General features: G+C 42.7%; 1 protein-coding gene across 1 annotated transcript; it reads right to left on the bottom strand.

The window, feature by feature from the left end:
- Nucleotides 1-239: 239 nt before the first annotated feature.
- ANGPTL6 (angiopoietin like 6) lies at nucleotides 240-69,644 on the bottom strand. Its single transcript, XM_082252982.1, has 6 exons — nucleotides 69,559-69,644; nucleotides 32,284-32,887; nucleotides 19,930-20,110; nucleotides 15,980-16,173; nucleotides 14,964-15,234; nucleotides 240-483 (listed from the first exon to the last, which is right to left on the bottom strand). The coding sequence occupies exons 2-6, from the start codon at nucleotides 32,863-32,865 to the stop codon at nucleotides 296-298; spliced, it is 1,416 nt and encodes a 471-aa protein (XP_082109108.1). The 5' UTR covers nucleotides 32,866-32,887; nucleotides 69,559-69,644; the 3' UTR covers nucleotides 240-295.
- Between the last annotated feature and the right edge of the window lie 52,252 nt (nucleotides 69,645-121,896).

The raw sequence follows: 121,896 nt of genomic DNA, 5'->3' as shown, positions 1-121,896 counted from the left end.
ATTAAACGCCTCATGGATGCAGAGACGGTTTTATCCTTCAACTCAGGTAAAGTTCTTCACAGTAAGAATAGTGGGATTAAAGCAAGAAACACCAAAATCAATCTAAGCTAAATGTATATAGAATGTTTAAATAGTACTGCGTTCACCCAGGGAATAGACCGGAGTCAGGAAGGGGACTTGCTGAACTTACAGTAATTTAGACAGTTGCCTTTTGTTGATCATTGAGGATCATGGAAGGATCTTGATGGAAAAATATATTTTACTTCATAGAAGACCATGTAAACAGAAAAGATGTCTATTTGTTGGGCCTTATTAGTATAGAAACCTTCTTGAGTGAGTAGGCGCCACCACGAAATTCAGCCCAGTATACGCCGTCTTGGTAGCGACTACGGTAATGGCCTCCACGATACCACACTCCGTTGAGATTAGAGTGTGCACACATGTTATACCACCAGCCTCCTTTCTGGAAATGGGCACAGTTACCTGAGGAAACAGAAGAAAGCAAAGAATACAGAAGGGTATACACTTATGAGCAGAACATTGGTCTTGTAATACTGGTTGTTAAAACCCTTGTTTCGAGAAATATGAAGCAAAACTGGTTTGTAACTACATTCTTTCTGTTTATATATGCGTTTTTGCTTTTATACAGTAAATCATATGACTCCAGTGTTGGTTTTTTATGGTAAGATTTATAGCAGGGGTGAACAAACCTGGAGAGGTGGAGATTTATCTAAAAACAACATCCCAGAGATCAAAGATCACTAGGGTTCAGAGACATTTTTTAAAGAGATAACCTAGCAGGCTCCCTATAAAAAGTAAGAAAGGTTTGAAGAAACCTTAGAAAATTATAATTCAAATGTCACTGTAAAAATACAAACATATTCTACCTATTTAGCTTATGTAATGTACAGTTAAGAGGCCAATAGTATGTAATGCATAGGGCAGGGATCAGGAGTAAGAAATGAAGATTGCACAGGTAAGCGGTATGTAGTGCAGAGGTCCACGGCCGGCCCTACCATGGGTCCCATTGGGTCCATTGGACCCAGGCAGCACTTGGAGAGGGGCAGCAAATTGACTCCCAAGATTTTTTTTCCAGCAGTTTTGTGTGTCATCAGTTTGCGGGGTGTTACGGGAGGCATTTACCCATCGCATACTGCCGCCCATAGTGCAAACTGATGAGTATGAGGAGGCGGAGCATCTTCTCCGGGGACAACCCCCTCACATGATTGTGGTGTGCGCAATGACGTCAGACATCAGTGCACTCCATCTCACGCAGGGCAGGCTGGTACTTCTGGGGCGGTGGGCTCGGCAGACACAGGAGTGACAGGAGGACTGGGGACAGACAGCGGGTGTTTGGTGGACCGGTCCGAAGGTGAGGTATGGAAGAAGATAACAGTATATTAATGTTTTCAAAATGTATATATAATGGATATGTGGGCCTTTTGGTGGGCCTGATTTTTTTTTTTTTTTTTTTTTTGGAGGGGTAGGCAGCATTTCATTCTTGGCCCCAGGCAGCACAATGTCTTGGGCCAGCCCTGCAGAGGTCAGTAGTAAGTAAAGCAGAGTGCAGGGGTCAGTAGTAAGTAATGCAGAGGTCAGTAGGTAGCGCAGAGTACAGGTGTTTATAGTAAGTCATGCAGAGTGCAGAGGCCAACAGTATGTAACTGTAATGTTCATGCATTTTTGTTAGTGGATGGATTTACAGCTGCAGAATTATTACACTCAGTAGCCTTGTAGAGAATCTGTTGAACACACATATCCAACTCTCAGGACTTCATCACCGTGTAAAGCCTGTTATATACCATATATATATTAATAGATGTTTAATGGAGGGATAGAATATATGAGGATATATAGATGAGAGACAGGCTATCGTATGGTGAGCACTAGAAGTAGTATTAGGAGAGTTGCAGGTGATGGTATAGCAGATAGGTTCTGATGTCAAGTATAGTGCAGATTGTAAGAGGACACAGATGGAGTATACTTAGACAGAGTAACCTAGTGCAAGGATAGTTGAAGGTAGTCCCAAGAGCTAACAGTCTATGCAGATGATAGTGAATAGATAGATACAGATAGTCTTGGTAATTGCAGTAGATGACAGTAGGAGATTGGTTAGTAAGAATCCCCTGCGGGGTACTTATCACTTAGATAGGTTTAGGAGTAACAGTGTCCATTGGAGAGGGGTGATCCTGTAGCGAGATACGGATCACCAGCGAGGTTTCCGGCTTCAGTTCAGCAAGGGAGAATGTCAGCAGCTCCGACTTCACAGGAGTAGGTGCGGTGAACATGCGGTTTGAAAGAGCGATGAGTGAGAGCAAACCGGCGATTGAAATAGCCGCTCATAGCGGCGCTCGGCAATGATGTCATCCGGTCTTAAAGGTATATGCGTCCCTTGTTACACAAGATGGGACGCAATTAGGAGAGGAGAAATATGGAGACAAGGGTACCAGAGGTACCAGAACATTACAGTACCCCCCCCCTTAAGGCCGGCTCCGGAAGGCCTCTAGAACTGGTTTTTCCGGATATTTCAAGTGGAAATTGCGAATCAGTCTAGGGGCATGTATATCGGAGGTATCCAGCCAGGTGTCATCTTGGGGCCCATAGTTCTTCCATCGTACAAGATACTGGAGTCTTCTTCTATTGAAACGGGAATCCAAAATTTCTTTTATCTCAAATTCTTCTCCACCTTCCACTTGTACAGGAGGTGGAGGTGAGATAGTAGGCCTTATTCCTTGGTTAAGAACAGGGGGCTTCAGTAGAGACACATGGAAGACAGGATGTATCTTGAGGTCTACTGGCAATGTGAGTTGTACTGCAGCTTTTCCAATAAGCTTCTCTATTGGAAAAGGTCCCAGAAATAGAGGTCCAAGTTTTTTACTAGGGATTTTTAGTCTCAGATTTTTTGTAGAAAGCCAAACAAGATCCCCAATGGCATATTGGGGAGAGGGTTTCCTACGGAGGTCGTAGTACTTTTTTTGTTGGTTATGAGCATGTGATATGGTATTGTTGAGTAATCCCAGAGAATCCTTTATCTGGGCAAGATAATCAGATGCCACTGGATTACTTGATGGCAAGATACGTGGAGGAAGGAGTGTGGGATGAAACCCATAATTCAGGTAAAACGGACTTTGCTTAGTAGTGCTATGAGTAGCGTTGTTATAGGCGAATTCCGCCAGCGGGAGGAGATCTGCCCAATCGTCCTGTAGATACGAAGTATAGCAACGCAGGTACTGTTCAATGCACTGGTTAACTCTCTCTATCTGTCCGTTGGTCTGAGGGTGGTAGGGAGAAGTAAGGTTACGCTCTATTCGCAGTATCTGACATAGAGCTAGCCAAAACTTTGAGATGAATTGTGAACCACGGTCAGACAGCAGTGTTTTTGGAATACCATGTAACTTAAAGACATGTTTCACAAGTAATTCCGCTGTTTGTTTGGATGAAGGTAGTTTTCGGATAGGAGTGAAATGTGCCATCTTGGTCAGATGGTCCACTGACACCAAGATGGTGTTGAATCCTTTGGAAGGTGGTAGTTCCACTATGAAGTCTAAGGATACCACTTCCCACGGAACCTGGGGTATCGGTAAACTACAAAGTAACCCCTATGGTTTTCGTGTTGTCAATTTTAGACCTTGCACAGATATCACAAGATGAAACAAACTTTTTTACGGTTGTCTTCATGTCTGGCCACCAAAATTGCCTAGTGAGTAGATTGAGAGTTTTAGTCATACCCATATGTCCTGCCATAGGTACATCATGCGACAATTCTAAGATCTTGGTTCGCATAGTAGGGGGTATGTATAATTTATCGTTGTAGTAGAGGAAGCCTTCTGCGTCAGTAGTTAGTTGTGGTGGAGGTGAATCCAATCCTATGCTGTGCAAAATCTCCTCCTTCAGGGAGCGAACGACTCCGATAATACGTTCAAGTGGTATTATAGGAACTGAGGGAACCTCAGTACAATCTTTCTCGACTAGTCGTGAGAGTGCATCCGCTTTTTTATTTTTGTCTGCGGGCGTGTAAGTCACTAAAAAATTAAATCTCAGAAAGAATAACGACCACCGTACCTGCCGGTGGGAAAGAGTTCTATTAGTCTGAAGGTATTGAAGGTTTTTGTGATCAGTATATATCAGAATTGGCAATTGAGTGCCCTCAAGTAGATGTCGCCAATTCTCTAACGCCAGTTTTATGGCTAATAATTCCTTCTCACCTACTGGGTAGTTCACCTCGGGGCTACTTAATGACTTTGAAAAGAAAGCAACTGGGTGAAGAGGTGAGGTGTTTGTTGGTCGTTGTGAGAGAACTGCTCCTACTGCCATATTAGACGCATCTACCTCCAAGATGTATTGAAGGGATGGGTCTGGATGGCATAGTATGGGGGCAGTAGTAAAGCTTGATTTCAGCAGAGAGAATGCTCCATTTGCTTCTTTTGACCAATTAAATGGTTTCTTCGTGCTTGTAAGTTGTGTGAGAGGTTTCACAATCGCAGAGAAGTTCTTAATGAATTTCCTATAGTAATTAGAGAATCCTAGGAACCTTTGTAATGCTTTGCGAGTGGTTGGCACAGGCCAATCCAGAATGCAGGATATTTTGCTCATGTCCATTTTGATTCCACTTTTAGATATAATATACCCTAGGAATAGTACTTCCTCTTTATGAAACAAACATTTCTTTGATTTAACATATAAGTTATGTGCAAGTAGTCTTGACAACACAAGTCTCACATGTTTTATGTGCTCAGGTAAGGAATGAGAATAGATAAGTATATCGTCCAAATATACTACCACACAAACATCAAGCAAGTCTCGGAATATCTCATTTATAAACCGTTGGAAGGCTGCGGGAGCATTACATAGCCCAAATGGCATTACAAGGTACTCAAACAGTCCGTATCTGGTTCTGAATGCCGTCTTCCATTCATCCCCTTTACGGATTCAAATTAAATTGTATGCCCCTTTTAGGTCCAATTTTGAAAAGAAAGAAGCCCCACGCACCTGATCGATAAGTTCAGGAATAAGAGGTAAAGGATAACGATCCTTTATTGTGATGGCATTTAATTGTCTGAAATCAATGATAGGCCTAAGGCTAGAGTCCTTATTGCGGACGAAGAAGAGCCCAGCAGCAGTGGAGGAAGTAGAAGGTCGGATAAATCCTTTTGCCAAGTTCTCATCCAGATACTCCTTAAGATGAGAGAGTTCATCCTGTGAGAGAGGATAAACATGTCCGAAAGGCAACTTGCTATTAGGGAGTAGATCGATACAACAATCATAGTCCCTATGGGGAGGTAGCATTTGAGCGTTTTTCTCAAGGAAAACCTCTGATAAATCCTGATAACACTTAGGAATAATGTCATCCGGCAGTACAGACAGGATCCTATCATGTGTGGGGAGGTTACACGTCGTCTCACAATAGTGAGAAGAGAAGGCTAACGTTCTTGTTTTCCAATCGATGATTGGTTGATGTATGTGTAACCAGGGAAGTCCCAAAATGATTGGAAAATGTGGTGAAGTTAATACATCAAAGGTGATGGTCTCCACATGAGACTCGTCAGCAGTTACAAGAAGTGCCTGTGTCTGACTGGTGATAGGACCAGAGGATAAAGGGGTACCGTTAATAAAACTAACGGAGACAGGTTTGGGTTTCGAAACAATAGGTATTTTATTAAGGGAGACAAAACAAATGTCAATGTAGTTTCCACAAGATCCGGTGTCAATCATAGCCTTGGTGGTGATCCTAGTTTGGTCCCACTGCAATGTTAATTGAACAAAAAGATAAGGATTAGAAAAGGAAGTTGTGAGTCCCCCTAGCAAGACATTTGAACACTTACCCTCTTTTCTGCGGACAAGAGGACAGCCGTTTACCAAATGATTCGGGGATGCGCAGTACATGCAAAGATGTTCGGTTTTCTTCCTGGCACGTTCAGAAAGGGTCAGAGGTGGACGTATCATTCCTACTTCCCTAGGAGTAGGGTCAGCAGGCAACATCCAAGAAGGACTGGAAAATGGTGAGCCCATCTTCTCAGCCTTTCTTTCTCGTAGTCGTCTGTCAATATTGATACTGGTCTGTATCAGTCCCTCTAGAGTGCCAGGTAAATCCGCTCGGGCGAGCTCGTCTTTAACGGCCTCAGATAGGCCGAGTCTAAACTGCGTTCGCAAAGACGTGTCGTTCCACCCTGAATCAGGGGACCATCTTTTAAAATTCGCCACAAAATCTTCAACAGGTCTCCTTCCTTGTTTTAAGGCCCGTAATTGGGTGTCAGCGGTACTCTGCTTGTTGGGGTCTTCATATAAACTAGCAAGTTGTGCTAGAAATAAGGGATAAGAATTAAGGAGTGGATCATCCTTTTCAAAGAGAGCATCTGCCCAGGCCCGGGGTTCACCCGTTAAATAGGAGATGATGGTACAAACCTTAATTTGGTCAGTGGTGTAGGTTAGAGGTTTTAACAAAAAAAACAATCGACATGCGTTTTTAAATTCACGGAATTTGCTCCGATCACCAGAAAACACTATAGGAGGGTTTATCTTAGGCTCACGGGGCTGAGCAGCAGGAGGCTGTGTGAGACGGCCAAGCTGCTGTCTCAAGGTCTGATTTTCATTTTGTACCTCTGTAAGCGCAAGGATCAATGCATCTACTTGCTGTTTTAATTGTAGTACATGAGTGGATAATTCTGCTGAATCCATATTTTTTTTTAAAGGCTCGTTCAATCTGTAACGTTCATGCGTTTTTGTTAGTGGATGGATTTACAGCTGCAGAATTATTACACTCAGTAGCCTTGTAGAGAATCTGTTGAACAAACATATCCAACTCTCAGGACTTCATCACCGTGTACAGCCTGTTATATACCATATATATATTAATAGATGTTTAATGGAGGGATAGAATATATGAGGATATATAGATGAGAGACAGGCTATCGTATGGTGAGCACTAGAAGTAGTATTAGGAGAGTTGCAGGTGATGGTAAAGCAGATAGGTTCTGATATCAAGTATAGTGCAGATGGTAAGAGGACACAGATGGAGTATACTTAGACAGAGTAACCTAGTGCAAGGATAGTTGAAGGTAGTCCCAAGAGCTAACAGTCTATGCAGATGATAGTGAATAGATAGATACAGATAGTCTTGGTAATTGCAGTAGATGACAGTAGGAGATTGGTTAGTAAGAATCCCCTGCGGGGTACTTATCACTTAGATAGGTTTAGGAGTAACAGTGTCCATTGGAGAGGGGTGATCCCGTAGCGAGATACGGATCACCAGCGAGGTTTCCGGCTTCAGTTCAGCAAGGGAGAATGTCAGCAGCTCAGACTTCACAGGAGTAGGTGCGGTGAACATGCGGTTTGAACGAGCGATGAGTGAGAGCAAACCGGCGATTGAAATAGCCGCTCATAGCGGCGCTCGGCAATGATGTCATCCGGTCTTAAAGGTATATGCGTCCCTTGTTACACAAGATGGGACGCAATTAGGAGAGGAGAAATATGGAGACAAGGGTACCAGAGGTACCAGAACATTACAGTAACACAGTGCAGAGGTCAGTAGTAAGTAACACAGAGGTCAGTAGTAGATAATAGAAAGTGCATGGTTCAGTACCACAGCACAATTTCCCCCCTCCCTCCATAAAAATGTTCTCACCAGAACTCAGATGCAGCAGCACCCAGCAGAGTGAGGGAAGTCTTTAAGGTCTCCCTTCGGACATGTCATATAATATAGCAGGCTCAGGAGGAGCATAGGACTTCCCTTGGCTCTGCGTTCGCATTACTGCTCTGATCTGAGGTCTGAGAGACAGTTGTCGGGTCAGGACCTGGTAGCACAGCAACGCTATCTACCATCACAAAACAGCGAATGATGGGTAGATCACGTTTGGCGGGTTGCTGATATGACATAAAGTCAACCCATAGCTTGTAACTCTGGGCAAGTCTAGGTGGACTGAATCTTCTATTAAATTATACAGTACATCTACTGTATTAGAGACCCCAACTGGGAATTGGAGTTTAGTCGAATTACAAAAACCTGATTTCCATGTCACGGGCTCAGGCTCTACTAATGTGGCATGTATACATAAATGTGTTGCGCTATAAATCAAAATAAGCAAATCCGAGTGTCAGAGTCAATTCATTTTTATTATACAGGATTTATATAGCGCCAACAGTTTGCGCAGCGCTTAACAAAATGAAGGCAGACATTACAGTTACAATACAATTTGGAACAAAAGGAATCAGAGGGCCCTGCTCGTTAGAGCTTACAATCTAAAAATTCATAAACAATGAGTCCCAAATAAGGGATAATAGGTGAAAGGAAATCTTGCATTTCAAAATCAAGATAGAATCCCTCCACCACGTGAACTCATCGCCACCATATGTAAGGATGTACTCTTACCAAACAGCATGGACCTCCTGTTACGGAAGGTCAAACAAGCTATAATATCTCCCCCAGCCCTGATCACATTAGGATTTGTGATGTTCCATGTTGTTTTTATGCTGATCTGTTTCTGGAACCATGTAAGTGCATTATTTTACATTAAACACAGCTCGTAAAGAGGTTTTGCACTATTAGCATTTATCTCTTTATTGGGAGTATTGCCATTGTTACGGACTGATGATAACCCGTGGCCTGTTTGGAACTGCTTCCATTTGTCCTCCATATGTGATCAGTTCTGGAGGAGACATTATAGCTTGTTTGACCTTCAAGAGGTCCATGCTGTTTGGTAACATCCTTACATGTGGTGGCGGTGAATTCACGTGGTGGAGAGATTCTATCTTGGTTTTGGAATGCAAAGTTTCCTTTCACATATTTTCACTAATTTCAGACTCATTGTTTATGAATTAACTCAAACAGTCGGATTCTTGTTGTTTAATTTGATTTATAGCGCAACACATTTATTGAAATGGAGAGTGTGTTTGTATTACAAAATTATAAACAAAAGGTACCACATCCCTAATCTGTATATAATCTATACTGGGAAAGATATCTCAAAGGATGAAACCCACAGCTGGAACCTGAGGTGTGCAGGTAAGTGCTGGGGTAAAAAGCAAAAGGAGAGGGTGTATAGATGAAAGGGAAGGATAGAAGGGAGGAAAGGAAAAAGGGGGAAGGGGGAGGGGGGAAGGGAAAAAGGGGGGAGGAGGAAGTAAAAAGGGGGAAGGAAGAGGGGAAAGGGAACAGAGGGGGGCAAGAACCAAGGGAGGATAGGACAGGGAAACAAGGAAACAAAAGAGGTAGAAGGAGGAATGGGAGGGCTGGTGGGACTTTTAAGGTACCAGATAATTCAAAATGATAAAGACATAGTTAAAAACTAGAAATATTTATTAACATAACATCTTTAAAATCAAAAACAAACAATACAACATTGATACATGTATTTTGACATATACATAAATGATGAGGATGAATGGGTCCAATGGGTCCAATGATGAACATCAGACCAATCCCTATTATCCTTAGGGATTGGTCTGATGTTCATCATTGGACCCATTCATCCTCATCATTTATTTACTGCCTTATGTCTCATATATTGTTCTTTTTGTATATGTCAAAATACATGTATCAATGTTGTATTGTTTGTTTTTGATTTTAAAGATGTTATGTTAATAAATATTTCTAGTTTTTAACTATGTCTTTATCATTTTGAATTATCTGGTACCTTAAAAGTCCCACCAGCCCTCCCATTCCTCCTTCTACCTCTTTTGTTTCCTTGTTTCCCTGTCCTATCCTCCCTTGGTTCTTGCCCCCCTCTGTTCCCTTTCCCCTCTTCCTTCCCCCTTTTTTCTTCCTACTCCCCCCTTTTTCCCTTCCCCCCTTCCCCCTTTTTCCTTTCCTCCCTTCTATCCTTCCCTTTCATCTATACACCCTCTCCTTTTGCTTTTTACCCCAGCACTTACCTGCACACCTCAGGTTCCAGCTGTGGGTTTCATCCTTTGGGATATCTTTCCCAGTATAGATTATACGCAACACATTTATGTATACATTATTTTACTGTGAAAAAGATCTCACGTTAGTGGTGTAGCTTTTGATTTTCTAATTTATATGGTACTGTATATCACGAACGCAATATTTTATGATTGTGTGTCTACTAATATGGCATCTTGGTTCTTTGTATTCAAAACTTCAAAAATGCAGATACATGCCAAAGTAACATGAGAAAATTACTGTATGTGCATTGTCTTTTTGAGTATATACACCTTTTGTATATTGAATTCTGCCTACAGCATCTGCTACATATATGGTTTTGGACATGTAAAAAAAAATATCTAAGATTATTTCAACTTTGAATAGAGTTGAGCAAGATTATATTTCCTGTAATTAATTTGGGTGTTATTTCTGTACCCAAAACAGATCTCTCATTGGAAGATTACAGCAGTAAAATTTTGGATTTCCCAACTTCATCTGTCCCAGTTAACACAGACATCAATAAAACCCTTCTCCAGGGGCGTAATTGCAGGGGTTGCAATTGCAACCGGGCCCCATGGTCCAGGGGGCCTGTGCGGTTCCCCTGTACACCTGGATAGCAGGGGCAGCATGTAGAGAAATCACTGTCCTCCTTTTTCCTCCTGTAGCTGCAGGAGGAAAATGGAGGAGATTGGTTCCTCTGTATGCTGCCCCCGCCGCTCCTCCTATCCCTGTGTGGTCCCCCCCCACCCACTCTGCTCCCTCCCCTCTCCTGCTGGCTGCTGCAGGGGATGTGTCACAATAGAGAACCAGGAAGGGGTCGGTAAATATGTAATTTACCAGCTCCTGAGTCATAGTCAGTGACATTGTAAAAAAATAAAATAAAATTATAAAAAATAATACAATTAAAATACCAAAAAATAAAAACTACTGACACCAGTGGGTGAACTTCCAGGATCGCAAAAGTCACACTTGCGACTGGGGCCCTGGCATTCCACCACCATGGGGAGGCCCCAAAATGGCAGGAAGGGGGCCCACTGCAGAACTTGTGAAAGGATCCTAAAGGGCCCCGCAACGAGAATAAAGGGCCCCAGGATCAGTGGGAAAAGCCCCAGGCTTGAAGGGAAGGGCCCCGGCCAAGGGTCCGGGGGGCCCTTCATGGTTTCTTGCACTGGTGCCCTGAGGGTTCTAGTTACGCCTCTGCCCTTCTCTACGCTATACAAAATGAAAGGAAACAAACAGTTTTTGCATTATATATTTAAATTTTCACTTTAATGGGTGAAGTATAGTGCTACCTGTTTAATCTAGTAGTAGTTAGTAACATTTAACTGCACTTGTTCTGTAATGTTGAAGACGTTTCTTAGCTTGTTTAAGCCTTCAGTTCTAACGAATGTCAGAAAAATATCCCAGAATTTATATCAACACAGGTGCACCGACACCTTGATCCAATCATTTTTGAAAGGCATACGTTATTGTCCAAGACCAGGATGGAAGGTGTGAAAATTGTGAACCCCCCCCCCCCCCCGCCTGTTCTATTTACATAATCCCATCCTTGCAGTGAAGAAGGCTTCATACTGTAAAGGCTTGTTCACACTTCACTTAATTTCTAACGCTTAACAAATGCGTGTAGAGTGTTAGTATGGGCATTAGAATTGCATTAAAGAGTTTTAGTATGAGCATTAGACTGCCGTCAGTGAGCTTTAGTATGGGCGTTAGACTGGCGTTTTACAAGCATTAATGAACAGTTAAAAGCACTCCCCAAATGCTCTATGCGCAGTTTTAAAGTGTTTGAAAGGCGTTAAGGCATGTTAAAACCGCTCCACAAACGACTATTTTTAAATAAGACATTAGAGGAAACAAACTAATTTTAATGCCCAGCAACTGCAAACGCCTGCCAGAGCGTTTGCAAAGCGTTACCAGAGAGTTGAATGGGAGGCGTTGAAAGGCTTTAAACGCCTGATGATTTGACATGAGGCTTCAATTTTAAAGTGACGCCAACGCTTTATGTTTTGATAATGTGAACAGCACTGTGTGCTGTCCATTGTATCATTTGCATAGGCATTTAAGGGGCATTTTTAATGCCCCACAAATGCCTGCTTTTAATGCCAGTGTGAACTTAACCTAAATGTGAACCTAAATGTTAATTCTCCGATTTACCGTTGAGATTTGAGTGTGCACACATGTTATACCACCAGCCTCCTTTCTGGAAATGGGCACAGTTACCTGAGGAAACAGAAGAAAGCAAAGAATACAGAAGGGTATACACCAGATTCTGTGTGTGCCAGTTTTAGTAAATCTCCTCCATTTTGTTGAAGGCCTCGAAAGTTATTCCAGTTGGCATATTTTCCCGACACTCATTAGAACTGCAGAAGTGGCATTTACCAGATCTATGCCCTTCCTTAAATGGGAAGCAGATCTCAAGATGACTTTCAGCCCCATCAATCCTCACAGCTACCTGTTGCGTCAATCTTTGGGCGCTGATGCAAAAGCTGTCCCTGCGATGGTACCTGACCCTATTCTCATCAAACTATATCCTGCTTTATTGGTGAGGGTGCGGCTCCACAGGCACCTTACTCCATATACTGTGGTACTACAAATGTCTTAGTAGCTATTGGTGCAAAGGGTTCCAGATAATTTCTGAAGTGACAGGGGTCTTGACGTCTCCCAACCAATCTCTAGCTATTTTAAATCTTACTATTCATAACTTCCCAGTGTGCTACAGAATTGTTGTCATGCATATCTTGCTAGCTGCAAGTCAGGTTATCACTAGACATTGGAAAAAGGATCTTGCCTTCAAAAAATGCTAGCCTCCCACAGAGATGAATCCAAATGGTTAATAATTGTTGGAAGCCGTGGTAGCGTTGGTTTCATTCTACAAAATTGTTTTAATACACCTGTTCATTGCAGGTAACTTATTGCCATGTGCAATACTGTGCAGATTGTTTCTTTATTCTTTCTATTCTCTTGCTTTTTTTTTTTCTGTGTTGACTGATGTGGTATACCCAGTACTTGTGTAAGGTGTATCATGTCTTCTACATGATTACTTGGTTGACATAGGTGTACGCCTATTAATGGTCTAACTATACCTTTTTCTTTGCACTCTGGCTTATCTAATCAAAAGTACTCACCTGGATATCCTGTACTTATTAAAACTTTTCTGTACTGTTCTATTTGCTTGTAGGCAGGTAGAGGTTAATGCTCCCTTGGTTGGGAAGGGGATGTTTAATTATGTTCCCAGGTTTTCTTTTTGGTGGGCTTTGCTGGGTTGATCCACAGGTTATTATGTGTTATAAAAGGAACAGGGGGTTAGAACCAGAGAGCGCAGAGTGCCGGTGTTATGCTGAAAACTCCAACTTGCCGAGAACTCCAATCACGTCATTGACTGTACATCATTATTAATTGGAGATTTCGACAACTTGGTGTATTCACAGAACAGGCGGCAGCCTATACACTCCTGTACACCCACTAGTAACCAAAAACATGGCCGTCTCCAAGGCGGCGACAGCTAGCGGTTGGACTAACAATGTCCACTCATTATAGCATGTACCGGAGTGTAAAGGCTGGTGCCTGTTTTGTGAATACACCAAGTTGTCCAATTATTTCTGCTGTACACTCTCCAGAAGTAACGTCGTTGGAGTTCTCCGCAAGTTGGATTTTTCAGCAGAACACTGGAGCAGGAGACATGTACTGCTCATCTGGATCGTCTGTGTCATGCTAGAATTGGAGTTCTGCTATTAGGGGGATGGCTGGGCCTGCAGTCTGTTCTGAGAATACCAGCCCTGGATACTTCCAACATGGACTTTGCCAAGTATGGACTTATCCTTGGCAGGTATGCTGGGGCAGCCACAAGCCTGAAGTTAGGGAATAGGGATTAGTTAAGAAAAAGACTGCACTTTATATTGAACTGTTTCCCATGTATGTCATCATGCTAAGTTATTCAAGTAAAGCTTATGAAACTTTGTCCTTGCCTGGTCTGAAGTTACTCAAGGGGTGTAATGCAAGTAACCGGTACATATAGTCTACAGCTCGGATCACTAAACACATTGGGGTATGAAGATAACAATACAAGAGTTAATATAGTGTGAAGATACAGTGGTTACCAATGCTAACAAAGGTTTCTCTAGCAGCCTGTCAAGAAGAATGTATATGTGAGAGGTGGGATAGCCTCTTGGAGCGAGGGAGATGTGTTTGGCACTCCTTCTGCAGTGATCTATCTCCCATAGTAATGGGAGCAAATCAGCACCGCAGAAGTCCTGAGCATGTACACAGGTAGAAGAAGAGGTAATGTAGTGCATACATGGAGTTCACGCTAGGTGCACAGTGAGGCCCCACACCATTACTGGGATTGATGCAGCGGTAATACGCTAGACAGATGGAGAGAGCATTGGCTCTGTGTGTCCCTCTTAAATGCAGAAGCAACCCTAGTGAAATATATATTAATGAGAGAGTTTATTAAAGTTAGGTCATCTGTTCAAATAAAGGTACCCCAGGTGCAAGACAGTGACCCTGTACAAAGTGCCTAGTGTAGCCCAGAAGAACCCACCCCGGTGTAGGCCTCTCATAGGACTCTTGCTTGCCTCCAGCTGAACGAGAATGAGAACATGGAGAGAGTGTCACCTGTGACCTGCCCTACCCCCTACATGCAGAAAATTAAAAGAAAAACGTAAAAAAAAAAAAAAAAAAACGAAAGAAGTGTCTTTGAGAAGCTACGAAACGTCTTCAACATTACAGAACAAGCCCAGGTAAATGTGATTAACTGGATATACAATGACCTTGATAAAAAAGAAGCTTCATAGACATGCTACCTGTTTTATTTCAGCACTGGTGTATATTGACACTTTGATATGTTAAGTTGTGGAATTAATATAACACTGTTGGTATAACCGTTGCTGAAGTAAAGCTAAGTTTAGTCATTACAGCAAAGGTAATAGGCCCTGAAGGAGGGCAGTTGTTTACACTCTAGAGGCCTGTATTCTTGGAATTCCCTGGGGATATAGAAAGCCATCATCCACCTATCTTTTAGTAGACCACGTCAACAATATAAAACCAAAACTACAGTAGAAGCTAGTGTCTTGGCTATGCAACTTACCAAGGTAAGAGTCTCTGTCCTTGTCCAGGGTACTGAACTGTTTGTCATTGTGCCAAGAGAGGGAGTCCCCAGCTGTACCTCTATACTGGCCAAGCCTCAGCCTGTAGAAATCACTCTCCGGTTCCAGCCTAAAATGGTCATATTCGGCACTGGCTTGCCGGCCCTGCCAGTCCTCCATGAGGATCAGGAGTTTGTAGCTGTCCTGGTTGGCCAACCAGAAAATGTTCTCAAGGCCCAACCAGTATTCACTGTCCAAATTACCAAATCCTTGCTGGGGAAAATAAGAGCAAAAATAGTTTAAGAGCATAATAAAAATGATGGTACTCATACGTTATAGTTTATGCATAGATCAAACTTTTATTTTTAGTTTTGTATAGATTAGGAAAAGGTAAAACCCCTTTTTTGCTGTCTATTATTGGAAATATTTCTCTTCACTTCCTGTCCTGAGGAAACACCAGTGGAAGGAAATCTCTACAAAGTGAGGGGACTTATCCTCGTAGTTGTCACCTAAACACTTGTCCCCAGTGGAAGATTTCCCTTCAACTCTTGTACTTGTGACAATTGTAAAACTCTGGTTTCCTTAGTGACAGTGGTCACAGGAGGAATAGATAAGGCAAATCTACCCTCTGGGGACACAGGTAGCAGTAAAAGTCTGATAGGGTTTTATTTGTGCCTTCATTTTTCTAAAACTAAGAAAAAATTGTCTATGCATACACTTTAAAATTTATAATGTTATAACGTTTGCTTTATCTTTTGTAACCAAATTATAATACAATAATATGTCTTAAACAGTGCCCCTTAATGCACAGTAATGCTACAGGTAAGTAGAAAGGCTTCCTTTTACGTAGCAGGTGCATTGGCCGCTACTGTAACAGAGAGAATGGCACATCCATTAAGGAACGTGACCGCAGCACTGCAGTCTAAAGAGGGTTGCACAGAACATATTTAAACGTGATATTTTTGCACAATTACTGTTTATTTTCTGTATTTAAAATTAAAATGAAGGCTGGGCCCACCTTGTAGTTTTGCCAGGTGGTGAAAAAATTGATTGATCCATCTTGTCGTCTTTGTATGACTGTCCATCCACCTCCATTGTTTGACTGCTCACACCAGGCTTGCATGATCTGGTTGCTGTTACGTGGTTTTAGAAGGTAGATGCCGCTTGACGTCTGTCCACCCAGCAAGGCGTCGTAACAATCCACCCATGGTCCTGACCATAGACATGACAATATTTAGCAGCAACAGCTATGATCTGCTTGAATTTTGATAGTTTTTATGGATAGCTCAGGTTCTGGGGAAGCTAGAGCATTTATAACTTGTCAACCTTTTTTAAACTCAGCAATCCTAGAACCTGCCCCACCTAGAATGGACCACATGCCAACCTGTTTACAGATCCGACAGAATTCTTGCTTAGCTTTTGAAAAAAATGCAGCATGGGGCTACTAAGCCCAAAGAGTCATCGGGTGAGGGAAGAACACTGTATTAAAGCAGAGGTTTGTGAATTAACCTAAAACTGAGTTGCATATATGGCACCGAAACATTTTACAGACCATTTCAATGAGTCCAAGTTAAACCTGCATCTTACCACATTGAACTTTATGTGGATTAGTGCACTGCGCTACCAATAATTTTGAATGGCATCTCAATGTACTATAGAAATGCACCTCCAAACACATACGTCACAGCTTATCATAACACCCAAACATATACGTCACAGCTCATCACAACACCCAAAAATGCACCACCTTGCATTGCGGTGCACTGTATGTTAAAAAAAATGTTGCATGGCGGTTTTCTGTCATTTATTGTTCTTTGGCAGCCCATTTAAGATTTATGGGCTGCATAACGCAATGCAACACATTTCAACGTGTGTGTAATTAATGCAATGCTCCATAAACAGTGGTTCACCGAAAACTGTCTGAGACTTTGGATGTTGGTGTACTGATAATGGTCATTATGGTGTATCTAGACTAGAGCCCAAACTTTTTTTTTTTGTGTATGAGTAGGTAAGGATTAGAAACGCCATCAGGTTTTTATTGCCATCTGTGTCCATGTTGGGGAGATTCCCCTTCCCTATTTGCCCTAGTGCTTATTCTTACCATGACAAAAAGAATGGCACACCAGTTTCAGAGACAATTGTCTAATAGGGGATTTCCCTTCTCTTTGAAAGAGTTTCCTCTTACTTGCTGTTTATGTCCAGGACATGACATGAATGAAAATCTCCCCAATAGAACACAGCAAAAAGTTGAAAGGGACCCCTGGCCATTCCCTACTCTAGCCTTTTTTAATCTTTTGAACATAGAGGAATAAGTGACATAACTTTCCAGTCTCAAGGAACCGCTGCTAATAAATACTTTATCCATAGCTCACTATACATTAGTTTGATGGTCAGTGGGTAGAAAGCCCCTTACAAATGGCTAAAAAGATCATTGGTGTCATTGGTTACTTATCTAAAAGGCAGAAATTGCTCATATTGCCCATAATCTCTGAAGAAACCCTAGGATTCCACAGATCCATGGCTGAGAAAGGCTGCCCTATTTTTTCAAAACAAAGAAAAAATGTCTTTAAATATATATTAAAGAACTATACATTAGGCACCTAGATCGCCTGACCTATTCTGTACAATAACTCCAATTTCACATGCCCACCTACCTGTAGAAGACAGCATGCTCCTATCTATAAAACCACAAGATTCAATTCTCTTTAACACTGGCCATGCCTGTGCAAACCTAGAGATGCTTTAGTGACAGCCCTGTACAAGTTTATGGGTGTAACCAACATTAGTAAAATTGCATCCAGAATATATAAACAAAGCCTCAGCTCTGAGTAGGCCCCGGCTGTCTTCCTGTAGTAAGTAAAGAGCTAAGGGATTTTTTGCAGTGGTTCTCAATCTCAGTCCGCATGTACCCCCACAATATAATTTTTTTCTGGATTTCCTCAACCTTGCACATGAGCTCTAAATCAAGGTCAATGGCTTGGGATTTTTGACAATTTTATATAAGGGAAGTTTCCTAAACATGGCCTGTTGTGGGTAATTGAGAACTGAGGTTAGGAAACACTGGTTTATAGTAAAGAATATCCCAGGAGGGCCAGGGAGAAGGTTAGTGGACACTTGTCCTTTAAAGTGGACCTGAAATCTGGCCCCTACTGTAACCGAACGCAAGAAAACCAATTGCCATGCACTGGAAAGAGGCTTCTCCTCCTCTTATTGTTTTCTGGACACGGTTAGATAATTCAAACCTCCCACTTTACCTTGACACCTATGAAAATAGGGGCAACAAGAAAAAGTATAATAATATATGGGCAAGATGTCTCGCAGGCCCATCTACTGTACTGGATTCGCCCCTTGATGCACATGCCTTGGGCTTATGTGAGGCTACCTGTGTTCCCTCCTAGTCTCGGTTGACTAGATGACCCCCTCTACACCTCCTATTCTCAGTTGACTAGAGCACCCCTCTACTTTGAGAAGATTCTCTGCTATACATTTTATGGCATTTTGGATTGATACGTGAGCCACCTTGTAAGGTACAGCTTCAGGCTGGGTTCACACTACTGCGAATTGGATGCGGATTTCCCCCACATCCAATTCGCATGTCAGGAGATTATGATCGGCTCCCTATGGAGCCGGTTCACATATCTCCAAATCGACTTGAGTGAATTGCACAGGAGTCCTGTGCGTCTTCTGGTCTGAATTCAGTCAAAAATTCTGATTGAAATTAGACCTGAACAGGGACGCACCAGACCTCTGCTGTGAGCCGCCCCGTGCGGCAGTGTGAGCCCAGCCTAAGTTATATGGATGTTTGTGTTCCCTGTGTGGGTTGGTCCACCTGGAAGATTTTCATCTTTTCTTCCTGCTAATAGACCACCAGACCTATTTTTCTAATTTATTATTTGTCCAGATCAGGTATTTGGATCTTTGGTAGCAGCTTCATTTTTTTTTTTGCACAGAATTGTTAGCGCACTCACAATTACTTTATCAATAAAACAGATTTAAAAAAAAAAAAAAGGTTGACCTGAAATCAAAAATTGATATAGGGAACATTGAAAAATGCAGTACCTTGGGAAATTAACTTTACTCTTGAAAAATAGTAGTGCACTTCCTGACATAGCTATATATATGCAGTGTGAGATCAGAGACTGCTAGTATCATGTGATTTAGTGTGAGATGAGATGTGTGAGATGTGAGGATGTCACTGCTGTGCTATTCACTTTTCTCCTTACTGAAGGGGTAGTCGTACCTGTGGACCTGCAGCAAGCATCTCTGTGCTCCTGTTTCATTCAGTCTGTGGATCTGTGCTTTCTGAATCTCTCCTGCTGTTGCATGGTTGTTCCTTCACCAATCATTAGATCATTAGTTATAAGGGGGGGGGGGGGGGGGTAACTTAGACATAAGGAAGCAAAACTCTATTTTTTGAAGATGGCCACCTTCACACAGACACATATTGTAAAACAAGGCATGGTAAGTCAGTAGTGGGGAAACGTTTAGATGCTTGGAGCCTATAGACAATACTAGTCTCTAGTCCTGTGCCATCTGGTTGCTTTTCTTGGGCACAGTTTTCACAGTTCAGGTCCTGTCTAAAACACCTTTTTTTATGCTTCGGGGACTATGCTGGAGATCTCTGCTCTTATTTTTCCATGTCTACCCATCTGATGTGTTTCTTATGAGGTCATTTGGCTTTTCCTATTGGAGATATGTGTTATTTTACACTGTTGTGAATGTAACACCTCAGGGTGAGCAGAAACACCCTAAACCTCAAGTTACTGATGGAGTCTTAGCCTAACAGACTCAGCCTATAAGTGAAAATTTCCTTTTAAATGGGCTGGTCTTTTAATTTTTTACTTCCAAATAAGACTACATTGTGCCATTTTCACATATACTTACCATCCAGTCTTCTATATCCTGTATAAAATTAATTTTTGATACACATTTTTTTAATTGCTATCTTTGTAATCCCATTTGAAGTACCTGTTGATTTTGTGGCCTCTGGTTCTGTGACAACAGGGGTACTGGGTGTTGTCCTGGGAACTGGATCTGATTGTGTCTGAGTACCTTCTTTGCTGGTAACTATGTAATCCCTTTCCTCTTCATGCATTTGACGGTTCTGTTTCTTCTTCATATCAGTAGGATCAGCATCAGATGGTGTAGCCTGAAAACATACAAGGCACATATTTTGCTGAAGTCCAAACTCACGAGACTGCAAAAGAACGTAAAAGAAATCTTTACTTAGGAAATATGAGAGCTGCTATTACTAACCCTTCCTTCTGAAAATGCTATTTGCCTTAAAGCTCTTCCAATCCATTTCCTTCACTTATCTGAAACAAGTATGCAAATCAGTTCTGACACTGATCTTGGTTTCTGCATGCTTGTTTCAGGTTGTTTCAATGTATGTGACTGTATGGCTAAAATATACAAAGAATGCCAAAAAGGGTCCCCTGGAAAGATACAAATAAAAACGCACCTCTCCTCCGACCTGTGTTGCTGAACACCGCTGTAAAGAAGAGAAACCACGATATGCCAATCACCCCATCTGCATCCCAACTTGCCTACTCCCTCAAGCCTAGATGGAAAGCTGAGGCGGTGAGATGGATGATAAGGGCTGGAGTGAGGTGTTGGAAGTTGGTAAATTAGTGTCTCCTAAAATCTCAGACTTACGCAAATATATATTCTCCATTGATCATCTTACCCCGGAACGAATGGCAAAGTTTTGTCCCTCCCGGAGCCCCATGTGCCCCAAATGTCTGATTAACACTGGTACCTTTGGGCATCTGCTGTTGCATTGTCCTTGTATTCAGGGATTTTAGGAGCAAGTTGTCCAATTCCTTCATGACCAGATGGGCTCACTGGTGACAATAAATCCTAGGCAATGTCTATTGGATTCATTCCCAGACTGCGATATAGATAAACACACTCTTAAGTTTGTGCATGAAAATTTGTTTAGTGACAGAAAAGTGGTGGTTCAAGGATGGATACAGGCTATACCTCCACTCACAGCCTGGATTAACAACATACAGTGGGTACGGAAAGTATTCAGACCCCCTTAAATTTTTCACTCTTTGTTATATTGCAGCCATTTGCTAAAATCATTTAAGTTCATTCTTCTTCCTCATGAATGTACACATAGCACCCCATACTGACGGAAAAACACAGAATTGTTGACATTGTTGCAGATTTATTAAAAAAGAAAAACTGAAATATCACATGGTCCTAAGTATTCAGACCCTTTGCTCAGTATTTAGTAGAAGCCCCCTTTTGATCTAATACAGCCAGGAGTCTTTTTGGGAAAGATGCAACAAGTCTTTCACACCTGGATTTGGGGATCCTCTGCATTCCTCCTTGCAGATCCTCTCCAGTTCTGTCAGGTTGGATGGTAAACGTTGGTGGACAGCCATTTTTAGGTCTCTCCAGAGATGCTCAATTGGGTTTAAGTCAGGGCTCTGGCTGGGCCATTCAAGAACAGTCACGGAGTTGTTGTGAAGCCACTCCTTCGTTATTTTAGCTGTGTGCTTAGGGTCATTGTCTTGTTGGAAGGTAAACCTTCGGCCCAGTCTGAGGTCCAGAGCACTCTGGAGAAGGTTTTTGTCCAGGATATCCCTGTACTTGGCCGCATTCATCTTTCCCTCGATTGCAACCAGTCGTCCTGTCCCTGCAGCTGAAAAACACCCCCACAGCATAATGCTGCCACCACCATGCTTCACTGTTGGGACTGTATTGGACAGGTGATGAGCAGTGCCTGGTTTTCTCCACACATACCGCTTAGAATTAAGGCCAAAAAGTTCTATTTTGGTCTCATCAGACCAGAGAATCTTATTTTTCACCATCTTGGAGTCCTTCGGGTGTTTTTTAGCAAACTCCATGCGGGCTTTCATGTGTCTTACACTGAGGAGAGGCTTCCGTCGGGCCACTCTGCCATAAAGCCCCGACTGGTGGAGGGCTGCAGTGATGGTTGACTTTCTACAACTTTCTCCCATCTACTGACTGCATCTCTGGAGCTCAGCCACAGTGATCTTTGGGTTTTTCTTTACCTCTCTCACCAAGGCTCTTCTCCCCCGATAGCTAGGAAGGGTTCTGGTCATCCCAAACGTCTTCCATTTGAGGATTATGGAGGCCACTGTGCTCTTAGGAACCTTAAGTGCAGCAGAAATCTTTTTGTAACCTTGGCCAGATCTGTGCCTTGCCACAATTCTGTCTCTGAGCTCTTCAGGCAGTTCCTTTGACCTCATGATTCTCATTTGCTCTGACATGCATTGTGATCTGGAAGGTCTTATATAGACAGGTGTGTGGCTTTCCTAATCAAGTCCAATCAGTATAATCAAACACAGCTGGACTCAAATGAAGGTGTAGAACCATCTGAAGGATGGTCGGAAGAAATGGAAAACACCTGAGTTAAATATAAGCAAAGGGTCTGAATACTTAGGACCATGTGATATTTCAGTTTTTCTTTTTTAATAAATCTGCAACAATGTCAACAATTCTGTGTTTTTCTGTCAGTATGGGGTGCTATGTGTACATTCATGAGGAAGAAGAATGAACCTAAATGATTTTAGCAAATGGCTGCAATATAACAAAGAGTGAAAAATTTAAGGGGGTCTGAATACTTTCCGTACCCACTGTATAGTAAGCAATACTTTACACCACAAAAAAATTATCTATACCAATAGAGACTTCCCAGGCAAATATAATAAAATCTCGGATAGATGGCTACAGTCTCCATTGACTTGTACTTCGCAATGGTAGCCCAGATTTTTACGCTGTCCGTGGTGTAAACTAACACTTGGGTTTCTTCTAGAGCTGCACAATTCTGGATAAAATGAGAATCACAATTTTTTTGCTTGGAATAAAGATCACAATTCTCTTACGATTCTCTGCATATCTTTTACATTATACAAAAAAATTGGGCTAACTTTACGGTTCAGTTTTTTTAAATTCATTAACCACTTCTAGACCGGAAGGCTTTACCCCCTTAATGACCAGGCCATTTTTTTGCAATTTGGTACTGCGTGATTTTAACTGGTAATTGCACAGTCATGCAATACTGTATCCAGACTAAATTTATGTCCTTTTTTTTAACCACAAATAGAGCTTCCTTTCGGTGGTATTTGATCAGCTCTGTGTTTTTTATCTTTTATATTTATATTAAGGAAAAATGCTGAAAATTTTGAGAAAAAATTACATTTTCTATTTTTTCTTATAAAAAATATCCAGTAAACTCCATTTTTGTCATAAATTTAAGCCAAAATGTATTAGCTACATGTCTTTGATAAAAAAAAAACATATATTTATTGGTTTGGAATTTACGCAGCTTTTACTTTCTGGCTCATTTCTTGAAGTGCCAAAATGGCAGGACAGTACAAACCCCCCCCCCAAATTACCCCTTTTTGGAAAGTAGACACCCCAGTGAATTTAATTTTTTTGTCACAGGTGTTGGAAAAATAACAAAAAAATAAATAAAAAGTTTGTTACACAAAGTTGTCATTGAAATGATATATTGCTCACGCATTCCATGGTTATATGGGGAATTAAATCCCAAAATACATTCTGCTGCTTCTCCTAAGTATAAGGGATACCACATGTGTGAGACTTTTTGGCAGTCTAGCCGCGTACAGGACCCCGAAAACGAATCACTGCCTTCAGGCTTTCTAAGGTTGTAAATTGTTAATTTGTTTCCTCAGTACCTATCACAGTTTCAGAGGCCATAAAATGCCAAGATAGCACAAACCCCCCCAAATGACCCCTTTTTGGAAAGTAGACACCCTAAGCTATCTGCTGAGAGGCATTTTGAGTCCATTGAATATTTTATATTTTGCCACAAGTTTGAGAAAAAATGACAACATTTTTTTTTTCTTATACACAAACTTGTTATTTAAATTATATATTTCTCAAACATGCCATGGCTATATGTGAAATGATACCCCAAAATCGATTCTGCTGCTTCACCTGAATACGGAGATACCATGTACAGGACCCCAAAAAACAATTACCGCCTTCAGGCCAAGATAGCACAACCACCCCCTCCCCCAAATTACCCCTTTTCTTGAAAGTAGCCTAAGCTTTTTGCTGAGAGGCATTTTGAGTATTTTGCAGATCTCGCTTTTTGTCGCAAAGTTTTTAAATTTAAAAAAATAAATACATTTTCTTTTTCTTTCTTAATTTTCCAAAACAAATGAGAGCAGCAAAATACTCAACATGCCTCTTAGCAAATACCTTAGGGTGTCTACTTTCCGAAAAGGGGTCATTTTGGGGGGGGGGGGTTGTGCTATCTTGTCTTTTTATAGCCTCCGCAACTGTGATAGGTAGTGAAGAGTGAAATCAACAATTTACGCCCTTAGAAAGCCTGAAGGCAGTGATTGGTTTTCTGGGTCTTGTATGCGGCTAGGCTCCCAAAAAGTCTCACACATGTGGTATCCCTGTACTCAGCAGTATTTTGGGGTGTCATTCCACATAAACCCATGGCATGTGTGAGCAATATATCATTTGGTGACAACTTTGTGTAAAAAAATAACTAAAATTTGTAATTTTCCTAAAACTTGTGGCAAAAATCTAAAATATTCCATGGGCTCAACATGCCTCTCAGTAAATAGCATGGGGTGTCGATTTTCCAAAAAGGGGTAATTTGGGGGGTTGTTTGAACTGTCCTGGCATTTTATGCCCAATATTAGAAGCTTATGCCACACATCACTAACTCTTTTAACCACTTGAAGACCAACCACTTTCTGACACTTTTTGTTTACATGATAAAATTATTATTTTTTTACTAGAAAATTACTTTGAACCCCCAAACATTATATATTTTCTTAAAGCAGAGGCCCTACAGAACAAAATGGTGGGTGTTGAATTTTTTTTTGTCACACTGTATTTGTGCAGAGATTTTCCAAACGCAATTTTTTGGGAAAAATATATATTTTTTAAATTTAATGCACAAATACACTATATATTGCCCAATTGTTTGTTAAAACATAAAAGACGGTCTTATACCGAGTACATAGATACCAAATATGATCTGCTTTAAAATTGCGCACGCCCATGCAGGGGCAAGAAACTACGTACATCTTTAAAAGCCTTTACAGGTTACCACTTAAGATTTACAGAGAAGGTTTACTGCAAGAATTACTGCCCTCGATCTGATGTTTGTGGTGATACCTCACATGCATGTTGCAATTCCAGTTTACATATGGCACCAGACCGATACTTGCATTCGCCTTTGCGTGCAAACACAGGGGGGACAGAGGGGGTTGAACTTTTCTTTTTATTGTTAATTTTTTTTGCTTTTTGATTTTATTTTGACACCTTGCCTTTCATTTATTTTTATCATTTTTATTGTTATCACAGGGAATTTAAATATCCCCTATGATAGCAATAAGTAGTGACAGGTACTCTTTAAGAAAAAAAAAAAAATGGGGTCTATTAGACTCTAGATCTCGCCTCTGCCATTAAAGCATCTGACCACACCAAGATTGGTGTGATCAGATGCTTTCCCAATTTTCCAATGGTGCTGTTTATATCTGGCGAAACCGAAGTCATAAAATGCTCGTAAACAACAAAGGTGACCAGCGCTATGGAATATCTCAAGTGTAAAATATTTTTTAAATACAGGTGTAAGCAGCCACAAACCAACCCCTGGAGAACCAAGGGCAAGATGTATGTCAAGAGGGAAAAGTTTGTATGAGGCGCTACCTGTTTGAGCAGTTTCTATAAAAAGGGGGAATGGTAACCCCTACACAAGTGTGTGTGCACCCAAAGAAACTTAATAAAGTGCTTGGTGCAGGAGGTGAGTTAGCAAACACCCCCCAAAGAAAACAAAAGTGCACAGTGACAAATAAATAATGTACTATACGTGACTGCTCGTATGTTTAAAATATTATAAACTTGATAACATATAAAGTGCCAGTGAAAAATGTGCAAAAATGCAATAGTAGTGAATTTCAATAACAATATGCAAGCAAAAAAGATTTTTATTATATTAGAAGAACACCCTACAAGTGTAATAAATAATGGTGAATGGGTGAAATTTCAAACTCAAAGTGTATTGTGAGTGAGGTGCCCAAATATAGCAACCAATCGGTAACACTCTCACCCAGTATTCCTCTTCTGGGCCAGAGAAGTAGATATGTAGCCACAGAGGAAAAAAATCCAATCCAAAACAGGGGTTCCTTCAGCCCGGCGGACCACGTTGGGAGCTGCCTCCCTCAAGAAGTATTAATCTGTGGTGCTCAAGCAGAAAGATACGGGACCCCAATAGCGTAGCAATCCATATAATGTACAGTAGCAAGTGCAGAGAAACTTACACTTCGGACCGATCACATCAGCCATAGATAGGACGCCGGGACGATTCCGCGTTCCACGGCTCCAAACCACTTAGACCGGAAGTGACGTGTGGCGTACGTAGCTCCACCCTACGCATTTCATCATCAGACGTCTACTGGAGCGGCGCCATCTAACGTATTCTCTTGTAGCCCATGGTGTCCTAGCAACCGGTATACAAATAGCGGCCATCTTAGTGCTCTCGCAAGCCACTCGGCAGACATATTTATCCACCCAAAACATGGATTCGGCTTGCTTAGGACACGGCCGTTCTGAATTGGCTAATTTACATCATGTGTGATCAGTCCGAACAACATACATAATATAAACAGTAATACTTTATTAGAACAAAAATACGAATAAAATAAAATAGATTAAAAAAGATTGTGTTTGAATCGACATTATTAGCTACATGTGAAAAAATATGTGAAGAATATTAAAATATGTGAAAAATATGTATCTTCTGTTGCAAATTACATTATATGTAAATCAATAAAACAAATAGGAATGGGCAGGAAATTGCTACGGTCTTGTGGGGAAGGACATTTTTATTTATTTGTGAACATGTATAGTTATTATTTCCCTGAGTTGCAAATAAAAATGTGAGACGCAACCCAAAAAAAAAAATGTGAGACGCAACCCAAAAAAAAAAATGTGAGACGCAACCCAAAAAAAAGGAAAAAATGCTCGTAGCTTCCGGTATCTTAGGCCATAGAGATTATTGGAGCACTTCTGGTCTCCAATCAGCAATATGGTCAGCTGGTGGAACCAGCGGCTGTAATCTCAGGTTACCCTGGTGGGACAGGAGAGCTTGAGAAAACCGTTGAAGGCTGCGGAGGGGGGGTGTCCCCTCCCATTGCTTGTAAAAGCAGTCTAGCAGTTAATTATCTGCTAGGATTGCTTTTACATGAAAGCCAACCTCTGGCTGTAAAAAAACAATACCAGAAAGTGTGTGGTATGCCTCCCAACATCCACCCACTTCTAATGATGGGCATCTATGCAATTGGATTCCTCCATTCTCATGGATTGATGTGGATGAAGAAATCTCTGCCAAGAAAAGTGTTAAAAAATATATGGCGAAGCATAGGGGAGATCCGCCCTCTGTGTCCACCCCATTCACCATATATGCTCTATTTTTTAACTGTGGTGGTGAAATCACCTCCTTCAGCGCTGCAATCATTGATTTATGTACCGTAAATGGTACCCTTTCCAAATAAGGGTGACACCAAGTCCCAAACAATCTTGCCACTGCTCCCCATGTAGTCTGTGTAGTTGGGGGGCTTCACATTGCTATCTTTTCCCTCGTAAATCCGGAAACTACATGTATAGCCTGTTGCCCTGTCATACAGCTTATACACCTTGATCCCAGATCTGGCATGCTTGCTGGGGAGAAACTGTTTGAAAGAAAGACGGTAATAAAATTTAATCAGGGACTCATCATTGTAGACAGCTTGTTGGGGCATATACAGGGATGCAAACTTTTGGTTGAAGTGGTTTAGGAGGGGCAGAATTTTGTGGAGTCGGTCATATCCTGGGTCACCCCGAGGATGACAGAGTTCATTGTCACCTAAGTGCATGAACCGCATGATTTGCTAGTATGTAGTCCTGGCCATGGCAGCAGAGAACACAGACATATGGTGAAAAAGTCAGCGGACCAATATGACCACAAATCACTCTTTTTAGTAATGCCCATGAGGAGGGATAGGTCCAGAAAGGTTTTAAATTTGGAAACAGTGATACATTTCCATGCAAATTCTCTGGCAAGGGTCAAATTTGGATTGGCAGCGATGAATTGATTGGCATATAAATTGCTTTGGTCCACAATAGATCTGTAAAGATCTTCTGTGAAAAACGGCTCATAAAAACCAAGGGGAGTAAAATTGGCTGTTTCCATCTGAATTCCAGGTTGGCCAGTGAATGGGGGGAAGTACAGGCGCTGCAGAAGTGGTGGGCTCCCAATCAGGATTTGCAAGTGCATCAGGAAGGACACTATGGGCTCTACGGGCCTGTCTTTGAATTATTGGTGGCTGCAGGACACTACTTGTGCTAGCCACCGCTCCAGCTTGAACTGTACTTATGGGACTCACCACGTAACCAAGTGTTACTGCAGTGCTGGTTTGACTAAGACCAGGATATACTAGGCCGCTGGTACTTGCCAGCTAACCAGAAGGTTAAGCGGCACTCGTACTGGCACTCTGCTGCATATGAGAACCCTGCGGTTGTTGCACCTCAGAAACAGAAGAACGGTGTCGGGTACGCCTGACCTTAGCAGAGCTCTCTGTCAGGGTGCCTGCTGCTCTCTACAGGTTCGAATACTGAGCCTGATTCAGACAGTGAGGCTTCCCCATCACTCTGTACCTCTGTTTGGACATTTTGGACAATAAATGTATAGGTACCTAGTGTGACTCACGGGTAAAAAAGCACCTGGTTGTCAAGGACTGCTTGAACCCCTTCCATAAAATGTAACTGCTAATGCTAGCAGAGATAAGGCCTAATTCTGCTAACGCTGCGGTTTAGTGTGCTGTGTATTGGAAGTGACAGTAATCTGCTGATGGGCAGTGGGGGATGGGCAGAGGGGCTAAACGCAGGTGCTGGCAGGTGTCGGGCTGATCCTGCTAACGCTGCTTTTTGGGAACACTAAACTATTGGGGATGCTAGTATAGTTCTTATTGGATCAAAGATATTGATTCATTCAGACACTATACTAGTGTAGCACCCTCCTAGGTGGGTTCTAGGAAAAGCATATCGTGGCCCTGTCTGCTTATCAGGGGGGCCTGATCATTCAGCTAGGCTGTCATGTGTTTCCAGGTGTGTCTGTTGAGTCTGGGGAGTCTCCCACTGTGTCCAATGAGGGCTCTTATTGGACAGTGGATGAAACCTGGCCAATAGCACACCAGGGCTGGCATCTATCCCAGAAGGCGAAATTTGCCGCAGTGCACCCTGGGATGGGGTATAGGTCTGATGGGAGCACATGACAGAGGGTCTTTGGTGGGAAGCAGAGTCCCAGGAGGAGTCTGATGGCTGTCACTCCTCCTGTCAGAGAAAGCAAGTGTGTCCTGGGCGGTCGGCCTAGAGGACCGGAGGTTGAGCTGGGCTGCAGAAAGGGATCCAGAGTGCTGTGGACCGAGTGGACCTGCTGGGCAGAAGTTTCTCAGGAAAAACAGTGTTGTGAGTACTCAAAACTGCCCAGTAGTCTGCCTAGGATAGGGGACCACTCCAGAAGGTCAAAGGGATCTGAGAGCCAGCTAACCAGTAGAGAGGTTTAGAGAAAGGTTTAGAGAAAGGGGGTGCCTGTGTCTAAACCCTGAAGAGAAGTGAGAGAAAAGGGGGCCCTGAAGTGTGCAGCAGGGGAGCTTAAAGAGGACTTCTTTATTCAGAAAAGCAGTCACAAGTCAGTTCAGCGTTAACAGGCATCAAGCCAGCGTTACCCAGCGTTGACCGGCATCCTGCCAGCGTCAAGTTAGCGCCAATCAGCAAGTGTCTCTGCCAAGTTGTACATAGTTGAGCCAAAAGAGTATCCCACTCATCCCTTCTCCTATCCAAGTTACAAAATAAATACAAAAAACCCAAAGATATTGGACTGGTCATTGTCTCAGTGCTCACACTTGGAGAATCATGCACAAAGGTACTTTTGTTGCACCCGGTGACCCAGGGGGACCCATAAGCAGCAAAACGTATGGGAATTGTGCTACACTAGTAATGGAGGTGTATAGTGTGTGTGTGTGTCACTGGCATTTAAAGGACTAAAATGTATTACTAAATATGCAGTGGTACCGTGATACTACTTCTTTAAAAGCATATATTGCTCACTATGGCTGAGCCTCTTGTCTGAGAGGTCTACTTGTTGTATGTCAATTCTATTTTCTTATCTTTATTTCTATTTATCTTTTACTTGTATTTATATCTTGTATTTTTTACCCATCTCAATAACGCTTGGTTGTTGATAAAAAAAAAAAAGAGAAACCAGTGCCCAAAGTCTCCTCAGAATCCGACACTTTCAGAAGTGTCTCCCATCCTGCTTTGTGGTTCCTTCCATTGACCCCTACGACACTACTGGGCACATTTGTCACTTAGGATCCAGTGGATCAAACCACTGAGTGTAGAAGGAGACCAGGAAATCCCCACTCCTGGATGTGTTGGACATTGATATGTTTTTGGCAATCATTCACTTTTCATTACAGCTGTGTTTGGCAGTGCATGCAGCAAGGTAAATTTTTGTTATGATTTTTCCAGGGAACCCTTTTTGACATTTTTAATTTAGTGGCTGAGCTGCTTTACATTATGTTGACTGTTGCAGGTTCCTCTGGCTGAACTTTTGTTTTGAGCAACTACAAGCAAGCTACTGATCAAAACCTACCCAAATGTCACACTTGCAATTTAGTAGGGTCGGTTACAAGTCATACAAATGGCAAATACTGAAAAAATCTGGTGAAAAACTGTTCTCTTGAAAAACACTAAACAATAGAACTCTTTGCAATTGCAAGAACAGAGATTGAATTAGTTTGCTGAAGAAGGAGTTATTTACTGTAACAGCTCAGAAAGGAAGGTGGATTAGCCTTCTTCATGCAGCTACTTCCATAAGTACTTCTAGGACCCTGTCAGGGAAAACTTGTGCCTGTGCTCAAGGTAATGCCCATGCTCAAAGGAATGCCTGTGCTCATTGAAATGTGCCCATAGAATTGTGCACAGAATTAGGACCCTGCACGCATTTATACGGGCACGTGCACATACATGTTTGATGGACTTTGGCGCCCAGTGGCCTATTTAAAGCACTACAGGACTGGGATCATTGCTGGGTGGTCATGAGCTCCTACTGCTTGTGACCTGATCCTCTGTTGACCCATATCATGACCCAACTTGTTGACCCTGCTAGTTCCTGAACCTCCATTACTGACTTTGGTTTGTGAGCTGCCTGTTCCGGTACCTTCCCTGCTTGGTTAATATTGACCCTGGCCTTGTTCTGACTTCACTCCTGGTTCCTGACTATACATTTCTGCTGCCCATCTGACTATGCATTCAAGATCCTTCATCTATCTGCTGCCAGCTTGCCTGTTCAGCTCCACATCTGCTACCAGATCTCCTACAGGCACTCGTGCCTGTCAGGGCACAAACACCAGGAGAAGGGCTCTAGGACCCAGCAGCGCTATCAGCACTTTGGCAGGAGAAGGACTTTAGGACCCAGCAGCGCTACCAGCAATTTACCTGGGCCTATATAAGGAAGCCTGCCAGTGATTTTAGTTGCTGGTTGATCTTCGGCTCCTCCAGTGTATTATCCCTGTGATATTCCAGTTCCTGTCTCCTGTTACCAACCCGGCTTGTCCTTGACCTGTCTCCTGATTGCTTCCTGTGTTCGACCTCGGCTATCCACCTGACCACGCTTGCTCTGATATCCACCTGGCTCCTGATCTTGGCTATCCACCTGACCACGCTTGCTCTGATATCCACCTGGCTCCTGATCTTGGCTATCCACCCGACCACGTTCCAGTCTCAGCATTATCCAAGTCCTGCAAACACCTCATGGGTGCCACCTGTCTGCTGATTCCACTCCAGCACTCCAGCTGTACTCTGGATCCTCCTGCACACAGTCCAGCAGGCGACCCGTGCTACTTTGGGCCTGACCTCTCCTGTTCTCATCCTCAGGGGGGTCTGGAACTTAGCCGCAAGGGAAGCCCTCTCTCTCCATTAGCCTCCAGCACCAGGTACGAGATAGTGCCACTCTGTGACCTGTTTTACCCTTTTATCATTTCCAGGGAAAACAGGACAAGAGGCGTAAAGGTAGCCCTCTTGTTGTCTCAGCCTTGACCAGGTATGTGACAAACCCACAGTAAATTATTATTTTTTTTTAAAAGACTACAGTACTTTTCTAAAATGGCACAGGAAAATGTTCATGCATTTTTGACTAGGAGTCAGAAAGGTATCTACTCCTGATAAAGCAGGCTGGACCACAATTTATCACCCAGGATTAACAAAAGTACTTATTTTCATTATTTTTTTGAGCTTAAGCTATTTGATCAGTCTTACCTTATCAGCCTGGGGCCGCGAGCTGGTTTGAATACATTGCTCCTCTAAACGTGCTATGGTAATACTCTGGTTGTTAACTAAAGAAGCTAGGACATTATACTTCTCCTGGAGGTCTTTATACTTGGAGGCCAATTTGAGAACTTCGGCAGTGGCATTGATTCCTCTGCTTTCCTCCTGGACAACGTCAGTTGATTTATTGTTCCTCTGGTTGACTTCATACAGGAACTGGGTACGGAGGTGGCTGAGACGGGATCCCATGTTCCTATTCTCTTTTCTAAGATGATCCATTTCAGTGGCCACCTCATGGTCAACATCTACCATTTTCTTAAGCATTTCTATGTCAGTCTGCTGACGGTTCAGCTCCTGTTTTAGTTCCTCTACTTCACTTCTGTTTACTCCAAAAGCTTCAGGGAACTTTGCAGTGCTAATGCAGACAGCCCCAGTAATTTTTTGCTGTGGTACCACAAACGTGTATGTGCATTTGGGTCGACTTGCACCATTGTTTTCTGAGTATTCAAATGCCAGCTGAAGGTAGCAAAAGTTTGGAAGGAAAGCTAACCAGAGAATGGCGTAAAAATTCATCCTAGTATTTGTTATTTTTCTCCTGTAAAGACAAAATAGAACAAGTCAGATTTTACTGTTTGTTAAGAATGCCACCACCACCACCAGTATATGGCTATAATCCAAAATCTATAATAATTCTCAACCATTATGACCTCCATGACTAAGCCCCAGGGCCAGGGTGAAGAATGTCGGGGACGTGGCCTAGACAAAGGGAGCTGAGTCTGTCACTATCCCTATGATACATGGCTTGGTGTGGTGTGTGGTTATTGAAATGTTTTCTGTGTTTTTACAATAAATCATGTTAATTTCCAAGCTACCTGTATAAACGGTTTGAGTAGATTTAAACACTAACTGAATGAAACTGCCATAAACCTGTAAACCTGCCATATTTATTTCTCATAAAATAATGCTTTTACTTTTTTTTCATCCATTTTTTCATCCCAGTGCTGCTGAATTCCTCTGGCCTTATTCAGACCCTTCCTGTCTATATGCACACGTTCCAGTGTCAGCTGCACATCATTGCTATGGAATGACTTCCTGATAATAGTGATCAAAATTACATTAACAAAGCTTATATGAGATATTAGTGATTTGGTTTTAGATCTATTTTATCATAAGAATTTGTAATAATTATTTCAAAATTCTACATACTGCCTGTCCACCCTGGTTGTGGTTTATTACACTGCAGTGAGACTGCAGTAAATGTGATACTTTCATTGGTCTAAAGCAGCCTTTCTCAACTTACTTTTACTCCAGAAGAACACTTCATTTTCAGGTCTTGGGGAACCCTTACTTAAGCCATATTATTGAGAGTCACTAGGGAAAATGCTCCTTAAATCAGTGGTATGAATGCCCCCCTTAGAGTGGTGGTCAGAATGCCACTCTAAAGCCCCGTACACACGTAGCGATTGTCGGCCGTAAATATTCGGCTGACGACCGATCTGCCGATTGTAGGCTTGTTAGTATGATGCTTCCGACAGCGCATTTTTGGCCGAACAGAATCGGGTGTGCAGGCATTAAAATTTTTGTTGGCCAACACCAGAACGGCCGATTGTTCGCCAGTCAGTACAGAATTCGGCCGACAAACAGCCGATTAGCAAGACTGGGCATGCTCAGAAAAGAAAAAAAAAAGACAAGGAAAGTTAACCATCACATGACATCACTTCTGCAGTCGGCTGTTGTTGGCCGACAAAATTTGTGTGCAGTCTTTTGCAGTTTTCAACAGACACGACAGCCCTGGACAAAAGACGGCCGATCATTCGGCCGATGATCAGTACGTGTGTACGGGGCTTTAGGCCATTTTCATACAGGGCGGACTCCGCCAGAAGTCTGCCTGCTCAGCGGGGAATCTGTCTGCTGATCCCCACTGAGCAGGCGGATGGCTTGTCCGTGTCTTCTCTGCTTATACAGAGCAGAAACACACAGCCTGCTTTCCTCTGGGCGGTCGGAAGTAAATGGACCACATGTCCATTTACACCCAATGGCTATCCAACTTGCTAGATGGGTGGGGAACAGACCCCCATTCATCTGTTTTTAGCAAATAGGATCAGATCAGGTGTCGGCGGGTGTCAAAGGACGCATCTGTTGACACCCGCCCCTTCATAGAGAGAGACTGGAGGGTCTGATTGGGTCCACCTTAAAAATAGACAGGGGGACCTGATCCGTCTACCTGTGTGAAAGGGACTGCATGTTTTGCCAAATAGCATTGGCCCTGGAACCATGCAGGTGCCATCAGATGAGAGGTCAATTAGCCACAGCCCATGGAACTCCTAGCAACCTTTGGAGGAATCCTAGTTGAGAAGGGATGGCCTAAGTCAACATTTGTCCTCAAACTGTGGTCTACATACCAATGACAAGTGTGCACTGGCTGGTCTACAGCCATCAGCTACATTCAATCATGCTAAAACGGATGTCAAGGCATTGTGGGCAGAGAGCTAAGCCATAACTGCAGATGTAAAGTTGTCACCATAGGTGCCTAATGTCACCAATAGAACTGGAGGAGAAAAGAATAACATATTATAAAAAATGTCTTAAGAGTCTGTATTCTTACAACCCAACTCCAGAAAACTTAAAAGAAAATCCCTTGCAGTGGGGCTGCATCCACACTGCAAGAGTTAATTGCTAGTTTAGGTCTGGAGGACAAAGAAAAAGAAGATTTACTTGCAGGAAATTCTACTTCTCCCCACTGCTAGACCAGTTCCTCCAACATCTTCTCCCTCATATTCATAAGGTGTAAGGTCTTGACGTCATCAAGAACACTGCAGGGTCCTTATCCATGCATTGGACATGATGACACTGGGGGAGGGTTCACCACCAGAGCATAGGGGAAGGCTGCCTACCAGGAAAGTGCAGGAAAATGTAAGTTAAAGTGCAAAAACTCTCCCCTAGACTAAAATAGCAGCTAACCCCTGCAGTGCAAGTATAGCACCACTGCAAAGGATCATTTTTATGCTTGTTGGGCTTCAAGAACAGAGATCCATATCAGAGTGTAGGCAGATGCCTACAGAAGGGTTAATGTTATTTCTGTGCTGACACATGTTCTGTATTAATCTGGTGCAAGCATGCTGTCTTTCCTGTAAAACTTTTACAAGGTTGATGTGTGGGTTTGAGAAACTGATAGGCTAGATTTTTCAGTAAATTTTCCACAGATCCATATTAAAAGGGGCTCTTCAGTGCCCCCGGAAAGAGCTGCTGGAAACACTGTGTAGACGCAGGCTGTTATGATGCTGGACGATGCCCCCCAGCTGGGGGGCCCACATGGGGTTTCCTGAGGGACTGGGGGCCTGAGGACTCTTAACCACTGATGTTGGGCCTACTGCCTTTAGGGATCTTTGCCAACCATTGGCAATATGGACTATGTGCTACCTCAAGTGGATAATATACCAATCATGGACTATGCCTATAATGGACACAAAGGGCTTTATGCTGTTATTCAGATATGATTACCCTTTGGGCACTAGAGCACCATATACAGATATTCATGTGAGAGGCTGCCCGATAAAAACTGTTCCTGTATGTTGCCGTTTTCCGAGAAAGTTATTGTTACCTGTTTAATGCCTGTCTTGCCTGGCACATCCCAAGAACAGGGGTTCTACCATGGGGACTGTAGGTTACAGTACACTAGATACTGTAAACTTTAGTCCAGCATATAGTTTGCTGTCTAGTGTAGGCTATATTATTGTTGCTAGGGACAACCACACATGTGTCATTAGCTTAAGGCACCAAACCAGCCAGGGAATGGGTGACTTGGCATAGAATGACGGTTACTCTGGTAGCAAAGGGGTGTTGTGCTTGTCCCCTTCACTTGCAGCCAGCTTTCTGCATTCTGGGGACCTAGCCTGGGAGTTACGAGAGAGGTGTAAAGTGGTCCCCTTAGAGAGAGAGAGAGAGCGAGAGACAGAGAACAAGCATGTAGTTACAGAGGTATTTCCTGTATCCTAAATGTTCATTGTGGACATGTCACTGGCAGTAGGGTGACAGGTATTACTGGGTCTTTGAATGCTGGTGCAGGTTCTGCAGCCCTGGTTTCTAAATGCTGCGTATCTGAGAGTTGATGTTCTCTGAATGTGGTAGTGTTTGCAGTGCTTAGGTTTTAACAGCACAGTCAGTTATCCATGGGTTAATTGAGGGTTAACTGTGTTCATTGTGGCTTGCTTCTAAGTCTGGAGTTATGTCTTAATGCTGATCTTCGCATGAAAGCAGACTCCTGCCTGGAACCCATTAGCGAGTGTAGTTCTACTGTCCCCCACTAGGGCACCTAGGCCGCACCCACAAGCTAATAACAATGCAATGTGCAGAATTTGCCAGGTGGATTCTCATTGCTTGTTCTAGGTTAGAAAAAAAAGAAATAATAAAGCTGAAGGTGTTCACAGCAGTTGGGCTTCAAACATGCTTTTACCAAAACCTTTACCAGATTGGCTAACTGGTGGGAAGAAAGAAGGGCAGTGACTTAATAGCGGTTGGCAATCAGGTAGGATAAATGGTGAATGAGGATCCCAATTTACACTAACAGATATAATAGAATTTAAAAGACCATCAGGACAGAGTCCGAAAAAGACCATAAAAGGGTGAAAAGCAGATAAGCAGAGGAAAAGGTGCCTGGCATAGACACCAATGCAGCTGGCTGAGCAGGAGAAGGTGACAACAGTGAGGCAGAAAAAAAAATGTTGCTTGAAAAGTGTAATGAACTGGGCAGAAGGTGACAACAGCTGGAAAGAAAGCAAAGTATAAAGTAGAGCAGCTAAACAGAAGTAGAGTGGAAAAGTGACTGATTGGGTGGAAATTTGGAAGCAGCTGAAAGACTCGGGCAGAGTAAGGTTGACGTGGCCTGCCATGGATTGTCCTTCGCATTGGTGGCTTGGTTTCAACTGCTCCTCAAGCCATAAAACAATATTTGTGTTCCCAACAAGCTCCAGCACTGTATAACATAAGGTCTAATGCAAATCACCATGGCTAAACGCCTCAGCACGAACTAAAGCTTATATTTTTAAAAGGTAATCTTACCCTTCAACTTTTAAAGCGGTGGTAAACTCTTACATATACCTAGCGAAGGGACTATTCCCACATAGATTTAACAAATCCTTCTACTGTACATACGATTTACCTGTTTATCCAAGTCTTCTCTTCTCTTCTCTAAAATATGTAAAACAGTGCTGCACAAAATAAAAATCCTCCCACATACAGATATGTATCTAATTTAAATGGATGGTGAAAGGGTATACATATTTTGGATATTTACACTTTTTATGAGGAGTGAAGTGTTTGCTGCATTTTAAAAATCTGGGATTAGAAGGTATCTCGCAGGAACTTTTTATCTTTTTAGTATATTCTCTTCTCTTCTCTACATTTGTTCAAAGTCCAAAATTTATAAAACTTGTCTGGGAGATCAGAAAAAAGGGGGTGGAGAGCTGAAGTTGCACACTGCAACTGTAGAGCTCTGAGAGCTGATTGGAGGAAAGAGACATCCCCATCCACACAGCACACAGGAACAGAGCTGAGGCTATCAATCAGCTGGAGGTCCCTCCCCTGTCACCTTTTTTCACTTGGTGTCAAGAAAACTTGTCAGAAGTGATGCATGCTGATAGCAGAGGAACGAAGCACCAGACAGTAAAAAACACTTAGTACTCTGGATTGAGACAAATACACAATTTAGAGGGCTATGCTTTGTTCATATTTTATGTCTGAGGTTTACAACCACTTTAAGATGAACATGTTCTCATCCAATTGTTTTCAGCAAGATAGGGCAACCATGACATCGGTAAACAATTCTTGGAGGCTGCGTAAACTAGCTTCTGTAACAGATCCTTGTTTTTTTTTTATATAAGTTATTCTCCAGGACCCCTCTATACTTATTGCTCCAATATATATCTTATTTTCTACTGCATCTGTCAAGTCCTAAAGAATGGGACCTTTTGAACTTCTAAAATGTGTTAGCTTTAACTAAAGGTGACTTTCAATCAATACAGCTTCTGCACTTTACGCCTCATGTCTGGCGCTTTCCTTCTTGCACACTAGTTACCTGAGAGACGTGTCGCCTTAAAGAGTTTGTAAACCCAGATAAAAAACGAAACAAAAAAAAAAAACTTGTAAGACAAAGGCATACCAAAGCTGGTATGCATCGCATACTAGCGCATTATGGAATACTTATCTCACTCTGTGATTGGCAGGAGTCGCAATGATGTCACTCACACGCATGCGCCATTTACGGCAGGGGCTCTGAAGGTCTGGCACAGTAAGCTGGACCTTCAGAGATCATGCGCCGATGACATCATTGGCTGCATGCACTCAGGGCCGTCTTTAAAACAGGGCAAAAGGGGCAGCTGCCCCAGGTCCAGTCATTGTTGTGGGGCCCAAAGCAGCTGCCCCATGAGCCCGCACTGCCTGCAAATAGTTGATAAGTGGATTTGAGGGGGCCCAGGAAAATGTGTGCCCAGGGTCCAATCATTATTAAAGATGGCCCTGCATGCACTCTATATATCTCCTAAACTGTGCAAGTTTAGGAGCTATTCACAGTACCTACAGGTAAGACTTATTATAGGCCTACCTTGTGGGTACAATTAAAAATGAAGACTTTACTTCCTTTTTAACCGCTTGAAGACCAGGAATTTTCTGGCACTTTTTGTTTACGTGTGAAAATCATTTCTATGCTAAAAAATTAATTAGAACCCCCAAACATGATATATATATTTTTAAAGCAGAAGCCCCAGAAAATACATTGGTGGGTTTTGCATTTTTTTTTATGTCACATGGTATTTGCACAGTGGTTTTTCAAATGCAATTTTTGGGTGAAAATATACTTTTTTAAATTTTAATGCAAAAAAAAAACAATACGTAATACAATGTTTTTGTGATGTATAAAAGAGGATGTCACGCAGAGAAAATAGATACCAAACATGTCAAGCTTTAAATTTGCGCACGCCCCCGCGCAACATCGACAAATTACGTAAATTTTACTAGCCATAGGCGACGCTTTAAAAGCCTTTACAGGTTATCACTTTATATCTACAGAGGAGGTCTAGTGCTACAGTAGAATTACTACCCATGATCCGTCGTTCATGGTGATACCTCACATGCTGCTGCAGGCATCATCTCGGTACAACCACTTGAAGTCACATGACGTACCAGGTACCTGATTTGGAGGTAAGTAGCTTCCTAAATAGGAGAACTTTCTCCTGCATTAGACTTTTTCTCCCCCCTTCTGCAATGCTAGGATTACCTAAGTGTGTATATTCCTTCTAACTCTCAATTATTAATTGAGCTTTAATGTTTCCACTAGCTAAGGTTCACTTTACCAGTAATATCTTCATGTTTCTGACAATCAAGTTACAACACAATACTGTGTAGAAGTAACTGAAATTCAGCGACTCAGCAGGAAAATGTTATTCTATAGCAGTGACTGCTCTATGTTATGTTGCATCTTTGATCACAGTACGTCTTTCACAAAGGGAATTTTAAATAAGCCTGGTCGTGCTGATTTACTGCTACAGCAGCACACTTGTCAGTTCCAAATAATCCAAAACAAGTATAGTGGAAAGAAAGGAAGTAGAAGTAAGATTTTCTGCTGACAAACTAAAATGAAGCCAAAACCTCAAAGTCCAGGCCTTGGCAGGTCTGTTGTGTGGTTACCAATACGCAGTTGCAGACAAAATACATTCAAAATGTCTGTCTAGATGTTGTCTCCCTAGAATAGTGGTGACATTCCTAAAACCAGTCATGATTGGGCTTATGAAAGAATTTCAATATTTTATTTTAAAGTGGATGTAAACCCTCACATTAACTCAGTAAAGTGAACAGCCTCAGATGATACACACAGATTAAACAAATCTCCCTAAATAAGTTTTACATGTATATCTGCTGTCTTCAGCTTTCTATACTGTTTATAAAGTGAACATCGTGTTAGAAATGTTTTTCCTGTCCCAGCACTGGGTGTGGAGTCTTGGCATACACTTCCCTTCCAACCATCCCTGATTCACCGGGACTGTCCCAGAAATTGGTCCTTGTCTCGGAGTCCTGGCGAATCATGGCTTAGTCCTGCACTTTTTGCACCGGCGTGGGATGTCTTGGTTCCCGCACCCCACAAGCAAAAAATACCAGCCCACATCTATCCCCGTCTGCTCTAACAGTGTAGAGCAGAGTGCACTGAACCTGCCCCTCCTTCCTGTGTTTTCCTGTACACAGAGGAGGCGGCAGGGAGCAGCACACCACTCTCCAGGATCGGCTGATCTGAAGTCTGTGATTTTTATGGCATGGGGCAGAGAAGGGAGGCATGAAGCAGAGGAGGGAGGCATGGGGCAGAGGAGGGAGGCATGGGGCAGAGGAGGGAGGCATGGGGCAGAGGAGGGAGGCATGGGGCAGAGGAGGGAGGCATGGAGCTGAGGAGGGAGGCATGGAACAGAGGAGGAGGGAGGCATGGGGCAGAGGAGAGAGGCATGGGACAGAGGAGGGAGGCATGGAAGAGAGGAGGGAGGCATCATAGGGCAGAGGAGGGAGGCATTGGGAAGAAGAGGGAGGTATGGAGCAGAGGAGGGAGGAATCATGGGGAAGAGGGTGAGGTGGGGTAAGGATGGAGCTGGGATAGGATCAGGGGGAAAGATGGAGCTGGGATAGAATCAGGGGGATGGATGGAGCTGCTATGGGATCAGGGGGAAGGATGGAGCTGGGATGGGATCAGGGAGAAGGATGGAGCTGGAATGGGATCAGGGAAAGGATGGGATCAGGAGGATGAATGGAGCTAGCAAGGAATCAGGGGATGGATGTGGTTGGGGGGATGGATGGAGCTGGGATGGAATCAGGAGCATGGATGGAGCTGGGATGGGATCAGGGGAAGATAAAGCTGAGATGGGATCAGGGGATGGATGGAGCCGGGATGGGATCAGGGGGAAGGATGAGGCTAGGATAGGATTCTGGGGATGGATGGAGCTGGGATGGTAGCAGGGGGAAGGATGAAGCTGGGATGGGATCAGGAGGATGGATGGAACTGGGATGGGATCAGCGGGAGGATGAAGCTGGGGTGGGATGGATGGAGCTTGGATCAGGGGGATAGATGGAGCTGGGATGGGATTAGGGGGGAGGATAAAGCTTTGATGGGATTGGGGGATGGATGGAGCTCGGATGGGATCAGGGGGAAGGATGGAGCTGGGATGGGATTAGGGGGAAGGATGGACCTGGGATGGAATCGGGTGATGGATGGTGTTTCAAGATGGGATCAGGGGATGGATGAAGCTGGGATGGGATCAGGGGGAAGGATGAAGCTTGGATGGGATCAGGGGGAAGGATGGTGCTGGGATGGGATCGGAGATGGATGGAGCTGGGATGATATGGTTGAATGGATGGATCCGGGATAAGATTGGGGAATAGATAGAGTGGGGATGGGATCAGGGGATAGATGGGGCTGGGATAAGATCGGGATGGTGGATGGACCCAAGATTGGATCGGGGTGGTGGATGGAGCTGGAATGGGATTGGGGTGGTGGATGGAGCCGGATTGAGATTGGGGGAATGGATGAAGCTGCCCCTGCATTCTGTACATTACATACTCATGTACCTTGCATTATGTACTTTACATACTCCTGCCCCCTGTACTCTGTACATTACTTACTCCCAACCCCTGCATTCTGTACATTACATACTCCTGACCCCTGCATTTTGTACATTACATACTCCTGCACCCTGCATTCTGTACATTACATACTCCTGCACCCTGCATTCTGTACATTACATACTCCCCCTGCATTCTGTACATTACATTCTCCTGTCCCCTGCATTCTGTACATTACATACCCCTGACCCCTGCATTCTGTACATTACAAACTCCTGCACCCTGCACTCTGTACATTACATACTCCTGCCCCCTGCTTTCTGTACAATACATACTCCTGTCCCCTGCATTCTGTACATTACATACTAAAGTCCCCTGCGTTCTGTACATTACATACTCCTGACCCCTGCATTTTGTACAACAAACTCCTGTCCCCTGCATTCTGTACATTATGTACTCCTGGACCATGCTCTCTGTGGGTCAAGCACTCCTAATTTCAGTACTGACTACAGCCTTCAGTGCGTTACATACTCCTGATTCTTAAACACATTGCATTACACACCGGGGATCCCAACAGTCTGCGTTATGTATCCTAAAACCCATCACTGACTGCAGCACTCCCCAACCCTTGTGCTCTGTTTTTCAGACTCCTGCACTATATACACAATACTATACATTACAGTATATACTTCTCACCAAAGTCTTCATTGCGTCTTGCTATGCAGTCCCTGACTGTTTTAATTAATTTCTTTTTTAGGTTTAACTATATCCCTTAAGCCCCTCCCACTGCAGTGATTGGCCACACCCACGTTGTGCTGGTCTTTTCCCTCCTCCAGTGTCCCTCATTCTGAAGTTCAAATGTTGGGAGGTATGGATACACTGTGTGACAGCTGATTGGAGGAAAGGCACCCCCTCCCCCTCATGGGCAGAGGAAGGAGGAAACATGCAATGCTGTGCTGTGAATAGACCAGCTCTCTGCTTATCTATCTCTATGCATCCACCCCGACACAAATTTCTAACTGCTGTTATCTCTTGTGTCTGAGAACTTGTCCGAAGAAGTTATCATGCTGATAACAGAAGAACGGAGCAGCAGAAAGACACAGGATTTAGGGCTTTGGGGAAAGATAAGTAAACACTGCAGATATATGTGCCCAGTTCAAATTTCATGAATGGGGTTTACATCCACTTTAAATTATGACTAATGTGCAAGCCTGCTTATCAGGATTTATATTTAAAGGGGAAGTCTACCTTAACACTAAAACTGCTACATCTATGTACATGCACAATCTAACACTAACCTATCTAGCCCTGTAAAGAATCAGTATACATACCTTTTTATAGCCAATCCGGTCACTGCAGACAATGGCTGTAAAATTAATGGGAAGTGACATCACCCATAGACTTACTATGGGGCTTCCGTTATCGGCTGCCTCCTCTGCACTGGCCTCCACAGCGAACCTGCCGCTGACAGTTCAGCGTGGGACCGGACGAAACTGGAGTGGCTTCAGAAAAGGTATGTATACTGATTTCTTCTTTACAGGGCTAGATAGATTAGTCTTAGATCATGGATACCTGTAAATGTAGAAATTGTAGTGTTAGGGTGGACTTTATACCTTTATAATGGGGTGTTGTTTTTTAAAGCTGTTAAAGCTGAGCTCCAGGCACAAAAAATGTCATTTAAAGTGTAAGTTCACCTTTACAGAAAATCTGTAAGGTGACCTTACATTGGACCCCCTCCCCCAAACCCCCCCAGAACCAGTGTCCCACAACCTCTTGATGTCAGGCACCAGGATGCCCCTTCATTGGTCCCTGGATTTGAAATCCCTACGGCTTAAACTCCTACCTGTACCCCTCAGTGTGTACGGACAAGAGGCATTCTAATTGGTCAGCACCATCACATGAATGGCGCTGACCAATTAGAATCCGTCCAGCCCGTTCTGTCAGCGCTGCAGGGATTTCAAAGTCCTGGACCGGTGAAGTGGCATGCTGGTGCCTGACAGCAGGGGATTGCAGGACATTGGTACAGCAGAACTAGGAGGGTGGGGAGGGGGTCCAGTGTGAGGTCACCCCACAGATTTTCTGTAAAGGTGAATTTACACTTTAAATATATTCTTCAATAGCCACAAACTAACTAAATCTACTTTTTATCCACCAAATGACTTTGAAAACCCAGTTATTACCATGTTAAAGTAGTGGTAAAGTGATTGCTGTCATACATAGCCTTTGCAAAGAGCAGAGCTGTGGGAGGGGCTTAGTAGCTCCACCCATTAGAGGCTGTCCGCAGAAAACTACAGGACCAGTCACGATGTACAAGGTGAGAAAGCAGCAGTGACCAGTTTATATTAGAGGAAGTATCACAACGGATTACTGCACATATCCGGAAGAAATATACAAAACACACCAAGATTTAGGTAAGAATACACATGTATCTTGTATTTTCATAATATTTCATAAACCTGGAGTTCAGCTTTAAGCACCTCATTGCTGTGCTATAGCCGAAAGATGGCCACAGTGCGGCTCTGTTGTTTCGGAAGGGCGGCCATGGACGTCCTTTTGTAACCACGCTCCACGCACGCACCCCTGGGGCACACATCAGGCGCACTGCCTATCAGTGCCCCCCATCATTGCTGTCTATTAGGCCTCATGCACACTAAAAGCCAGTAGCTTAGCTGTAGAAAGCTGTAGCTGTAGAGAGAGTTTTTCAGCATTTTTACACTGACCACTACACTGACCACTGCACTACACTGACCACTGCACTACACTGACCACTGCACTACACTGTCCACTACACTACACTGACCACTGCACTACACTGTCCACTACACTACACTTTCCACTACACTGACCACTACACTACACTGACCACTACACTGTCCACTACACTACACTTTCCACTACACTGTCCACTACACTACACTGACCACTGCACTACACTGTTCACTACACTACACTACACTTTCCACTACACTGTCCACTACACTACACTGACCACTGCACTACACTGTTCACTACACTACACTACACTTTCCACTACACTGTCCACTACACTACACTGTCCACTACACTACACTGACCACTACACTACACTACACTGACCACTACACTGTCCACTACACTACACTTTCCACTACACTACAGTGACCACTAAACTACACTGACCACTACACTGTCCACTACACTGACCACTGCACTACATTGTCCACTACACTACACTTTCCACTACACTACAGTGACCACTAAACTACACTGACCACTACACTGTCCACTACACTGACCACTGCACTACATTGTCCACTACACTACACTGACCACTACACTGTCCACTACACTACACTGACCACTACACTACATGGTCCACTACACTAACCACTACACTGACCACTGCACTACCCACTACACTGTCCACTACACTACTCTGTCCACTACACTACACTGTCCACTACACTGACCATTACACTACACTGACCACTGCACTACCCACTACACTACACTGACCACTACACTGTCTACTACACTACACTGGCCACTACATTGACCACTACACTACACTACACTGAACACTACACTACCCACTACACTACACTACAATACAATGTTCACTACGCCTCCTCCCCAGACCGTGTCTACTCCCCCGGCCAGCAAAATGACTCTCACCGGTGTTTTCTTTGATGATCCATCTGCTTTGCCTCATGTAGAAGACGGCAACCCAGACAACAAAGCGACCGTTTGCGCATGCACCACCCATATTACGCCAGTGCCTCGCCGCTGCACATGACCATGTTCGGCCAATCACAGAGCACCAGCCAGCCATCGCTGAGCCTGAAGATTGCGGCTGGAGTGACACATTCAGTTTAAATATTAAAGATTGAGAGAGTGACACTGGCGCAGGATGCAACCCCCCAAATGTTGCGCCCGGGGCCGTGCCCCCCCCCCCCCCACGCTACGTCACTGGTGCCCATCAGTGCCTCCTCATCAGTGCCACCTATCAATGCAGCCTCATCAGCACACACCAGTGAAGGAGAAAAATTACTTATTTGCAAAATATTATAACAAACTTAAAGGTTTTTTTATAAAAATGTTGCCCTTTTTTCGTTTGTTTAGCAAAAAATAAAAAACCCAGTGGTGATTAAATACAACCAAAAGAAAGCTCTACTTGTATAAAAAAAAAAAATTATATAGGTACAGTGTTGCATGACCGTGCAATTGTCATTCAATGTGCGACAGCACTGAAAGCTAAAAATTGGCCTGGGCAGGAAGGGATTAAAAGTGCCCGGTATTGCAGTGGTCAAGCATTTTGAGGAGCCAGAAAACATTGTATAATGTTGGCCTGAGGTCAGGCAGTTGACTGGGGCAACTGTCAGACCTCGGTGGCCGATTAATCAGAAACTTCCATAATAATTGTAGAGCTACCCCCCCAGAAGCCCCTTAGTATTATAGGTCCTCAGTTCTCTGCCATGACTCTATAGCCCTCTCGGTCCTCACCAATATACCTGGCTATATGTTCCACCTGTGCAGCCTAAATATTATTATTCTATCGTTCTATGAAAGTGCACAGAAAAAAAAGACCACAAGCAACTTGAGAATTAATAAGATGAATGTATTATTAACTTCTTGGCGCCCTTTAAGAGGTTTAGGATGCCAGGAGGCGGGCCGGAGTTTATGATCATGTGCCCGCCGTGATTGGCTGTCACAGTGGTCACATGATCAGAAAGCTCCCGTTCGCAATTAGCGACTGGGAACTTTCTGTTAGCAGCCAGTAACCGTGCACAGCTTTATTTGCCCCAATTTACGTAAATCTGCGGCTACTCGGGGTCAGGGCCCATTTGGCGAGAGCCCGCATATTTGTGTGTGGCCAGGGCCAAGGGGTTAAAGGGTAAGCAAATACAATGAATAAAAGAAATAAACAGGACAACAGAATATGTTAGATCAGGGATTCCCAAACTACGGCCCTGCAGCTGTTGCAGAACTACTCCCATGAGGCATTGTAAAACTCTGACATTCACATACATGACAAGGCATGATGGGAATTGTAATTCCTGAACAACTGGAGGGCCGTAGTTTGGGAATCCCTGGGTTAGATGAACAAGCAGGCAGGTTAGCCTTGCCTATGACAATTAACTTGCACCACAATAAGGCTAAGCCACATAACACTAGTCTACACAGTAGCAATGAAAATAGCATCAACTGTGAAAGCATGATGATTGGCATTAAAGAAACTTCACTGTATATCTAAGCAATAGGTACTCAAACAATGTTCCTGAGTGCATTCTGTACATACAGCAGCCATAGTGGGTGTATAGTGCATAGTGGGTGTATAAGTTACTGGCAAGGGGTATCCCTAGAGGTGACTTTAAAGTACCTGGCGCCTAATTGTCAATATTGGCTGGCTTCTGTTGGGGCCCTTCTGTTGATTCTGCACATGTAGCTGTCCCTTTAAGACTGTACACAAAGGATGGTGAAAAGGCTGCGGAATAGGGGCAATCTCAGTAAGCCATTTTATAGTGTTAATCCTGTGAGCAAAAATGGGAAGTGTAATTCTATGTAATGCAGTGGGCACAGCACTCTCTCATAAGTGTAAAGCAGAATAAAACAAAACAGTGCCGCGCAAAACAAATGAGGAAATTAAACAAATCCAGAAAATATGTGCGATAAATACAAAGTGCAATAGTGCTAGATATTATAAATGTGAACAAATGAAATAATATAGATTAAAAGTAATATTCACAATAATGAAAATAAGGTGCAAATCGTGCATATATAATATGATAATAAATTGTGCACACCAAAATGAGTGAATAAAAATGCAACTGAAAATATGTATACAGTGGCAACCCTGTATGCAATAATATAAAGTGCTGAGTGTGCAGAAGTAAACACAATAAGATATACAGTAACTGTATAGAACCAAGTGAAAATATAGCGATTGTGACTAAGCAGATATAAAAAATCATCGCTTAATAAAGTGCTGATGGCTTTTCCCGTTATCAGAGAAATATTGCACTCTCCAGAGTCGCACTCTAACAAGTCCACTATTGGCACTTTTCCACTGCAAGTACCGGCTCGTACCAGCTCGGCTCTACTTGGCCCTGCTTGGCCCGGTTTGCTTTTCCACTGCTGGTACTGCATGGTATAGTGTTGGAATGGTTCGGTACGGTACGGTATAGGTTTGCTTTTCCACTAAAGTAGTACTAAAGTTAAGTGGGTGGGATAACAACGGGGTGGGTGGGATTTTCTGACCAATCAGTGGCTAGTAGTGACTACATGCAAAGGATTGTGGGATATGGTACCAGTTTGGTACCTGTTGGAACCACAATCGAGTAGGTACTGTTTTTTCAGAGCCGTACCGTACCGTTCGGTTCCATGCAGTGGAAAAGCAAACCTATACCGTACCGTACCGAACCGTTCCGACCCTATACCATGCGGTACCAGCAGTGGAAAAGCACAAAACCGTGCCGAACCGTTACGGTTCCATGCAGTGGAAAAGCGCCATATGAGTGATCCAATGGTATCCTTTGTGGTGACAAGTGCCTTCACCTCTCCACCCTATGTGATTGGGTCCTCACCTCCGATCCTGTGACCTAGCGGCTAAGCATAGGTCTAAAAGCGCAATAATGCCCCTCAAGGGCCACCTTTCCTGGAGCCAGGGAGTATGCGTCAGTCCCTCAGTAAAATGTCACTCTCTGGACAACGCCCTTCATGGAAACCCGTGGTTGTAACATGAAAAGGAGGGGGACTCGAATTGTGCTTATACCTCTTTAAATTTATTTAATAATAAAAAACATGTATACAGGTACTCACATTTAAGTGGTGCTTGCAGTGCACCAAACTAAAAACAGCCTTAATCAGCATGTGTGATGGTTACCAGGCAGAAGTGGAAGAATATGTAAATGCTGCTCCTGCACTTCCTGGATACAGCAGAGAACCGTCCGGGCCCCTTCCCTACGCGTGGTGACACAGGGTCACGTGTCTTCCTCATATATTTCCCCCTGAGGGTGGCCACTGTATACATATTTTCAGTTGCATTTTTATTCACTCATTTTGGTGTGCACGATTTATTATCATATTATATGTGCACAATTTGCACCTTATTTTCATTATTGTGAATATTACTTTTAATCTATATTATTTTATTTGTTGACATTTATAATATCTAGCACTATTGCACTTTGTATTTATTGCACATATTTTCTGGATTTGTTTAATTTCCTCATTTGTTTTGCGTGGCACTGTTTTGTTTTAATCTCAGTAAGTATTGACTGTGGGAAACAAGGGGTAAAGCTCAATAGTTCCGCTGACCATTCCCAGTATGCAACAGATCAGGTCCAGTCCGCTTAGCGGTCAGTTGTCCCAGAAGTCACAATCCGCCCCTCAACGTCAGATCCTCACGATCAGCTCCTCTCTGAGATGGTAACACATGGCAATAGGTCCTCAAGCTTGGGTCTCAAGGCACAGCAGCTCTCCTCGCAGACTTTGTCCTTACAAATGAAAGACACGCACCCCAGCACAGACCTGCCTCTGTTCATTCCACACACTTTATTTTTACCTGGTGATCCAGTCAGTGAGACTTTCATTTTGTACCAGAATGGGCTGTCCTGTAAGGACTGGGACAAACCATTTACCACTAACAGATGTGTTTACAATGGCCAGATTTTATACAAGTAAAACCTTAATCTTAAAAGTGTTTGCTGTACTTTGGCTTAAATGTGTTAGTGTATCTAAATCTGTTAGACAAAATTGTCCATAACAGGTTTTCTTGTTATTATTTTATTGATTTTTATTGATTTTATTTTATTTTAATCATAAATTTATTTTATTTTTATTTTTTATTATTTTGTTTTATGTTATTTATTTTGATTCATTAATATTCATTAAAGGAACCTAGTTGGCTTGCTTATCCATTGGTTACAGTGCTTTCTGAGTTTCTTTAAAAATGTGCAGATCAGAAGACCAACCTTCAATCTGACCCAATTTTGTGCATGTTTATTTTGGGTCAGTGACTCAAAAAATATTGAGGCCAGAAACAACCAGGAACTGTTATTTTCCAAAAGAGGTCACCAATGACAGCCCCCATATTTCTCTATATGAGTTTCATTTAAAAGGGATACTCTACTGAAATAAAGAGAATCAGTCAAATAAAAATTGACTGTACAGAATTTGCAGTCAATGGAAACATGGCTGCTTTAAGTTTTTAAATAAAAATAAAATAAAAAAAAAGTTGTAGTCATTGGGATATTCTTATACACTTATATATAAGCATCTATATTATAATTATATTACAAAAATTATATATAAGATATGAGATAAGTATTCCAATGACTACAGATTTTTATTTTTACATATAAAATACAGTATATACAGTGTATTAAGATGTCATGTATACTTATACTGTATATATTATTATACAGTGTATATTTTATTAACCACTTACCGCCCGCCCGCCGTCATATGACGGCGGGACGGTGCGGCTATTATCCTGGGCGGACGTCATATGACGTGACCCAGTAAATGCACGGCAGGCGCGCGATCGCGGGCGCGCCGCCGTGCACTGCCGGTGTCGGCGTGTCCCCGGGACACAGCCGGTCACCGGCAGGGGGGAAACAGCCAATAGGCATGGCTGTTTCCCACGTGATCGGCTGTGTTCCAATGACACAGCCGATCACAATGGAGGCAGCCGGGAGATGACCGCGCATGCGCGATCGGGAGCGCGCAGCGCGGTCATGTCGGTGGCACTGTGTTCCGTAGGAACACAGCTGTCACCGGCGGTAGTAAACAGTCACTGACAGTGACTGTTTACTAAGTGATCGGCTGTGAATCCATTCACAGCCGATCACAAAATGTAAACACAGAGCAGTAACTGACTGTTACTAGCTCTTCTCCCCTCATACAGTTTCCAGTATGAGGGGAGAAGAGCTAGAAATAGTGAGTTACTGCTCTGTACACATGTAAAAAGTAAAATCACACTAAAATCACAGTAATAAAGGTCCCCACACAGTCCCCAGCCCCCCCCCAATGTCACCTGTCACCCAACAGTCACCTCATCAGTGCCCAGAAATTGACACCCATAACGTTCACATGTGAGCGCAGCGATCGCGGGCAAAATCACCGCGATTCTGCCCGCGATCCGGAAATCATTGCAAATTGCGGGACGCCTGTGCGTTGCCCGTGATTTGCAATAGCACCCCAAACACTGTGCGATGTTGCCGCCATTTCCGCCTGCCAAATCGCAGTAACATCGCGCAAACATCGCATGACGCCCAAAAAAGTACAAGAGTTTCTTTGGGGCGTCATGCGTTGTTTGCGTGATGTTACCGCGATTCGGCAGGCGGAAATCGCAGCAACATCGCACAGCGGGCAACGCACAGGCGTCCCGCCATTTGCAATGATTTCTGGATCGCGGGCAGAATCGCAGTGATTCTGCCCGTGATCGCTACGCTCACATGTGAATGTAGCCTAAAGTTCACCGGTCACCAGAGACTGCCATCAGTACCGCCGTGCACCATCGCCCGTCACCTGTCACCCATCAGTGACCATCGCCCCGTCACCTGTCACCCCATCAATCACCGTCACCTGTCACCCCATCAGTCATCGTCATCTGTCACCCCATCAGTCATCGTAACCTGTCACCCCATCAGTCACCGTCACCTGTCACCCCATCAGTCATCGTCACCTGTCACCCCATCAGTCACCGTCATCTGTCACCCTATCAATCATCGTCACTTGACACCCCATCAGTGATCGTCACTTGTCACCCCATCAATCATCGTCACATGTCACCCGGTCAGTGATTGTCATCTGTCACCTCATCAATCATCGTCACCTGTCACCTCATCAATCATCATCACCTGTCACCCCATCAGTCATCATCACCTGTCACCCCATCCGTCATCGTCACCTGTCACCCCATCAGTCATCGTCACCTGTCACCCCATCAGTCATCGTCACCTGTTTGCCATATACATGCAATCACTTACTGACCGCCTAACGACTATATGCGTCGGCCATTAAAAGCTAAATACTGGGGTTATGGCAGAAGATAGCCCCCATAACCCCGGTATTTTTTGAAACGGCGGGCGGTCGGCTTTCAGATAAGGGTGGTCCCAGTGGCGGATTCGCCGCGGAATTACCCTTACGGTGCAGGGGAAGAGGTGCCCCCCCCCCCCTCCTGCCGCGTCCCAGACGTTTTCCCAGCTTACCGGACCCGCCGGCAGCGGGGAAAACTATCCGGTCCCGGATCCTCAGAGACAGGAAGTCGAGTGAGGGCAAGATGGCCCTCACTCAACTCTATGGTCTTGGAGGACCGGAGCTACGTCAAAAGATGTTGCCTAGCAACCGGTTTAAAGGGCCGCTTTTTTTTTTTGCTTTTTTTTTTTTCCTCTTTCAACAATTTTTTTTTTTTTTTTTCTTTTTTAGTGTAGTTGTGAGGTGTGAGGTCTTTTTGACCCCAGATCTCACAATAAAGAGGACCTGTCATGCCTATTTCTATTACAAGGGATGTTTACATTCCTTGTAATAGGAATAAAAATTATCAAAACATTTTTTTTTTTTAAACTGTGTAAAAATAAAAAAATAATAAATAAAATAAATAGGAAAAAAAAAAAAAAAAAAAATTAAAGCGCCCTGTCCCCGTTAGCTCGCGCGCAGAAGCAAACGCATACGCAAGTCCCGCCCACATATGTAAACGGTGTTCAAACCATACATGTGAGGTATCGCCGCGATCGTTAGAGCGAGAGCAATAATTTAAGCCCTAGACCTCTTCTGTAACTCTAAGCTAGTAACCTGCAGAAATTTTTAAAATGTTGCCTATGGGGATTTTTAAGTACCAATGTTTGGCGCCATTCTGTGAGCATGCGCAATTTTGAAGCATGACATGTTGGGTATCTAATTACTCGGCGTAACATTATCGTTCACATTATGGAAAAAAATTTGCTAAATTTACTGTTTTCTTATTTTTTAGATCAAAAAAGTGATTTTTTTTCAAAAAAAAATCGCATTTGGAAGACTGCTGCGCAAATATGGTGTGATAAAAAATATTGCAACGATCTCCATTTTATTCTCTAGGGTCTCTGCTAAAAAAAAATATATAATGTTTGGGGGTTCCAAGTAGTTTTCTAGCAAAAAAATGATTTTAGCTTGTAAACACCAAGTGTCAAAAATAGGCCCAGTCTTAAAGTGGATAAATGGACAACTTTGTGTAAAGCGCTACTTGGATGTTAAGCCTATGTATGTGGCCAGGCTGTGAAAAAGTGTTACACATGTGGTATCGCCATACTCAGGAGGAATAGCAGAATGTATTTTGGGGTGCAATTTTTGCTATGTACATGCTATGTGTTAGAAATATTGCATAAATGGACAGCTTTGTGTAAAAAAAAATGTGTTTTCATTTTCTTTCCACATTTTCCAAAAACTTGTGGAAAAAAATGACATATTCAAAAGACTCATTATGCCTCAAAAATTATACGTTGGGGTGTTTGCTTTCCAAAATGGGGTCATTTTATAGGGGTTTCCATTGTCCTGGTGCTCCAGGGCCTTCAAAAGTACGATAGGTTGTCAGGAAATTATATGTGAAATTTGTGCTCCTAGAATGCCGGACGGTGCTGGTTGGATGTTAGGCCTCTGTATGTGGCCAGGCTGTGAAAAAGTCTCACACATGTGGTATCGCCATACTCAGAAGGAGTAGTAGAATGTGTTTTGGGGTGTAGTTGCAAGTATACATGTGCTGTGTGAGAGAAATAACCTGTTAATACGGCAATTTGTAAAAAAAAAATAAAATAAAAAAAAAATCTTCATTTTGCAAAGCATTGTGGGAAAAAATTACAACTTCAAAAAACTCACCATGCCCCTTATTAAATACCTTGGAATGTCTACTTTCCAAAAAGGGGTCATTTGGGGGGTATTTGTACTTTCCTGACTTTTTAGTGTCTCAAGAAATGAGATAGGCCTTCAGTACATCAGGTGTGATCAAGTGTGATCAATTTTCAATGATTCACACCATAGCTTGTGGACTCTATAACTTTCACAAAGACCAAATAATATACACTTACTTGGGTTATTTTTACCAAAGATAAGTAGCAGTATAAATTTTGGCCAAAATTTGTGAAGAAAAATTACTAATTTGCAAAATTTTATGACAGAAACAAAGAAAAATGCGTTTTTTCACAATATTTTCAGTCTTTTTTTATTTATAGCACAAAAAATAAAAAACCCAGTAGTGATTAAATACCATCAAAAGAAAGCTCTATTTGTGTGAAAAAAAGGACACAATTTTTGAATGGGTACAGTGTTGCATGACTGAGTAATTCTCAGTCAAAGTGTGAGAGCGCTGAAAGCTGAAAATCGGTCTGGGCAGGAAGGGGGTGAAAGTGCACTGTAGGTAAGTGGTTAAATAAGTAGATGAATTGATGGTATTTTTACAAAATAGTACTGCAGTTATCTTCTTTCCTAAAAATATTTCAGCTCTTTTGCTATCGGAGATGTCACAGGAAACTCTAGTGGTCACAGTTCAATAGGTTACATATCACTGTGCATTACTAGATCCATTTTTACTACAGGCAACAGGAAAAGCTTGCCAGCCCCTTGTATATTCCCAGAAACGCTTTGATAAGACTACACATACACAATAAACAAGCCATGGCTGAAAGTATTGTCAAATGTATATATATATATATATATATATATATATATATATATATATATATATATATATATATATATATATATATATATATATATATATATATATATATATATATATATATATATATATATATATACAGTATATATACAGTGGGGTTTGAAAGTTTGGGCACCCCAGCTAAAAATTTGTATTCATGTGCATAAAGAAGCCAAGGAAAGATGGAAAAATCTCCAAAATGCATCAAATTACAGATTAGACATTCTTATAATATGTCAACAAAAGTTAGATTTTATTTCCATCATAGACACTTTCAAAATTACAGAAAACCAAAAAAATGGCGTCTGCAAAAGTTTGGGCACCCTGCAGAATTTATAGCATGCACTGCCCCCTTTGCAAGGCTGAGACCTGCCAGTGTCATGGATTGTTCTCAATCATTGTCTGGGAAGACCAGGTGATGTCAATCTCAAAGGTTTTAAATGCCCAGACTCATATGACCTTAACCCAACAATCAGCACCATGGGATCTTCTAAGCAGTTGTCTAGAAATCTGAAACTGAAAATAGTTGACGCTCACCAAGCTGGAGAAGGCTATAAGAAGATAGCAAAGCGTTTTCAGATGTCAATATCCTCTGTTCGGAATGTAATAAAGAAATGACAGTCATCAGGAACAGTGGAAGTTAAAGCAAGATCTGGAAGACCAAGAAAAATATCAAACAGAACAGCTCGCAGGATTGTGAGAAAAAACATTCAAAACCCATGTTTGACTGCATGATCCCTCCAGAAAGATCTGGCAGACACTGGAGTTGTGGTACACTATTCCACTATAAAGGGATACTTGTACAAATATGGTCTTCATGGAAGAGTCATCAGAAGAAAACCTCTTCTACGTCCTCACCACAAAAATCAGCGTTTGAACTTTGCAAATGAACATATAGACAAGCCTGACGCATTTTGGAAACAAGTTCTGTGGACCGATGAGGTTAAAATTGAACTTTTTGGCCCGGAATGAGCAAAGGTACGTTTGGAGAAGAAGGGGCACAGAATTTAATGAAAAGAACCTCTGTCCAACTGTTAAGCATGGGGGTGGATCAATCATGCTTTGAGGTTGTATTGCAGCCAGTGGCACAGGGAACATCTCATGAGTAGAAGGAAAAATGGATTCAATAAAATTTCAGCAAATTTTGAATGGTAACTTGATGCCATCTGTGAAAAAGCTGAAGTTAAAGAGAGGATGGCTTCTACAAATGGATAATGATCCTAAACACACCTCGAAATCCACGGGGATTACATCAAGAAGCGTAAACTGAAGGTTTTGCCATGGCCTTCACAATCTCCTGACCTCAACATAATTGAAAATCTATGGATAGACCTTAAAAGAGCAGTGCGTGACAGACAGCCCAGAAATCTCAAAGAACTGGAAGACTTTTGTAAGGAAGAATGGGCAAAGATACCTCAAACGAGAATTGAAAGACTCTTGGCTGGCTGCAAAAAGCGTTTACAAGCTGTGATACTTGCCAAAGGGGGCAGTACAAGATATTAACCCTGCAGGGTGCCCAAACTTTTGCAGACGCCATTTTTTTGTTTTCTGTTATTTTGAAAGTGTAAATGATGGAAATAAAATCTAACTTTTGTTGACATATTATAAAAATGTCTAATCTGTAATTTGATGCATTTTGGAGATTTTTCCATCTTTCCTTGGCTTCTTTATGCACATTAATACAAATTTTTACCTGGGGTGCCCAAACTTTCGATCCCCACTGTATATATATATATATATATATATATATACATACATATATACATACACACTATATTGCCAAAAGTATTGGGACACCTGCTTTTACACGCACATGAACTTTAATGGCATCCCAGTCTTAGTCTGTAGGGTTCAATATTGAGTTGGCCCACCCTTTGCAGCTATAACAGCTTCAGCTGTTCTGGGAAGGCTGTCCACAAGGTTTAGGAATGTGTCAATGGGAATGTTTGACCATTCTTCCAGAAGCGCATTTGTGAGGTCAGGCACTGGTCTTTGTGCACTGGTCCAAATCATTTGGTGGAGGGGGGGATTATGGTGTGGGGTTGTTTTTCAGGGGTTGCGCTTGGCCCCTTAGGTCCAGTAAAGGGAACTCTTAAGACATCAGCATACCAAGACATTTTTGACAATTTCATGCTCCCAACTTTGTGGGAACAGTTTGGGGATGGCCCCTTCCTGTTCCAACATGACTGCGCACCAGTGCACAAAGCAAGGTCCATAAAGACATGGATAAGTGAGTTTGGGGTGGAGGAACTTGACTGGCCTGCATAGAGTCCTGACCTCAACCCCTATAGAACACCTTTGGGTGCATTTGAGCAGAGAGTGTGAGCCAGGCCTTCTCGTACCTGACCTCACAGATGCGGTTCTGGAAGAATGGTCAAACATTCCCATAGACACACTCCAAAACCTTGCTGACAGCCTTCCCAGAAGAGTTGAAGCTGCAAAGGGTAGCCAAACTCAATATTGAACCCTACCGGGTAAGACTGGGATGCCATTAAAGTTCATGTGCGAATAAAGTTACGCGTCCCAATACTTTTGGTAATATAGTGTGTGTGTATATATATATATATATATATATAATATATATATATATATATATATATATATATATATATATATATATATATATATATATATATATATATTGCTCAAAAAAAATTAAAGGAACGTTTTTTTAGTCAGAGTTTAACTCTCCAAATCAGCAATGGTTTTACAGGTGGAGGCTAGTGTTGAGCGAACACGGACTGTATTATTCGTGTTCGTACCGAATAATTGGATTTTTTGTACCCGAACACGGACACGGACACTTTACTGTATGTTCGGGTAAAAATCCGTGTTCGGTCGTTTTATTTCCGGGTTTTGCATGCTTTGGCGCTCTTTTCATGGCGGGCTTTCAACAGCCAATCAACAATCGTTTAACTGGTGTGCCTTAAGCCATCCCAGCCATGCCTGCAAATGTCTCAGTAGCTGTGATTGGCCGTCTGAAGCATGTGACCAAGTCTTTATAAGTTCGAGGCAGCCGCAGCGGCGTCATTATGCTGCTTAGATTCAGGGACAGAGCACACATCAACGTGCTGGCTGCTGATTAGGGAAAGATAGGCAGGAAAAAACCATTTGTGTCCGGATAGAATTGAGGGACAGGTCGGAGTGTTTAGGCAGGGCGAGTTGTAGGCATTTTAGGGATAGAGTCTGCTGAATTATATAGGGTCAGTGTCTTCTACAAACTACAATCGATATTGCTGTGTGGGGGGTGGGGTCTGCACTCAATCCTGATCTACGATCTCTTCTCAATCCTGTTAGGGACAGAGTCTGCTGAATTTTAGGGAAACTGTGTTCTACAAACTACAATCGATATTGCTGTGTGGTGTGGGATTGGAGATAGGCAGGTGTCAGTGATCCACATCCATTTTTCTGTGTGTGAGCTGCAGTGAACACAATCTTTTTGGGCTGCAGTGAACACAATCTTTTTGGGCTGCAGTGAACACAATCTTTTTGGGCTGCAGTGAACACAATCTTTTTGGGCTGCAGTGAACACAATCTTTTTGGGCTGCAGTGAACACAATCTTTTTGGGGTGCAGTGAACAAAATCTTTTTGGGGTGCAGTGAACACAATCCTTTTTGGTGTGCAGTGAACACAATCTTTGTGGGGTGCAGTGAACAAAATCCTTTGTGGGGTGCAGTGAACACAATCTTTTTGGGGTGCAGTGAACAAAATCCTTTTTGGGGTGCAGTGAACAACATCCTTTTTGGGGTGCAGTGAACACAATCTTTTTGGGGTGCAGTGAACAAAATCCTTTGTGGGGTGCAGTGAACACAATCTTTTTGGGGTGCAGTGAACACAATCTTTTTGGGGTGGAGTGAACAACATCCTTTTTGGGGTGCAGTGAACAAAATCCTTTTTGGGGTGCAGTGAACAAAATCATTTTTGGGGTGCAGTGAACACAATCTTTGTGGGGTGCAGTGAACACAATCTTTTTGGGGTGGAGTGAACAACATCCTTTTTGGGGTGCAGTGAACAACATCCTTTTTGGGGTGCAGTGAACACAATCTTTTTGGGGTGCAGTGAACACAATCTTTGTGGGGTACAGTGAACAGAATCTTTGTGGGGTGCAGTGAACACAATCTTTGGGGGGTACAGTGAACACAATCTTTGTGAGGTGCAGTGAACACAATCTTTGTGGGGTGCAGTGAACACAATCATTGTGGGGTGCAGTGAACTCAATCTTTGTGGGGTACAGTGAACACAATCTCATACTGAAGGTTTGAGGGTGCTGCCTGTTCCATACTCCCCCTACTCCTCATCTAGCCTTTTAGGGGTACAAACAATAGTAATTGGGGCCTAGTGTGGTTGTGTACGTGTGATATACATACACTTTTTTGGGATCATATTTTCTATTCCGCTATTTAATCAAAAACCTTTGGGGATCAGTTAAATTGGGGGATAGTCTGTGTTGGTACGTGTGAGAGAGATCCACCTTTCCAAGTTGTTGGGGTTCATCTCATACTTCTGAAGGTTTGAGGGTGCTGCCTGTTCCATACTCCCCCTACTCCTAGCCTTTTAGGGGTACAAACAATAGTAATTGGGGCCTAGTGTGGTTGTGTACGTGTGATATACATACACTTTTTTGGGATCATATTTTCTATTCCGCTATTTAATCAAAAACCTTTGGGGATCAGTTAAATTGGGGGATAGTCTGTGTTGGTACGTGTGAGAGAGATCCACCTTTCCAAGTTGTTGGGGTTCATCTCATACTTCTGAAGGTTTGAGGGTGCTGCCTGTTCCATACTCCCCCTACTCCTAGCCTTTTAGGGGTACAAACAATAGTAATTGGGGCCTAGTGTGGTTGTGTACGTGTGATATACATACACTTTTTTGGGATCATATTTTCTATTCCGCTATTTAATCAAAAACCTTTGGGGATCAGTTAAATTGGGGGATAGTCTGTGTTGGTACGTGTGAGAGAGATCCACCTTTCCAAGTTGTTGAGGTTCATCTCATACTTCTGAAGGTTTGAGGGTGCTGCCTGTTCCATACTCCCCCTACTCCTAGCCTTTTAGGGGTACAAACAATAGTAATTGGGGCCTAGTGTGGTTGTGTACGTGTGATATACATACACTTTTTTGGGATCATATTTTCTATTCCGCTATTTAATCAAAAACCTTTGGGGATCAGTTAAATTGGGGGATAGTCTGTGTTGGTACGTGTGAGAGAGATCCACCTTTCCAAGTTGTTGAGGTTCATCTCATACTTCTGAAGGTTTGAGGGTGCTGCCTGTTCCATACTCCCCCTACTCCTAGCCTTTTAGGGGTACAAACAATAGTAATTGGGGCCTAGTGTGGTTGTGTACGTGTGATATACATACACTTTTTTGGGATCATATTTTCTATTCCGCTATTTAATCAAAAACCTTTGGGGATCAGTTAAATTGGGGGATAGTCTGTGTTGGTACGTGTGAGAGAGATCCACCTTTCCAAGTTGTTGGGGTTCATCTCATACTTCTGAAGGTTTGAGGGTGCTGCCTGTTCCATACTCCCCCTACTCCTAGCCTTTTAGGGGTACAAACAATAGTAATTGGGGCCTAGTGTGGTTGTGTACGTGTGATATACATACACTTTTTTGGGATCATATTTTCTATTCCGCTATTTAATCAAAAACCTTTGGGGATCAGTTAAATTGGGGGATAGTCTGTGTTGGTACGTGTGAGAGAGATCCACCTTTCCAAGTTGTTGGGGTTCATCTCATACTTCTGAAGGTTTGAGGGTGCTGCCTGTTCCATACCCCCCCTACTCCTCATCTAGCCTTTTAGGGGTACAAACAATAGTAATTGGGGCCTAGTGTGGTTGTGTACGTGCGAGATACATACACTTTTTTTGATCATATTTCCTATTCCGCTATTCAATAAAAACCTTTGAGGATCAATTGAATTGCGGGATAGTCTGTGTCGGTACGTGTGAGAGAGATCCACCTTTCCAAGTTGTTGGGGTTCATCTCATACTTCTGAAGGTTTGAGGGTGCTGCCTGTTCCATACCCCCCCTACTCCTCATCTAGCCTTTTAGGGGTACAAACAATAGTAATTGGGGCCTAGTGTGGTTGTGTACGTGCAAGATACATACACTTTTTTTGATCATATTTCCTATTCCGCTATTCAATAAAAACCTTTGAGGATCAATTGAATTGCGGGATAGTCTGTGTCGGTACGTGTGAGAGAGATCCACCTTTCCAAGTTGTTGGGGTTCATCTCATACTTCTGAAGGTTTGAGGGTGCTGCCTGTTCCATACCCCCCCTACTCCTCATCTAGCCTTTTAGGGGTACAAACAATAGTAATTGGGGCCTAGTGTGGTTGTGTACGTGCGAGATACATACACTTTTTTTGATCATATTTCCTATTCCGCTATTCAATAAAAACCTTTGAGGATCAATTGAATTGCGGGATAGTCTGTGTCGGTACGTGTGAGAGAGATCCACCTTTCCAAGTTGTTGGGGTTCATCTCATACTTCTGAAGGTTTGAGGGTGCTGCCTGTTCCATACCCCCCCTACTCCTCATCTAGCCTTTTAGGGGTACAAACAATAGTAATTGGGGCCTAGTGTGGTTGTGTACGTGCGAGATACATACACTTTTTTTGATCATATTTCCTATTCCGCTATTCAATAAAAACCTTTGAGGATCAATTGAATTGCGGGATAGTCTGTGTCGGTACGTGTGAGAGAGATCCACCTTTCCAAGTTGTTGGGGTTCATCTCATACTTCTGAAGGTTTGAGGGTGCTGCCTGTTCCATACCCCCCCTACTCCTCATCTAGCCTTTTAGGGGTACAAACAATAGTAATTGGGGCCTAGTGTGGTTGTGTACGTGCGAGATACATACACTTTTTTTGATCATATTTCCTATTCCGCTATTCAATAAAAACCTTTGAGGATCAATTGAATTGCGGGATAGTCTGTGTCGGTACGTGTGAGAGAGATCCACCTTTCCAAGTTGTTGGGGTTCATCTCATACTTCTGAAGGTTTGAGGGTGCTGCCTGTTCCATACCCCCCCTACTCCTCATCTAGCCTTTTAGGGGTACAAACAATAGTAATTGGGGCCTAGTGTGGTTGTGTACGTGCGAGATACATACACTTTTTTTGATCATATTTCCTATTCCGCTATTCAATAAAAACCTTTGAGGATCAATTGAATTGCGGGATAGTCTGTGTCGGTACGTGTGAGAGAGATCCACCTTTCCAAGTTGTTGGGGTTCATCTCATACTTCTGAAGGTTTGAGGGTGCTGCCTGTTCCATACTCCCCCTACTCCTCATCTAGCCTTTTAGGGGTACAAACAATAGTAATTGGGGCCTAGTGTGGTTGTGTACGTGTGATATACATACACTTTTTTTGGATCATATTTTCTATTCCGCTATTTAATTTAACTGGGCCTCCATGCGAGACCTGTGTGCCTTGTTGCGCTGTTTTGAGTACTCCACCAACATGGCCAGTGGCAATGACGCCGTTCTCAGCTTAACTATCCCACTTCTATGCCTCCTTGAAAAAACAATTCGGGCGATGATGGAAGAGGATGTGGCACAGGATGAGGAGGAGGAGGAGGATGAAGAGGTAACATTTCCAAGGCTTTCAGGGCAGTCATTCGCAAGGGGCTCCGAGGGTGGGTTCCTGCACACGCAAACGCCAGGGACGCAATTGTCCAGCAGGGGCACAGTTCTGGAGGATGAGGAGGATGAGGAGGAGGAGGAGCTGGAGGAGGAGATGGAACCATGTTCACAGCAGGGTGGCACCCAGGCCAGCTCATGGCCATCACTGGTGCGTGGCTGGGGGGATACAGAGGACACGGACCATACACCTCCCACAGAGGACAGCCTTTCGTTGCCTCTGGGCAGCCTGGCACACATGAGCGATTACATGCTGCAGTGTCTCCACAACGACCGCCGAGTTGCCCACATTCTAACTTGTGCTGATTACTGGGTGGCCACGCTGCTGGATCCCCGTTACAAGGACAACGTACCGTCCTTAATTCACTCACTGGAGCGCGATCGCAAGATGCGCGAGTACAAGCGCACGCTGGTAGACGCCATGCTGCTGGCATTCCCATCTGACAGCGGGGCCACAGTGGAAGCACAAGGCAGAGGAGGAGGAGGAGGAGGTCGCCAACGCAACCAGGGCACCGCCAGCACCTCAGAAGGCAGGGTTAGCATGGCCGAAATGTGGAAAAGCTTTGTCAGCACGCCACAACAAACAGCAGCACCAGCAGCTCAGATGGAACGTCTTAGCAGGAGGCAGCATTTTACCAACATGGTGGAGCAGTATGTGTGCACACGCCTACATGTAGTGAATGACGGGTCTGCCCCCTTCAACTTCTGGGTCTCCAAATTGGGCACATGGCCTGAGCTTGCCCTTTACGCCTTGGAGGTGCTGGCGTGCCCTGCAGCCAGTGTATTATCTGAACGGGTATTTAGCACGGCTGGGGGCGTTATAACAGACAAGCGCAGCCGCCTGTCCAGAGACAATGTGGACAAGCTCACGTTCATTAAAATGAACCAGGCATGGATCCCACGGGACTTTTCCGTACCTTATGCAGAATAGCAATGGATACCGACCTTACCCACCCATTGTTCCATTTTTGCTCTTTCTCACTCTTTTGGGGTGTACCCTCATTTAAAATTTGTGAAAAGAAGCAGTGTTGGCTACCTCGTCCTCCTCCTCAGGGCCAGATTAATGTAGGGGCTATTGGAGCTGCAGCTCCAGGCCCCTACCTTTTATATAGGCCCCGGGTTGGCCATATTCACTGTTACCGCTCTTCTGTCACTTGTAAACACAGAAGTCTGGCTTCTATGCTCGCTTCCCCAGGCAGCACCCTCAGAACCTCCCCACACAGCGTGAAGGCCGGACAAGGAGGGACAGTTGGCGATGCATGGATGTGTTTATGGGCTTCAGAGACAGCATCCCATGTTGAATTAGGCATGCATGGCTGCACCCTTCCTCCTCTGGGTGCATGGCAAGGCACGGCCCTAAGGCCCTTCAAAATCCTCAGCACCAAGCCCATGATGCTGTTAATCCGGCCCTGGTCCTCCTCCACCGCCGCTTCCACCTACACCGCCCATAGGTGTGCGCAGCCTATTGCATTAAGGTGTGCACCCCAAAGTTGAAATACACATGCATGTGTTTGCCAGCAGGGAGAGTAATGTATCGGGGCCATGTACCTGTAGGCAAGGAGAAATAGAGCAGAGCAGGTCCCAGGGAGATCTTTCCCATCTCCTCACTGGCAATGCTATGTGCCCTAGGTGATTAGGGTGTGCCCAGGCACACCCAGCACACCCTGTGCGCACGCCTATGTCACCGCCACATCCACCACCACCTCAACCTCCCTCCTACTCCATATGGGCCTCGTCCTTCAGAGATGAAGAAGAACATTGTTTTATTTTTCTGTTTTTTTTTTGTTGTTTTAAGTTATTTCCCTATCCACATTTGTTTGCAGAGCACTTGCCATGCTCTTAATTACGTTTTGCTGCCATTTGCAGCACTCTAGCCCTTTCCTTTGGTGTTTTAGAGCCATTTTAGTGCCTTAAAGTTCGGGTCCCCATTGACTTCAATGGGGTTCGGTGTCCGGGAAAAGTTCGGTAAAAGTCCGGGACACGGACCCGGACTTTTTTTTAAAGTTCGGCCGAACCCGTCGAACACGGACATCTAGGTGTTCGCTCAACCCTAGTGGAGGCCACTGGCATTTATTTTCCCTACTAAATCTTTTCTGACTCTTTTTCCCTAGTTTTGCATTTGACTAGGGTCAGTGTCACTACTGGTAGCATGAGATGATACGTGGACCCTATAGAGGTTGCACAGGCAGTCCATCTCCTCCGGGATGGCACATTAATACGTGCCATTGCCAGAAGGTTTGCTGTGTCTCCCAGCACAGTCTCAAGAGCATGGAGGAGATTCCAGGAAACAGGCAGTTACTCTAAAAGAGCTGGACTGGGCCATAGAAGGTCATTAACCCAATCACAGGACCAGTATCTGCTCCTTTGTGTAAAGAGAAAAAGGATGAGTACTGCCAGAGCCCTACAAAAGGACCTTAAGCAGGCCACTGGTGTAAATGTCTCTGACCAAACATTCAGAAACAGACTTTATGAGGGTGGCTTGGGGGCCAGCCATCCTCTGTGCTCGCTGCCCAGCACCATGGAGCTTGATTGGCATTTGCCATTAAACATCAGAATTGGTGCCCTGTGCTTTTCACAGATCAGAGCAGGTTCACCCTGAGCACATGTGACAGATGTACTGTAAAAGGACCTGGAGAAGCCGTGGAAAATATTATGCTGCCTGTAACATCGTTCAGCATGACCGATTTGGTGGTGGGTCAGTGATGGTCTGGAGAGGCATGTCCATGGAGGGACGCATAGACCTGTACAGGCTAGACAATTGCACCCTGACTGCCATTAGGTATCAGGATGAAATCCTTGGACCCATTGTCGGACCCTACGCTAGTGCAATGGGTTTGGGTTTCTCCTGGTGCAAGACAATGCCCAGCCTCATGTGGCGACAGTATGCAGCCAGTTCCTGGAGGAAGAAGGAATTGATACCATTGAATGGCCCCGACACTTGCCTGACCTAAATCCAATATAACACCTCTGGGACATTAGGTTTCGGTCCATCCGATGCCGCCAGGTTGCACCTCAGTCTCTTCAGGAGCTCAGTGATGTCCTGGTCCAGATCTGGGAGGAAATACCCAAGGACACCATCTTTAGCCCATTAGGAGCATGCCCCGACATTGTCAGGCATGCATTCAAGCACGTGGGGGCCATACAAACTACTGATTTCCAAGTTGTCTTTGAATTCCACCCTCTGTAGGGTGATAATTTTAATTTCCATCAAACAATGTGGCATCCTTTTGTTCCTAACACATTACCCAGTCCATACCAGTATAAATATCCAGCATGAGATTTTTCCCCATTTAGATCTGATGTGTTTTCAAAGTGTTCCTTTAATTTTTTTGAGCAGTGTATAATTGTATAATATTCTGCAGCTTTCATTACAATAATTCCTGTTAATCCTGCTATGCAGATCATTGTACAGGAATGTCCTGTTATCAAGTCACAATGCAATATCCCTGTTTCCCAGTATTGTCCCTGTATTGTCACCCTGTCACACAGAGGCTATATAATGATAGAGACAAAAAACGGTATTTCCAAAACGCTTAATCAAGGCATAGACCACTGCTATCACTATCAGGAAACCTGCCCTGATAAGTGAGGTTCAGTCATTGCTGGAGCATATTCAGCAGCAGCCCTAAGATGCAACAATGTAGGAAAAAATAGAACTGTCTATGATACACAGTGATGTGACATTCAGTTAGGTTTTACATCTACTATAAAGTAATCAACTTCACCATGAACGGAAAAGCAACAGGTTCACATGAATGCCCCCCTTCCCAGAACTATCACTCTCCCACCATTGTGTTCATCTACTGGAACCAGGAGAAGCTTCTCTATATCAACTACTAGTCCCTCAAGTCAAAGGTTTTTTTTCTTTGTTGTGTCCTATTGCCATTGATAAGTTGCTATACAGGATGCTGTTTGTAACCTAAATAACAAGTAAATAAAGTACCCCTGCTTTTGAAGCTATTCTGCAACAGGAATGCCTAAAAAAAAATAATAATAATAAAAATAATAGGCTAATATATTAAGCAAAGGGAAGATGGAGGAAGAGTGACAGCAGACAGATAAGGTGACAGGATGCAGGCCTGGGAAAGGAGCCACAATCTGGTGCAAGAGACCAGAGGGGTCACCAATGTTTATATGTTGGGGGGTGAAGGAACTTAGAACAGCTATCTTTTCTTGAATGAACCTAAATACAGTAAAGAAAATTAAGTCTTTGCCACTCTGGGATATATAACGCTGATCACTAATAGATATATCTCTATGTAAAAGCTGCCTGTGCTTAGGACAAATAGCGGGAACCTTGACTGTCTCTCCTAATTACTGCACAAGCCCAGTAAAAGAGGTATGTACTTTGATAAATAAAGAATAACTGGTTGATCAGTTTAAAGAGGAACGAAACTCAAGAAGCTGTGCCAAAAAAAAAAGCAGACAGGGGACAAGGACCAGTCTCCAGTATTGCCTGTGGTCTCCTTGCAGATCATCTTGCCCTGTGACTGATGAGAGCCAAGGCATAGGCCTAAAACTATAACCATACATATTATGTAGCCTTGGCCAAGGATGACATGGAGACTTGAAGTTGGAAGGGAGCCGCAGCTTTACTAACTTTCACAACATAACCAGTGCCAGTCACAAAAATACTGTGAGCACACCTGCACAGTAACCTAATAGGCCCGTCCTTACCATGAGTGCCAAGTAGGCAGTAGACTTACCCAAAAAATCCACTTATGAGCCTAGCTCACTGAAGTAACTTTAACCATTGGCAAACACAGAAAAATTGTTGTGACAAACATCATCAAGAGAGGGAAAGGTGGGTATTCAACTCTTTTGAGGGCTGAAGGTTCTCGGGTCAGTGGTGCTTGCCTCAGCGTAGCCTTAACTGGACTTCAGGCTCAACCCTTTCACCCCATCCCCTATTGGATAATCACAATTGAGCTACTTTTAGCTTATCTACCTTATTGTTAACTCCCATTTTAAAGGATAACCTCACCTTTAGTAACATGTTACATGTTACACCCGTATTTAGATTGTAACATGTGACTAATTTGTAATTAGTTAGTAATAAATTAGTATTTTAGGTTCCATATACACGGGCCAAATATTGGGTAGTATCAACAGAAATCGTCTCCGACAATTGAGCGGTTTGTACAGCAGCCATTCTGACAGAGGCCGGTCAAACATCTGGCTTCTGTTGAAGGGGTATGACTGAAAAGATCTGCCTATCGCCATCCGATCAGTGCCCTGGGCCAATGGTGTGTTTGGGTGAGGGGGCCGTCCCCCTGTCAGAACACAATAGCTCAGCAGGGGAGATTGCTGTACTAACATCGGATTGTTAGTACGGGATCTCCTCCTGAGCTTTTTCGTTTTTTAAAATTCAGCCCGCTGGGTTGAATGAAAAAACAAAACTGATAGTGTGTACCAGGCTTCAGGGGGTCAAATGTTACTAAAGAGCACCCGCCTACACCCCTTCATCCTGCACCTGCTGACACTTAAAAAGAGCTTGCCTATGTGGGGCTCTGCCTGCACAGCCACATCATTCATTTACAGAGTTATGTAAATGAATGAACTACAAGTCCTCAATGAACTGAGAGTGCCAATGAGCTCTCTTGTAGTTCATTGATTCTTCCTGCACGTCCACTGTCCTGAGTATGTTCAGGAGCCTGGCATTGCACCTCCGATCTGCTAAACTTGGGTGAAATGCTCTGCAGGCTCCTGAAAAAAGTAAATGCACATTTTTTTAACTGAAAAGGTATGTGCATTTATTTATTTTTACGGTGAACCTAGCCTTCAACTGGGCCACCAGTCAAGGCTCCCTTTCACTAAAGCTCAAGGGGCTTTCATAGCTGACTTGTTGACCCCTTATTCTGCACTGTGTCTCTACGTATAGAGGTGGCCATCTTGGTAGAGGTACTTCCTGTCTTAGAGACACAAAAGGAAGTAAGAAATGTTTTTTTTTTCAAACTTAAGCAGTGGTAAGGTGCCCCCCCCCCCCCCCAATGAAAAATTCTCCCTAACCTGCTTGTTCTGGTGACAAGTATTAAGCTGGTCATACACTAGTAGAATTTTGTTCTAAATATTTTGTTCTTTGTCGTCAGTGGGGTCAAATTGACACTCATTTTCTAGCATATTGCAGAGAAAAATTGATGGAGCAGTGTGGAAAACTTTTCTTGAATGAAAATTACTGTACGTATGTGGCTTTTGGAAGTTGACCTGTTGACCAACATGCAAATATGCGGCCTCCCAGCAGGTGGGCCTTAGTGCCAAGAGGCAACATATTTGAACGCAACATGGTAAACCAGTCGAGCTGAGAGTGCACTCCTGGCACAGGTACCGGAACTTGAAACTCCTTAGGCACCAAAGTATTAAAGTCCATTCATTCCAAAATCAAATGGTAAAACCAATTGAACGGTTTAAGTAAATTTGAATGTTATAGATCAAGTCATCAAATTACTGAGAATGTTCGTACAAATACTCATATGAACGTTCTACGTATGGCCAACATATTTAATTTTAATGTAATTGAAATATTTAAAATAATTAAATAAATAAAATAATATTTAATTAAAATATTTTAAAAAATGTAAAATAAATAAAATTATTAAAATAAATACAATTATTTAAAATGAATTAATTTCATTTGTTTAAGTCATTAAATTTACTGAGTGAGAACGTCCTATGTATGTCAACAATTAAATTGTTCAAAGACAGCAATAAAAAACATTCACTTATGAAAAACTTCAATAAAATCATATGAAAGGAAAAAAAACATTCACTTTTGACTGCAGTGAAATGAAAATTCGAAGGAGCAGGATGGAAAAGATTTCTGGGACGAGCGAATTTCTAAAAGTGAATGCGATTTTTGGTCAGGAAAGTCCAAAATCAAATGGAAAAAGCATTTGAAATTTTGAAATATGTTTATACAACTTTTATCAAGTCATCAAATGTACTAAGAATTTTCATTCATGTGAACATTTGTGCCAAATTCTACAAGTGCTTAGTCAGCTTAACTTTTTTTATTTTCAATCCCTTTCTATCCGTGTGACAGCGGTCCCCAGTAGGGACACAGACTGCAATAAATAAAAACCTGACAAGGGTTTTAATCTTACAGTAGGCTAGTCAAAATCTAAAAAAAAAGATTAGTTTATACATACACTTTAATCTGACACTAAGGACTAGTCAGTGGCTCAGTGCTCAGCCTTTTCATTCCAGCTCTCTTATGGGTCAGTGCTATGAAGAAAGTGGAAAAAAAGTGCGAGAAAAAGAAAGAAAAGGAAAATTCTGTATATTTATTCCAACAAAAGTATCTGGGTATAGAAAGCTGGCCAAAATCAAATAAAAAGCAGAATTAAGAAGTAACCCCCTTACCAGCAGAACGTCCGGTCGCTGTGTCTGCCTGATGCTCAGCGTGCGAGGATTTGTTCTTAAAGTGGGAGTTGTAGACTCCGTCTCTGTGTTTATTTAGGATTGAGGGATGGGGATGGGAAGCTATTCTAGATAATCCCTGAGCCAGCCCTTTCCCTGCATACAGAAATATAACTTGTATTCCCAGAAAGAAAAATGAAGGACCTGCAGTGGTTTTTATAGATTAAATGTCAAAGACGAAAGAAACCGCACCAGGTCCAGTGTATTTAAAGCGGTATTAACCACTTTAAGACCGGAAGGATTTGCCCACTTAATGACCAGGCCCTATTTTGCTATTCGGCACTGCATTACTTTAACGGACAATTGCACTGTCGTGCAAATAAAATTGATGTCCTTTTTTTCCCACAAATAGAGCTTTCTTTTGGTGGTATTTAATCACCTGTGCGATTTTCGGTTTTTGCGCTATAAACAAAAAAAGAGCGACAATTTTGAAAAAAAAAATATATATTTTTTTCCTATTCTGCTATATAAAAATTCTCAAAAAAAAAAATTAAAAATCAAAATTTTTTAACATTTCAGGCCAGTTTATTTTCTGCTACTTATTTTTTGGGGGAAAAAAAATCGCAATAGGCATATTTTGAATGGTTTGCGCAAAAGTTATCATGTCTACTAACTACGGGAAAGATTTATGTAATTTTTATTGTTTTTTTGTTTTTTTTTTTACTAGTAATGGCGCCAATCTGCGATTTTTTTTTTGCGGGACCGCGACATTGCAGATCGGACCCCTAACTGACATTTTTGACACTTTTGGGGGGACCAGTGATATTACTACAGTAATCAGTGCTAAAAATATGCACTGTTACTGTAATAATGACACTGGCAGGGAAGGGGGTTAACAAGGGGTTAAATGTGAGCCTAGGGGAGTGATTTTAACTGTGGGGGGCAAGGCTTCTGAAATGACCATAGAGACATGTGATCCTATATAGAAGCTCTATGATTATTCCAGGGAGAAGAGCGGTCAGCTGTATATATAACAGCTGACCTTTCTCTCTCAGCGGGGAACGATCGCGGGTGTCAGGCGGCAATCGGAGCTGCCTACCCTCTGCATCGGCTTCCCGCTGATGAGCGGGGGCGGAAGCGTGCCGCTGGCGGCGCGCTGTCGCCCCCTAGCCTCGTGATCTGGAGCTCTGAACATGTAGGGTGAGCAGGGGAGCGGCTGCCTGCCGCAGTATATCTGCGGCGGGTGGGCGTAAAGTGGTCAAACCCCAAACCAAAAATGTAATATATTGGAGCTTACCAGTCATTAGATGTGGTGGCTGCATTAGTTTGCTTTTTTTTTTTCTCTCTTTTTGACCCGGTGATCTGGCCAGTAACACACCTCCTGTATTAGAGTGCCCCCACTCTAGATAAAGGAGCACAGGGGGCGCCTTTGGATTGTCAGTCTGGGGGAAGTGTCAGATGTATTAGCAGATTTAGATACAATAACAAAATGAAGCCAAACTCCCGCTCAAACTTTATAAGCAGTTACAGCAAACTTTTTTTTTTTTCTTTTTAGGCTAAAGGTTTTAGATGAATAGAAAAAGCTCACCAAGTACCCCTGTCGGTGGTAAATGGTTTGTCTCATCTCTGTAAACCGATACATCTACAGGAGAGCTTGCTGTTTTCAAAAACAACAGAGTCACTAGCTGGATCACCAGGTAAAATAGAAGAAAGTCTAAAAGAAAGTCTACTAGTGGAGCCATCACATCTAAGAATTGGTAAGCTGCAATATAATACATGTTTTCTTTTGGGTTTAATACTGCTTTAAAGCTGAACTCCATGCAGATAGAAAAGACATTAATTATTAATACATCATTAAATGTGTTCTTTTTTTTGCAAACAGTGCAAATAACTGAATTTTAACCTGCTTTCAACCTCTAGCATTCTCGGTACAGCACAGCACAGAAAGGGGGTGGGAGAAGCAGCACAAGGAGCCAGTCAGGTGTGCTGCATTGCAAGGAGCATGCTGATAGGAGAAGAGAGCAGAGAAATAGGGGGATGAGCTCAATAATGTTCTGTTTTTTCTTTAGCTTTTTATATCCTAAGGCCCCATTCACACTTGGAATCATGGGCGGAATCACCCATGGAAGTTCTCGCTATGCAAAGTGTGAATGGGGCCTTATAGCTATTTTTAGATGCACATTGGCCTGTAAACATAGACCTGTTTATTTTAGGTATAATAGCACAGAATGTTTATTATATGCGAAAGCGGGTGCATGTCCAATTAAAAATCAAAGTACATTAGCTGTTATGAAACCAGTGATTGTGGCAGCCAAAGCTCTCCATATTTCCAATGTTATTAATAATATTTTTTGTCCGTAGTCCATCTTCTTCATGATGCTATTAGCCCAGGACACCAGGCCAGGTGTCATCCTGATTTATCAAGAAGTCCAATCTTCCTGACCCACTTATAGCCACCTTTGCTATGTACCCCAACAGTTCCATTGGAGCCACCGCAAAATACTTGGTACTTCCAGATATGGGGAAACATGTGAGCTCCCATAATTCAGTGCGTCCAGATATGGGGAAACATGTGAGCTCCCATAATTCAGTGCGTCCAGATATGGGGAAACATGTGACCTCCCATAATTCAGTGTGTCCAGATATGGGAAACATGTGACCTCCCATAATTCACTACTTTGGCATTAGAAGTAAAACATCAGGCTCGAAGGTTGGCATGGGGGAAGGGGTATGCTCTGACATGGAACTTACGGAGAGGTAAAACTAATTGGAAGAAATGGACCTTACCAAATGAAATCATAATGGAACAACTATCAGTCCTTCCACACATGCCAGGGTGCTAGGGGTAACCCTGGACTCTGCACTGTCCTTTCAGGCTCACATCCAATCCCTGTCAAAATCATGCTGCCTTAACCTCCGCAACATCGCTAGAATACGGCCCTTTTTAACCAACGACACCACCAAGGTTTTAATTCACGCCCTGGTTATCTCTCGCCTTGACTATTGCAACTCCCTCCTCATTGGATTACCCTTACATAGATTATCCCCCCTTCACTCCATAATGAATGCTGCTGCAAGACTCATCCACATTACAAACCGTTCAGTGTCCTCCAACCCTCTCTGCCAATCTCTTCACTGGCTTCCACTCACCCAACGAATAAAATTCAAAGTGCTAACAATAGTTTACAAAGCCATCCAGCTACATCACTAACCTGATCTCAAAATATCAACCAAGCTGCTCTCTTCGGTCCTCCCAAGACCTCCTGCTCTCTAGCTCTCTTGTCACCTCTTCCCATGCTCGCCTCCAGGATTTCTCCAGAGCTTCTCCCATTCTTTGGAACTCTCTGCCCCAATCTGCCCGACAGTCCCCTAATCTATCCATCTGTAGACGATCCCTGAAAACCCTTTTCTTTAACCGGTTGCCGACCGCCGCACGACTATTTACTGCGGCGGTCAGCCCCGGCCAGGCAAAGTGACGTAGATCTACGTCACTTGCCTGTCACTTCCTTGTGAGCCAATAGCGGGCGGAGGCGCGCGCCGGCCGCGGCTCGTTCACAGGGAAGTCAGTGCGTGTGACCGGCGGACCCGATGTCCGCCGGTCACTCGCCGATCGTCGGTGCAGAGGGAGAAAGTCAGGCGGCTGATGTAAACAAGCCGCCTGTCATTCTCCCCTGTGTAGAAACAGTGATCATACTGTTCTACTATGTAGGACCGTCGATCATTGTTCCTGCACTAGTAGCCACAGCCAATCAGAGTAAAAAGCACGCCCCTAGGGACACACTTAACCCCTCCCTCCCCAATAAAGTTAACCCCTTCCCTGCCAGTGTCATTTTGCAGTAACAGTGCATATGTATAGCACTGATTAATGCAGTAATGTCACTGGTAAACCCAAAAGTGTCAAAAATGTCAGTCAAGGGTCTGATCTGTCCACCGCAATGTCGCAGTCCCGCAAAAAAAAAATCGCAGATCGCTGCCATTACGCGTTAAAAAAAAAAAACACCAAAAATGACCGAAATCTTTCCCTTAGTTAGTAAACGCAATAACTTTTGCGCAAACCAATCAAAATACGCTTTTTGCAATTTTTTTACCAAACATATGTAGCAGAAAACAAATTGGCCAAAAATGTTAAAAAATTTAGATTTTTACATTTTTTGGGGGGGGAATTTCATATAAAAAAATGTGAAAAATATAGTTATTTTTGCAAAATTTTCGCTCTTTTTTTGTTTATAGCGCAAAAAGTAAAAATCGCACAGGTGATCAAATACCACCAAATGAAAGCTCTGTTTGTGGGAAAAAAAGGACGTCAAATTTGTTTAGGTACAGCGGCACACGACCGCGCAATTGTCCGTTAAAATCACGCAGTAAAAAGTCACAAAAAACCCCCTGGTCAGGAAGGGGGTAAACTCTTCCGGGGCTTAAGTGGTTAAAGAAGCCTACCCAGCTACTAACTAATAACACTGTTTCACTTGCTCCATCAGCTCATCCCCCACAGCTATTGCCTTTTGTATTAATTGACCCTCCCTTTTAGATTGTAAGCTCTAACGAGCAGGGCCCTCCAATTCCTTTTGTTCCAAATTGTATTGTAACTGTAATGTCTGCCTTCATTTTGTTAAGTGCTGCGCAAACTGTTGGCGCTATATAAATCCTGTATAATAATAACAATAATAATAAGACACTGTTAGAAATTCGTTTGAGAAAAATTTTCGATCCTACTCCTACTCTTCTCATCACTGTGGTTGAAAATGAATGTCGATTTGGCCCAGTAATGATTAGAAAATCAAACAAACACTCTTAAAATGTATTTTTATCCAAAATGGAAAAAAAAGTTTTGCCTTTAGTTCCACCTTATGAGTATGATCTTTGCCGTGCCATATGGGTTATTGTTAAAGTATATCTTAACCACTTAAGCCCCGGAAGATTTTACCCCCTTCCTGACCAGGGTTTTTTTTGCGATTTTTTTTACTGCGTGACTTTAAAGGACAATTGCGCGGTCGTGCGTCACTGTACCTAAACGAATTTCACGTCCTTTTTTTCCCACAAACAGAGCTTTCTTTTGGTGGTATTTGATCATCTGTGCGATTTTTTGATCATGCGCTATAAACAAAAAAAAGAGCGTAAATTTTTCAAAAATATCAATATTTTTCACATTTTTTTATATGAAATTCCCCCCAAAAAAATGTAAAAATCAAAATGTTTTAACATTTTCGGCCAATTTGTTTTATGCTACATATGTTTGGTAAAAAAAAATCGCAAAAAGCGTATTTTGATTGGTTTGCGCAAAAGTTATCGCGTTTACTAACAAAGGGAAAGATTTTTGTCATTTTTGGTGTTTTTTTTTTTAACGAGTAATGGCGGCGATCTGCGGTTTTTTTTGCGGTACTGCGACATTGCGGCGGACAGATCGGACCCTTGACTGACATTTTTGACACTTTTGGGGGTACCAGTGACATTTCTACAGTAATCAGTGCTATATATATGCACTGTTACTGTAATAATGACACTGGCAGGGAAGGAGTTAACTGTATTGGAGAGGGAGGGGTTAAGTGTGTCCTAGGGGCGTGTTTCTAACTGTAGTGGGACAGGTCTCCTATTGTAAAAACAGAGATCAACGGTTCTACTATGTAGAACCGTCTGATCTCCATTTTTACACAGGGGAGAATGACAGGCGGCTTGTTTACATAAGCTGTCCGCCTTTCTCCCACTCTACCGACGATCGTAGTGTGACCAGCGGACATCGGCTATTGGCTCAAAACCCAGTGACAGGCGAGCGACGTAGATCTACGTCACTCTGCCTGGCCGGGGCTGACTGCCGCAGTAAATATACTGTGCGCAGTCGGCAACCGGTTAAAGGCAAAGCTTTTTTTAGTTTTAGGATAGAGTGGAGAGGGATTAGAACCCCTCTAGAATTTTATTGCTGTCTGTGCCCCTGTTGGGGAGATTCGCCCTCTCTATTGTATTTGTCTTGTTTACTGTTATCATCAAAAGTGAAAGTGAAAGAAAATCCCAAATTTTGAGTTGCCCCCAGAAAATTGATAGAGGACCAATCTTTCAGTGGGGACATTAGTTCTGGTGGGCCTCAATGGATTCCCTTAACCACTTGCTGGAAAATCATGTACCTGTACGTCATTTTGCTCAAGTGGTTGTAGTGGTGCGATGCCTTCAGCTGCATGCATCACCCCAGTACATTTTTGTAGAGCCAATGGTCAGCTTTCTTGTAATAACAACGAATGCAGCGCCCCCCCCTTTCGGCGGCTCGCCCAGGCTCTCCCATCCCACCAAGAGATTTGAGCCACCAGCGGCCATGTCCACCTGCTGGCCAGAGACCTAAACAAAGCCAGAATCAGCTTTTATTGGGTCTCCCATGTAGTAACCCAGAAGCGATGTCACAACGTCACTTACAGTTTACTCAGCAGCCAACGGCGCCAGTTTTATAAAATCCAAAGTATTCATAATTGCCGATCTTGGCATTTTTAATGCTTTCAAGTGCGTAGGAGAGATCCCTCTATAAAGAGTACCTGTCATTGCCTATTGCTGTCACAAGGGATGTTTACATTCCTTGTGACAGCAATAAAAGTGATCAGAATAAATAAATAAGAAAAAAAAATGTTAAGTGCCCCCATCCCTCTGTGCTCGTGCGACAAAGCAAGCGCATACATAAGTTGCGCCTGCAAAAGTACACAGTGTTCAAGCCACACATGTGAGATATCGCCGCGATTGTCAGAGTGAGAGCAATAACTCTCGCATAAGACCTCCTCTGTAACTCTAAAATGGTAACCGTAAAACATTTTAAAGTGTCGCCTATGGAGATTTTTAAGTACTGTAGTTTGTTGCCATTCCACGAGTGTGAGCAATTTTAAAGCATGACATGTTAGGTATCTATTTACTTGGCATAACATCATCTTTACATTATATTAAAAAAAAAAAAATCGGGCTAACTTTACTGTTTAGTTTTATTTGTAATCATTGAAATGCATTTTTTACAAAAAAATTGCGTTTGAGAGCCCATTCACACTGGCACGACTTGTGAGGCGACTTGTGTAGCCCCAGGTCGCTTGACATAACAAAAGCAATGTTAATCAATCAGTGCCGTCTTAATTGGCACTACTGAAGTCGCTCCGACTTCAGAAAGGTGTCATGTACTACTTTGAGGCGACCTGTGATCCGACTGTCCCATGTACTTCAATGGGAGTCGCCTCCTTATCTTAATTGAAGCGACTTGTTATCAGACTTTCCAGGAAGAAGAAAGAGATTAGCCAGGCATTCCCCACAGACAAAGTCGCCTGTCTCTTCAAAGTAGTGCACAAGTCTCTTCCAAGTCTCTTCCAAGTCTCTAAACAAGTCTCTTCAAGTCACGGGGCGACTTTCTGGTCGTGGTAGTGTGAACCGGCTCTGAAAGACCGCTGCTCAAATACAGTGGGACATAAAATATTACAACAACCATCATTTTATTCTCTCTGCTTAAATATATATATAATATTTGGGGATTCCAAGAAGTTTTCTAGCAAAAAATACTGATTTTAACTTGTAAGCAACAAATGTCAGAAATTGGCCTGGTCTTCCAGTGGTTAAAGAATAAACCAAACATTTCATATTCCTGATATGTGCCTGCTGTACCATGTACTTGTATGAGAAAGTAACCTGGCCTCTTTGTATTGCTTCCTTTGTGTGAAATCCCTGGTGTTCCCGCCTGTCCCTGTGCTTTCCTATTAGAAACTGACTACACTAGGAATGATAGCACTGTGTGGTCAGTTCTCAAGTTATGCTGGGAACTCAGTGTGCTCTCCTCCAGTGATCAGACTTGTACTGACACCTTCTCTCCCTGTACAGCTATTCACTGGGAAGATCATTGTGCTGTTGCTTCTCCTCCTCCTGCAGCTAAAAACACAGGGAATGTGATCACTTATAAAAAAGGGAAACAGGTATTTATAATGTTTTTATTTATATCTATACACAAATGTTTTGCCTTTCATTTCTATTTTAGGCCCTGTTCACACCTGAGCGTTTTTCAGCTCGTAAAATGCTCATCTCTAAAGTCTCAAAAAGCCCAACAAGCAAAATCCCATTCATTTCATTGGCCCCTGTTCACATATGAGCGTTTTGTCGCCTGAAGCAAAATGCCTGAAGCTCAAAAAAGTAGATGAGCTTCTTTTTTGGCAGATTACAAGCGTTTTTGTTAAATATCAATGCCTGCCTCCAAACACCTGCAAAAAAACGCCTGGAAAAAACCCCCCAAAAAACGCCTGAAAACAATACGCTCAGGTGTGAATGGAGCCTTAAAGTGGAGTTCCATCCTTAAAAGACACTTTGCCCCATCTGCTTGTTCTGTGTCACCTGAAAATCACATTTTTTTTTCTTTACTCACCCTGTTTTAGAAGAAAATATACTCACCTTACTTCCTCTTCCTCCCTCTGCGGCCGCGGCCCGCGCCGTCACTTCCTGCTTGCATTGATTCCTGGGAGGTGAACTTCATCGCTCCCAGAAATCAATGCACCTGCACCGGCCCCACTCGTCATGTCCGGTGCAGGCGCGTCATTCCCTGATAAACAGCTTCTAGGCATGCCCAGAAGCTGTGCAGGAATGACGCGCCTGCACCGGACATGAGGAGCGGGGCCGGTGCAGGGCATTCTGGGACGAAGAGGACACAGAAGAGGACGCCGAAGAGGACACGCTGGCTTCAGCTGCCCACACCTGAGATGGCAGTGCTGGACAAGACATTTTCAAGGTAAGTATTTCTCCTAAAAGGTAAGTGCGACCTGGGACAGCTCAGAGGCTATCCATTGTGGAATGCACTAGCCCTGACTGTCCCGGGGTTATTTTTAGTGAAAAAAACTTTCCGACGGTGGAACTCCGCTTTAAACTGAATGGGTTGTTTTACAAGGTGATTGTTTACAATCACTTCCATTTGCAGGGATTTCCTCTCACTTCCTGTTTTGGCTATTGGACAGGAAGTGAAGGAAAATCTCCCCAATTAGACAGATGGCAAAAAATAAATAAAAAAATACAGACAGGGGTTATAGCGCACCCCTCCCCCCCCCCCTTCCTTTAGGCAATTGTGACTGGCTCTCAATAGAGCCAGTTCACACATCTCCGGGGCGGCCGCGGAAGCGCATTGCACAGGAGTCCTGTGCATGTTTGGCTCCGTTTCAGGTCCAAATTCAGGCAAAATTTGGGCCTAATTCGTCCCTGAAATGGAGAACAGAAATGCACCAGACCCCTGCTGTGAGCTGTGGCTGAATCAGGTGTGAATCCAGCACTACTCTATTCCTAATATTAAATAAACAACTTTTGTCTATAGTTCTACTTTAATTCTTTATACATACGGTTGATAAAAATAAATTTGTCTACAATTTTCTGCTGCTCAAACGTACCTGTTTGGTGGAGGCAGAAAACTCTACTTCTCCCTTCTAGTAAACTAGAAAAAAAAGTCTCATGGCCCCTTATACAATGGTAAGCAAAACCTTTAACCAAAAAACTACAATAAAAAGGCTTGCCCCTGATTCATCATTATATTAGTAAGGATGGATGGTGATAAATTTGGTCTGCTTTGCCCCATATGCCTTCTGCTGTAGGAAATGAACACACACACAGGGTTAACGCTTGGGAAGGAACGCTCCCCCTATGTCTGTACTCTGTGGCTTGTACAGGAATTCCGTATTTTCCTTCCAAAACTTCAACTACTAAGTCTTGGCTGTACAAATGTGTTTTACCAGAAGATGCCAAGCAATACAAATGGCTGTGTTTTTAGTAGCCTGTGTTTGTGTGTGTGTCTTTTCATCCGATCACTAATTCCATTAATAAGAAGTGTTTCCTTATGCCCCATACACACGTGCAGATTATCTGCAGACTTTTGTCTGCAGACTTACCAAAACCATATAATATGAGGTCAAACCTAAACACTTTCAATTTGTATGCAATCCGGCAGGCCCTTGCACTACATAGAAAAGGTAAATCTGCAGACAAAAGTCTGCAGATAATCTGCACGTGTGTATGGGGCATTACATGTATAGCATAGTATCTAATGTTATGTCAGCAGTCAGCAGGCTGCTTTGATTATAACAGTTTCATTGTATATTCTGTAATTATTAATCAGATCTATACTTAAAGGCATAGTTCATCTTTACCAAAAGCTGCCTATGCAGGTAAGGGGCACCTGTAGATACAAATAACTGTGCAGCTCTGTCCAAAGTTGGATAACGCCTTTGCTATAGGTGCAGGTCATTTACGTACCTCCTAAACCTAAGGCCCCTTTCACACAGGCGATCCGATCCGCCTGTCAGATTCTCAGGCGGACCTGATCGGAGGGTCCATGCATCCCTATGGAGCAGCGGATGTCAGCGGTGACATGTCCTCTGACACCCGCTGCTCTCCGATCCGATCCTGTCAGTGAAATTCGGACGGATGGAAACCCTATTTTCCATCCATCTGGAGGATCGGATCGGATGAGATCGGATGAGAACGGACAGGCGGTCCGTTCTCATCCGATTTCCCCAGAGAGGACAGCGGGGATCTAACAGCCGTGTCTCCACACACAGAGCGGAGACGGAGCTATCATCCGCCTGCTCAGCGGGGATCGGCGGATCGATCACCTGCTGAGAAGATCGGACTCCATCCCGTGTGAAAGGGGCCTAACTGAAAAATGTATAGAGAAATGGATAAAATCAAAACCACCATGTATAGTAAAATTGGTTGAGGAAAGTCAAAAATACCAAAATTAGAGAAAAATTGGCTTACAAAAGAAGAAGAAATACTAAAAAGTTTGAAAGAATTGGAAAGTATGGATAAAAACTCCCGGCCTAGTACCTGACTATGCTGATAATTAAAATGTTTAGTTGAATAAATGTAACTTGGAGTATGATATCGGAAGGGAGGTAAAGGAGGAGGAGGAGGAGGAAGAGGCGGCTCGTTCACAGGGAAGTTAGTGCGTGTGACCGGCGGACCCGATGTCCGCCGGTCACTCGCCGATCGTCGGCACAGAGGGTAAAAGTCAGGCGGCTGATGTAAACAAGCTGCCTGTCATTCTCCCCTGTGTAGAAACAGTGATCAGACGGTTCTACTATGTAGGACCATTGATCACTGTTCCTACACTAGTAGCCACAGCCAATCACAGTAGAAAGCACGCCCCTAGGGACACACTTAACCCCTCCCTCACCAATAAAGTTAACCCCTTCCCTGCCAGTGTCATTTTGCAGTAACAGTGCATATTTATAGCACTGATTACTGCAGTAATGTCACTGGTAACCCCAAAAGTGTCAAAAATGTCAGTCAAGGGTCCGATCTGTCCGCCGCAATGTCGCAGTCCCGCAAAAAAAAACGCAGATCGCCGCCATTACTCGTTAAAAAAAAAAACGCCAAAAATGACAAAAATCTTTCCCTTAGTTAGTAAACGCAATAACTTTTGCGCAAACCAATCAAAATACGCTTTTTGTCATTTTTTTTACCAAACATATGTAGCAGAAAACAAATTGGCCAAAAATGTTAAAAAATTTTGATTTTTACATTTTTTTTGTGGGAATTTCATATAAAAAAAAATGTGAAAAATATTGTTATTTTTGCAAAATTTACGCTCTTTTTTTGTTTATAGCGCAAAAAGTAAAAATCGCACAGGTGATGATCAAATACCACCAAAAGAAAGCTCTGTTTTTGGGAAAAAAAGGACGTCAAATTAGTTTAGGTACAGCGTCGCACGACCGCGCAATTGTCCGTCAAAGTCACGCAGTAAAAAAAAAAAATCGCAAAAAACCCCCTGGTCAGGAAGGGAGTAAAATCTTCCGGGGCTTAAGTGGTTAAAAGGGACGACTTAATGTTTAATAATATTTTTGACTGTGATATTTTTGTCTATTGATGGATTAATTAAAAAGAGTTATATATAAAAATAGGTAAAAGCTTATTAATCCACAAAATGGACCCAAAGCAAAGCAACCAGGACAGTGACCAGCACGCCAGAGGACCCTCTGAATGGCTGACACGTTTCGAGTGGAGTATAACTCTTTTTAATTCGTTTTAATAAATTTTACTTGGGTAATGCACAAAGTCGTGTGCCCTCTTTTTTTGCTCTTTATACGGTTTTCTCATTGAGTTTCCCCTGACCCCAGGAGGGCAGCAATATCTGTCCATATACCCTGAGCCTTAGAGACTTACTGTCACCACATCTCTTTTGAGCGCAGGAGAATTTTTTTGTCTGTCCTAACTGAAAAAATCCCAGAGATATCACCATCCCATGCATGAATGTTCTCCCTGTGCCTGCGTGGGTTCCCCCCGGGTACTCCAGTTTCCTCCCACCCTTCAAAGACATGCTGGTAGGTGAATTAGCTCTTGTCTAAATTGGCCCTAGTATGTGTATGAAGGTGATTTAGGGACCTTAGATTGTAAGCTCCTTGAGGGCAGGGACTGATGTGAATCTACAATATACACTATATTGCCAAAAGCATTGGGACGCCTGCTTTTACACGCACATGAACTTTAATGGCATCCCAGTCTTAGTCTGTAGGGCTCAATATTGAGTTGGCCCACTCTTTATAGCTATAGCTGCTTCAACGCTTCGCTGTTCACAAGGTTTAGGAGTGTGTCTTTGTGAATGTTTGACCATTCTTCCAGAAGCACATTTGTGAGGTCAGGCACTGATGTGGACGAGAAGGCCTGGCTTGCAGTCTGCACTCTAATTGATTACAAAGATGTTCAATCGGGTTGAGGTCAGGACTCTGTGAAGGCCAGTTAAGTCCCTCCACCCCAAACTCACTCATCCATGTCTTTATGGACCTTGCTTTGTGCACTGGTGTGCTGTCATGTTGGAAAAGGAAGGGGCCATTCCCAAACTGTTCCCACAAGGGAACTAAGGGGCCAAGCCCAACCCCTGCAAACAACCCCACACCATAATCCCCCCTCCACCAAATGATTTGTAGCAGTGCACAAAGCAAGGTCCATAAAGACATGGATGAGAAAGCTGTTACTGTTCACTTCCATCATTACAGGAGTGAGCTTTTTCTCTGATTCAATCCTTCTCACATGGGCTTTCTCTCCTCTGATGCAGTAGCTCTTTGGGAGCTCACTTGTGTGATGGTGAGGTTAAGCAATAGCAGCTGAGAGTCTCTAAAGCCCCGTACACACGATCAGATTATCGAACGATCTGTCGTCCGTTTTTTGTGGCATGCTAGTCTCATGTGGAAAGTGAAGAGGTTATTTTCATACAAATTTTCCCGTACGACAGAATTCTACTTCAGAAGTGATGTCATGTGTTGGTTTGCTTTGTATGTGTTCTTTCGTCTCTGAGCATGCCAAGTCTTGCTCTTAAGATTTTTTTCCGTCGAAATCTGTACTAATGAGACGAAAATCGGACGTTGTATTACGGACAACAAAAATTTTATAGCCTGCACATCAGGATTTTGTCAGCCGAAAAGTCGGAGTCGGCTGTCGAATTTCTTATCGTGTGTACGGGGCTTTAGTAACATCCTTCTAAAAATGCAGGACGGGATGATGATATCTCCTGGAGTTTTCCCGTCAAACTTTAGAAGGTACACAAATGGCTTAAATACATAGCAAAGGCATTATTTAACTTTGGTCAAAGCTACAGTTTGTTTTTATCTAAAGGCGCCCCTTATTTATAAAGGCAGTTTTATTTGACAAAGGTGAACCATGCGTTTAAAATCTAATGTTTCAATGATTCAAATTTCTCTGCAAGCTGAATGAGGGAAATCCATAGATTGTCCCATCCAAGCTAAAACAGCAAAGATGGAGGAATCTTCTCTGCCTTGTATTGTATTCACACAGCTACTGCTCCTGCAGCTGTCAGAATACCTGATCAGTGACTAAATGTGGGTGGGGCTTAGGCGCCCGTGACACTAGAATTACACTTACTAATTGCCTGGGTTCCAGGCAGGAGTTTGCTTTCATGCAAAAGTCAGCCTTAAGGCATAACGCATGGCTAACTGACTGTACTATAAAAAGGTGAAAAACCTCACGCTTATGGTCAGGGCTGCTGATAGGGGGGGACCACCAGCCCTCTTGTAGGGGGCCCGAGCACACAGGGGGGCCCACACAGAGAGGGGGATTAGTGATGGACAACAAATACAGAAATCTTCCTCCAGCACCTGAATCTGATCTGTCCCTCTCCCTGCTATCAGCTTGTATCTGTTGAGAAAGAGACAGTTGTCCCTCACTAATCCCCATCCCTTGTGTGGGTCCCCCTCCCAGCACTTATCTCTGCTCAGGAGTTTATTTGTAACTTTGTTTCTCTCTCTCTCTGTCTCTCTGATCACTGAGCTCCAACTGCCCAACCTGTATATTTTTCTCATCTCATCTTTTTTATTTAACATAGTTTTTTTTTTTAGATTTAGCAGGAATTATGCGAGTTATGTTATATTTGTGTCTGCTAATAGTGATTTTGTTGGAATTTTAGCTAAATATATCTTTAATATTTTCTTGGGGGGGCCCTGCCAGGTAGTCTGTACGGGGCCCCGCAATTTCTAACAGCAGCCCTGCTTATGGTGCATAAATTTAAATATAAATGTGCATATGTAGCTGCTGCTGAAGAGTAAAGTGCTGGTGCCTTTAAAGTGATAAAAGAGAAATGATTCAGTGCTGCTACTGGTTAACCAAATATCCAGAATACAAATGTGCAAATAAGCAAATGTGCTAATCTAGTAAAAAACTTCAATAAATTATAACAGCAATATACTCCTTGTTATAGGTGAAGAAAACTCAAAGTCCAATCAATCAATAAATACGAATATTAATATAGTGTCCATTCAGTACAGATATAAATATGGTTTCCATTCAGTGAAAAATTGAAGAAAGTGCTTCTGTGCTCCACTTGTTAAAGTAAAGTGCCAAGTGCTCCCCCTGTGATACCCTACTTACCACAAGACGTTAGTAAGCTGGCAGGATATGTATCTTTGTATGCAGTCAAAGCTCCTTGTAACACCACATAAAATATCCGTCAGTTAGAGATCCTTATAGGTAGCCATTCTTAAATCCAGAGTGTCCTCATAAAGATAGAATGCCATCCATAGTGAAGTATGTACAAATATTACTTTTATTGATACGAAGAAACCTACTAACAATGAGTCAAAATACAACAGACAGAGCACGGCGCGGTGGTTCGCTGCTCTTGCAGCTTGCGTTTCACCGGCCGGAAGTGACGTAGTTCGTGACCAGGTACGCTCAGCCAATCGCTAGACACGTTTCGCCATCCAATCAGGGTGTCTTCCGTAGCTCACTGACTGTACTGTTAACACTAAGCACTACAACATTACCACAGTTATAGAACACCAACTCTCAGGTGTGCAGCATTTACAAACCGGTGCTGCAGCACCTTGCGCGTGGCGCCCACCAACACCTGTCACCTCACTCCCAGTGACATGGCCCCAAAAAGTTAAAAAACCAACTGCTAGTGAAGGGGACGAGCACAACACCCCATCACTACCAGAGCAACTGTCACCCTACGCCAAGTCACCCATTCCCTGGCTGGTTAGATGCTTTAGGAATGATATATATATATATATATATATATATATATATATATATATATATATATATATATATATATATATATATAGTTGTTCCTAGCAGTGGCAATATGGCCTACACTAGACAGAAAACTACAGTACATGCTGGACTAAAATGTGCTGTATCTACTCTAACCTGCAGTCCCCCAGTTACAAGCGCTGTTCTTTAGATACAGGCATTAAACAGTTAAAAATAACTTTACTGAAGAAGGGTGATGCACAGTAACAGTTCTTATCAGCCAGCTTCTCACATGAATTCCTGTACAAGGTAATTATTAGTGCCTCTAAGGTAATCATACCTGAATGACAGCAGAAAGTCCTTATTTTCCACTAGAGGCAGAGTCCAAGATTGGTGAATAATCCACAAGTAGTAGCAGCACAGAGTCCATATAGTCCATAATTGGCAAAGATCCTTAAAAGGCTATCAGTCCATCCTTGGTGGTCAAGAGTCCTCAGGCTCCCAATCCTTCAGGGAGATCTGGGTGACCGCCCCAGCTGGGGACACCTTCTGCCAGAATAACAGCCTATATCTTGTCAGTATTTCTAACAGCTCTCTTGGGGCACCAAAGGGCCCCTTTTAATGTGGATCTGAGGTCAATTGGTGGTAAAATCTAGCCAATCAGTTCTTAAGATGCACCATACATTAACATTGTAACATACTGTACCTCACAACTTTCTGAGATGTAAATAAGGGACACCTAATAGCAAAATTTTGTAGGTATAGGGTACACGGTCCCCTTGCCATGCCCCCTTAAAGGAGAATTCTACAAAAAAAGATAGTAAACCCACAAGTGCTTTTTTAACCACCATTTTCCTTTATATTGGCTTTTGAAATTTACAAATGCAGCTTAATAGAAATTAGATAAAAGGTTTTGCACTGGGAAACACTTTTTGAAAGATAAAAAGTGCATTTTATATAAAACTTTATAGATCAGACCAAAATGAGGGACAAATGATAAGAAAAGAAGGACAGATGGACTTTGTTCCAAATCAAGGACAGCCCCTCGAGATCAGGGACAGTTTGGAGCTATGTTGTAATGGTTTCACTGGAAAGACAGCAGACTTTACACAGATAACTGCAGAACATGAGTCAGCACAGAAAAAAAAACATTAACCAATCTGTAGGCACTTGCCTAGCTGCAATCACTGTTTCGCTGAGAATTTTCCACCTCGCTACTTCGATTTTTAGATGTATGTCAACAAGTATGTCAACAAGTGTGTCAAGCCTAATCCACAATAATTTGGGCCCTGTTATGTCTTGGGATCCCCCTGCAACTTGCTGCAGGGTGCAAGCATGCTGCAAGATTTCACACATGACATGCACAGATGTGCAGCAGTTATTTAGAGTATGGCAGAGACTGTGCATGTAGTTTACTACCAGAAAGTGGAAATTGCATGCACAGATCTGCCACACGTTTCTCTGACAGGTCCTACAGGATGTACACATCTGTGCATGTGCAAGATAATGAAAGATGGTGGCACTAAATAGGAGCAGGAGGATAACAATATCCCTTGGGTGAAGTATCACTTTAAGGACCAGTGGCGGCCCATGCATAGGGGGCACCAGGGCGCCGCCCCCTTAAAAAAAAAGGAAAAAAAAAAAAAAGAACAGTAAAGTTATAAAAAAAAATTGGTTCGCCGGCCTATGTGGTGGCTAAAGGGGGGGGGGGGGGGGTGGGGTTTACGACCCAGAAAGGCGCCGATTGGCTGCCTTCTGGGGGCGTAACCTGGGCGCAGGAAAGAGCGCTTGGCCACCCCCACCTTCGTGATGTCCTGGCTGTGATTGGTCCAGTCTCCAGCCTGGACCAATCATCATCCAGGACATCCGATCGCTGATGTCACAATGGGGGCGGTGCCGGTGCGTGCGTCAGTCAGTCACCGTCACCGCCACTCACCTTCCCACCGGTTCCCGCCGCAGAGAAGAGGAGAGGCCGCCCGCCGGTTCCCGCCGCAGAAGAGGACTAGGGAGAAGCCGCTCACCTTCCCGCCGCCGCAGAAGAGGATGAAGGATCGAGGAGGGGAGAAGCCACCGCCGATAGCCGAGCCGCCGCCACCAGGTAAGTGCATTGGGTTGAAGGGAGCACGCACGCTGGTCTCTGCATTGATTGGGGGACAATGCTGTGGCACTCTGCAAACATTGGGGTACAATGTTGTGGCACTCTGCAATCATTGGGGTACAATGCTGTGGGCACTCTGCAATCATTGGGGTACAATGCTGTGGCACTCTGCAATCATTGGGGTACAATGCTGTGGCACTCTGCAATCATTGGGGTATAATGCTGTGGGCACTCTGCAATCATTGGGGTACAATGCTGTGGGCACTCTGCAATCATTGGGGTACAATGCTGTGGCACTCTGCAATCATTGGGGTACAATGCTGTGGGCACTCTGCAATCATTGGGGTACAATGCTGTGGCACTCTGCAATCATTGGGGTACAATGCTGTGGGCACTCTGCAATCATTGGGGTACAATGCTATGGGCACTCTGCAATCATTGGGGTACAATGCTGTGGCACTCTGCAATCATTGGGGGACAATGCTGTGGCACTCTGCAATCATTGGGGTACAATGCTGTGGCACTCTGCAATCATTGGGGGACAATGCTGTGGCGCTCTGCAGTGATTGGGGACAATGCTGTGGTGCTCTGCAGTGATTGGGGACAATGCTGTGGCACTCTGCATTGAAAGGGGCTCGCGCGCTGAACTCTGCATTGATGGGGGCACGGAACAGTGTTCATTGCATTGAAGGGGGCACGCACGCTGAACTCTGCATTGTGGGGGCACAGCACAGTGTTCATTGCATTGAAGGGGGCACAGAACAGTGTTTATTGCATTGAAGGGGGCACAGCACAGTGTTCATTGCATTGAAGGGGGCACAGCACAGTTGCATTGAACGGGGCATGCACGCTGAACTCTGCATTGTGGGGGCAAAGCACAGTGTTCATTGCATTGAAGGTGGCACCGTGTTTATTGCATTGAAGGGGGCACAGCACAGTGTTCATTGCATTGAAGGGGTCACAGCACAGTGTTTATTGCATTGAAGGGGGCACAGCACATTGTTCATTGCATTGAAGGGGGCACAGCACAGTTGCATTGAAGGGGGCATGCACGCTGAACTCTGCATTGTGGGGGCACAGCACAGTGTTCATTGCATTGAAGGTGGCACAGTGTTTATTGCATTGAAGGGGGCACAGCACAGTGTTTATTGCATTGAAGGGGGCATAGCACAGTGTTCATTGCATTGAAGGGGGCACAGCACAATATTCATTGCATTGAAGGGGGCACGCACGCTGATCTCTACATTAAAGGTGGCACGCACGCTGGTCTCTGCATTGAAAGGGGGCATGTATGCTGGTCACTGCATTGAAAGGGGGCATATACTATCTCCTGTACCATGACCTGTGACATGCCTATACCATATCTGTGCCATGCCTATACCATATCTGTGCCATGCCTATACCATCTCCTGTACCTTCACCTGTGCCATGCCTGTACCATCACCTATGCCATGCCTATACCATCACCTGTGCCATGCCTGTACCATGACTTCAAAGTCACGCAATTTTTTACTGTGTTTTTTGATGCAAAGCAATACCTATTACATTTTTCTTTTTGCGCCCCCCCCCCCCCAAAAAAAATTTTGAGCACCAGCCGCCACTGTTAAGGACTATGTGTGGGGTTGAGGAGGAGGCTCTCCCATTACAGCAGCTAAGTAAATCCAACTGCAAGTTGACGGGGTAATGGCCTTCGGGACTTCAGGGATACTGCGGGGCACTGCTAGTGTCTACAGAACTTCAATTTTTTGTGTTACTAGCAGGTTAGATGATGGTTATGTAATGTTCTTCAATGGTTGTGCCTTGCTGATCCTCTTTATTCACCAGAACTCAATAGGAGACAAAGGCTGAAAATACTCTCTGCCGTTTCTAATGATGTTACGCCCATAATAATAACAACCAGGTACTATGTGACCTTTTCCACGCATTGAGTCTAATAAAAGAATGCAGGCATTTGTCCAAATGAACAGGAGCAAACTATAAATGTATTGACTGAGGAATGTGGTAATGGTTTTTGATAATTTTTAAACAGCTGACCTAGCCATAGTCAAACAGAGCCCGGATAGCTCAGTCGGTAGAGCATCAGACTTTTAATCTGAGGGTCCAGGGTTCAAGTCCCTGTTCGGGCGCTCAATTTTTAATACTTGCATACACTGCTATAAATTAAAAGGACCTGTGTAACATGAGAATTACCTACCCCGTGAGAAAAACCTACCCTCGTCACTTCCGGCCATGAACAGCTGAGCATCGCGGCAGTGCGCATGCTCACAGCCCCGGATACCTAATGAAACAGCTGAGGACCTGACTTGTGCGCATGCGCACTAGTAGGAAATTATCACGGTGTCCGTGAAAAAAACCTACCCACGCCACGCGTACATTAAAACAGCTGTGCTGCAATATAAGTCATCTCCGCTCCTGTCCCTGTCACTGCCCTGATCTTGGCTAGTAAATATAAAAGTGGGTCTCGGCTCCGTGATTTATGTTCTCATACACCCGCCGCCGCTTTAATATTTATTAGCCGAGAGGAGGGAAGTGACAGGGACAGGAGTGGAGATGACTCGTATTGCAGCACAGCTGTTTTAATGTAAACGCTGCATTACATACAGTGCCGTGCAACCGGAAGTGACGAGGGTAGGTTTTTCTCACGGGTAGGTAATTCTCACGGAACACCTGAACTGAAAAAAAATCATCATTTGAATTGTGGTACAGGAAACATCTAGAAATGGTAATTGTACCTAAGCAAGGATCCTACTCTCATAAGAGGAAGCAAAGCCCCGCCTTCACTAAGATGGCCACCCACACACACAGACCTGCATGGTAAGGCAGTTATAGGGAAAGATCAGCTATGGCAGAGATTGGAAGTGTATGCGCTAAAGGGGGGCGCAAATGTGGCCCCTGACATTACTAAAGGACCGCACATATACTATATTGTCAAAAGTATTGGGGCACCTGCCTTTACACGCATAAAGACATGGATAAGCGAGTTTGGGGTGGAGGAACTTGACTGCTCTGCATAGTCTTCTGACCTCAACCCAACAGAACACCTTTAGGATGAATTAGAGCCTAGATTGCGAGCCAGGCCTTCTCGACCAACATCAGAGCCTAACTTCATTAATGAGCTTCTGGAAGACAGATAAACCATTCCCATAGACACACTTCTAAACCTCGTGGACAGCCTTCCCAGAAGAACTGAAGCTGTTATAGCTGCAAAGGGTGGCCAACTCAATATTGAACCCTATTGACTAAAGCCTAGTACACATGCGTCGAAATTCGGCCGGGAATTTTTGTCCGACGACCGATCTGCCGATTTTCGGCTTGTTAGTATGATGCTTCCGACTACCGACTCCGACTTTTTGGCCGAAAAAATTCTGGTGTGCAGGCTATAAAATTTTTGTTGGCCGTCAAAACACGGCCGATTTTCGTGCAGTCAGTACAGATTTAGATGGGGAAAAATCGAATGAGCAAGTCTGGGCATGCTCAGAGAAGAAAGAACACAAATAAAGCAACCCAACACATGACATCACTTCTGAAGTAGAATTTTGTCGTTGGGGAAAATTCGTGTGCAGTCTAGGCACATTCCAACCAACAAAACACCACTCTGGACAAAAGACGGACGACCGGTCGGCGGAAATTCGTTGCGTGTGTTCTAGGCTTAAGACTGGGATGCCATTAAAGTTCATGTGTGTGTAAAGGCAGGTGTCCCAATACTTTTGAAAATATAGTGTAAGTTTCAATATATGTAATACTTGAGAGGACTGTCAGAAACTGCAGACCTAATATAGGAAATGAGGGCCAGAGAGTATGGATATGCTACATTTTTAGCTGGGGATATGCTGGAGAAGTCAATATGAATCAGGGAAGATGTTACATGAGGCTAGTGGAGGTCAATGCTATTACCCTAATCAATGTTCCCCCTACAGACTGCTGAGCTCTGAAGGAGGCACATCAGATACCAAGGGGCCGCATATGGCCCTCAGACCACAGGTTGGGCATCAGGGGACTATGGGATGACCACAGGAAATACTGGTGACTAGTCCTTTGTACTCTGCTTGCCTTTTATTGGGGACAGCTTCCACAGGTCTAACCTCTTGTAGCGCTTACCTTCAAAGAAGCTGCTGATGTATGGGCCCCCCGGGTTCCGAATTACAACGACCCTTCCTGCATTGCCACATTCTCTGACATACCAAGGCTGAAGAAGGAAGATTTGGTTGAGCTATAACAAAGCAAATCTAGCAACAATAACAAAATGTCAACAGCAACAATCAATAACAAAATAAACAAATTTGTACAATGCAATGAAGAATGAGAGGACCAAGTATTTCTGTACCTGAACCCTAGATCTAGGGGGTCCTATCTAAAGGAGGTGCTAAAAGCTGAAATGTCCTGAAATTACTCCTGTGTGAGTCCTGCTTGGAGTCCTCAGGCATACTTATATCTCAAAGTAAAGGGCTTAATAAAGCGGAGTTCCGGCCACAGAATAGTTTTTTTTTTTATAAATACTTCCCAAACAGTGTTTCACCGCCCTTCATACATCCGCTAATCTGGTTTTAGACAGTTTAACCACTTTACCACTAGAGGATTTTGCTGTCTTACGTCTGGGCCACTTTTTGCGATTCAGCGCTGTTCGACTTTAACTGACAATTGCGCGGTCATGCGACGCCATACCCAAACTAAATTTACGTCCTTTTTTTCCCACAAACAGAGCTTTCTTTTGGTGGTATTTGATCACCTGTGCGATTTTTACTTTTTGCGCTATAAACAAAAAAACAGCGTAAATTTTGAAAAAAACAACAATATTTTTCACATTTTTTTTATATGAAATTCCCCCCCAAAAAAAATGTAAAAATCAAAATTTTTTTAAATTTTTGGCCAATTTGTTTTCTGCTACCTATGTTTGGTAAAAAAATTCACAATAAGCGTATTTTGATTGGTTTGCGCAAAAGTTATTGCCTTTACTAACTAAGGGAAAGATTTCTGTCATTTTTGGTGTTTTTTTTTTTAATGGCGGCGATCTGCGATTTTTTTTGCGGGACTGCGACATTGCGGCTGATAGATCAGACCCTTGACTGACATTTTTGACACTTTTGGGGTTACCAGTGACATTACTGCAGTAATCAGTGCTATATATATGCACTGTTACTGTAAAAATGACACTGGCAGGGAAGGGGTTAATTTTATTGGAGAGGGAGGGGTTAATGTATTCCTGGTGCTTAATGACGTGTGTGGGGGGAGGTGACTGAGTGACACAAGGACAGATCCAAGGTTCAGCTATGCTGAACCCTGCAATCTGACCCTGCCTGTCACTTAGGAGATCCGCCCGCTTGTGTTTACACAGGCGGGCGGATCTCCACACTAGATCCCCGACGATCGGGGAAGAGCAGCGGCGTTCGCCGCTGCTCCTCCCCAGGCCCGACTCCCGCTGTGACTGAATACAGCGGGAGCGAGCCCCCGGCGGGGCGCGCGCGGCGCCGAGAAAGAGGAGTGTCTGATGACGTAGATCTACGTCGTCAGACGATAACGAGCCACTTTGCCGCAGTACTATCAACGTAAGCAGACGGCAAGTGGTTAATAATTGATTGGCAATCATAAAATCTTACTTTATAAAAAGTTTGCTGAGTGCCGCCATCTTTGTCCTGGTAACCCAAAGCCGCAGTATGCAAATGTATGCCCTGCTTCCTGGTTCTAGCTCATTGTGCAAGCTGTGAGAGGAGCCCGGCCGCCTACATCACTGCCCATTGCCTCCTGGGAGTGATGAGTAAGAACTCCCAGGATGCATTGCAGGACAGGAAGTGATTGCGCGGGCCTCAGCCACAGAGGGAGGAAGTGGAAGGAAAGGTGAGTATATTTTCTTCTAAAAAAGGTAAGTAAAAAAAAAATTCGGGAATATCCAATACTTTTTCAGGTGACAATAAGGAAGTGGATGGCACCAAATCTAATGTAAATGAGGTCCCCTTTTAAGCTGGCGCTGTCCTTTAATATGAGGGTAGAGAAATTGATGCCAGTGGCCCCTCCCGCTCTCTGATCACTGGAAATCTCCAATGACTCTGGACTCAATAGCAGAATCCCCCATGAAACCAGTGACACCCCTCTCTTCCAGCTCGCTGCATCTCTCCGACAGCTGAGGCCTCCATGTAAATGTGGCAGCACAGTCCCACTCTAACCCTTATGACAAGCAGCGTCCCCCTACTTAGTGGCACATTCCAACAGTCACCTATTGCTCCCCAAGAAGACTGCTCTGAGCCCTGGCTTCTCCTTTCTTTTCCTTGTTTCTACATCACACCGCCCTCCTGGGACTTGTCGTCCCATACAGTTCTCCACTTAATAGAGGCTGTGTCCTGGGGACTACATCATTATCCCCAAGTGGCTTCCAGCAGTCTTTCACAGTTCCCTGGCTCTTCCTTTGCTAAGCTACCATGCAACCAATCAGAGTCTTCTGCATCCTGAGCGGTGGAGGGGTTCCCTTTTAGCTGCTGTGGCCGAAATTGGCAATTCCAACCCTTTTCACAGTGCATGTGTCTTCTCTCAGCAGTGAGAGCCTGGTCCATCATGCTGTGGTCTGACTCTGGGGACTACCCTAGACTGAGGATACACTCTTTAAATCTAAAGAGGTTATGTCATGTTGTTCAATGGTTGTGCCTTGCTGATCCACTTCATTGACCAGAACTTTAGAGGAGACAGAGGCTGAAAATACAAACCCTTTCATCATATTCATATCAATATGTGAGGCTTGTGTATCCGTGTTCAGTGCACAAGCAAAATAAGTCCACACTATAAATTAGAATATATAAATAACAATAAATCCAGTGACACACACTGAGTTTTAGTCCCCGTTCACACTAAGGCGACCTGTGAGGCGACCTGGTCGCCTCACAGGTCGCCGTAGGTCGCCTTCCATAGGGAAGCTGCGGACCCGTTCTAATAGGAGCGACTTAGAAAAAGGGTCCGGAGCTTCTTTGGGGCGACCCGGAGCGACCGTCATAGACTTCAAAGTTATGAAGTCCGTGCCGGCCGCTCCGAGGTCGCGGCGCGCTGCTCGCACCGCGACCTCGGAGGTCGCCCCGGGAAGTAGAGTCGCTTGTATGTGAACGGGGCCTCAATCTCACTCCCCGACTAATATTTCCTCCCATAAATATGACTTACAAGACACACTTAGGGTCAAATCCAGGAAGGTTCCTCAGGAATGCTTCTCCTTATCTGTTCTTCTGTTTCTTTTTCTTTTTTTCCTGGAAGCAAGAAAGGACATTTTGCTTGTTTAATGGGACTCTTTTTTAGAATTATTATTATTATTAAGCATTTCTATAGTGCCAGCAGTTTACGCAGCGCTTTACCATATTAGAGGGAGACAGTACATATACAATACAATAAAATACAAGAGGATTAAGAGGGCCCTGCTCAGAAGAGCTTACAATCTAATGGGGTGGGGAATGGGACTATGATATAGCCCCATTCACACTAGTGCGACGTTTCGTGCGATTTGATAGTTCCAAATTGCATGACAAGTGGCACCCCATTGCTGGCAATGGAACTGTTCATATTGATGCAACTCATGTAGCAACGATTATGAAAAAAGTTCCTGCACCATTTCTTACCGATTTCATTGCGACTTGCATAGACTTCTGTTTAAAGAAGTTGCAAGCCACAATGAAATGGGCAGTGCAAATCGCACTGATGTGCGTCTTAGAAATCACGCTGAAGTAGCTTGATTTCAAAGCCACACTGGTGTGAACCAGGGCCTAATGCTTTGTACACTTTTTGTTAATCAAGTTTTATTTATCTCTGCGCTGCCTCAAATATAGATATGAAAATGTTGTAAGAGTCAGATCACACCACATGCAGTTCAGTGAGTTTTTTTCTGCATCAAAAACGCATGGATAGTAGGTTATATGGTTTTCAATGGCATAGTTCACACCAGCACGGTCAGTTTCAGTGCATTCCAGTTCCAGGAAAAAAAAGTAGAACATGCTGCATTTTTTTCTGCACTGGACTGTACTGGAACGTGGTAAAACGCATCAAATACACACCTGGAACGCACTGAAACTGACCGACATGTCCTTATTTAGGGGTAAGAAAAACGAAGGGGGGGAGCACTGGACTGCATCAAAAACGCACTGGAACACATCAAAAATGCTCAAAAACACGCATGCAAAAAAGCATCCAGACTGCATTTCTATGGTGTGAACTGGCCCTAGGGGTTTGGGATTTTTAGGAAAAGGCAGCAGCAGTGGAAGTTTTTTTAGGACAATTAGACTCCATTCACAGTAGCGCGACTTGTCAGGCGACTTGGTCGCCTGACAAGTCGCGGTGGGTCACCCGCCATTGAATAGTACAGGACCCGTTCTAATAGGAGCGACACAAGTCGCTCCGACTTTGAAAAAGGGTCCTGTACTACTTTGGGGCGACCTGGAGGCGACTTGCATTGACTTCAATTATATGAAGTCCGTGCAAGTCGCGCCGAGGTCGCGGTGCAGCAAGTCGTGTCTCCCCTGTCTGAACGGGGTCTAAAAAGCATGTGCTAGTGTTTTGTTTATTTATATTATTTTTGGATTGTTCACTTAATTTGTACACATTTGACGGGGTACTCATTTGTGTAATTTTATTTACAACATTAGAACATTAGAGGCTGAAAATACTCTTTTCTGTTTCTAATGATGAAACACTCATAGTGGTAACCAGATACTATAAAGTTAATTTACTAAAACTGTAGAATGCAAAATTTGGTGCAGCTCTGCATGGCGGCCAATCAGCTTCTAACTTCAGCTTGCTCAATTAAGCTTTGACAATAAAACCTGGAAGCTGATTGGTTTCTGTGCAGAGCTGCACCAGATTTTGCACTCTCGGGTTATAGTAAATCAACCCCTATGTGATCTTTTTCACAGATTTGATCGCGTAAAAGAATGCAAACATTTGTCCAAATGAACAGCAGCAAACTACAAACGGAATGACTGAGGAATGCGATCATAGCTTTGCACTCTTTAAAAAGTTTAAAGCAACAGTGTAAAAAAAAAAAAATAATAAAAATAATATAAATGAATAATGTAAAAAAATGTTTTAAAGTGCCCGTGCCCCCGCCCCCCGTGCAAACCTGAATGCTTGATTTTTGTTGACTAAGCAGAGCCCGGATAGCTCAGTCGGTAGAGCATCAGACTTTTAATCTGAGGGTCCAGGGTTCAAGTCCCTGTTCGGGCGCTCACTTTTATAATACTTGCGTAAACTACTATAACTTAAAAGGACCTGAAATCAAAGAAATCAACATTTCAATGGTACAGGAAACATCTGGAAATGGTAATTGTACCTAAGCAGTATCCTACTCTCATAAGAGGAAGCAAAGCCCCGCCTTCACCAAGATGGCCGCCCCCACACACAGAGACCAGCATGGTAAAGCAGTTATGGGGAAAGATCATTATGAGGCAAGATGGTATGTGTTGAAAAAACAATGCTCTAATGTCCTAATGACACTCTTAATACAGGAATATCGCAAAAGAATCTGATCCTAATAATAAAATTGACATTTTGAACAATCAAATGACTAAACTAAAAACGCATGCATTATTTGCAGATTTAGCAAACAAACTTAAAAATCATCTTGAAAAATTTAACAAAGAGGTATTAACTAAAAAAGATAAGAAATTATTGGGATATAAAAAAGCTTTTGAAGATGACCGAGCATATAAGTGGCATAGCAGCCAAAAACCCAATAGAAAAGCAAACAATCATTCGGGAACTTTAAGACATAATACAAATCATTTAGAAATGTCTAAATATTCATCTATGTCATCTATTTCTTCCCAGTCGGTCCCCACACAACAACATGGACGAAGGCGTCAAAAACGCCGTCGCTATGGCAATGCATCTCACGACAATACATCGGATATTGAGGATCTTCCCTCCTCTCCCACCAATGGACACGGTAACACGAGAACAAATAGTCAAATTTCAAACACTAACAATAAAAACTCACATAACATAGGTGCCTCATCATCAACCCCACAATGCAGCACTTTGTCTCAGGCTGATTTTTTTAGACAAGATGAAGGGAAAAACACAAACACATTAAGAAAGTATCAAAACGTACACACAAAAAACACACAAACCTCACCCACCCAAGCCTCACTAAATGTTATTAATTTATCCTCTAGTCACCTCACTCAGGATGAAAGGCAAGTGCTAGCTAAAGACCTTACCTTTTGCCCTGTTTCACAAATCAATAAATTTGGGGTGATCAAGGACACACATTTGTTTATACACAATTTACTAACAAAAAAGTATTTTTGCTAAAAAACAGGATCTACATATACCTAAAAAGATCTAGAGGCCATAGATAATTTGACAGCATTACTTGTAGAAAATGAACTGGGGAGTCTAATTGACTCCATTGATCTGGATACAATTTTGGTGGAAGTTGATGGGGTCATCTCTCCTTCTGCATTGCCTATTTTACCTATAAGTTGCCCTAAAAAGAAATCTACCCTATACCCCACATATAGCTCCAATTCCAATGCAGCGGCTTTTTTGAAATTGGTCTCCAAAGATATCTAAAATTGAAAAGTATCTAATAAAACATGTGGCAACCTAACTCACAATGAGATGAAGGCATTGCATTCGTTAACAAACAACCAATCAATCACAATAGATTCCTCTGATAAAGGGGGAAACATTGTGATCCAAGATAATCATCAATATATCCAAATGTGCAAAAAAAAGTCTGGAGAATGAAGAATGGTATTGTCTAATCCCGAATACCCTAATACAGACATTTACCTAAGAATTCTATCTTGTTGTTGATCAAGCATACTACTGTAACACTATCTCTAAAAATACATGGGAATTTGTTAGGGCAAGTTATCCCAGGGGGGCTACTTGTTATGCCCTCCCTAAGATACATAAAAACGCAAAAAAAAAAACAGGTAGGCCTATAACTTCAGGAAGACGTAGTTTAACAGAATATTTAAGCTGCTTTGTTGACAATCAACTCTCTTGTTGAAGGCTTGCCATCACACATTGGCGATACTATCCATCTTCTTCAGATCTTGGAGGCCTTCACGTCACAGACCAGAGTATTCTGGTTGCCATTGATGTAAAAGCCTCCTATAGTTCGAATTGCCCCTGATAGGGGTCTATCTGCCATTCAACGTATTCTTTCTCAAAAGAGCCAATATGAAGGACAACTCAAGGAGTTCATAGTGCTGTCATTGGAGTTTATTCTTAGACATAGCCTTTTCATGTTTCTTGATTCCCACTAACTCCAGGTAAAAGGGGGCCATGGGAACATGTTGCTTCCCTTCCTATGCTGACCTGTACCTGGGAGAGTGGGAACATTTCTTATTTTCTGAGGAGACTGCATTAATGTACACGGACCACACCACTGCGTGCTACCGATACATCGATTACATTTTTTATGCTATGGGATGTCCTTTGTACTCTGATTGCCTTTTATTGGGCACAGCTTCCACAGGTCTAACCTCTTGTAGCACTTACCTACAATGAAGCCGCTGCTGTATGGGTCCCCGGGTTCCAGATGACAATGACCCTTCCTTCATGGCCACACTCTGTTGGCTGGCCAGAGACCTGAACTAAGCCGGAATCAGTTTTGATCGAGTCTCGGATGTAGTAACCCACAAGTGACATTATGACATCCCTTGCGGTTTACTGGAATATTAAAGGTGCCAGATTTTGAAAATCGAAAGTATTCAAAAACACCGATCTTGGCGATTTGAGTGCTTTCAAGTGCAAGGAACTATTATATAGTTCCTCAAGTGCAAAGGAGGAATTTGGGGTCTTATAGACCCCAGATCCCTCCTTAAAGAGTGCCTGTCACGTACCTATTGCTGTCACAAAGGATGTTTAGATTCCTTCTGACAACAATAAAAGCAATCAAAAAAAAAAAAAAGTTTAAAGCAACAGTGTAAAAAAAAATAAATAAAATAATAATAATATAAATTAATAATGTTAAAAAATGTTTTAAAGTGCCCCCGCCCCCGTGGAGACCTGAATGCTTGATTTTTACTGAGTAAGTAGAGCCCGGATAGCTCAGTCGGTAGAGCATCAGACTTTTAATCTGAGGGTCCAGGGTTCAAGTCCCTGTTCGGGCGCTTAATTTTATAATACTTGCATAAACTACTATAAATTAAAAGGACCTGAAATCAAAGAAATCAACATTTCAATGGTACAGGAAACATCTGGAAATGGTAATTGTACCTAAGCAGTATCCTACTCTCATAAGAGGAAGCAAAGCCCCGCCTTCACCAAGATGGCCACTCCCGCACACAGAGACCAGCATGGTAAAGCAGTTATGGGGAAAGATCATTATGAGGCAAGATGGTTTGTGTTGGAAAAACAATGCTCTAATGACCTAATGACACTCTTAATACAAGACTATCGCAAAGGAATCTGATCCTAATAATAAAATTGACATTTTGAACAATCAAATGACTAAACTAAAAACGCATGCATTATTTGCAGATTTAGCAAACAAACTTAAAAATCATCTTGAAAAATGTAACAAAGCGGTATTAACTAAAAAAGATAAGAAAATATTTGGATATAAAAAAGCTTTTTAAAATGACCGAGCATATAAGTGGCATAGCAGCCAAAAACCCAATAGAAAAGCAAACAATCATTTGGGAACTTTAAGACATAATACAAATAATTTAGAAATGTCTAAATATTCTTCTATGTCATCTATTTCTTCCCTGTGGGTCCCCACACAACAACATGGACGAAGGCGTCAAAAATGTTGTCACTATGGCAACGCATCTCACGACAATACATCGGATATTGAGGATCTTCCCTCCTCTCCCACCAGTGGACACGGTAACATGAAAACAAATATTCAAATTTCAAACACTAACAATAAAAACTCACATGACATAGGTGCCTCATCATCAACCCCACAACCAGCACTGTGTCTCGGGCTGCATTTTTAGACAAGATGCGGGGGAAAAACACAAACACATTAAAGGGGTAGTATACTCTAATGAAAAAAAAACAAAAACATGCAAGACAAAGGCATAATGAGCTGGTATGCATCGCATACTAGCTCATTATGAAAAACTTACCTTAGAACAAAGCCCCGACATGGACCCCAGGACGCCGCTGTGGGAGCTGACATGATCCCTCGGCGTCTCTTCCGGGTTCGGCGATTTCTGGCGATTTTCGGCAAGGAACTTCAGGACCTTCAGAGCACATGCGCCTCACTCGTTAGCGGCTGCATGCAGTGGTAATATCTCCTAAACCGTGCAGGTTTAGGAGATATTAATCGTACCTACAGGTAAGCCTTATTATAGGCTTACCTGTAGCTAAAAGTAAAAAAAAGCGGTATACTACCGCTTTAAGAAAGTATCAAAATGTACACACAAAAAACACACAAACCTCACCCACCCAAGCCTCACTAAATGTTATTAATTTATCCTCTAGTCACCTCACTCAGGACGAAAGGCAAGTGCTAGTTAAAGGCCTTACCTTTTGCCCTGTTTCACAAATCAATAAATTTGGGGTGATCAAGGACACACATTTGTTTATACACAATTTACTATTAAAAAGCATTTTTGCTCAAAAACAGGATGATACAGAATCTACATATGCCCAGAAAGATCTAGAGGCCATAGATAATTTGACAGCATTACTTGAAGAAAATGAACTGGGGAGTCTGATTGACTCCATTGATCTGGATACAATTTTGGCGGAAGTTGATGGGGTCATCTCTCCTTCTGCATTGCCTATTTTACCTATAAGTTGCCCTAAAAAGAAATCTACCCTATACCCCACATATAGCTCCAATTCCAATGCAGCAGCTTTTTTGAAATTGGTCTCCAAAGATATCTAAAATTGAAAAGTATCTAATAAAACATGTGGCAACCTAACTCACAATGAGATGAAGGCATTGCATTCTTTAACAAACAACCAATCAATCACAATAGAATCCTCTGATAAAGGGGGAAACATTGTGATCCAAGATAATCATCAATATATCCAAATGTGCAAAAAAAAGTGTGGAGAATGAAGAATGGTATTGTCTAATCCCAAATTCCCTGATACAGACATTTACCTAAGAATTCTATCTTGTTGTTGATCAAGCATACTACTGTAACACTATCTTTAAAAATACATGGGAATTTGTTAGGACAAGTTATCCCAGGGGGGCTACTTGTTATGCCCTGCCTAAGATACATAAAAACGCAAAAAAAAAAAACAGGTAGGCCTATAACTTCAGGAAGACGTAGTTTAACAGAATATTTAAGCTGCTTTGTTGACAATCAACTCTCTTGTTGAGGGCTTGCCATCACACATTGGCGATACTATCCATCTTCTTCAGATCTTGGAGGCCTTCACATCACAGACCAGAGTATTCTGGTTGCCATTGATGTAAAGGCCTCCTATAGTTCGAATTCCCCCTGATAGGGGTCTATCTGCCATTCAACGTATTCTTTCTCAAAAGAGCCAATATGAAGGACAACTCAAGGAGTTCATAGTGCTGTCATTGGAGTTTATTCTTAGACATAGCCTTTTCATGTTTCTTGATTCCCACTAACTCCAGGTACAAGGGGGCCATGGGAACATGTTGCTTCCCTACCTATGCTGACCTGTACCTGGGAGAGTGGGAACATTTGTTATTTTCTGAGGAGACTGCATTAATGTACACGGACCACACCACTGCCTGCTACCGACACATTGATTACATTTTTTATGCTATGGGATGTCCTTTGTACTCTGATTGCCTTTTATTGGGCACAGCTTCCACAGGTCTAACCTCTTGTAGCACTTACCTACAATGAAGCCGCTGCTGTATGGGTCCCCGGGTTCCAGATGACAATGACCCTTCCTGCATGGCCACACCCTGTTGGCTCGCCAGAGACCTGAACTAAGCCGGAATCAGTTTTGATCGAGTCTCGGATGTAGTAACCCACAAGTGACATTATGACATCCCTTGCGGTTTACTGGAATCTTAAAGGTGCCAGATTTTGAAAATCGAAAGTATTCAAAAACACCGATCTTGGCGATTTGAGTGCTTTCAAGTGCAAGGAACTATTATATAGTTCCTCAAGTGCAAAGGAGGAATTTGGGGTCTTATAGACCCCAGATCCCGCCTTAAAGAGTGCCTGTCACGTACCTATTGCTGTCACAAAGGATGTTTAGATTCCTTCTGACAACAATAAAAGCAATCAAAAAAAAAAAAAAGTTTAAAGCAACAGTGTAAAAAAAAATAAAATAATAATAATATAAATTAATAATGTTAAAAAATGTTTTAAAGTGCCCCTGCCCCCGTGAAGACCTGAATGCTTGATTTTTGCTGAGTAAATAGAGCCCGGATAGCTCAGTCGGTAGAGCATCAGACCTTTAATCTGAGGGTCCAGGGTTCAAGTCCCTGTTCGGGCGCTCAATTTTATAATACTTGCATAAACTACTATAAATTAAAAGGACCTGAAATCAAAGAAATCAATATTTCAATGCTACAGGAAACATCTGGAAATGGTAATTGTACCTAAGCAGTATCCTACTCTCATAAGAGGAAGCAAAGCCCCGCCTTCACCAAGATGGCCGCCCCCACACACAGAGACCAGCATGGTAAAGCAGTTATGGGGAAAGATCATTATGAGGCAAGATGGTATGTGTTGGAAAAACAATGCTCTAATGACCTAATGACACTCTTAATACAAGAATATCGCAAAAGAATCTGATCCTAATAATAAAATTGACATTTTGAACAATCAAATGACTAAACTAAAAACGCATGCATTATTTGCAGATTTAGCAAACAAACTTAAAAATCATCTTGAAAAATGTAACAAAGAGGTATCAACTAAAAAAGATAAGAAATTATTGGGATATAAAAAAGCTTTTGAAGATGACCGAGCATATAAGTGGCATAGCAACCAAAAACCCAATAGAAAAGCCAACAATCATTCAGGAACTTTAAGACATAATACAAATCATTTAGAAATGTCTAAATATTCATCTATGTCATCTATTTCTTCCCAGTCAGTCCCCACACAACAACATGGACGAAGGCGTCAAAAACGCCGTTGCTATGGCAACGCATCTCACGACAATACATCGGATATTGAGGATCTTCCCTCCTCTCCCACCAATGGACACGGTAACACGAAAGCAATTAGTCAAATTTCAAACACTAACAATAAAAACTCACATGACATAGGTGCCTCATCATCAACCCCACAATGCAGCACTTTGTCTCTGGCGGATTTTTTTTTAGACAAGATGAAGGGAAAAACACAAACACATTAAGAAAGTATCAAAACGTACACACAAAAAACACACAAACCTCACCCACCCAAGCCTCACTAAATGTTATTATTTTTATCCTCTAGTCACCTCACTCAGGATAAAAGGCAAGTGCTAGCTAAAGGCTTTACCTTTTGCCCTGTTTCACAAATCAATAAATTTGGGGTGATCAAGGACACACATTTGTTTATACACAATTTACTAACAAAAAAGTATTTTTGCTAAAAAACAGGATCTACATATACCTAAAAAGATCTAGAGGCCATATATAATTTGACAGCATTACTTGTAGTAAATGAACTGGGGAGTCTAATTGACTCCATTGATCTGGATACAATTTTGGTGGAAGTTGATGGGGTCATCTCTCCTTCTGCATTGCCTATTTTACCTATAAGTTGCCCTAAAAAGAAATCTACCCTATACCCCACATATAGCTCCAATTCCAATGCGGAGGCTTTTTTGAAATTGGTCTCCAAAGATATCCAAAATTGAAAAGTATCTAATAAAACATGTGGCAACCTAACTCACAATGAGATGAAGGCATTGCATTCTTTAACAAACAACCAATCGATCGCAATAGAATCCTCTGATAAAGGGGGAAACATTGTGATCCAAGAAAATCTTCAATATATCCAAATGTGCAATAAACAGTCTGGAGAATGAAGAATGGTATTGTCTAATCCCAAATTCCCTGATAGAATTCTTAGGTGAATTTCTCTATCTTTTTGTTGATCAGGCATACTACTGTAACATTATCTCTAAAAATACATGGGAATTTGTTAGGACAAGTTATCCCAGGGGGGCTACTTGTTATGCCCTGCCTAAGATACATAAAAACGCAGAAAAAAACCAATTAGGCCTATAACTTCAGGAAGAAGATCAGACTTTTAATCTGAGGGTCCAGGGTTCAAGTCCCTGTTCGGGCGCTCAATTTTATAATACTTGCGTAAGCTACTATAAATTAAAAGGACCTGAAATCAAAGAAATCAACATTTCAATGGTACAGGAAACATCTGGAAATGGTAATTGTACCTAAGCAGTATCCTACTCTCATAAGAGGAAGCAAAGCCCCGCCTTCACCAAGATGGCCGCCCCCACACACAGAGACCAGCATGGTAAAGCAGTTATGGGGAAAGATCATTATGAGGCAAGATGGTATGTGTTGGAAAAACAATGCTCTAATGACCTAATGACACTCTTAATACAAGAATATCGCAAAAGAATCTGATCCTAATAATAAAATTGACATTTTGAACAATCAAATGACTAAACTAAAAACGCATGCATTATTTGCAGATTTAGAATACAAACGTAAAAATCTTCTTGAAAAATGTAACAAAGAGGTATCAACTAAAAAAGATAAGAAATTATTGGGATATAAAAAAGCTTTTGAAGATGACCGAGCATATAAGTGGCATAGCAACCAAAAACCCAACAGAAAAGCAAACAATCATTCGGAAACTTTAAGACATAATACAAATAATTTAGAAATGTCTAAATATTCTTCTATGTCACCTATTTCTTCCCTGTGGGTCCCCACACAACAACATGGATGAAGGCGTCAAAAATGCCGTCACTATGGCAACGCATCTCACGACAATACATCGGATATTGAGGATCTTCCCTCCTCTCCTACCAATGGACACGGTAACACGAAAACAAATAGACACATTTCAAACACTAACAATAAAAACTCACATAACATAGGTGCCTCATCATCAACCCCACAACCAGCACTGTGTCTCGGGCTGCATTTTTAGACAAGATGCGGGGAAAAACACAAACACATTAAAGTGGTAGTATACTCTAATGAAAAAAAAAAAAACAACCCTGCAAGTAAAGGCATAATGAGCTAGTATGCATCGCATACTAGCTCATTATGAAAAACTCACCTTAGAACGAAGCCCCGACACGGACCCCAGGACCCCGCTGTGGGAGCTGACATGATCCCTCTGCGTCTCTTCCGGGTTCGGCGGCTCCGGCGCTGTGAGTGGCCGGAGCCGCGGTGACGTCACTCCCGCGCATGTGCGTGGGAGTAATTTTACGGCAATTTTCGGCAAGGAACTCTGAAGGTCCGCAGGACCTTTAGAGCACATGCGCCTCACTCGTTAGCGGCTGCATGCAGTGGTAGTATCTCCTAAACCGTGCAGGTTTAGGAGATATTAATTGTACCTACAGGTAAGCCTTATTATAGGCTTACCTGTAGTTAAAAGTAAAAAAAAGCGGTATACTACCGCTTTAAGAAAGTATCAAAATGTACACACAAAAAACACACAAACCTCACCCCACCCTAAGATACATAAAAACGCAAAAAAAACCCAGGTAGGCCTATAACTTCAGGAAGACGTAGTTTAACAGAAAATTTAAGCTGCTTTGTTGACAATCAACTCTCTTGTTGAGGGCTTGTCATCACACATTGGCGATACTATCCATCTTCTTCAGATCTTGGAGGCCTTCACGTCACAGACCACAGTATTCTGTTTGCCATTGACGTAAAGGCCTTCTATAGTTCGAATTCCCCCTGATAGGGGTCTATCTGCCATTCAACGTATTCTTTCTCAAAAGAGCCAATATGAACGACAACTCAAGGAGTTCATAGTGCTGTCATTGGAGTTTATTCTTAGACATAGCCTTTTCATGTTTCTTGATTCCCACTAACTCCAGGTACAAGGGGGCCATGGGAACATGTTGCTTCCCTTCCTATGCTGACCTGTACCTGGGAGAGTGGGAACATTTGTTATTTTCTGAGGAGACTGCATTAATGTACATGGACCACACCACTGCGTGCTACCGATACATCGATTACATTTTTTATGCTATGGGATGTCCTTTGTACTCTGATTGCCTTTTATTGGGCACAGCTTCCACAGGTCTAACCTCTTGTAGCACTTACCTACAATGAAGCCGCTGCTGTATGGGTCCCCGGGTTCCAGATGACAATGATCCTTCCTGCATGGCCACACTCTGTCGGCTGGCCAGAGACCTGAACTAAGCCGGAATCAGTTTTGATCGAGTCTCGAATGTAGTAACCCACAAGTGACATTATGACATCCCTTGCGGTTTACTGGAATCTTAAAGGTGCCAGTTTTTGAAAATCGAAAGTATTTGAAAACACAGATCTTGGCGATTTGAGTGCTTTCAAGTGCAAGGAACTATTATATAGTTCCTCAAGTGCAAAGGAGGAATTTGGGGTCTTATAGACCCCAGATCCCTCCTTAAAGAGTGCCTGTCACGTACCTATTGCTGTCACAAAGGATGTTTAGATTCCTTCTGACAACAATAAAAGCAATAAAAAAAAAAAAAAAGTTTAAAGCAACAGTGTAAAAAAAATAAAATAATAATAAATAAATTAATAAATTAATAATGTAAAAAAATGTTTTAAAGTGCCCCCGCGCAAACCTGAATGCTTGATTTTTGTTGCATACGTAGAGCCCGGATAGCTCAGTCGGTAGAGCATCAGACTTTTAATCTGAGGGTCCAGGGTTCAAGTCCCTGTTCGGGCGCAGTCTCTTTTATAATACTTGATTAAACTACTATAAATTAAAAGGACCTGAAATCAAAGAAATCAACATTTCAATGGTAGAGGAAACATCTGGAAATGGTAATTGTACCTAAGCAGTATCCTACTCTCATAAGAGTAAGCAAAGCCCCGCCTTCACCAAGATGGCCACCCCTGCACACAGAGACCAGCATGGTAAGGCAGTTATGGGGAAAGATCATTATGAGGCAAGATGGTAAGTGTTGTAAATGTTATTAATTTATCCTCTAGTCACCTCACTCAGGATGAAAGGCAAGTGCTAGTTAAAGGCCTTACCTTTTGCCCTGTTTCACAAATCTATAAATTTGGGGTGATCAAGGACACACATTTGTTTATACACAATTTACTATTAAAAAGCATTTTTGCTCAAAAACAGGATGATACAGAATCTACATATGCCCAGAAAGATCTAGAGGGCATAGATAATTTGACAGCATTACTTGAAGAAAAATAACTGGGGAGTCTTATTGACTCCATTGATCTAGATACAATTTTGGCGGAAGTTGAATGGGGTCATCTCTCCTTCTGCATTGCCTATTTTTTTTCACAATAAAATGCTTTATTGAAAGAATAAAATGACACATAGAAACATAATGGCAATTGGAAGGAACAATCCAAAAACTTGTGTAACATAAAATAAACATTAAGTTAACAGCATGACTAATGCAAGGTGAATATTTGGTAGATCCACAGTACATGTTATATGTAACATATACATGAGTAGAAAGTTTGTTTGGACAAAGGTAATATAGCATTGAGCATGAGCATAAATGCTACTCAAAAGGCTTAGTACATCACCCATTCCATGGGTGAACAGACCAAGTTGCCCACCATGTAAGTTAGAGACGGTGGGCAGGGTTCTTCCTGAGGCAGGAAAGAGTGAATAAGAGAATGCGAGATGTCGCGAGAAAGAAGAGTGGTGAAAAGAAAGATTGTGCATTGCCTATTTTACCAATAGGTTGCCCTAAAATGAAATCTACCCTATACCCCACATATAGCTCCAATTCCAATGCGGTGGCTTTTTTGAAATTGGTCTCCAAAGATATCTAAAATTGAAAAGTATCTAATAAAACATGTGGCAACAAAGGTGTGCGCAGCCTATTGCATTAGGTTGTGCACCCCAAAGCTCAAACACACATGCCTTTCTCTACAGCCTCAGCTGCATGTGACAGTGAATGAATGGGAAGTACTCTGTGCTGAGTGGCTTCCTGTTCATTCACAAACGGAAGCATAGTAAACATAGTTTACTATGCTTCACCTATGAATGGACACAGTGAGTGAGTGTGTTTACTGTGTTCATTTAGAAAAGGAACTATTTACTAGCCCCTTTCCCCGCTCTTCATCCTGAAACATTCCCCACAGCAACCAGGAAGGGGGGGATAAGAAGAGGAGGGCAGCCAGCAGCACTGCCAGGTGGGGGGAGGGGAAACAAGGAGGGGGGTAAGCCTGGGAAATAGGGGGAATCTGCAATGAACAATGTGGTTAAGGGTGTGCCTAGGCACACCTGGCACACCCCCTGCGCACGCCTATGTGTGGCAACCTAGCTCACAATGAGATGAAGGCATTGCATTCGTTAACAAACAACCAATCGATCACAATAGAATCCTCTGATAAAGGGGGAAACATTGAGATCCAAGATAATCTTCAGTACATCCAAATGTGTCTGGAGAATGAAGAATGGTATTGTCTAATCCCAAATTCCCTTATAGAGAAATTCACCTAAGAATTCTATCTTTTTGTTGATCAGGCATACTACTGTAACATTATCTCTAAAAAATACATAGGAATTTGTTAGGACAAGTTATCCCAGGGGGGCTACTTGCTATGCCCTCCCTAAGATACATAAAAACACAAAAGACCCCCAGGTAGGCCTATAACTTCAGTAAGAGGTAGTTTAACAGAAAATTTAAGCCGTTTTGTTGACAATCAACTCAAATCTCTTCAAGGCGGACTTCATCAAAATTCTTGGAGTTTGGTTTGGAGCTGAGGGCGCAGCCCTGAAGTCTTGGGAGGAGAGACTGTCCAAGATGAGACAAAAGTTTGGACTATGGAGCCTCAGAGAACTCACCATCGAAGGGAAAACACTGGTACTCCGCAGCGAGATCCTCCCTGTGTTGCAGTACCTCGCCCAGGCCTGGCCCCCCCGGGTCAACACCTGCAAGGCCATCACCAGGGCGGTGTTCCACTTCATCTGGGGCTCCAAGATGGACAGAGTGAAGCGAGCAGTCATGTTCAAGGAACCCCTCAAGGGCGGTAAGGGCGTGCCCGACATCGCAACGTTACTGGGGGTGTTCTTTGCCTGCAACTGCATCCGCAGAACTTTGATTGACAGAACTTCGGACTCTGGAGGCAACTCCATGTCCCGTTTTTTCCTCCTGCCTCTCTGGAGGTCCCTTGGATGGGACAAATGGGACAGCTCCATCCCCTACAACTGGGACACTCCTTGGTACTACTTGGACACTTTCAAGTTCATCAAGGAGCTGGGGCTGCATGGAGTTAAGCCCGACTTGTGGAAGCCAAAAACTATCTACAAGTTGATCAGAGCATCGGACATTGCTGAGACTGTTCCAGGCCTCCCTTCAGCCACTTGCAAAGTGGTCTGGAGGAATGTTTCTTCAAAGAGACTCACCAACAGGCATAAAGATCTGGCGTGGATGGCTGTCCAGGGGGGTTTGCCACTCAGGACATTTATGCATGCCAGAAACTTGTGCAGATACAGGCACTGCCCCTTTTGTATCATCCATGAGGAAACGTCTTACCACGTTTTCTGGGAGTGCTCATTTGCACAGAGCCTGTTGAGGGCCTTGGAACCTGAACTGAGAGACTTTGTCCCACAGACTGCCATCACACATTTTGCTGTGCTGAATGGACTTTTTCATGGGACTTTTTCCCAAGAGGACATTGACAACGCCTGGCGGGTGTTGTGCTGCTTTAAGGACGCTTTATGGTGCGCCAGAAAGCGCCTTATCCACCAGCGGGAGAGGATGTCCATTGAGGACTGTCGCAGACTGGTTCACAGTCTGCTCAGAGACTATAACCTGATGGATCTCATGGAGGAAGAGGAGGTCTGAAGATTTCCCCTTCCCCCACTCTCCCTTGTGTGTCTTTGTCCATTCAATAAAGCTTCGGGCCTGTGATTTCATTCCCCTCCCCTTACCCCACTCTCCCACTCCCCTATCACACCTGTTGCTTTTTGAAATGTAATATTGTTTGATTGATTCATGCTACGTATAGATAACGTTTCTTAGTTTCATGCTTATAGGGGTATTGCGGCGTCATGCATGATGTGATGGCTCGGGGTATCCTTACTCCGCACACCACATCAGGCATCATACCGCAGAATGAATGTATGTGATTGAATGTATTTATTAGTATGACCGGAAATGTATTGTAATGTAGTGTATTTATGCGCTGCGTCGCAGTACAGGGGAGAATGTACCCCGACAAAAGTATTGTTTTTTGTATATCTTTTATGCAAATAAAGATTACATTTTCAACCAAAAATCAACTCAAATCTCTTGTTGAGGGCTTGCTATCACACATTGGTGATACTATCCATCTTCTTCAGATCTTGGAGGGCCTTCACGTCACAGACCAGAGTATTCTGGTTGCCATTGATGTAAAGGCCTCCTATAGTTCGAATCTGCCATTCAACGTATTCTTTCTCAAAAGAGCCAATATGAACGACAACTCAAGGAGTTCATAGTGCTATCATTGGAGTTTATTCTTAGACATAACCTTTTCATGTTTCTTGATTCCCACTACCTCCAGGTACAAGGGGGGGGGGGGGGGCATGGGAACATGTTGCTTCCCTTCCTATGCTAACCTGTACCTGTTTCTAAAGATAAACATATATTTAGAAAGTATTGGCATCTTATGAGCATAGATCAGTCTTTAGCCCCATTCGTACCTAAACAACCTATGATCACAAATAGAAGGGCACTGTCTGTAAGAGACAGGCTATTTCACAGTGAGTTTAAATTAGAGAGAAGGGACAGATGTAGGACCATAGGCACTTTTATATGTGGTGATTGCAGTTATTGCAAATATATGGATACAAGGGCATGTATCATCCTGCCCAATGGCAACAATTTGAAACCCAAAACAATGTCAATTGCAGGACTCCTGAGGTGTTGTACCTGCTCACATGTGAGTGCAGATGCTACGCTACTACGTCGGGAAGACCAAACTTGAGTTCTGGAGAAGAATTTATCGACATTTGATAAGCATCAACAAAAGGAATCCTAAGCTCCCCCTTGGAAGGCATAGTGCCCTATTATATAGGGACTCCATACCAAGGGTTACATTTTTGGCACTGGATCATATCCATTCCAACCCAAGAGGAGGTGACTTAAACAAAATCTTACAACAAAATAAGCAAAAATGGATATTCCATCTAAAGCAACATTACCCTCTGGCTTAAATGAAGCTTTCAATTTTAAACCCTTTTTGCCCGGCTTCCAAGTGGGGTCTTATGAATTGGATCTATAAGACTTGTATTTTTTCCTCTGTCCCTCTCCTTTGTATTTATATGATAATGTTGCTGTATAGGAAATTTGTACATCCTGTATATTATTGTATTTTATTCTTATTGTATGTATTGCACATTGCACTCATTGTGCACATGGCACAAGCAGTGTTTTCATTACGTTTGCATTCTTTTGAGTCCTGATTAGAATTAGCCTGCCTATGTTACGCCCCTTGTTACCATATTTTTATTATACAGGGTTTATATAGCGCCAACAGTTTGCGCAGCACTTTAAAATATGAGGGAAGAATCCATAAAAGTACAATTGTAATAATAATGTGATACCTACGTAATCATGTGTATATAAGCCTTCAATTGCGTCAAATAAAGCAGAACAGTTATTTTGGAAAGATGCAGAGTGTATCTATTTGTGTCTGTTCCCTACTGCAGTAGGTAATATTTGGAAGCACTAATCAATATGAGGATAGTAGTTGCCCATCTATAAAATGTCCAAAACAGTTGCATATATAATCCTATTGCCATTCATATGTAATGCTTTTGCCCCATATGGCCAACTTTGTATCCAATCCAATATGGCTAATTACCAACATAGCTTCCATATTGTTTGTAGAAATATGTATGCAAGTATATTTTGTACCATTTCCTGTATTATAATGTACTTCTTTTTTTTTTTTTTAAATTTTATTTATTTATTCAAAAGAGACAATGAAAATATTCCAATACATCATTTCAAGTCCATTTTACATTATAAAGCATTCAACACAAAATTATTTCCAACATCATCTGTTACATTAAATTCAATCGAGGCTGTAGGACTTAATTGATACAATTAACTAAAGTCATCTGTACTCTCCATTGTCCCTAATATTTTCTAACGTTATTTAATAAAACAAGAAAAAAGAAAGATAAAAGAAAACAAAAAGGAGAAGAAAAAAAAAAAGGGATTATAAATCAAGAGTTTCTCCCTCTCTCTCCCCTCCCCCCTCAACTGTTATCCCATGAATACTTTAGCTCCTTATCCTTTATATCATCAATTCCTGTCTCTACATAGTACTCCCCTAAATTCGTAAGTCAGAATCCCTAAATAGGGTTAAACATATATGTCCTCTTCTCATTTTATATTCCCAAAGGTCTCTGTTTATAAGCTTCCTCTTTTTCTTCTCTTCTATTCATTTCACTTTCCCTTTTATATTTCCTTCAAAGGTACTCTATGAACTGCTCCCTTGAAGGAAGGAGATGTTCTTAGAAGTAATGTAAGGGGAGTTCCTCGGTCCACGGAGAATTCTCCTAAGTTTAGTAATCCCCTCACTGAGATCAACCTCCCCCAAATCCTATTTCTAAGTGTCTTCCCCTTCCCTTGGTGTTCCCTATTGTGTTTCCTTGTATTCCTAGTATCTGTGTAATCCTGTGTCATGTGATACTGTGTTTATTTAAGATTATCATTAGTGTTCCAAGGCTACCTACAGTTAAGTAGTCTCGTTAACCAATACCTTTAAAATGGTGCTACTATGTGTTTAGTTCTTTTTTATATATTTTTTTTGTCTAGGCTCCTGCAGAGTGGATGGGCATTATGCAACCCCTGGCTGGCCAATGGGGTCTATTGGGTGACTGGAGCTGCATCATCCGGCTCACAAAGGCCCCCTTGTATCCCATTGTGGAACATAGGTAGGCCATTTTGCAGGCCTGTTTGGCTCACGGGCTTCTGGACAAGGTCCGCGATCCTCTTCCCACTTGCGTTCCAGCTTGGAACTGTATGATGCATGGAGTCAGTGGTTGATGTTTTTGCTGAATAAGTGTTGCCTCTACACAAGACAGGTATGTTTTTGGGACATTGATTGTATTTTTCTTCGCACCTCACTATACTTCATGTACACTACATGGGGATATTCACTTCCATAGTTTGGGACATTCCCCTCCTAGCTACGAAGGCTGTCTCTTTTAGTAGTTATATTCAGAAAACATCCTTTATATCAATTTTGAAATACTCAGTCCATTTGCATCTTTTTTGCATGAGTCTACCTATTATTCATTTGTCCATAAACAATTCACCTGGCTGGTGTACATACGAGCGGATGCTCCTTTTGGGGTCCCTATGATTGCAGCTCTGTCTCTATTTGAGGACCTATTGGTTCAGAGCACAGGGTCGTGCCCACCCATTCAGCAGGGGTTATTTTCCATTCAGCTATCATGTGCGATATATCTGTAAGTATAACTGTAGTTTATGTAATATTTTGACTGATAGATTACCTATTTGTGATTAGTATGACCATATTATTAGTATAAGTATACAGTTATATTTTAGGAAATAATAGTATCCATTGTTACACCTCTGAAGAAGAAACTCTACTATATCAGTCCAAAACATGTTAGGTGTCTACGTAAAAGTTCATGGCAGCTAGCTCGAGGTTCCTATATGGGTGGCCCTCTGTTTGCCATGTCCTTGTTCTGTAACGGGTACTCATGTGCCTTGTTTTGTTTTTTTTTTGTATTTATTTTTTTGTATACCACTGCAATGTTTGCATGTCCTTATTAACAAAGTAAACACAATAAAAATTAGTTTTTTATGATTTTGGTCTGACTATAAAAGTCCATGAGGGGTTTCCTGCGCAGTTGTGCACAGAATCTTTGCTTTTTAACATAGGAAATGAGGGGTCAGACTGTAGGGATATGCTTCATTTTAGGCTGGGGATATGCTGAGGAAGGCAACATGAAACTGGGAACGTGTTACATGAGGCTTGTAGAGCTCAATGCTGTTACCCTAATCAATGTTCCCACCACAAACTGGTGAGGTTTAAGGGTCACACATCATATACCAAAGAGATGTACAGTATATGGCCTTCAGGCCGTAGGTTGGGCACCAGGGAGCTATGGGGGGGGACCACAGGCAATACTGGAGCTATGGGGGGGACTACAGGCAATACTGGAGCTATGGGGGGGACCACAGGCAATACTGGTGACTAGTCCTTTGTACTCTGATTGCCTTTTATTGGGCACAGCTTCCACAGATCTAACCTCTTGTAGCACTTACCTACCATGAAGCCGCTGCCGTATGGGTCGCCGGGTTCCAGATGACAATTTCGTCTCCTGCATGGCCACACTCTGTCGGCTGGCCAGAGACCTGAACTAAGCCGGAATCAGTTTTGGTCGAGTCTCAGATGTAGTAACCCACAAGCGACGTTATAACATCCCTTGCGGTTTACTGGAATCTTAAAGGTGCCAGTTTTTGAAAATCGAAAGTATTCAAAAACACCGATCTTGGCGATTTGAGTGCCTTCAAGTGCAAGGAACTATTATATAGTTCAGAGGTCGGCAACCCGCGGCTCCGGAGCCGCATGCTGCTCTTTTGAACCTTTGCCGCGGGGGCGGATGAGGGGAGGAGGTGCACTGTGCGTCACGCAGAGCCGCCGACTGGCGGCCTTCTGGGTGTCATCGGGGCGCATAGCAATGCTCCCCGACACTCACCACTGTGGCGCTGTCCTGGCTGTGATTGGTCCAGGCTGGACCAATCATAGAGGACATCCCGGGTGACGTCGCGTGGGGGGCGGTGCGTGCGTTAGTCACGCACCGTCCCGACGTCACCTTCCCGCCTGTCATCAGAGAGGAGGGCAGTGGCGCAAATGCAGGTCGAGGAAGAAGAAGAAGACGTACAAACCGAGACCCGACTCCCATCAGCAGCACGGTGACGGCAGGTAAGTGAAGTGATGCTTTGAAGGGGGCACGCACGCACGCTGGTCTCTGCATTGAAAGGGGGCATGTACGCTGGTCACTACATTTAAGGGGGCATGTATGCTGGTCACTACATTTAAGGGGGCATGTACGCTGATCACTGCATTGAAAGGGGCATGTATGCTGGTCACGACATTTAAGGGGGCATGTATGCTGGTCACTACATTGAAAGGGGGGCATGTATGCTGGTCACGACATTTAAGGGGGCATGTATGCTGGTCACTACATTGAAAGGGGGCATGTACACTGGTCACTACATTTAAGGGGGCATGTATGCTGGTCACTACATTTAAGGGGGCATGTATGCTGGTCACTACATTTAAGGGGGCATGTATGCTGGTCACTGCATTGAAAGGGGGCATGTATGCTGGCCACTACATTGTAAGGGGCATGTATGCTGGTCACTACATTTAAGGGGGCATGTATGCTGGTCACTACATTTAAGGGGGCATGTACGCTGGTCACTGCATTGAAAGGGGCATGTACGCTGGTCACTACATTGAAAGGGGCATGTACGCTGGTCACTACATTTAAGGGGGCATGTACGCTGGTCATTGCTTTGAAAGGGGCATGTATGCTGGTCACTGCATTGAAGGGGGCATGTACGCTGGTCACTACATTGAAAGGGGGCATGTACGCTGGTCACTGCATTGAAAGGGGCATGTATGCTGGTCACCACATTGAATGGGGCATGTACGCTGGTCACTGCTTTGAAAGGGGCATGTACGCTGGTCACTGCTTTGAAAGGGGCATGTACGCTGGTCACTACATCGAAAGGGGCCATGTATGCTGGTCACTACATCGAAAGGGGCATGTACGCTGGTCACTACATCGAAAGGGGCATGTACGCTGGTCACTACATTGAAAGGGGGCATATATGGTTTTGCGGCTCCCACTTTTTTTTTTTTCCTTCGGAAACGGGTCCAAGTGGCTCTTTATGTCTTAAAGGTTGCAGACCCCTGATATATGAAATAAAATATAAATATCACAAAAACGCCCTCTACTAGTGATATAATATATCCCCTGCGCACAAGCAGAATGAACAAAAAAGTCTTTTGTAGACTCTACCGCAGCTACTAAAAAGGAAAATTATGTTTGGGTATACTCAAATCAATAGTCACTCAGGACCATGAAATTAGCATAAGTAACGCTGATAGTGCATGAATCATGAATCACAAAGCATTAATCAAACAAGCAAAAAAGTCCTTTGAACGTCCATATAATAATAAAATGCTTTCACATATAAACGTCCATCCCTGGATATAAAGGGGTTAAAAGATTCCAGCAACAGTCCACTTCACCAAGTAGGAATCACCACTGTGTGTCGGGGTCACCAAATAGCAAAACATCCACCGTTGTGATATATAGAGGGGGATGGCAACTCACCAGAACGTATGGCCCACCTATTCTCATAGGACAGGCACACAGGCTTGTGTATATAAATCCCACTTGGAGTCGGCTACCGTTGGGTGTTGTCGTTTTCCGTGCAGAGGCGCGTCCCCCGTTCGATGTCACACAGCCCCTCTCCGGAGCAGTCCGGACATCTAACTCCTTGCACGCCATCTCCCAAGCTCACCTGTGGCAAGCTCTAACCTTTGCTCGGTATTTTCTTCTGCTACTTATGCTAATTTCATGGTCCTGAGTGACTATTGATTTGAGTATACCCAAACATAGACTCCTGATATAGTTCCTCAAGTACAAAGGAGGAATTTGGGGTCTTATAGACCCCAGATCCCTCCATAAAGAGTGCCTGTCACGTACCTATTGCTGTCACAAAGGATGTTTAGATTCCTTCTGACAACAATAAAAGCAATAAAAAAAAAAAGTTTAAAGCAACAGTGTAAAATAAATAAATAAATAAATAATATAAATTAATAATGTAAAAAAATGTTTTAAAGTGCCCCCGCCCCCGTGCAAAGCCGAATGCATGATTTTTAATGAGTAAGCAGAGCCCGGATAGCTCAGTCGGTAGAGCATCAGACTTTTAATCTGAGGGTCCAGGGTTCAAGTCCCTGTTCGGGCGCTCTCTTTTATAATACTTGCATAAACTACTATAAATTAAAAAGACCTGAAATCAAAGAAATCGACATTTCAATGTTACAGGAAACATCTGGAAATGGTAATCGTACCTAAGCAGTATCCTACTCTAATAAGAGGAAGCAAAGCCCCGCCTTCACCAAGATGGCCACCCCTGCACACAGAGACCAGCATGGGAAGGCAGTTATGGGGAAAGATCATTATGAGGCAAGATGGTATGTGTTGGAAAAACAATGCTCTAATGTCCTAATGACACTCTTAGTACAAAAATATTGCAAAAGAATCTGATCCTAATAATAAAATTTACATTTTGAACAATCAAATGACTAAACTAAAAACACATGCATTATTTGCAGATTTAGAAAATAAACTTAAAAATCATCTTGAAAAATTGAACAAAGAGGTATTAACTAAAAAAGATAAGAAATTATTGGGCTATAAAAAAGCTTTTCAAGATGACCGAGCATATAAGTGGCATAGCAGCCAAGAACCCAATAGAAAAGCAAACAATCATTTGGGAACTTTAAGACATAATACAAATAATTTAGAAATGTTTAAATATTCTTAAATACAACATGGATGAAGGCGTCAAAAATGTCATCACTATGGCAACGCATCTCACGACAATACATCGTATATTAAGGATCTTCCCTCCTCTCCCACCAGTGGACACGGTAACACGAAAACATATAGTCAAATTTTAAACACTAAGAATAAAAACTCACATGACATAGGTGCCTCATCATCAACCCCACAACCAGCACTGTGTCTCGGGCTGATTTTTTAGACAAGATGCTGGGAAAACACAAACACATTAAGAAAGTATCAAAATGTACACACAAAAAACACACAAACCTCACCCACCCAAGCCTCACTAAATGTTATTATTTTTATCCTCTAGTCACCTCACTCAGGATGAAAGGCAAATGCTAGCTAAAAGCTTTACCTTTTGCCCTGTTTTACAAATCAATAAATTTGGGGTGATCAAGGACACACATTTGTTTATACACAATTTATTATTAAAAAGTATTTTTGCTAAAAAACAGGATGATACAGAATCTACATATGCCCAGAAAGATCTAGAGACCATAGATAATTTGACAGCATTACTTGTAGAAAATGAACTGGGGAGTCTAATTGACTCCATTGATCTGGATACAATTTTGGCGGAAGTTGATGGGGTCATCTCTCCTTCTGCATTGCCTATTTTACCTATAAGTTGCCCTAAAAAGAAATCTACCCTATACCCCACACATAGCTCCAATTCCAATGCGGCGGTTTTTTGAAATTGATCTCCAAAGATATCCAAAATTGAAAAGTATCTAATAAGACATGTGGCAACCTAACTCACAATGAGATGAAGGAATTGCATTCTTTAACAAACAACCAATTGATCACAATAGAATCCCCTGGTAAAGGAGGAAACATTGTGATCCAATATAATCTTCAATACATCCAAATGTGTCTGGAGAATGAAGAATGGCATTGTCTAATCCCAAATTCCCTGATAGAGAAATTCACCAAAGAATTCTATCTTTTTGTTGATCAGGCATACTACTGTAACATTATCTCTAAAAATACATGGGAATTTGTTAGGACAAGTTATCCCAGGGGGGCTACTTGTTATGCCCTCCCTAAGATACATAAAAACGCAAAAGACACCCAGGTAGGCCTATAACTTCAGGAAGAGGTAGTTTAACAGAAAATTTAAGCCGTTTTGTTCACAATCAACTCAAATCTCTTGTTGAGGGCTTGCTATCACACATTGGTGATACTATCCATCTTCTTCAGATCTTGGAGGGCCTTCACGTCACAGACCAGACTATTCTGGTTGCCATTGACGTAAAGGCCTTCTATAGTTAAAATTTCCCATGATAGTGGTTTATCTGCCATTCAACGTATTCTTTCTCAAAAGAGCCAATATGAACGACAACTCAAGGAGTGCATAGCGCTATCATTGGAGATTATTCTTAGACATAACTTTTTCATGTTTCTTGATTCCCACTAACTCCAGGTACAAGGGGGCCATGGGAACATATTACTTCCCTTCCTATGCTGACCTGTACCTGGGAGAGTGGGAACATTTGTTATTTTCTGAAGAGACTGCATTAATGTACACGGACCACCCCACTGCGTGCTACCGATACATCGATTACATTTTTTATGCAATGGGATGGACCTGAAAACATTACTTAATGATTTCCTTGACAACATTAATCTTAACAACACTTTCAATTTGAGGTTCATAATGTCCCACAGCATATCTACCATCACATTCTTAGATGAAGCCATATATAAACACTAAAATGGCCAACTTGAGATTAAATTATTTAGAAAAACCGCTGCTGGTAACACAATTTTAGAAGCTTCAAGTTTCCACTCCAAACAGCTTGTGGCATCCATCCCCTATGGACAATAAATCAGAGCAAGAGGCAACTGCTCCAATGACACTCTTTTTGAAAAGGAGGCAGAAACATTAAGATCTAGACTATTGGAACGTGGTTACTCTAAAATCCTTCTGAAAAAGGCTTATAAAAAAATGTAAGGCAGATCACATAATGATTTATATTTATGTCAAGGAAACCAAAAAAAGAAAAGGTAACTAGAATTATAACCCAATACTCCAAAAAGCATGAACAAATTAAACATATCTTTAGAAAGTATTGGCATCTTATGAGCATAGATCAGTCTTTAGCCCCATTCGTACCTAAACAACCTATGATCACAAATAGAAGGGCTCCGTCTGTAAGAGACAGGCTATGTCACGGTGAGTTTAAAGTAGAGAGAAGGGACAGATGTAGGACCGTAGGCCCTTTTATATGTGGTGATTGCAGTTATTGCAAATATATGGATACAAGGGCATGTATCGTCCTGCCCAATGGCAACAATTTTAAACCCAAAACACTATGTCAATTGCAGGACTCCCAAGGTGATGTACCTGCTCACGAGTGAGTGCGGATGCTACTACGTCAGGAAGACCAAACTTGAGTTCTGGAGAAGAATTTATCGACATTTGGTAAGCATCAACAAAAGGAATCCTAAGCTCCCCCTTGAAAGGCATAGTGCCCTATTATATAGGGACTCCATACCAAGGGTTACATTTTAGGCAGTGGATCATATCCATTCCAACCCAAGAGGTGGTGACTTAAACAAAATCTTACAACAAAATAAGCTAAAATGGATATTCCATCTTAAAGCAACATTACCCTCTGGCTTAAATTAAGCTTTCAATTTTTAAACCCTTTTTGCCCGGCTTCCAAGTGGGGGTCTTATGAATTGGATCTATAAGACTTGTATTTTTTCCTCTGTCCCTCTCCCTTGTCTTTATATGATAATGTTGCTGTAAAGGAAATTTGTACATCCTGTATATTATTGTATTTTATTCTTATTGTATGTATTGCACATTGCACTCATTGTGCACATGGCACTAGCAATGTTTTCATTATGTTTGCATTCTTTTGAGTCCTGATTAGAATTAGCCTGCCTATGTTACGCCCCTTGTTACCATATTATTATTATACAGGGTTTATATAGCGCCAACAGTTTGCACAGCGCTTTACAATATGAGGGAAGAATCCATAAAAGTACAATTGTAATAATAATGTGATACCTACGTAATCATGTGTATAAAAGCCTTCAATTGCGTCAAATAAAGCAGAACAGTTATTTTGGAAAGATGCAGAGTGTATCTATTTGTGTCTGTTCCCTACTGCAGTAGGTAATAATTTGGAACCACTAACAAACATGTCCAGAACAGTTGCATATATACTCCTATTGCCATTTATATGTAATGGTTTTGCCCCATACTTTGTATCCAATCCAATATGGCTAATTACCAACATAGCTTCCATATTGTTTGTAGAAATATGTATACAAGTATATTTTGTACAATTTCCTGTATTATATTTTACTTCATTTTTTATATATTTTTTTGCCTAGGCTCCTACAGAGTAGATGGGCATTATGCAACCCCTGGCTGGCCAATGGGGCCTATTGGGTGACTGGAGCTGCATCATCCGGCTCACAAAGGCCACCTCGTATCCCATTGTTGAACATAGGTAGGCCGTTTTGCAGGCCTGTTTGGCTTGCAGGCTTCTGTACAAGGTCCGCGATCCTCTTCCCACTTGCGTTCCAGCTTGGAACTGTATGATGCATGGAGTCAATGGTTGATGTTTTTGCTGAATAAGTGTTGCCTCTACACAAGACAGGTATGTTTTTGGGACATTGATTGTATTTTTCTTTGCACCTCATTTTACTTCATGTACACTACATGGGGATATTCACCTCCATAGTTTGGGACATTCCCCTCCTACCTACCAAGGCTGTCTCTTTTAGTAGTTATATTCAGAAAACATCCTTTATATCAATTTTGAAATACTCAGTTAATTTGCATCTTTTTTGCATGAGTCTTCCTATTATTCATTTGTCCATAGACAATTCACCTGGCCGGTGTATATATGGGCGGATGTTCCTTTTGGGGTCCCTGTGATTGCAGCTTTGTCTCCATTTGAGAACCTATTGGTTCACAGCACAGGGGGTCCAGGGTCGTGCCCACCCATTCGGCAGGGGTTATTTTCCATCCAGCGATATATATATACTGTATATTATTTTCCATCCATATGTGCAATATATCTGTAAGTATAACTGTAGCTTATGTAATGTTTTGACTGCCATATGACTGCATTTTTGAATATACTTTATGTTCTATATAGATTACCTATTTGTGATTAGTATGACCATATTATTAAAATTAGTATG

The sequence above is a fragment of the Pelophylax lessonae genome (assembly GCF_965119305.1).
Source record: "Pelophylax lessonae genome assembly, chromosome: 4".
Classification (NCBI taxonomy): domain Eukaryota; kingdom Metazoa; phylum Chordata; class Amphibia; order Anura; family Ranidae; genus Pelophylax; species Pelophylax lessonae.
The sequence above is the reverse complement of the archived record's forward strand: the minus strand, read 5'-3'. Positions and strand labels throughout refer to the sequence as shown.

What these genes read in the sequence shown, in the direction of transcription:
- ANGPTL6 (XM_082252982.1), bottom strand. Translation starts at nt 32,865, where the DNA reads ATGAATTTTTACGCCATTCTCTGGTTAGCTTTCCTTCCAAACTTTTGC. An exon ending in CGCGGCCCCAGGCTGATAAG is followed by an intron (nt 20,111 to 32,283) that starts GTAAGACTGATC and finishes GTATGTTTTCAG; the next exon opens with GCTACACCATCTGATGCTGA. An exon ending in CCACCTGGCAAAACTACAAG is followed by an intron (nt 15,235 to 15,979) that starts GTGGGCCCAGCC and finishes TATTTTCCCCAG; the next exon opens with CAAGGATTTGGTAATTTGGA.